Genomic DNA, 108,750 nt, shown 5'->3' on the forward strand with positions numbered 1-108,750 from the left:
CTCCTTCAACCCAGTTAAGCTCATCACCACCAGTATCTGGGCCGCTGTTCTCTCTTGCATGGATTATTGTGTCATGTCATGTCTGTCTTGAGTCTGTCCTCCTCCAGTATAGTCTCTATACTGCTGTCAGAATTATTTTAACAAGCAAATGCAACTGTTTGTAATCCTTCATTACTACTAATAAAGTTCAAATTCATTAATGTGATCTCTAACATGTAAATTGCTAGTTACTTATTCAACAACTACTGTCCTCTTATTCCTTAGAAACAGAACCCTGATGTTACCAAGGCAGCAGCGTGCCCTACGGAAGGACCACCCCAGCCTCCCCAGTAGCCAGGGTGCTGCTCTCAATTTAAAAGATAGTACAGAAATCAGATGCATTGGTAAGTCAGTGACTTGAAAGGGATATTGTTGTTCCAAAGGCCAGAATTGCCTTTCTTCTAGATAATGCGGGGTCCCTGTATCTATAAAACACCTGTAAAGGAAAAATTTCTCATGTTAGCAGGTTCTGGCCAATGAGATGAAAGTGGACGCTCTTTGTTAGAACTTCCAAATATGCTTCTTGAAGTGGGAAGAGACAGCTGGCTGTGCTTCGCCCACCCACTTTCTCCTCCTGCTGTCTCCAGGGACGTGACGACTGGGGCTTCAGCAGCCATCTTAGACGTGAGATTATCCATGAGGATTTGAGCCATGTGCTTGGGATGGCTCCGCAAAAAGAGCCGAAAAGGACCCTGTGCCCAACAACCAGGGAGTGGCCAGATAGCCCTGTACTTGGGAGTTCTTTCATATGACAAAATAAATTTGTCTCTTAAGTCACTGATATTTTACTAGTAGTCAAATTGAAACTTGATGCATGGTTCAAAGCACTTCCTGACTTGACCTTTGCCACTCTTACCTCTCCCTTCATCTCCTCCTCAAATTCAACAATTCAGCCAAGCTGAATGTTTCTCAGGGGCATTTCTCTCCATTCAAAATCTTCTGAGGCTGCTCTTTGGCCTGGATTACAGCCCTCACTGGGGGTAATTCCTACTCATCCTTTGGAGCTCAGCTTAAAAATCAGCTCTTCAATGACTACAGAAACTAGGTGACATACCCGTTTTCAGATGCCAAAGTAGTTCTGCATCATGCTACTTACTATCCCTGTGAATCACGATATTTACTTGGTTTTCTACTTCAGAGACAGTAAGTTTCACGAAGGCAGGGATGCAGCCTGTCTTGTTCAAAACTGTTTTTCCAAATGCCCACCACAAGTATTCAATAAATATTTCTTCAGTAAACGGAGTTCACGCGTGATGGGGACATGGTGTTGGTTAGAGAATGAAAGAAATATAGGGGGTTTGATATCTTTAAATGTGAAAGATGAAGTGGAATGGTTGGTATATTATTATTTATTATTTCTACCACGCCCTTTTCCAAAAAAAGGATGCAAGGAAGCAAGATGGCTGGAGCACCATCGCACTGGGAGTGCTAAGGAGTTCACATCCACTCACAGACACTGCTTTAGGAGACTCTATCAGAAGGCTGCAGGATGGTCTGGGGGAGGGAGGAGCGCTAAGAAAAGCAGTGGCATCTTGTCCTGCCTCATCTTCCATCTCCTCACTTGTACGCCCTACCTTGGGAGTAAGCCAAAAACTGGTGGGAGTGTGGCAGCAAGGAAAGGTTAGCAGTTAAGCAGAAGGGGGTTAATTCCCAGAGAAGTACAACATCCAACCATCCTGTCCTGCCTCTGGCGCCTACTGCGAGGAGTCTGCTCTTCTCCAAAAGGTCTGGTTGGGCCTACGGTCTCACGTGGGGAACAGACAGCTCAGTCAGTCTGTGGGTAGGGGCCCACTGCTAGCTACAGGCTCCCGGCTCTGCCTCTCCGTCAGCCCCATCCCCCTCCTCATCAGACTGTGCCAAGGGCGTGTCTGCTCCGCCGTCGCTGGGATTTGGACTGTGTGGGTTGGTGGAGGGGTCAGAAGATGAGGAGGAGGTGCGGGATGCAGTCCTGTCTGGCGTGGGCAGTGGCAAGCCCAGCTCCTCTGGATGGTCGTCCACTCCTGCCCAGAGAGAAGAGCTGGTCAGGGCACAAACAGGGCTTTAGTGGACTGTTAGAGACCATCTGGCCAGGACAGACTGAAGCCCAGAGAGGGGCAGGGACATGACCAAAATCACTTAGCTGGCCCAGTAAAGAGTCAGATCTCCTGATGCCCAGTTCCTTGCACTTCCCACACTGTGTGCACCCTAGAGTCAGTTCAACCAATTCAAGAGTTCAGGTTCTATCTATGTCACTTGCATAGTTACAGCTTTGGCCAAGTCACTTTTCCGCTCAAGGATGCTGTTCCTCCTCTGTGAAAAAGGGATACATTCCTACATTCCAGAAGGTTTGTGAGGATGAAGTCTAAGAATTCTTATAAAATGTCTGGCACATGGTAGAGGCCATCAATATATACAGCAGTTTTAAATAAAAGAATATCTACCATAAGTTAAGCGTATGGGCTTTGGGGTCAGACAGCCATGGTTTGAACCCAGCTTTTCCATTTTCTGGCTGTGTGACAACTTCTGAGTCTAATTCCCTTCTTCATAAAATGAGTATAATACCAGCTGCCCTAACAGGATGCTGTAAGGACTGAGATAATAGATGTAGTTCAGCACAGTATTATAAGCCAAATAAAGTGTTCAATAAAAATTAATATTAAAAGGACTAAAACGGCTTAAACTAATACAAAAATTACCTTTTTATGTTGTTTTAATTATATTAATTACATTAACTGCACACATGTAAAATGAACAAAAGCTAAGGGGGTTGGGCATTCCTAGAATTCTGAATTGGAGACCTGTATGTAACCCAGTTGCCTGCAGGGTCAACTTCCCTAAAACCAGAACGGCTAGATTCCTTGGTAGAAATGCCCGCCCACTTCCAGCCGCTCTGTGTGTACTTCCCCTTCCCAGCTTTGTCAGTTTCACTTCAGAGCCCTGACATCCAGTTCTAGCTAACTGATGCCAAAGTTCCCACAGCACAGGGGCATACCAGACGTCTGGGGGGTGGGCGGAGGATCTTCGCAAGGCAAGAACACGTCTGCTCCATCCTGATCCCCAAGGTCAATAAATTCCACTTGCTCCAGTGTGTCCACGTTCACTTCCATGGATGAGATACTACCTATGGGGGCTGCATATCAAGAGGGGGGGCATGTCAGGAGGACCCAGGCTGCAGCCAGCAGGATGGTCAGAGATATGTGTCATGTCCAGAGACAGAAGTTCAGAGGGCCAAGAAAACACGAGGAGAGGGGACTCCTAAGATTCAGGACCTATAAGCCTTCCTCCCTACCCCACCCGAGTCCCTCTCCCTAGGACTTAGCTTACGTCTCTGCGACTCAAGATGCAGATGGGAGAGCGGGAAGACAAACTCTGTCTCTGGCTGCAAAATGTCCTCAAAGAATTTCTGACGCTCCCGAAGGCGGAGCTGCTGGCGCTCCAGGGCTGCCCGAGGATTTGGGTCCATGTCAGCTCCTGGAGGATGGAAGAACAAGTACAGCTATGAAGTTACGGGGTGATACAGTGGGGTCTGGGGCTTGAGGAGCCCCAATGCAACCAGCATCCCAGCAGTGGGGCCTCTGGTTGCAACCTGGACACTTTTGCACTTGGCTACCTCCTTCCCTTCCTTGCAAGAAAGCCCATTACCACAAACTTCAAGGCTCGTGCAGACGCAGGGCTGACCCTAGCTAGCTTCACAAAGGGGATGCCAGTTCCAGGCACAGCAAAAGAGGCTCCTCTGTATTCAGGGAATGTAGCCAGTGGCAGAGTCTCAGTATCATGACCTGAGAAGAGTCGGAGGGATTGGTCCAGCCCAAATGGGGGAGGCACATTTTCCACGTAATGGATCCAGCCTTCCCTCAGAAGGCCAGGGTAGAGGCTAGCATAGAGCTCTCAGGGTGGAAGGTCTCTTCCCCTGGCGCTGCAACTCCTGCCTATCCTGTTAGAGGGCCGCCTCCCCCCCCCACACACACACCATCACCCTCCCCTTCCCCAACCCTGCTCTTACATCACAGACCTGACTTCCAGACTTGGCTCTGTCCGGAAGGGAATATCTTTCTAGCCTCAGTCTCCCCAACTGAAAATAGCACAATCATCCTACCTGCGCAAACAGAAGACCCTGCCTGTGAAGTTGCTCTGTGAAATGTAAAGCTCTGACACGCGCTATGCAGAGGACGCCCATCCCCTCTCTGCACTCCCACGGCTCTGTATTTGAGCTCCTCCCCGACACATTTCCCTGTCTCATCTCCCAGAGAAGTCGGTCAGTGAGAAGTAACTGGAAGGGCGGGTCCTGGGTTCTATTCAGATCAAGCCTCCTGGCCCACAGTGCTGAGAGCTTTCCAGAACACCAGCTCGGGGCAAGCCCAGGCCCTTTGGATTCACTCGCGTTCGCTCAGTCTCCGTCGAGCAGCTGGCTCTGAGCCCACCAGAGGCAAGAGAGATCTAGCTTGCGCACCAGATGGGCATCTCCGCACACTGCCGTCCCCGCCTCAATGGGACTCAGCCTATGCGAGACCCTGACCATCTCCACAGGCGCCGGGGCAGGCCACGAGGGACCCAAACTCAAGTGTGCCAGGTCGGGCCGAAGAAGTGTAGGGACACCTGGTGGCTGCGCGCTGACAGCGGAGGAGGGAGGCGCTGACGCCGATTCCTGGGAAAGGCTCTTCGAGCTGCAGCCCAGGTCACCACGCTAAAAATACCCGGGGCCCCTTGGGCCGTTTGCTCCTGCAGCGGGGTGGGGGGAGGGGAGAGGGCCCGACGCTGACTAGGGACTCCGGGACGCCCCCCTCTCTTCTCCTCCCCCTAACCCCATCAATCCCCGACATGGAAGGGGCTGTCCCAAGGGGCCACCGAGCTGCGTGCTGGAGAGAGGAAGGGAGTTGTTTACGCGACTAGGGGTGCTGCCGAGAGGGGTGAAGAGATCCGAAGAGATCTGGGGGCAGGAGACTGCCAGGGACCGCGCGGGGCCAGTGAAATGGAGAGCGCCCAGTGGGTCTCCGCCCCGCCCTCCCTGGAGTCAGCCGGAGAGAAAGAATTCCCTAAAAAGGGCCCCGCCGCACCCGCGGGAAGGGAGGACGGCGCAGCGCCCGGCAGCCCCACGCGTGCTCGCGTCCCCGCCCGACCCTGCCGCCGCCTCTGCGCCCGCCGCCGCGGAACCCCTACCTGCAGCGCCCGGGGCCCCCGCGGACTCAGCCCGTGCTCCCCGGCGAGACGGCGGCGGGGGCGTGGGAGCGATGCGCGCCGGCCAGGGTGGGGCCGCGCCGCCGGGTGTCCCCCGGGACGCACAGGCCCTGGGAGCCGGGAACGAGGAAGAGGCAGCAGGCGGAAGTGGGGGAGGGGCGGCGGGCACCCGCGCTCGCCGCTGTCCCAGCGGCCGGGGGCAGCCCCTGCGCGCGCGACCGCTCGGACTTCCAGGGCGGGCGGAAAGTTCCCGGCCCGCATCCTTCCTCCCCGCGACGAGCGGGGCTCCGGCAGCCGCAGCCGCGCGCTGGGGCCTGCGCGCTCGGATACACTTGCCGCGCCCCGCCCGCCGGCGCAGCCCGGCCGCGGGGACCCGCTCGCGAGCCCGGCCCACGCGCTCTTGCTGCTCCCCGACTCCCGCGCAGCCCCGACGCTGCGGACACGCACCCGTCCACCCGGCCTGCCACGCTGCTGTGCGCACATCTCCAGGACACAAGCGCAGGGGAAGAGAGCCTGGGGACCCGCCGGGGCGGGGAGGGACTGACCCGGTGCCGCCCATCGGGGCAGGTGCACTGCGACGAAGGCCTCTCGACCCTGGGACTCACCCCGCGGCCCCCGATTCCCGGCTCCGGGACTGGATAGAGCCGCCGCCCAGCCTTCCAGAGTACGGGGCGGGGTGGGCGCCGGGACGGGGCGGGTCAGGGCTGGAGGGGTGGGCCGCTGTGCCGCGCCCCGAGACGCCGGCGAGGAGCCAACTCCAGGGTGCTGTGAGGGGCGCTGCACGTCCGGGCTGGGTGTTGAGGCGAGGCACAAACTGCGGGCGCAGCGGGGAAAAGCGTAAGCGTCCAGTCTAGCGGTTTCTGGACGGCGACACCGTGCCCATCCTCTTCTTCCTCCTTTCCACCCATCCCCGAGTGCTCTTAGCTTCAGAAGCCGCGGGAGTCAGGGGTAGGGGTGTCGGAGATGCTTGTACTGTGGGGTCACTAGATCATTCCACAAATATCCTCGAGAAAGCCAGGAAGTCATCTTTGGCACCTCCCTGTCCGCTTTAAAATACACCTCCACTTCCTGTCTATTCTCTTTCCTAAGTATCTTTTCCATCCACCATTGCTCTCCGTTTCCACCGCCATGGCTCCTTGGCTCCTACAGCAGCCTTCTGCCTGTTTTTCCAGTGCTCACCCTGGTCCTGCTACACAGCAGTCAGTCCTCATTTCTAAACTCCAGTCTGAACTGCCAACCCCCTACTTAAAATCTTTCCATTGTTAGAATATAATCTACCCGCTGATATCTGAGCTGAGTCTTGAAGAAATTAGTTCAACCAGCAGAGAAGAGGGGAGAGGGCGTGTGCAAAGGGATGGAGGTGTGAAAAGCCATGACACAGTTCAGATTTCCCTGTCGGGGGGCCAGCACTCTGTACAAATACCTAAAACCCTGCCTCTTCTACTGTTACTCAGCTCTTAAAACAAGCCTGGGAGAGAAATACAGCAAGCAGCTTCCTACTGTTTTACCAGCAAGGGCACTAGTTTGTGGGAGGCAACGAGTGCAGTGGTTGAGTACAGGCATGGTAGTCAGACCCTCCTGGGTTAGGAACCCAGCTCTCCATCTAGCTGGTGGTGTAACCACTTACTTTCTCTGATCCTTGATTTTCCTGCTTACTAGATAGGAATAATTAACCCCTACCTCTCATGACATAATTCATATGAAATGCTTCGTACAGGGCTTGGTCCCTTTGAGCTGCTTAATAAACATTAGTTATTTTGTAGTGATGGGTTCTGAGAAAGGGAGGATACTGCTTTCTTCTACCAATTTCTGAAATTACAGGAAGTATGCCCTACCAGGTACTCCTGCTACAGAGCTTACTAGGAACCTGTCACAATTGTAAGTGCCTTTCATATACTAACTTTTTAAATCCTTTTAACAATCTTGTGAGGTAAGTACTATTATTATTTCTATTGTATAGATCCAGAAACTGAAATACAAAGATGAAGGGACTGAGGTCATACAGCAAGTTAAGTGACGGAAGTGGAATCTGAACCCAGGTATACTTCCAGACACTGTGCTTGTCACCACTATTCCCAGCCTGTTCCCTTTTTATCCTGTTTCAGTTTTCATCTCCTAAGAAATGTTTTGGTCAGTTTTATGAATGGAGTCCTATTGCCCAGCACAGAGGAATGAGGCCAAGTCAGGAGTACAGTGGATGAGAGCTCCCATGGACTCCATGGATTATTTTGAACTGTCCCCAAGATGGTGACAGATCAGAAACCTCTGTCCCATCTCTTTGCCAGATACATTCTACATGAAGGAGCAGAGGGGAAAAAAAGCAACCAAGCTAGAAATAATTCAGGAGGATATGCAGCAAGGATGTTAGCCAAGAGAAAGCCACAGGCAGCAGACCCAGGAGTAGGTGGCAGAAAGAGATGAAAGAAGTGAACAAGTAGATGGCTTAGACTTGTGGCTTCCATCTAGGATGCAGAATCTGGCAAGAGTATCATTACCACACTAATAACAACTTTTAAAATTGTTAGGTAATCTATAAAATTATAACTTGTGTTGAACCCTTCAGAGAGCTGAGGTTGCAGGACAACCAATTAACCTGAATTCCAAGGAACCTCCAAGAAGATACGGGACGCAGGCCCTGGCACACTTGAGAAGCTGGAGGAGGAGGAAGAGGTCTCTGTGCAAACAGGTTGGAAGAATTCAGCTGCAATTTTTACAGAATTACTGTGGCTAGCCTAAGTGTACAGAAAACACTGGAGTCACAGACACGTGAAATTATCACAGAAACAGCAAAGCCCAAAGCCATTTCAACTCCAGACAAGACTAAAGGCTCCACACTAATGGCCTGAGAAAAGAGAGAGGTGACAGTTTCCAGAAAGGTAAATAATGTTTACCTCAATGTTACTGTTCTACATATTATGTCCAGAAATCAATACAAAAATTATACACACACAGAAAGCAATTTTCAAAAAAATGAAAACCCTATTGTCAAGAGATAAAACAACCAAACAGAATCATACCTCAGCACCAGATAACTCTGTGGAGTTATCTAACAGAGAATTTAAAACAGCTCTAAAAATATGTTGGAAAATATGGACAACATGCATAAACAGAAAGGGAGTGTTAGCAGAGAGATGGAGACTATAAGAGTCATATGGAAAATGCCAGAAATTTTAAAAACATATAACAGAGATACATACAGAATGCCTTTGGCAGATAAGCTCATTGGTAAACTTAATACAGCTGAAGACAGAATCAGTAAACTTGAAGATAGGTCAACAGAGACTACCCAGACTGAAACAGAAAGAGAAAAAGAGACGAACAGAACAGAAGCTCCTAAACTATCATGTGTGTAATCTGAATCCCAGAAGGAGAAGAAAGTATAGGTAGAAACACACACATACACATATTTATTTGTAGAAATGATGACCAGTAACTTTCCAAAAAATGAGAGAACCAAAGAGAGAAAAAACTCACAGAATCCAAAAATGGTTAAATGCCAGTACACAAACACACAGACACACAAGCAAGCCCCCACACACAGACAAAATATAGGGTCTGTCATATTCAAACTGGTTAAAACCAAAGATAAAGAGAAAATCATGAAGGTTTTGAGAGAAAAAAGACAGACTACTTACAGAGGAACCAACGTAAGAATTACAGCAGGTATCCCATTAGAGGAGTTACATGCAATCACATCTTTCTCAGACAAAGGCATTGCTTACAGCGTGCTATAAAACTGCCAGGCCTGGGTTCCTCAGCCACAGCACAACCCCACCATGTGTGTGCCATGCATCTGGGACCACTGCATCACTTGCTGGACATAGGGCCAGGAGGACCAGCACACAACTATGCTGATGTTCATGTTGTCTGGTGTGCTATGAGTAATAAACTGTCTCGATCAGATGCAGTAAGTCTTATTGTCTACTTTTTGTACCCAATAGGTTGAGGTTTTCCCCTAAAAAAAAAAAAAGATTAATCCAAAGTAAGGAAGAAAACGATGAAAAATGTGAAAAAGTACAGATGGGAAAACAGAAAACATATATCAAGATGGAAGATTTAATCCAACTGTACCAGTGAAAGACAACCAATTAAAAGACAGACTAGTAGACCAGAGGAAAAAAGCAAAAGTCAATAATATGCTGTCTATAAGAAACTTCATTTAACTCTAAAGAAATATATGGGTAAATGTAAATGGATAGCATAAGATATATCAGGCCAACAATAATCAAAGCAAATGGGAAGGACAATGTTAATATCAGACAAAGTAGACTTCAAAAGGACCATTACTGGTGGCGATGAGGGCTACCACATAATGATAAAAGGTTCAGTTCAACAGAAGACTAAATAACTGTAAATGTGTATGCATCTAATAGCAGAATGTCAAAAATAAATGAAGTAAAAACCAATACACCTAAAATAAGAGAAAAATCTATATTACAGTTAGATAATTCAGCACTTTTATTTCAGTAATCAATAAAACAAGTTGACAGAAAAAGAGGTAAGGATATAGAAAACCTGAACATCATCAACTAACTTGTTCTGATATTTTTAAAACACTTTACCCAACAACAGCAGAATAAACATTTTTTCAATTGCGTGTAAAACATTCACCAAGATACATCACCATATTCTGGGCCGTAAAACAAATCTCAATGAATTTTAAAGAATTTAAGTCAGACAAAATATGTTTTATGACTATAAAAGAATTAAAATATAAATAATAACAGGGAGGTATCTGGAAACACCCCAATACTTGGAAATAAAACACAATACTGCAAAACAGCCAAGGAGTCAAAGATGAAGTTGAAAATGAAATTAGAAAAATATCTTGAATTGAATAAAATTGGAGTGCAGCAACCGGCCCCCAAAATAACTCCCAATGTGCCTTGCCTTGTGTTGATTCGTACCTTTGTATCATCTTCTCTTGTACTGTTATCAAGGTTATGCTATGTGGCCAATAAGATATGACAGGAATAATGGTACATTAAACCAAAATTAGGATTAATAACAAAAAGACCACAGCTTCCACCTTGGGTGTGTTTTCTCTATTGCTTATATCACTGACTCTGGGCAAGCAAGCTACTATGCTGTCATCTGCCCTACAGAGAGGCCCACGTGGCAAGGAACCGAAGAATCCAGCCAACAGCCGGAGAACAGAGGCCTGCCAGCAACCACGCGCATGAGCCTGGAAGCAGATTCACAGGCCCTGACAGAACCTGGCCATGGCTGCAGCCGTGTGAGAGACGGAGGCAGAATCATGCGTCTAGGGCATTCCTGGATTCCTGATGCTCAAAACCTTTGAGATAATAAATATTTCTTGTTTTTAACGATCAGATTTCAGGAGAATTTTCTCTGCAGCAATAGATAACATAGAAAGATTTTGGTACAGGGGTGTTGGGCTGCTGCCACAGCACTCTAAAATGTGGGAGTGGCATGAGAACGGAGCAGTAGACTTTGAGAGCTTGCAGTGCCCCGAAGAGCTGTGACTAGAAGCTTTAGGCCTTGGTAAGATCTCAGCCAGGGCATATGGGCCAGTGTAGTAAGTACTGTTGGGCAGGGGGGGAGAGGAGGCATTCTTGTTATGTTGTGGCACAGAGTTGAGCAACCCTGTGGCCTGTAGTCAAGTGGAAAGCAGAACATGTGCCTAAGGAAGTGGGTGATCTAGCTAAGAATATTTCCAAGGAAAGCACTGGTGCCACCTGGTCTCTTCTTGCTCCTTGTAGTAAAATGCAGGAGGAGAGAGAGAAACTAAAGCAGCGGTTCTTAGATTCAAGGCAGTGCCTCAGAGTACTACTAGTCAGTCAGATTAAAGAAATTATGGTGTGCCTCACAAATCCCGACTGACAATAGGGGTTCTAGAAAACTAAGGGTGGTATCCCTTAGCCACTTCAGCAAAAGCCTAATGGAGACAAGGGCTTGTCTCAAAGAAATCGTGAGCATGGCTTTTGTCTAGTACAGTGAACCTGAATAAGATTCAGAGTGATCCACAAGTTCTTAAAGGATTATATGCCCAGAAACAATTCCAGCTTGGATTTATAGGGAAAAAAGAGCACAAAATGAAAAGGATTTCCGGTTCCAAGCAAGATGGCTGATTAGATAGATGCATTCCTCTCTACCCCTCCCACTAAAGCTTAAAATGCTGCACAAACAAACATAAGAAGCAGACCAACTAGGAGCCTGGTACTCAAATGATACAGCGGTGAGTCCTGGGTTTTCTTTTTGCTAGGTTGCTGGAGAAGACTGCCACCTGGAAATGCCAAACAGGCACAGACAAAACTCTCCCCCATGAAAAGCCTGTCTCTCCTGTCAAAGGATGGAGAAAGGGGCACCCTACCAAGGCAGATAGCTTTTAACACTAAATGTTCTTCAGTGAGTGAATGATTAAACCAACTGTGACTATCCATATTGTGGGATAATTCACAGCAGTAAAGGAACAAATTATTGCTCTACACACTGGATGGATGGATATCAAGGGCATTATTCTGAGTGAAAAAAGGCAAGCTTGAAATTGTACATAATGTATGATTCCATTTATATAACATTATTGAAACAGCAAGATTATAGACATGGAGAGGGCTGCCAGGGGCTAAGTTAGGAGGAAAGAGAAGTAGGTGTGGCTAAAAACAGCATGAGGGAGACTTGGGATGATGGAACTGTGCTGTGTTCATTGTGGTGGTTTGATATTGCACTATATTATGTATGCAAGATGTTACCATTGGAGGAATGTGAGTGAAGGAGACACAGGACTTTTGCATATAAATTTTTGGAACATTCTATGAATCTATAATGATTATTTTTAAGTTTAAAAGGAACTGTTGTTGATACATACAACAATCTGGATGGATCTCTACAGCATTATGCTGAATGAAAAAAGCCAATCTCAAAAGGTTACATACTGTTTGATTCTATTCATACGACATTCTTGAAATGACAAAATTATAGAGATGGAGAAAAGATTAGAAGTGTCTAGGCATTAGGGATGGGATGGTGGGGAGAGGGATGGATATCACAAGGGAGATCTGTGTGGTGATGGAGTACACACAGTGAGTGCATGTAAAACTGATCATATCTGAATCAGTCTGTGTATTGTGCTAATATCAATTTCCTGCTTTTCATACTACAGTATAGCTATATAAGGTGTCACCACTGGAGGAAACTACTATTTTTGTAACTTCCTATAAACCTATAATAATTTCAAAAGTTTAATACATAATTTAGAAAGGGGAAAAGGGGCTTTGAACCTCAAGATGCTACTGGCAATAAGCAGGCTGAGAAAGCAAATCAACTGCAAATGCACACAAAAAAGAAAGGATGGCTCAGAATGGTGAGTCCGAGGGGCAGAGTAGAAATCTTAGGACATTTTGTAGAAATCAACCTGATTTTAAAATTTATAAAGAAAGGCAAATGAAGTACAATAGACAGAACAATTTTGAGAAAGAACAGAAAAGTTGGAGAACACACAGATTCCAAGCATTAGGTTACAGCACTATAGCAATCCAGACAGACCATGAGACTTACTAAAGGAATCAAGAGAGTGTGGTATTGGCAAAGGACAGACATACAGATCAGTGGAATGGAATAGAGAGTCTAGAAATAGATCCACACATATATGGGAAACTGCCTTTTGAGAAAAGTACAAAGGAATTTAATGGGGGAGAAGACAACCTTTCAATAAATTGTGTTGGAATAATTATATATCTATGTAGAAAAGAGGAACTTTGATCCATACTTCACCTTGTATATAAAAATTACCTCAAAATGCCACTGCCACTCTTGGTCTGTACTTTCTACTCCAACAGCATGCAGCTGTTCATAATTCCCTTCCACACCTATATTTTTTAAATTCCCTCTTTTGAGAGCGCCTTGCCCACCTCCCACTCCTTTGCCTGGACTTCTACTCCTCCTCCTTCCTTATCACCATTTCTACAAAGACTTCCCTCACTTCTGTGTTCCAACAGTTCCAGGATTACCCTTATAAGTGATGCTATTATTTTACTTTTTCAGAAAATACTTATTGGGCACCTATTATCTGCCAGGCATTATTCCAGGCTCTGGGGGTTTATCGATGAACAGAACAGACAAAACCCCCTGCCCTTGCAGAGCCCATATTCTAGAAGTACCTCTCCCCGGGGTCTGTAAGCTTCTTGAGAGGAGGCATGCTCTGTCCATGATGTTGCTGCCCTGAGTGCCTATCACACAGTGGGTCTGCAACCCTTGGCACCAAGGGGGCTGAATGGCAAGTGTACATGATTTTGATACAGCCCACCAGACTCCAGCAGAATCCAGATGATAAAGAGTTGGAATTGTGCCGACAAGAAGACAGATGCCTGACTGGGCCCAGAAGCCAAGGAGTACTGGGGTAGACAGAAGGGAGGGGGAAGGGCTTGTCTTCCGTGTCCTCCCTCCCTGGCCACCTCCTCGGTTTCTTCCCTGGGCTGCACGCAGCATGTTTAACCATCCCCTCATCTTCACCTTAATAAGGACATTTATATGTAGGAAGCTATAGTGCAGTCTGGGCTTGACCCTCACCCTGAAAAGGCAGAGCTAAGCACTGCCTATGCACACACTCCTCTCCACCCTAGAAGCCAGCTGGTTCTCACACTTGGTTGAGTTTGCCTGACAGAATGGTGGTGCCCAAGAGACTGTTTTTCACAAGCTCTTCAGGTTATTCTAATGTAGGCGGCCCAGAGTTATTAAAGTCTCCCACTATGTGTCCCAGTCCTTCATGGCACTCGCCGGCCTCATCTCCTGCCACCGCCACTCTCTTTCCCTCGCCTGCTTCAGGCCTGTGCTTACATCTCATCTTGGTGGTGAATCTCTCCCATTCCACCCTTTTAATTATAGCAAACTGACTATCTTTGCTCTCCCTGTCCCCTCTGCTGTTTACTTTTCTGCACACACTTACATCTATCTGACCTAACAGTGGTATGCTGGATCAGACTTGCAAGGGCTTGCAAAAGCCTATTACATTTTTTTAGGAATTCTGCTGATGGGTTGTAAAGCATTGCCATCATTAAAAATTATATTCTACAAATTAAATTAAATTAATGATATTAAAAACAAAGGTAAAAAATACTCAAACTCATCACTTTCTTTTTATTACCTTTTACTATGATCTATGTTCTTGAGAGTCTTTATATCTGTAGAAATACAGTAGAAACACATATAATGGGTGTGCTACTGTACATTTCTGTTCAGCTTTGCATTCAGTAACATCACATTGGTAGCTTGAAATCAGCTGTGATATGAGTATTTACACTATAGAAACAGGGAACATGATAAATCAGGTTTTGATTTACTCTTCAGTTGTTTGTCCAGACCAGGGTTGGCCATGACCTAATCCAGCCCTCCAACTATTGTTTTTTGTATGTAAAGTTCTATTGCAACACAGCCATGCCCACTCATTTAAATATTACCTATGGCTACTTTCATACTATAGCAGAGTTGAGTAGTTGCCACTGTATGGCCTGCAGAGCCTAACATATTTACTATCTTGCCATTTACAGAAGAAATTTGTTGATCCCTGGCCCACTCTTATCAAGGTAATGAAGGAGGTGTTAATAATGCAGATTAAATGTAAACATGTGTCCTGTCTACAGCTGTTACACTGTAAATAGCAATGTAAACCCAAAAAATTTTGAGAAAATATACTTTCAGTATTTGAAAACTCTGATCCAACACAGCAAATAAGTCGATCATGTCATTGATGAATGAGTGGAATTCCAACATCTTTGTTTTTCCACTTTCTTTTACTCTTTCATGTAAATGAAAACATCAACATTCATGTTGCAACTAACATCTGTTCATCTGTTACAACCATAGGTTGGCTATGGATACAAGAGTTAGTTTAGGCAAAATTCAAGAAAAGTATATTGTTAGAATGAACTGGCTCTATGGACTTTACAATAAAGACTATTGTAGAATTTTATTATTTTAGATTTTATCAGTAAAACTTGAATGCACATGTATTTTCACACTTTGTTTCAGAGAGCCAATTATTCAACATTGCGAGCACACACATACTGTTTTGTTTCCCCTACACTAGAATATAAGTTCCTTGAGGGTGAGAATTTTCTTTTATTCTAGCGCTTAAAACAGCACCTGCCATATAGCAGGTGCACTGACAACATGTGTGATGTGAATGGATAGGTGAACGCAGTTAGGAGCCCCTGGTTTCATGGGTTAACTCAGACCTTAGGTTTCCAGTTCTACCTTCATCCAGGTGGCCTGGGGTGAATTACTTAACCTCTCTAAAACTTGGCTTCTTCATGAAAAAAGGGGCTAATTCTCTTACCTCACAGGGAGATGGTGATGCACCCCATCTGAGGTGTGGGAGCACTCCCCCTCCACCCTCCATTCTGCCCACACACACCCTCCTTGGAGACCCAGCCCTGTCACTGTCACACATTCCAGTGATGTCACAGTTCCCCTCCCTGGGAGCCCCAGCACAGCCGCTCTGCTGCCCAGCCTGAGTGCTGGCTGAACTGAGAGGGGCAGGGTGTGGGCAGTGCCTGGCACCATTCTTCTCCATCTGTCTTGGAGGCCCCATAGCCCCAGTATGAGTCCATCAGCCAAGAAGAGGCCTAAGAATAGAGTGGATTCCGAGGTTGGACCTGGGACTGGACAGAGGAGGGGGGCCTTTAACAAGGAATGGAACCACACCTGGAGCAGGGGCCTTCCAGCTTGGGGGGGAGGGAGAGGGAGGTGAAGGGTGAAGGGCAGCCGAGAACTTTAGAGTCGTCTCCCATTTCTGCTCCTGAGCCAAGGTGACAGAAACCCCAGGCTGAGGTTGATCAAATGGAGAAGTGTAGTGAGGTGCTGAGGGGGACTCCTGCCGTGTCAGTGCAGGTGCGCGCGCTCTCTCCTTGTCTCTCAGATGCAAGAGGAGGGACCACAGGACATGGTACTGCGGCCTGTCAGCAAAGGAACTGAGTGGAACCGACTTAAAACAGTGAGATGCCCCATTCTGATCCCCACTTAGGAGAGCCTGCACACCCACCCAGTGGGGCTCCTGGTTGGCAGGCTGAGTGACCCAGGAGTCACAGGCCCAGCCTTGAGCTGAGTTGGGCCAAAGTCCAGGTGGGGAGTGGGTGGCTATCCTACTAAAGCTGAAGTCTGTTTTCCTGGTTTCTTGACCCTGGCAGGTATTAAAAAACTTGTCGCTCTTGAGGCTGCTCAAGAGCTCGAACCCCCGGATCCAAGAACTGTATAACCTGGCCAAAAGATGGAATTCACTGTTCAGGGTTCTGAGGGTCGTCAGGATCTCTTCTGGGTGAGCTCGGCCCACCTATAGCCCCTGCCATGGACACAATAGCTATCTTTATTAGGAACAGACACTGTGCTAAGGAATTCAGAAAACCTAGTTTTCATGAAGCCTCCAAGAGGGGTATTTTTATTAGCCCTATTTTACTGATGGGGAGCTGAGGCTCAAGAGATGAAGTGACATGTCCCAGTTAACTGAACTGGTAAGGGGCAGGGCTAGGATTTGAAGCCATTCCTGTCTGCTTTTAAAGCTGTGCCCACAGCTATCACCATCCATGATGCAACTAACCTGCACCTGGAGCACTAAACCAGAGGGCCCCCTCATCCTCCTCCTCCCCCTCTCAGGTCCACACAGCCCAGAGATTCACCTGCCGACCCGTCCATCTTGCTGAGGCTCAGTTCCCTCAGAAGTCACATCAGAAATATTAAAAAAGCTAACATTCATCAGGCACCTGCTAGGTGCCAGGTTCTATGCCAACTACTTAACAAGCATTTTCTCATTTAATTTATTCTTCGTAACAGTCCTATTAGGTAGACAGAATTATCCCAGTTTTATAGATGAGAAAACTAAGGCCCTAGGAGGCTAAATTTCTTGCTCCAAATCACACAGATGGTAAGAGACAGAAATGAATATGAACCTCAGTCTGTCTCTCTTGAAAGCTTGTGCTCTCCAAGTTGCTCTGCCCCTCTGCCTTCTAACTTTGCAGGACTGTTGTGGAGGTCCTGGGCCTGACACACAGTGGGCGCTCAATCAGCTATGGCCATTATTACCATTATTGTCATTATCTTGAGCCCGAGGCCTCACTCCTTCTTCATACATGCTCAGAATGATGGTGCTACTTTTCAGGGGACCCAGTCTGTTACACACACCCTTTGGGAAAGAATCCTTTCAACATTTAATACCTCTGGTTAACTCCACTGATCTCTCTGAGTTGGCCTCTGCAATAAAGGCAATCAGGAAACTTAGCAGAAGTGTCAGGATCATCTAGTCCCATGGTTTTCAAACCTTCTGAAAGCAGCAGAACTTAAAGTATCTGTCCCAAGCCCCATTTGTGTTCTTGGAGAGGGAGCTATCCTGTCTTCATCCTGCCCCTCCCAGGGGTCCGGGACATTTGAGATATCTCCTCAGTACCCTAAGGTTTCTTGGAACACAATTTGAAAAAAAGACTGGACTAGTTTGCCCCATAACTGCAGTCAGAAAGGCAGAACCCTAGCACAGTGGCGAATGCAGACAACACGTGTTCTGGGTGTCTGAACTACTGGCTATTGCCCTTCTCCGGCTTAGATCCCTCCTACCAGTACTGAGCACATCCCCTGCTCCCAGGCATAAGGCCTCTGAGTGGTAAAGAAGTTTCTTTTCAGGCTGTCTCCAGAGTTCTTAGCAGGCTCTCCTGAGCTGGCTCCCTAACTGCCTCGGAGCTCGGCAAGAGGACCAGGGATTTGGTCCTGCTCTGCTGACAGCCCTTCCTCTCCCTGACAGGAACGATGACATCGGCAATAAACTGGAACACAATAGCAAAGGGCTCCAGGAGGCGAGGTGCCCCAAGAGCAAACTGAAATCCAAGAAATTAAAGTCCGTAGGGGAGCCCGAGGTGGGGTTGGGAAAGACGAACAAGGCAGAGCAGCTACCTGAAGCAGTGCCACAGAAAGAAGAGCAGGTGGAGCCCAAGGTTCCAATGACATTGAAAGGTCATAGCCTGACCGGTAGCTCCAGAGCTCAAGAGAGGCAACCACCCACCAGGATCCCCGGAGTCGACTTCCTGAAGACCCACCAGCAAAGAACTCCTATGGGGAACATGAAGCAGCTGGAAGCAGCTGATCAGTGGGTCTGGTTTGAGGGGCTGCCCACGCGCGTCCACCTCCCAGGGCCCCGGGTGATGTGCAGATCATCCCCCCTGCGCTGGGTCAAGCGCTGCTGCACCCGCTTCTGCTCCGCATCGCTTGAGTTGCCTATGTTCCACCCATACAGGGTATGCAGATGCCACCACCAGGCCAGGGTGAGAGGAAGGCCCCAGAGTCAGAGGACTTAGAACCAGAGTTGTTGGAGGTGTGGCTGGCAGCTCCAGGAGGCCCCACCTTCAGGCCCAGAGAGGGGAGGCAACTGACCCAGGCCACACAGCGGGGTGGTGGCTAGGCAGGGGCTTCTCAGGCTCTGTCCAGGGGCTCTGGGAAAGGAAGGGCACTGGAAGTGTCGGTTCTGAGGTGGGTCATCTCATTGCCTGGAGGCCTCCGCGGGGCCACAACTGCTATGGCTCAGAATCTCAGTCAGAAGTCGATGGAAGTGGGTTTAGGGATTTCCAAGTGCGGGGAGAGGGGAAGTGGTCAAGTAGGGCTTTGCCACTTCCCATTCCCTTAGACTAAATCAGCTCTCCATTTGTTTTATTTATTCATGATTCCATTAAGATTTATTCTGAACAAAAAGTTCCTTAGCAGAAAGAAAAAGGAATACTCCAGCCCCGGCCCCTTCCATGAGAGAAAGAAAGGAAGAGGGTGATGAACTTGGAGGTCCCCCTAAGGAGAGGCTTCCCCTTCACGAAACCTGCCAGACATCACAGCGCCCTGGTCCCTGAGGCCTCTCCTGGGGCGGCAGCGCCACCTGGAGGCGTTCTTGGCTCCTAACACCGAGGTCTCTGTTGGCAGGTGGTGCGACCTTGGATGGCAGCCAGAGCTGTGAGGCGACGCGGTAGATTGCGGATCATCTGAGCGGGAGGGACGGACCAGGAAATTTGCGAGTCTACAAATAAAATCTCCCATATGGCACTGAAGATACTACCGCTGACTCTGCCTGTTTGGGGCTGGAGACGTTGGAGGAAACGGGCCCTCAGCAAAGGCGGGGCGGGGGGGGCGCGTCACTACTTCAGGCTTCTTCCACCCCATCCCAGGCCCCCAAGGTCAGTCTAGCACCTGGAACAAAAAAAGCCAGCGAACTGGCCTCCTGAGTGATACACTCTATTAAGTCATAACAGGGGAAGATTTATCGGGTGCTTTCTGGGTACAGGCCCAAGTACGCCACAATGGTCCTTCAAGCCACGGAGATGGAGACTAGCGGCGCCCAGACGGGAGGTGACTCGCCCAGGCTCCCACAGCGAGGAAGTATGGAGCAAGAACTCCACTCTAGGTCTGCTTGATGCTCTCCAGTTTATTCTCCGAAGAGAGGAAAAAGGCGCAGTGGAGTGTCCAGCCCGTCACTCACGCTCATTGTGCCATGCGGGGTGTCAATAAACGGGTGTCAGCTGGGCCCTGAAATGTGCCCCACCTGGGTCACATGGGGCACCGAGTCAGGCGGGAAGTTGGTACTGCATCTCTACAGCTCCCGTGTGACACGGCACGTCCACCCTCCAGTCCCAAGTCCTGGTCGACCCCCTCCGGTTGGGGTCACCCCCTGCGGGGCACTGAACAAGCAGCTGGGGAGCGGAAAACCCTGAGAGTCCAGGCTTTTTCTGGGTGAAGACGATAATTCTCCATATTCCCTAGAGGCAAGCTGCGCCGAGTGGGCGCCCTGGGAAAAGCGGCGCAGCCATCTAGGGGCGCAGAGTCCTCCCGCAGGGAGCCAGGGCAGTGCCCGAGAGCTCCGGATTGGGGAGTGGGGGACGGGAGGCACTCCCCTGGAACCCGCCTGCTCACACACCCCCTCCCCAGCTGTGCTCAGCACCGTGACTGAGCATCCGCTGCGCCAGCGCGCACGGAAACGGAACCCCTCTCCCCCGGGCGGCGCAGTCGGAGCCGGGCCCTGGCGCAGGATAGCTCTGCCTGGGTAACAAGGCCGGCCGGGCGCCCCCGCGGCGCCTTCCCCGCCTCCCCACGCTCCCCTGCGGTGCACCCCCCACGAAACTGCCACCTCAATAACGTCCACTGCACTCCGGCCCAAGTTCTGGAGGTCTCTATTTCGGTTCTCTTGAGCAGGACATCATCAATCCCATCAACCTTCGAAAATAAACCGTACTCGATCTTTCTGCCCAAGCACCTTCCATTTATTCCATCAACCTGCGCATGAACTTCCGCCCCACGTGCGCTATCAGCAGGCGCTCAGGGCAGCGCGTCCCCAGCCAAAAGGCTCCCAGTCAGAGGCCCCCTGCACTAGTCTTCACGGGAGCCTGGCCGCGGAGCTCCGAGGAGGGACTGGAAAGGCGTGGGCCTGGGCAAGACTGGCAGTGTGGGCTGCCCATGGGGAATGCTATGGTGTGTCTGTGTGCTGAGGCTAACAGCCAGCGTGGCCAGGGTACCGCTGGGGCCACGAAGATGCCCTTGAAAGGGCACTCCTTCCAGCCTTCTCCCCACCCACGCAGGCACTCGTGCCTTGGGCAACCTGCCTCCCACAAACCCACAGGTAGGGTCTCCCCACGACCACCCTCCCTTGCCTTAACCAATCTGAGGCTCCTATGCTGGGCTCAGTTAAGAGTCTGATTTGGGCAGGAGACTGCAACAGATATCTGGGGATCAGAGAAGACAACCCCAGAAATGGCTCCGTAACAGTTAGTAAACCATGGGAAAATTAAAGCGAATCTGAGTGACTTTTAACAAGTCACATGACCTGAGCCAATTTTACCTGTTTTTACAATAGGCATTCTAATATCCATTCCAGAGGGCTTTGGGCAAATCAGGCTCAATGTGGGCGAAGCCAGTTTGCTGGGTATTGGACAAATGTCTGGCATTTTCCCCTGCCTCCTCCCTGGCCCTGCGCCATAATAAAGCCCCAGGGCCGGTACTGACCCTGTTTCTCACTTACCGACAGCTGCCTGCCTGTCCACCTTAAGGCAACAAGCCGCTTGTTAAAAAGAATCTTATTTTGACAACCTTTTGCTAAAATGGCACTTGTCCCCCTCCCAGTCTGGACTGTGTACCACTCAAACACTGACTGGACTGTAGAGAGAGGATTGGGCTGGTGAGGTAGACGGGTCCCGCTTCTTACCAGCTGTGTGATTAGGGAAAGTCATTTATTCCTGAACCTGTTTCTTAGTCTGCAAAATGGGGAAATAATGGTGCTTATGTCATTGGATTAAATGAGAATATACATAGATAATTTTGCAGTTCACGGCACACAGGAGTTTGGTACTTGGTAGCTGTATTTAGATCATAGGCAAGCCTGATCCCCATCTATCAGGTGAAAAAACTTGAGGGTCACAAGGTGTCTCCTCTGTAAAATGGTTGGGGAGTAGGGGCAGTAACTATCACTACTTGATTTATGGATCATTTTCTATGTGTTGGGCACTATGCTAAGTGCTTTATACATGGTATCTCATTGAATCCCCTCAACAACCCAGGGAAGCACTATTACTATCTTCATTTTACAAATGAGTAAACCAAGGTAGGGGGCAGGTAGGTATCTTATGCAAGGTGTAACAGCTGGTAACGGTCCTCCGGGACTTAACCCTGCATTCCACTGCAGCTCTCTGAAGCCTTCTAGTACCTAGAATTCTGACTTGTCCAGGTAGCACAGGACAGGAACTAAAACTCTCAAGTCCCTCCTCTCAATGCTGTTTTCACTACCCTTTGCTGCTTTCCTAAGAAAACCTCAAGCAGGACAGCAGCTTTTAAATCCCTCTCAACAGAAAGCCTGTCTTGTGCCCTGAATCTGTCCCCACTTGCCCTGTTGCTGAGGGTGTGGTCCTTGGACTAGAGACACAGGGAGGAGGTCCACACCTGTGCACTGACTGCCCTCTGGGCTAGCCAGAAAGAAGCCACCCTGATCTTGGGGTCACTGAGGAGTCAAAAAAACTGCTTCCAGGGGTGCCTGTTTGCACTGCGCATCTGGTAGGACTCATGGGGACCTGGAGCTTCCCACACTTCCTCCAGGTGTCTTCTGGCTGCCATCCTGGCCTCCATTTGGTTCTAATCTGGGCAGGGCTGCCTGGAACTAGGGTGTCAGAGGAACCCTTTGAGCTAGATATCCCTTTCTCCTTTCCCATCCTCCTTCCAACCTATGAACTATTCTAATCACCAGGTATGTACTAGTCTCTACTTCTCTCTCCAAATGGCCCAAGTTGAAGTGGTAGGTGGGATGAAGGGAGGTCCAGACTTGAGACAAAGCCAAGATATATACCAACTCAGTGGGGGGTGGGGGGAGAGGTAACTTGGTAACTTCCCTTTATCCTTTGGAAATAAAAACATTTCCTACAGTCTTGCACTCGCTTCCATTATCTGTGGCCATATTTATTGTACTATATACTAGTTTTTCTTAAAAAGCTAGTAATGTTTATAAATTACTCAACATCCTTAGTATTTAAAACAGTACAGTAGGATGTGAAGGTATGATTTTAATGTGATTGTTTAACCAATAAGAACTTAAATATCCTTTAACTATTAATGTCTTCAGAATGAGTTTGTTACTACCAGAGCCCGAATCCTGGCTCCGCCAGCTCCTAACATGTAACCATGGACAAATTCCTTAGTTTTCTCATCTGTAAGATATAGATATTTCTTACTTCAGAAGGTTGTTGTGAAGAGTAAGTGAGCAGAGATGTAAAGCACTTAGCCCACCGCTGGACATCTAGTAAGGACTCAGATGTTATTCATTACTAAAATGACAAATGTCACTGCCACTGCCCAGTCCTCTCTGGAACTTGAATCTAGACACTGCTTTTATTGTTACTTTGGAAATCATAAAAATCTAAAGTCACATATTTTTGACCCTCAACTGTCATTCAGCTGTCATTGTTTATTACTGAGAAAAAAATAGGCTTCCCTGATTTCTGACAGTTTCTAAAAATCAAATTTTTGATTTTTAGAGGCACAGCTTTATCATCAGAGAAGATATGCAGAATAGGCACAAACCCCAGAAGAGAACACCTAAAGAGGTGTGCCAGGAGAGCTGCAGCTGCGACTGCCAGCTGCCCCAGCGGGGCGGCAGCCAGGGACCCGAGTGCTCTGATGCGTTCCTCCAAAGTCACCTGCCTTGGTGTCTGTGGGGAAATCCACTGACCCAGAGGATATCTCACTAATCTTACCTCCTGGACCCTGCAGCCAGGATTAGCATCTCATTAACAAGCTGCTTCCCTCCAGCTTGGCCAGGGCACCCTGAGTCACTGAGGTGCCTCACCCTAGCACTTTCCCAGCCTCCACCCAAGTACATTCACTCTTAAATCTTCATCCTGTCAGCTTCAACTCTACTGTGCAGGGTGGGAAGCCAGGAAGCTAGAGAAGATTCCTGGGGAGACAGCAAAATTCATCTGGGTGGCTGGAACACTGAAAGCTGAAAACTGGCCACTCTCTTGGGCAGGCCCTGGAGGACCCAAAGAGGAACACGGATGGTTTCAATGCAGCAGTGTTCCACTGGACATGTTCAAAGGTCACTGCCAAGTGGGCAGGAAATCCTAAAGTCATGGCAGTTCACCTGAGGCATAGGAGAGGAGGCTGCAGGTGGAAGGTGTGGGACATAGGAATTCCCCACACTTAGTATTTTAACCAAATGGAAGAATGATCTGGGGGCCAGGAAATAAGAAGATGGCCAAATAATTCTTCATAGTGCCTTTGTCTGGTCATGCAGACCTCTCAGTCCCAACCACAGCATTACAAAGTGAAGCACAGGCAGAACTGTGGAAAAGACTGTATTTATGTACACAGGAAGGCCAGCTGCAAGCCTCTCACAGAGGACACTCCACTCCAAAGAAAAATCCTAGCAGCAAATTCCTATCTCCCTCAGCACTACTGACGCAGTTGGGACTGAAAGGCTGGGCTTCCTGTCTCTGGGCACCCGTCACACCCTTCCCACTGCAGGATTCCAAGTGAAGCAGGAAAAGGGAACCACTGTAGACCCGAGGTCCAGGGGGAGGTGGGGTGCCTGGTAACTCCTAGAGACAAGGCAGTCACTATCATGTGAGGGTTAAATGGGCCAATCCTGGGATTCTTCTGTGCGCCCTGCTGATGAAAGCTGGCAGCAGGGTGTGGACCCAGCAGAGGGCACTGGCAGGAAGTTAATCATGGGCTCATGGGTGTGCGCACATGCGTGTCACAGGACACGGACTGTGCATTTTCCTTGTGCTTGCTTTCCTTGCTCCATCTGCCATCCTCTCCCAACAGCAGCCAGGTACTTTGCACCCACATCTCTTTCTGTAGCTATGGATCCAGAAACCAAGAGCTTCTCCAACAGAAGAGCTGTGGTTCAGCAACACGACAAAGGTAACAGCTGTCCCCGGAGGGAAGACACATGACTGGAAGAATGATTTGCTCCAATCAGATATCCTTGATTTTTTTCTTTTTTTAAATAATAGGCTGGTGACAGGTATGGTGGCTCAAGAGTGACACAGTTCCAATTCTGTTATTACCCTGAAAGACGTCTCTTTGCCAACCTCCCAGACACCAAGGCTTCAGCAGACATTGGCCGTTCTTGCAGCTGTGACCCTGACTGCTACCTGCCTTCTTGACGGGGCCTCACCGTCTCTCCCACACCAACAGAGACTTCACATTTCCAGGGTTCCTCTCAGGTCTGGGCTGAACCTCATCTGGAGGGTCTGAGCAGCCCAAGGTGTGTGTGTGGGTGGGGGAGGGGCCAAGTGCCCAGCGGGGTGTCCAATGGACCCGATTCTAGACATTGGATTTAGGTGCTGAGTTGAGGGGGATCTCCTTGAGCTCCGTCCGCATGCACAGGTACTCCCCGATGACAGCCATGAGAGCAATGCACACAGCTTGCACCAGCCACCAGGTCAGCGCCGAGGGGAAACGGGAGCTGTAGAACCAGCAGCCCAGGAGGTGAAAGAAATGGACAGTGACAGTGAAATCCAGACACTGCTTCCCTCGCCGGATGAAGTACAGCAGGCCCAGGGCACTGTGGGGAGAGGACAGCAGTGAGTTGTCACTGGGTTGTCCCAACCTTAGATTATTTGGGGAGTGGGGACAGTTCGGATGACAGCAGAATGGTCAGAAGCAAGCAAGTAAGTGTGAAGCAAGGGTTACATGCTTAGCTGCCTAGAAGAACCTAGCAGGTAATGTGCAGAGTGAACAGGCTGGGCAGAAGAAATACAAAAGTATGAGCTTGATGATAAATGGCAACTTCACTCAGGGATTGGTGGGCATTGTGGCACCCCGAAGCATACACATTGTACATAAAGCAGGGACAACAGCTACCTACAGCTGGGCAAATCATCATAACAGCAGATCAGCCTAGAATCAGTCAATTCTTCCAATTTTTCAAGAGAAGCCAGAAATCTGGACTTTTTTAAATATCCTGATTTCAACTAAGCGAAAAAATGTTTTAAACACCATGCATGGGCTGACAACTCAATAAGCCAAACAGAACATATCTGGAAGCCAAATTTAGGTCAATGTCAGCCCACTAGTTTTCAATCTCCAGTGAAAGGTCAAGAATAGTAATGGGCAAGGCATTGTTCTAAGTGCTTCCCACAAAGTAACTCATCTAAGTCTTATAGCTACAGCATGGGTAACATTATCAGCCTTTTTACTGATTAGGAAACTGGGGCTTAGAGAGATGAACTTGTCCATAGTTATGCTAGGATTCAAAGCTTGAACTTGTTCATAGACAAGCTGAGATTTAGAGTCAAGTGACTCTGCCTCCACAGCCTGAGATCTTAATCACTATGTTAAACTACCTCACAAGACATGAGTGGTGGTGAGTGACCTTAGTCGTTACGCGGTCAAACCCCTCAATGTACCAATGAGGAGTCCAAGGCCTAGAGAGGAAGGAAGGAGCTTTGCCGATGGCACACAGACCAAGAATAGAACCTAGTTCTCCCAACTCCCAGTCCAATTCTTCCCTCACCTCATTCCACACAGGGAAGTGATATGAGATGGAAACTGTCCCACAAGCAGCATGCAGAGTGACATAAGAACGTCCCAGATAAATCAGAACAGCCACAGAAGAACCCCCTATGATAGAGCCAGTCCCAGAACTGGCCTCTGCCACTTCAGTCCACCACTCCCCAGGAACAAGTGCTGGCCTGTCTCATGTTCAAATTTAGGAAGTTAGTTTCAGAGCTAAGACCCCAAAAGCTGGAGAGCAAAACTGGTGATACTCACCAGGTGAGGGCATTGAGGATGTAGGACATCATGGAGAGCCGGCCTGGAGGAGTGGAAAAACCCAGGATCTAAGGGGAAATCACACATGGAAATACGCTGGAGAAGTGACTTGGCAGAACTGTAGGCTCCAGGGCCCTGGCAGGCCTCCTAAGGAACAAGCATTCTTCCCCAAGCACAGAGGACAACACACCCATTCATCTGTATGGCAGCCTATTTCCAGCAAGGTGCTTTCACAGTTATCCATTATGGTGCCCCATCTCACCCCTCACAGCAGCCAGGAAGACATAATTATCCTCATGTTACAAAGGAGGAATAAAAGCTCAGAGAAGTTAAGTAACCTGGCAAAGTACACAGCAAGAGTAAGTTTTATAATGGAGTAAAGCAAGCTATGGCCCCACAGGCCAGGCATCTATTTTTGTAAATAGTTTTACTTAACTGCCACACTTATTCACCCAGTGTTGTCTATGGCTGCTTCTGTACAACAATGGCAGAACTGAACAGTTGTGACTTAAATCTTTGCTATCTCACTCAAGAAAAGGTTTTGCCAACTCCTGATCTAGAATTGAAGTTGTGTGCATGAGATGGTTCTTCAAGAAAACCCAGGATGCCCACATGCCCTTCCCAGGAGGGCAGAGGCTCCTAGAAGGCTACTCCTAGGCACCTGGTGGGTGTGCAACCCCCATCACGTTTGACACAGCACTACTGAATACCAAACATCTGCTCAGCACTTTCAGCTCACAAAGGCCTCTGACATCCCCAATCCTGTGTTATTCTCACAACAACCTTGCAAATTTATTATTACTGTTATTCTTACTCTTTCTGGATAAGAGAATAAGCATCAAGAACAAAGATCCCAGCTCCGATCTCCCAGCTCCAGAGAACTGTGCTCATTACCATAACCACAGTTGCCTTTCCAATGCAAACACCTCTGAGCTCCCCATTACACTTTATAAGGCACTTTCACATTCCTAGGCCCTCCGGGCCTCATAACATTCTGATGAGGATTGTCCTGCCCAGTTTCCAGAAGAGGAAATAGCCTCAGAAAGGTGAAGCAACTTTATCCAAAGTCCCATAACTAGTGTTGTGGGCCTAGATCAGAAAAACTAAGCTTTTCTCAATCCAAAGTACAGGCGCTTTGTACTGCAGTCTACGATCTCTCTACTACCGGTCTCATGATTTTTGCAGACAGGAAAACTGAGGTTCACATAAATGACAACACTTGCCCCAGTCACACAGCTGGTAACTGGAACTTAAACAGAGGCCTAACTCCACAGTCCAGGCAGTTTCCATTACACCTCCATGAATGCTTTTTTATCCATCTGCCTCCCCAGTTTGACAGCCATGAATCTGGGGCTCAGAGAAGTGAAGTCACTTTCTCTGAGTGTCAGAAAGGAAATGTACCAGATGGCCGGGAATACAGGCCTATTTGTTGTAACACCCAGACTCTTTCCTTTGAACTAATCAGCCTGTTACCAGACATTCTACTGTATGGATGGGGCACGTAAGGCTCAGAAAGGTGAGGTAACTTCCCCAGGGCCACAAAACGGGACGGTGACCCAGCCAGGTCTAGAGCACAGTAGTGTCGACCACAAAGCTCACCCGATGTGACCGAGACCCCGCCCGTGCCTGCCCAGGAACGGTACCTCGGCGTCGAACATCTGGTCCAGAGAGGGACTGCTGCGCACCAGCCCGTCCACCAGCGCTAACCATAGGCCCAGCGAGCCGTAATAGACGGTCTGCATGAGGACAATCTGCGACAGGATCAGCAACGGGTCCCACACGTAGCTGCGAAACTGGCCAGCCATGCCGGCCCTGGGGACCGGCCGCCACCCTGGGCCTGGGTCAGCGCCGCCGCGCCATAGGGTCCGGGCCGCTCCGGCACCTGCGAGGACACACGCCGGGGCTCAGCCGCCGGCCGTCACCATGGCAACGCCGCCCTGCCCCGGAGGAGGGACTGGGCGGAGGGGGCGAGCCCATTCCGGGAGTGGGGGAGGAGGCGGGAGGACAGACGCGTTCCCGGAGTGAGGAGAAGGCTGCCCAATTTCGGCCGCTCCCGCCCCTCCCTTACTCAAGATCCTCTGAGGTTCACTCACCGGTGACGGGCCCGAGGATCGAACGGTCCGAGCACGGCCCAGCCTCACTGGCAGGCCCCTGAAACGGGGCCGACAGACAGGACCATGGAGGAGCGGCCCTACCGGCCTAGAGAGGCAAAGCTCCAGCGACCACGGCGGCAGTAGCGGCTGCGTAGGAAGGAAGGGTTTCCGGGGAAGGGGGTGGAGGGGCGGGGCTGAGGGTGCGCAGGCGCAGTGGGTGCAACTTTCCCTGGAGCCACCTAGAGGGTACGGCCTCAAGGCGAAGTGTGCACATGCGCAAAATGAAGACCACCGTCGAACGAAAGTGAAGAACGAGAAACGTAGAGCTTGCGTGCCCTCTAGAGGGCAATCTTGAGAAAAAGGGACTCTAGGGGAAAAAGATGGGTGGTTGAGGACGAGGGAAAAATGTTAGGGAAATTAATGAGGTGATAGACGTTGACTCTATTTTCAGTCTAGATTACCAGTGTTTTCTTTCTCCTAAAGTCTGGGATATCTTGAAATGAACCTTCCAGAAATTCCGTACGTGATTTTGCCAAGTTTCCCTTTTAGAGATGACTAAACGAAGGGTCGGAGAAGGAAAGCAATATACTGTCTCAAAGACAGAGTTAGTGGCAGTCAGGATTAGAATTAAGGTCTTGCCAACATTGGTTTCTGTGCCTGGTGGGTGCCAGAAAGGTTTGGACGCGTATGAATCACAGTCCCTGCCCCCAGACACAACCTAATTGTACGAGAAGGTAAAACAGTGGGAATTTTATAATGTGGGTATCCATTTACATTTATCTATCTATCTATCTATCTATCTATCTATCTATCTATCTATATATATATATATATATATAATGAGAAAAGTGCATATGTTATGAAGTCTTATCTTCCTGCTGCTATGACTGTTTTCTCTGGCTTCTCCTCTGAATCCAAATAGTGTGGACAGTCAGTAAATATTTGCTGAATGAGTCAAGAACAGAGAAAGGGCAACAGCACATTGATGAGTCACTTCATTCATGCTCCAGAAGACAAAACCCCTCAACTTCATTGAGCGTAGGGCTCCCTTCTCCAGAATGGAAAGAAAGGAAGTAACTAGTTCCAGTAAGGAATGTGGGTTTGAGTGCCAGCTCTACTAGCTGTTACTAGCAGGCCAGTTCCTTCTTTAAGCCTCAGCTTCCCTCTTTATGAAATGAGGAGTTAGACAAGATTAATTTTTTCCAACACTTAATCTACCCTCTACTAATTATTTTCCCATAAAAAAAGTATCAATGATCCATGTTATTGCTAATCAGGACTTATGAACAGCAAGTGGTAACCATATTATCACCTTGAGTAGATACAATTCCAGACAAAAGTAAAGAAACTTGATACTTTATCTAGAGTAAGTATGTGATTTCCCTTATCATTTGGAAAAGCTGTAAACAGTTGGCTTGGACTCCAGTTTGGAAGTCAGTAAGTCCCAAAGATTTCTAAGGTGCTTTCCAGCTCAGCCATTCCTTCATGTGCCCCAATTCTGTCCAACAAACAATATATTCAAATCCCTTTCGTCCACGAATTACATGATTTAGTGTTTCTGAGAAACACCTGTTTATTAGGTATGTGCTTGATCTTGTTTCATCCTCACAAACAAAGAATGTAGCTATTCCTCTTCTTAAAGTGAGGAAACGAAGGCTCAGAAAGGGGGCGTGACTCTATCTAGGTCGGAGAGCTCACAGGAAGTTGAGGCGGAATTCAAACCCAGGACATCTGACTCCAAACACCAAGATACGTTTCCAGAAGGAAAAAAAGAAAAAAAGGAAGGAGACAATGAAATAAGTGGTCTGGTGTAATGGGAAGTGGGTAACAGTGAATCCCTGGTTCAAGTTAGCTCTGGGGTAAAGGATTAAGGATTGGTGGGAAGCTCAGGAAAAGTGCTTCAGAGGTCTGATGCAGTGTCCCCAGACAGCTAGTCTTACTTCCAGGCGCCGGACTGTATGGCTCTTGCAGAGTCAGGCCCCCTCATATCAGAGCTGGACCCTCCTACTCCACCTCCTCCCACAAAAGAGAGGCTCTCCCTGCTTAATCTCCTGAAATGAAAAAGCAGGTAGACTTGAGCCTAAGGCATTGGGGAGGCTGGAGAGCTAGTGTCTGATGTCATGCATGGGACCTGGAGCTCACCTCTGGGAAAGCCCCAGGGACCTACAGGACAGCCTATTGAGGTTTCCTTTTCCCTATAGGATTTCAGCTCTGGAATCTCCACCATTCCAAGCTCAGGAAATGGGCACCATTCTGTGTCTTAATTTGAGTACAATAAGGAAACTAAGAGCTGGGGAAAACCACAGTAACTACCTTGGCCAGTCTCCTTGGCACATTTTGAGAATTTGACCATAGGCAGCCTGGAGAAGAAGAATGAGCTTTGGGTTCAGACCACAAAGCCTGAGCCAGGGCCCCAATGACTTGCCATGTGACCTTGGGCAGTTCCAGTGCTGGGTCTTAGTATCCCAAACTATAAAATGAAAGAGGAGGTTTGGACTCCAGTTTCCAAATGCAGTCCACAGCCCTGTGCCATCTGAACCACCTGAGGAACATACAGGGTCTGAATCCTGGCCTCGTTGCAAACAAAAGTCTGAATCTCCAGAAGCAGAATGCAGAAATCTGTATATTTTAAGAGCTCTCCAAGTGATTCAGAGGTACAACCACATTTGGTAATTACAGAACAAGATGATCTATAATTGACCTCAAATCCTGCTCTTTCTAACAGAAAATTGCTCTGTGCCCTTGCAATGTCCACAGCTCTCTTCAGGCCTGAGGGTTTTTTCCATCTGTAATTGGAGGGGGCTGGACTAGAATAGCTGATCTCCAAGGGCCCTTCCCACGTTGCCAAGTTTGTGGTTCCAAACTTATGAATGAAATTTTAAACTTTAGTCAGAGGCAGAATGACAAACAGCTACAAGCTGGGACAAACTGTCCTCCGGACACACAGGAGGGTACTGACTCTGGTCACTCAGTGACTTACGTCACTCCCACACTGGGCTCCCACTGTTGGGCATATAAGGACAATTCCTGCTGGGTCACTTTCTAGATCCACCCACATAAATCCCTTGAGAAACATCCTCATATAGGTCTATGGGTTTTGGAACCCTGCCTGTATTTAGCATCCAAACTCCACCACTGTCTTGCTGGGTAACCTTGGGGAAGTTAACTTCATCTCTTTGAGTCCCAATTAGTTTTCTCCTCTGTAAAATGGGTATCAGAATTGTGCCCATGTCATGTGCTGTCCTGAGGATCAAACGTATGCTTACCTCACTGCCTGATACTCAGTCAGCATTCTGTGAACATTAGCAATATTAATTATTATTATTTCTTCCCTTGGAATGTTAGAGTGATAATACCTGATCTCTTAGATTTATGGCAAGGATCAAAGTGGTTATCAGGCAGAAAAAGCCTGATGCCTGGCACATAGTATGAGCTCACTAAGTGTGGGACCTTCTCTTCCTAATCTGACCCCACCCTCAAGTTTCTCCAACTCCCTCCCTTTCTCCCTTTTTCCTCCCCTCGGCTGCCCTACAGCCCCGCTCACACAACCCCTTCCAGAGAATGCTGAAAACACTTCAGGAGAGACCCGTGTCTCGGGGACAGGTTATGCAACCCTGTGCTCACGCTTTCCGGAAACTCCATGTGGGAGGCTAGCACTTGGCTCCCGTCCTCTGCATGGGCTCTGGCCAGTGAGTTCCTCTCAGAAGGGAAACTGGAGAGAGAGAGCAAGCTCATCCTCTGCCCGTTTCCTCTTCCAGACTGAGAGACCTTTGTTACTCAGTTTTAAGGGCTGTGCGTACCTCTGTGTTTGGGCAAGAATGTTTGCTGTGTATCTACTGTGTGCCAGACACTTATATTGTTCCAGTTGAGCCTTATTACATTTCTAAAACAAGCCTGTGACTTGCAGATGCAATTAATAGTCCCACTTAACAAATGAGGAAGCTGAGCCTTGGAGAAAGGACATCATTCACCCAAAGCAGCACTGCTAGTGCATGGCGGAGCTGGGGCTCCCACCTAAGGCCCTCTGACTGCGCACACCACCACTCCCCAGTGCAGGAGAGGAAGCGAGTGGGCATTTTGGTTCACAGAGAGCTATCACCTACATGATCTTGTCACCTCAACCACCCTAGGGAGGTAGGTATGTACATTTTCCCCATTTTTACAGATGAGGAAACTGAGACTCTGAGAAGGAAGTGACTCACAGTAACCAGCTGGAGTATGGTTGCTCTTGCCAGCTGCAATGATCAAAGTCAAGAATCGTCAGGAGCTTTGTCTTACCACTCCAGCCTCCCTCATCTTTATACCAAAGAGGGTCAAAGAACCGGTGTTCTGTTTTCTGTGCTCAGTGGTCAGTGGTTTTCAACAAATCACCCGTCTACGGGAATGGATGATGCCAGGGATTCCAGCAGACATCTGACTGAAGTGAAGAATAGAGCCAACTGGCTCCCTAGGAAGAACATTCCAGGTAGAGGGAACTTGAGTGCAAAATCCTAAGGCAAGGATGGGATTGGCATATTCGCCGGATAGGAGGAGGGCAGTGTGTCAGGAACAGGAGCAGTGGGGTGGATGGCCATCAGCCCTTGCCCAAGAATTTCCAGCTTACAGTTCATTATCACCTTACCGCACCCATGGGAGGTGAGTAGGGTGGGTAGCATAGGCAGGTGGGAGGGATGGGGAGTCACATGGGTTCATTCACTCATCATTTATTGAGTGTTTACTATGTAGTGAGCACTGTGTTAGTCTCTGGGTATACAAAACAGACACAGTCCTTCCCCTCAGGGAGCTTCTGACCTAGCCAGGGAGATATACCATAAAGCGAGAAACAAAGAAATAATTGTAGAAATATAAGTTGTGGTTTTGGCTATAAAGAAAGCTGTGTAAAAGAATCTGGGCAGGAACAAAAGCCCTTGGCCTCAGGGGAAGGGCTCTCTGAGGAAGTAGCATGAAAGTTGTGAACCTAAAAGATGAGTAAGTTAGCCAGGGCAAGGATGTGCCAGGCAAAGGAAGCGGAGGGTGTTTAACAGCCTTGACACCATCACATGATGATTCTCATTTACTAGAGAAGAAAACAGACCCAAGACAGACAACACGGATTGCCCATGTCGTAAATCAAAGGGTTAAGCCAGACTTTAGCCAAGGTTCTTTAACTCACTGCCTTGTTACCTTTCCGTTGCACCAATAGCGTTTGCTGTTTGCAAAATGCAGATCCTGATTTCTGCAGCATCTAGAAAATAGTTGCGTGTCTCCACCTTGACCAGACGTTGGATGGAGACTGGGGTAAAGGACCTCAAGGAAAGAGGGAAAGTTGGGAGGAAAAGGAAAGCTCAGCTGAACAATCAGTAAAGTGAGGTGATAGGCTAAAGTTCAGAGTTTCCTGCTCTAGTCCTAGACGCTGTGGTATGTGAATCACATGGTGCCACTCACCGCATGTAAGTCTCAGATGACGACAGGTCACGGCCTCAGAGGCCATAGGGTATTATGGAAGGAGCCCAGGGCTAAAAACCAAGGGATCTGGTTTTAGATGAAGCTTTGTAACCTGGACAACTCACTCATTTCACTTCTCTGAGCTTTAGTGTCCTCAACTATAAACTTGTAATAAAACTAGACCTGGCTACCCTCTGGAACTGTTTAGAATAAATGCAATGACCTAGATGATATCTCTTTGATGAATATAGAACACTTGGTAAATGGCTTGGAGTTGTTATTATCTGTGCTTTCTGCAGCTGGCAGAGTGGGGGACTGCCAAGGAAGCGCAAGTTCCAGTAGGAGGTTCTCAGGGACAAATCTTTCAGCTTCTTTTCCAGCACCTTCCTCTCCGCTCCTTTGCTGACAGGACACTTCAAAAGCGTTTCAATGGGGAGAACAGGTATCAGAGTTGTAAACCAGTGGGACAACACTATGAGACAGAAACAAAGAAACCTGATTTGAATCCCGTGTTAGTCAGCTGTTCCCGCATGACAATCCCGAATCCTGCGGCAAACAGCGTAAGGTGTATTTCCTCATATATTTGCAGGTCAGCTGGGGCAGCTTTGTTACAGCTTTGGTATTATTTCTCCTCCCTGAGCCTATTTTCTCATCTATAGAATAGAAGTAATACTACTAACTTCACAGGGTCAGAGGGAGGATGATGCTCAACACTCCCTTCTACCTGAACATACCCTCTGCTCAGATTATGCTAGAAGCTAGATGATGTTCACCCTCGAGGTCAACAAGTAATCCAAGAACTGGTCTAACTACAAACTGTCACTGTGGGAAACAATGGAAGCCATTGGCTAAGCCAATCAGATGCTGTGCCCCAAATTCAGACTAGAAGAGGGAGCCAATAAATCAATAAAAGAAAGATTGAGGCACACATCCAGGAAGAAGAGATGCCCTCAAATAAAGATTACATGGGCTTCAAGAGATGGAGATACATCATCCAGCCCCTGGAATCACCCCAGTTCTTGATATCTTCCTTTCCGTTTTTGTCTTTAGCCCTCCTGTATCCTAATAGTCCACAAGCCATTTTCTCTTAAGAAGTCCTGGGTGAAACGTGTTTCCTGACAATTGTGAGAGCTGTGCTAACACAGAGAGGATGCATGTAAAGTTGCCAGCCCAGAGCTTGGCACACAGTAGGTCTTTAGCCACTGTTGGTTATTGGCCAATAATCAGGGAGTGGCTTCTGAGCAAGGATGGGTGTCTCATTAGGATTTTTCAAAACAAAAAATAAAGTGGGACTACATCAAACTAAAAAGCTTCTGTACAGCAAATGACACCATCAGCAGGAAAAAAAGTTACCCTACAGTATGGGAGAATATGTTCATAAATGATTTATCTGATAAGTGGTTAACATTCAAAATACATAAAGAGCTCATATGCCTCGACATAAAAAAAACAAATAACCCGATTAAAAAATGGGCAGAGGACCTGAACAGACATTTCTCCAAAGAAGAAATATGGCCAGTAGACACATGAATAGATGCTCCACATCACTAATCATCAGGGAAATGCAAATCAAAACCCCAATGAGATATCACCTCATACCTGTTTGAATGGCCACTATCCAAAAGACAAAAAATAAGAAGTGTTGGTGAGGATGTGGAAAAAAGGGAACCCTCCTACACTGTTAGTGGGAATGTAAATACAACTGCTGTGGAAAGCAGTATGGAAGTTCCTCAAAAAACTAAAAATAGAAATACCATTCAATCCAGTAATTCCACTTCTAGGAATTTACCTGAAGAAAACAAAATCCCTGATTTGAAACTATTCATGCACCCCCTATGTTTATCACTGCATAATTTGCAATAGCCAAGGTATGGAAGCAGCTAAAGTGTTCATCAATACATAAATGGATAAAGAAGAAGAAGTGGTACACATACACAATGGAGTATTATTCAGCCATAAAAAGAAAATAAATCCTGCCATTTGCAACAACGTGGCTGGATCTAGAGGATATGTTAAGTGAAATCAGCCAGGCAAAGACAAATCCCATATAGTTTCTCTTATTTGTAAAATATAAAGACAAAGCAAAACAGGATGAACAAAACAGCAGTAGACTCAGAGACACTGAGAAGTGACTAGTGGTTACCATGGGGGAGGTGCGGGAGTGGGTAGTGGGGAGGTTGAGGGGGATGAAGGGGCTCAAAAATTCTCAGTCATATATAAGTTGGTCACAGAAATGGTAGTACAGCAGGGAGAATATAGCCAATGATTCCACATCTTTCTATGTTGACAGATAGTAACCACACTAGAGGGGGTGAGGATTTGGTAATATGGGTAACTTAGAACCACTGTGTTATATATTCAAAACCAATATAAAATTGTATATCAACCATATTTTTTTAAAAAAGGATAAATACGTGATGTCAGGTAAGGAAAGTGAAAGCGTTATGACCAAACTAAGCAAAGCAAGGAGCAGGGGCTGACTGGAGCAGGGCGAGGGCTTATTTTAGTGTTCTTTAGAATACCTTGGTGGGTGCTGAGTCACTGGGTGGGCCTTGGTTTGCCTGTCTTACAATGTGGGTGCTGTTGGACTGAGAGGTCTGGAGGGCCTTCTAAGCCTCATGTTCCCAGTTTCTGCAGTTACAGAAGGCAGTGGCTGGACATTCCATGGCCTCTGGAAACTCTAGGCTGTCATTATCTGGAACTGAAAAGAGATTTGCATGGAACAAGGAAGACCAGAGAGGGTTGGTGCCACTCTGGGAGAGAGCCCCATGGCCAGCTTTCTTAGTCGTTCTGAAAATAGTGACATGATTGCCTGCTATTGACTTTGTGTGAGATGCTGTTGGAGAGGGGTCTTCCCAACTTAGACTCTTACAGTGCCAGGCTTTGTGCTGAGAGCCATACTCTCAACACTCATGATACAAGAACTGTAATGACTCCCAAGTTACAAATGAGAAAACTGAGGCACAGAGAGGTAAAGTATCTTGTCCCAGGTCACACAGGCAGGATTATAGTTTACATCTCTCTGACCCTGAACTGTGCTCTTAATCTCTGACTCTAACAGCCAGAAAGGGATTCTGTTCAAGGAGAGAGAGAGATGGAGTACGAGAGGTCTCAGGAAAGAAGGAATGGGAGCTAGAAGGAGAGGGTGAGGGATTTGAGATTGCTTCCAGGAGGGGGAGGCATTCAAGTTGAGCCATTAAGGACAGAACTGGATATGGCTTCTTGGGCTTGGGGCCTCGGGATGCTCCAGGTTTGCACCAGCCTCAATTACTCTGGCCTGGGAGGCCTGAGGAAAGGGACATGGGCAGCTTTACCCTTTCTAGGCTGATCTCAGCTCCTTTTTGGGCCTTATGCTGCCTGTTGACTCCCTGAATCACTTCTCTGCTTGAAAGGAAGCTGGGAGAGGATATGAAGTGTGTGGCCCTTGACATCCCCCAGACTCACTCCACGTCAGGGGTAGAAAATAAGGACGGGGTGGGGGAACTAACACCAGGGAACATGGACTGTGGACCCAGCCCTTCACCTTGTTTCATCCTCCTAATTACCCCAAGAAGTGGGTCTTTTAGCCCCCATTTTACCAAGGAGCAAAATGACTCTCAAGCTTCCCTTCGTCTGGCAGGTGCTGCACCCAGGATTTTAATCAAGCACTTCTGGCCCTAAGCCCCATGTGGGCCTTTTTAGTTTTGTTTTCTTTCTTGTTCTTACTTCAGTCCCACGCAGAATTGGAGATTTCGATTTCGTTCTCCAAATATTTGACTACTGCATTTTGTTTTGTGGGAGCCAAAGAAGGATCTATTGTAACTTTTTTAAGGGTCTGGTCAAATTATTTTTAATCTTTTGGAGGTTAGTGCTTCTTTGTGGATCTGAACTGACAATCTGAAGTTTGATGCCCCAGAAAAATTTACATAGAGACATATGCCCATGAAAGAGAAGAACATCCATGTGCCTCTTGGCCACAACTGAAGCAGCAGAAGTTAAAAACCCACAAATCCACAAATAATTTTTTGTGCTTTCAGAGAGATTCTCAGAACTTGGAAAAGGGGAAATTAATTCTTTAATTTCAGGAGGTTGGGCTAGTTTCATAGATAAGTTCCCTAAACTATCTGAAGTAGCCGTCTCCAATCTTTGTGCTAGTGTACTCTCTAAACGAGTATTGAAAAATGATGTGCTTCCTGGCACAGTTTTTAGTTGATAGCTAATCTTTTTCATCAGAAGTTTAAATAGTTGCAGAGCTTATAATTTCCAACATATTGTACAGGCATACACTTAAAAATAAATTGTTATATCATTCTTTTAAATGTATCCAGTTGAATTAAATACCCTAATAGCAATTTGATAGCTACAACCAACCATTTAAAAAATACATGAACAGGCTCTTCTCTAACAGTCCAAAATTTTACATCATTCCCTTTTCTATTCAAACTTAAATTGCTACTCCATGTTCCACCACAAAATTTTACTATAATGTATTTTTTATGCTTAAATGGGATGGCAATAACTCTACCATATTTCTCCGTCTAAAAATATATATGTAAATTGAATTATTATTTTACTTTCTATGACCCTAGACTGGGTATTACATTTTTCTATCATTACAGTTATCATTAGAATGCAATTGATCAGGATAGTATAAATGTATTACAATTTTTAAAAGTTCCACAAAAATTTTTAACAGCTTTATTGATATACAACTGAAAAAAAATAAACTACACATATTTAAAATGTATAATTTTAACATATGTATACACTTGTGAAACCAATCCTACAAACTTTGATAAAAACAGGTATTACACGAAAAAGTAAATTGAGTGATTTTCCTCCTCAATTAGTTCACACATCCCTGGGTGAATATTGCTTGTGTTAGAATGAGCTAGGTTTGGGCAATAATTATATTCTTTTTTTTCTTTTATTCCTATTTTTTCATTTTATAGTGATGTGCTGAAGCCAGCTTGTACTGGTTCAATTTTCAGGACTCTCGGGGTGGTTGTTTAAACATAACTATTACTAAAATTTAAATAATATAAACTTACAGTTAAGTAAATTGTATTAAAAACAAAGGCAGTATTCAAAACTCAGCACTTCCTAATTATTTTATTATATTTTATTGTTATTTATGCTCTTGATATTATTTGCACCTAATTGTATCTGTGTGGTAGAAATACTGCTCGCTTCTAACGAACTCCATATTCAGTGACTTCACATTGGTAGCTTGAAATGAGCCCTGATTGCAGTATTTACGCCACAGAAACTGGCAAATGGTACAAATTAACACTTCCCACCTCCCCCACCCTATTGTTAAATATTTACCAGCACACCACTCAAAGTTCTGAGAAACCTTCTTCACTTGAAGAAATTGCTGTAATGCAAGGAGTTTTGTTCATACAATGTGATGACAGATAACAAACCACATAGTGATCTATCAACAAGAATTGTATTAGCGATCTATCTACTGACAGCTAGATTAGGCCCTCCTTCAGTTCTGTGGAAAGCAAAGATTGCAACAACATTCTGACTTGTAAATGGATTTCTTATTCTGACATGAAATCCACTCAGTTTCTTGCTTCATTTCCAAATCCTAGGGAAGGGTATTGATAATTGCTGGAAAAAATTGCTTATCTTTAAATCCATCGGGATAAACATGATTAGCACTCCAAGCTTGCGTTACTGTCAAAGATCTCTGCCTAAAAATTTTTTCGTTCTTTGATAATAATTAAGGGATGGAAGAGAGCAAATCACTTCCAATTCTCCACTCCACAACAAATATGAATTCATAATATGCCACCAGAGGCCAAAATACTCTGTTTCTGATGCCATGCTTCAGGCTTAGGGGGAAAAACAAACAAATATGATTATGTAATATATAATTACGTAATGATTATAATAATTATATATGTAATATATATTATTGTATAATATATAATCATGTAATTATGTAATATATATTACATTATATACAATATATGCTACATATAGATACACAATATGTATCAAAAAGGGAAAGAGATTAGGCTAGACACCTTAAGGATTGTATCACCACCCCATGAACAGTTAGGAGGATGCAGGGGTAAGGCCGACACAGACTTTCTTTCACAAAGGGTGGAAGCAGATCTGAGAATGCAGACAGGCATACAGACCAGTTCTCAGGAGATCAGACTCTCCAGGAAGTTCAAAATCTGGAAAACGAATCCTTTAGAACAGTGGTCAGCCCCCCTAAGACCAGAAAGCCTGCTCACTGCTTGGTTGTTCAGTCCACTGCTAAGAATGGCGTCTACATTTTTTAATGGTTGAAAAAATATTCAAAAGTGAATGATATTCCATGACCCGTGAAAATAATAAGAAATTCAAATTTCAGTGTTCCGTACTGTTTTATTAGAACACAGTCATGCTCATTTCTTAAAGTATTTATGGGCTGCCTTTGAGCTACGACGCTATAGAGTTTGATCAACTGTGGCAAGAGAACGTAAGGCCGGCAAAGACTGAAATATTTAGCTTAAAGAAAGCATGCTGGCCCCTTACAACTCTCCCATTTGGGAAGTCTTACGAGGGGAGTGTACCCCGTTTGAAGAGGGCGAGTCTCAACTGAAGACTTCGGGCAAGTCCTTCCCGTCCGTGGGCCTCAGTTTCCCCAACTATAAACAGGGTTAGACGCAGCCATCTCTGGGGCCGTCTAGCAGGGGATCGAATGGGTCAGTAAAGAGCGCTGGGGCTGCTGGAGGACTGGGACTCGGGGTGGACTGGGAGCCGGCAGGAGCGCCCGGGGCGGCTCCCTCGGGGTTTCCAGCTCTGCGCGGGCGGCCGGGCGCAGCGCCCCGGAGGCCCAGATTTCGCGGGGGAATTCCGGGCGGGGAGCGGCGGCGGGGGCGGGGCGGGACCGGCCTCCGCCTATAAGAAGGGCCGCGCGCCCGCGCCGGTCACTCGCCTGCGCGCCCTCGCCGGACTGCGGTACCATGGCCCCCGCCCGCCTGTTCGCGCTACTCCTGCTCCTGGTTGGCGCCCCCGCCGCTGCCGCCGAGTCGGTGGGTGCTGGGAGATCCCCGGGGGGCGGGGGGTGGACCGGTGCCTCCTTTGTTCCTGGGGGCTTGGGATTGGGGGCCCTCCGGGGACTGCGCCCGCCCCCCCGCAACTAGACGCAGAGGCCGGGGAAACTTTGTTGGAAACTTGGCTCCGGGGTCCCTGGGAGGCTCCGGCGTGGGGTGGCTCCTCCGCGCGCCCTGCACGCCTAGCCTGTGGCTCTCCCGCCTCCCTCCGGCCTCGCCCCGCCGCGGACTCTAAACTGGGACGTGACTAAGCCGGTGTCACCTCTTCTCCCTCACGCTCTTGCCCCTTCCCTGGTGATCCTGGGACAGGCTCGAAGCTCTGAATCCTCCTCCTCGCTCTCTGCGGGCGCCAGGAACGAGCAGCTTAGAATCCGACCCGGCCTGGGGACGGGGGTGGGGGCTGCATGTACTTGGAAGGGGGAGGGGTTTAGGGTTCTTGCGGGGCCTTGTTCGCACACGAAAGAGTGGAGAAGCGCGTCCTGGCCTCACTTCTGGCCCCAGCCCTGCCACTGGCTTGTGGCTTAGGACAAGGACCTGCCCTTTCTGAGAGATTCAGTTTCCCCGTCTGCACAAAGGGTAGTGAGGCAGCAGGTGACCGGTGCTGCATAGGGTCCCCACTGAGTTGGGACTCTGATCTTTCAAGGGCGGATGGTTTAGGATCAGCACTTCAAGAGCTTAAGCTCTTGCTTTCTGTAAGAGTGGTTATTTCTGTTGAACTGCAGAGGGGAAATCAGAGCACCCATCTTGGGTGGGGGCTGGGGAGAGAAGGCCTCAGTGAGCCCTAAGAAGCCTCTCCTCACTGCTCTAGTTTACAAAGTCTGGGGCCACCAGAAGTGCCATTCGTCTCAGCAGCCACTTGTGGGAGCGGGGGTGGGCAATCTCATCTGGGAAGCTGGGGGCCTAGGAATTGTTGGGAAGCGATCTGTCCCCCAGGGGCTTGGGCTTTTTGTTCCCCCTTTGTGCCCTTAAGCCCCAGTTTTGTGGGGAGCAAGTTGGTAGAGTTAGGTCGTCAATGTCAATTCCTTTACGGGGCTCCTATTTCTCTGGGCTGACTTAGGGGGAAGTTATTTCTTCCCGCAGGCATCCGCGGAGGAATGAGCGAGACCCTGAGCAGTTACCTCCAGCACAGTTGTAGGGTGCAGTAATGAGAGCAAACACTGAGCACGGACGGACGGGGCGCCTGGCACTGTTCTAATGGCTTTCTAAAGGGTGTTTTAATGACCTGTCCGTTAACTAGCTGAATTCTGACAACACAGTTTACGATTCTTAAACTCATCAAGGCTAGAGAGGTTAACTAATTTGCCCAAGGTCACACAGCTCATAAGGGGCTGAGTCAGATTCAAATTTGGCAGTCCAACTTCCAAGTTCCTGCTCTTAAGTTGTAGTCTGATACTACTCTGAGTGGCTGTTGTGTCCCTTCCTCGGGTAACTCAAGAGTTTAGAATCCGTTGAGATTTTGGGCTGGCTGGTCTCAAGGAATTCTGAAGTGGAAGGAAGCAGAGGCCCAGAGTGAGGTGATGACTTCCCCAAACTAAGGACAATCTTGCCAGAAGGTTAGTGGCTGAGCCAGGACTCCAAGGCCAAGCCAGCCTAGTGCTGCTCGGGGGCAGGGCTCTACCCTGGGCCCTGAAGATGTGGAGGTGAGCAGCTGGGGAGGCGTGTGAAGGAATGCCACTCTGGGCCCCGTGGGTGGGCCAGCGTTTGGGAGAGGAAAAACCCAGGAGGTGAGCTCACTGCATGGGCCCAGTCACGTGCCCATGTGGGCACAGGGGCTGCTGAGTCTGCAGGTGCTCAGTGTGAGGAGCACACAGCTGTGTCCAAGAGGCAGTCCGAGGGATGTGGTTTGGAGGAAGGGGACTGTAGCAGCCCTGCGCCTGGTGACCCATCAGCTGGGGGAGAAGGCGGCCCTGAGCAGCTGCTTCCTGACAGGTGTCCATCTCTCCCATCCTGACCTCAGCGCTCCCCTTCCTGGCTAATGTCACAGGCCTTCCCCTTTTGGTTGGCTCACAAGGCTTCCCCTTTTGCCTCCTTGCACCCTTTCCTCCCAAGGTTGTAGGTGGAAAAATCAGAACTAGTCACAGCTGGGTTAGATAGAGATCTAATCCATAGAGATGACCCGTTGGCCTTTTCTTTTTGCAGGTGGAGAAAACTGAGGCCCAGGGAGAAGGGTTTGCTAAAAGAAGTTATGAGTTACTGAGTGCTTTCCATATACCAGATGGTGCATTTTATCCTCACGAAAAGCCTAGCATGTGGGGCTTATATTGTGCCCACGTTACAATGAGGGGACCGACAGAGGTAAAACGGTACCACTTTGGGGTGACAGAGAGCATCCAGGCCACCAGAATCATGTCCAGTGATTTAGTCACCCCCAATAGCACTATTGAAGTTTAAGCCAAAGGCCTACCCTTCCCTTGGGTGGTGCCCCCCACACCCCAGCCAGGTGCCACAGATTTAGGCAAGGGAGTCCCGGCTGAGCAGCCAGCCTTTTCTCTTTGGTGGGACTTGCCACCCTAAACCAGTTCTTCCTGTCCAGCTGGGAGCATTCCCCTGAACGGCCTTCCTGCCACTCCCTCCCTGGCCAATTAAAGGCAGCCTTGTTTTGGGAGCCAGACCCCCCCCACCAGAGGTGTTGCTGCCCAGGGGCACAGCCCCCTGACATGGCACCAGGCCCAGTCCATTCTGGGGACATGTCCCCCGCCCTCTGGCCATACTTTAGCTTAGAGATATTTCTGGTCTTTTTGAGAATTCTCTCCTTGATTGTGCAGAAGGAGGTGTGGACGGAAGCCCAGGAGGTCTAGGACCCTTTGAGTAGCCAGAGAGCTCTTTGGAATTCTTAGAAGCACAGAGAACTATTTGGTTTGGAGGTCTTTGTGAGGTTGGGTCCGTTTTCCTCTCTGAGTTGACATCTCCCATCTGTAAAAATGGGGTCAACCAAATGGCCTTGAGAGTCCTTTCCAGCTCGGATATTCTGTTAATAATTAAGTGCCTACTCTTTCAAAGGGACCATGGAAACCATAAAGACATCTAAGGCATTACCTCCCTTAAAGAAAGTTATGGTTTGTGAGAGAATTAATATCATATGCACCCAGGGCAGGAACTCTGCTCTATTCATTTTTAGTGAAATAACCTGTCCCATAGTTAGTACTCAGGAAATGTTTGTATGATGAATAAATAAATTCATGCACATAACTTCATTCTGAAAGGTACATTGAGGTTATTTATTACTAATAGAAATGCCTCCCAGTGATTGTAAGGTAGGTATCATTATCTGCATTTTTACAGGAAACCGATGCTCAGTGGAATGTAGTGGTTTGCCAAGGTCAGAACCAGGTCTGTCTGATAACACAAGGTGTTTGCTTTGAGTGTCCTCCGAGAACATTCCAGATGAGGGAATTGGCTGGGTTTTGAGGTAGATACCATGGATTCTACTTCTCAATTGCTTTCTGGGTGACCTTGGGTAAAGATGACCTATCTTTGGGTCTCAGTGGAATTGGCTGGATTTAAAGGTAGATACTACTTATGAATTGCTGGGTGACCTTGAGCAAGGATGACCTATCTTGTGGTCTCAGTGTCCCCAACTCCATAATGAAGAGGTTGGACCAAAGCCCTGCAGGGTCCATCTGCCCTGAGACGCGCTGGTGGAGGGAGGGCAGCTTTCTTGGCCTCCGTGGTAAAGAGGCTAAACAAGAGAAGTTTGGAGAGGGGTGGAGGGGGGCTGACATTCAGCACCTGCCACCCACAGCTCCTAGGAACAAGGCCTTTCCAAGGACTTGGAGTGCTGAGCCGGCCTAAATGATTGCTGGAGAGACAGACCGGGCTTTCCACCCCAGTTGTCTCTTCAGTTGAACTGGCTTCTAGTTGTCCTCAGCCTTCTGGACTGGTGGGTGTGATTTCCAAATGACTGTTTAAAATTGGGAAGGGGGCTGGACAGGTCTCTGAGTCACTGGAGGACAGTAGTAGCTGGCCCGCCTGACTCACCCATTTCCTTTCAACCTCTTGGCTGATGGGATGGCCCTGCTGGGAGTGTTGGAATGGGCTCCAGGGTTTTACCTTTTCTTTGAGGGCTTATTAAAGATAAGTGCTTGGGAGGACACACAGGAAAAATTAGTAGTCAACCCCAAACCTTCACGGGGCCTCACCTGTGTGTGGACTTTGACACGGTAGAACTCATCCAGTCCTCCAAACTGGTCTGTAGACTTCTGCGGGGCAGGTAGTGCTTTTTTTCTCTTAAAGCAGAACTGAAGCTATAGCTGGTCTGAGCTCATAGAGTAAAGCTGGCACAGGCCAGCTCTGATTTGACCCCAGCAGTCTCTGATTTTTCTGATGGCCTTTCTTTGCTTCCTGGGACTGACTAGAGAGTGTTAGAATGTTGGTTGGTTGGTTTGGAGTTAGGCAGCCCTAAGTCCAGAGTTCTGAAGTCCCCTTCCTCCTACACTGGCTCTGGACTGGTCACTCAAACTCTGAGGCTCAGCTCCCTGGTCTGTGAGAAGATGGGCATTGTGGTGAAGCTTGTGGGAGAAGACAGGTCTGCAGGTGAGGCTCCCAGTAGGTGCCTGGTAGGGAGCAGTTCTTAGTGACAATACCCTTCTTTGCCCAGGCCACCTGGATGCCAGGTGGTCCTATACCTTTGAGGATCCCACCTCCAGGGCCCCTGGAAGGCTTTTTCCCTTCCCCCAACAGCTGCAAGTTGGGAAGGGAGGAGTCGAGGGTGGAGCTGATGGAGCCCAAATCTGCTATTTGTGTTTGTCTTAGAAGTGGGCTGTTTGCTAATTATCAAATGGGTTTATATTTAAACAAGAACCAGTTCTTGGCAGCCCCACCCCTCCTGCTGGGATCTATGGGAACCCCCAAAGGAGTAGCTTGCAGCCTGGAGGGGGCAGGGGAGTTGCAAAGGGTATGGGACCACCAGGCCCCTTTCCAGGACTAGGGGGTCCCTCTCTGGAGTTGGAGGGGCACGGTTTCTGGTCCACAGAGGCTGAGTGAATTGCAAATAGTGCTCTGGACTTAGGGGGCGCGTGTGATGGTGGACCGAAAAGGTAGTGTTCTGAAGAGCTAGCTTTCACCGCAGGGTGCCCAGAGAGGGGAGGAGAAGGCACGTGTCAACAGTTGGGGCCTGATTAACCTAGAAGTACAAGGAATCTGTCTTCTTGGGCCGGTTTGTTATTAATGCGCTGATGACATTTGTGCACAGTTCCTCTGACCCTCTGCTGGAGGCTGGGTGACAGGGAAGGGGGTACGTTTCACAGCCAGAAAAATCTGAGTCCCCATCCCAGCTCTGCCCCTCACCCAGGGACATGCGGTTAATAGATTGTCACTTCCCTGGTGTGAGCTCCAGTGTGTCCTCTTTAAAACACCTGTATTGCTCCAGGGTCATAATCAGTATTTGGCAAACTCGTATAGTGCTGGCTTAAGTTGAGTTTATTATTAGCAACTAAACAAGGGCTCTTAACCAGAGTGTGGCTTTGGGGAGGTGGTGTCTGTGTGCACCTTGAAAATGTAAACCGATGGTTAGAGGTCTTGGGGTTCATAACTCTTAATCCTTTCCAGAGCACTGGAGGAGTTCCCCAAAAGATTATTTTGTGATCTGAACAGGTCTTCCCAGTTTGGCCTTGTACAGCCCCCTCTACCTGCCTGATAACCCCCACCCACCCTGGGCCCCACACCCCTCCTCACCCTCCGCCCAGCCCCTCCCATTCAGCCCTCCATTTACTCTGCCTTTTCCTGTCCCTCGGCCTTCAGGCCCTGAGCTCAGCTGCCCCAGTTTTCTCTGGCACCATAGAAGAGGCTGCAAGTCAGGTGACACCTGGGGTAATGGAAAGAGACGCAGAGAGCAGCTGGTATGTGTGGACAAAATGACTTGGTGGGACCTGGCTGGTCAGTCAGGCCTGCGAGGCTGGCTGCCCCACCAGGACCTCAGGGCATGGGGGCAGGGGCGACTAAGGGCTGGTCTGGTCACCTGGAATGGGGACACTCCTTGCCTCCGGGAAGCCTGGCCAGGAGCTGTCGGTGGGGCCGAATGACCCGGTCTGGAGCAGTGGCTTCCTCACACTGGGCAGGGGCAAGGAGGAGGAGGCTGGGAGGGCAGGAAGCCAGCGTCCAGGGCTGATAGGTTCAGTGGAGACAAGGCTATCCGACTCCGCTGCTGGGAACATGGGAGGCTTGTTTACCTCCTTGCCCGTGGGTCCAGCAAGGACTTGGGATCCGCTGCCTAGATTCCAAGCCCCAGCTTCATGCCCTTCTGTGTCTGCAGCCCGAGGGGGCCAGGCCCCTCCCTGCTGTCTCTAGCGGTAATCGGAGCAGCGCCCAGCTTGGTTACGGGTCTGGAACAGAGGAGGCTTGTCTCTGTGAGAGCTGCCTTTTACAGGTGGGGAAACCAAGGTCCAGAGAGGGTATCTCTCAAGGTCTCCTGGGGAGTTAGTGACAGGGTACTACATCAACCCCTGGCAGGGGGATGACCAGGCTTCACAGAAGCACCCCACCCCCACTCCTGTTCTCAGCTGGCACCCCAGGATCCTTGCTGTGGGAATGGGCTGCCCTGAGGGTTGGTGAAAAGCTGGCTGCTAGCAGTGCCCAGCCTGGCTGCTCTCCTGAGTGATTGTGTTCAGAGTAACCCAACCTCGGAGTGGGCAGAGCGAGACATTTGAACCTCCATCCCACCCCCACCCCACCCCCATCCCCAGACCTGGCTTAACCCTTCAGGTACCAGAGCAGCAGGTGGTGGATTGGTATATGGTTTCTTTCTGCCTTCTAGGTATTTTTTTCATCCCCCTGGGAGGTCAGGAAATACTCTGGGGATACAGGTCCCCAAGAAGAATTTCAGGTGTCCCTGGCCACTGCCGTTTGCTCCTTTTAGAAGAATACAATTGTTCTTCTCTCTGCCTCTGTGTGCTTAGGACAGGTGCTCCACATTGTACCACCTTGGGCAGATGTGTGCTCATCTTTGGGTCTTTTTCTCTTGAACAGTCTCAAGAGACCAGATTGGTTGCTGAAAAGTCTCTGGTCTCAGAGTCAAAATAAATACCATTATTGAGTACATCCCTTCATGGTTTGCAAAAAACACCTCCCCATTCACCGACCACCTTCTTTGTAGCAATGGAACTACTTCTGCAGCTTTTCCCAGGCCTCTCAGGCCCTCTGAGCACTAATCCCCTTAGCCAGAGTGAAGGAGGTAGAGGTTAATAATAGCAGCTACTCACTGAGCACCTGCTGCGAGCCAGGCCCAGGGCTGGGTCCCTTACACACACCAGTGCATTTCACTTAATCCTCCTCATTCTGCAGATGGGATGGTCCTGGTGACAAAAAGAGGAAACAGGATTTGAGATGGGAAGTAACCTCCAAGGGCCGTAGAGTTAAGTGGGAGAACTGCAGTCTGCTTGCGGGTCTGTCTTTACCAGTAGCCACTGTGGGGGTGAATCCTTTGTTTCAGATTCCTAATCGTGGCTCCCAGGTTTTGCACAGTCTGGGGGATCTCTGACCCTTCAAAAGGCGGCGGGGGGAGGACAGTGACTATCAGTGGCCCTTCCTGGGGATCTCCTGCTGGGATCACTCTGGTGGCTTCAGTAGTTGGAGCCCAGGGTACTTGCCATCCCCACTCCTCCCCAGTTTGGCTTGCCCAATTGTCCTTCGAGTCCCATCTCCTGAAAGAAGGGTTAAAGTGTGTCCCTGACACTGTCTTCCCTGGGGAGGAGCCAGGTGGGGGGAGGTTCTCCTCCCTGTTTTCCTCCCACCCGTTCACAGTTAGCCAAGTCCTGACCCTGAACTTCTCCCTGGTGCCCCAGCCAAGTTGCTGTTCTTTTGCTTAAGCAATATCACTTTCACCTTTGTTTACTCCCTGGCGAGGGGCAAGAGTTCCCGGGAACCTGGCCTGGCAGTGTGGGCGGTGGGGTTGGGGTGAAGTGGTGAAGTGTTGATGGCACTGAGAAGTTAGGTTGTGGCTAAGGCATGGTCTTGAAAAAGATCTAGGTTGAATCCCAGCTGTCGCTTTCTAGCTGTGTGACCTGGGATGAATAACTCAGGGAACCTCAGTTTCCTGCCAAGGCTGTTGTACCAATAAAGTGAGTTCATATATCGAAGCCTCACTTGGTGCCTGACGGTTAGTGGGTACCATGCTAGTCACCCCAGCCCGTGCTTGTCCTGCTGACTGAAGCTGCAGGACTGTGGCAGGGTTGGTCATCTTTCCTGAATGTAATGCCTCTCTCTGGTCTAAGGACTGGTTGGAGAATGTATCTGGCATGATAGCTGTAGCCTGTAGATTCACTGAGACCTGGGAAGTGGGGAGGGTGGACAAACCCAGCCCAAGAGCCAGGAGACCAAGGTTCTCAGCCCAGCTGTGTTCCAGCTGCTTGAGTGAACTTGGCAAAGTCCCTTGTCTTTCAATCTGTTTGCTGAGTTGTGAGATGGTTGGGCTGTCTGTCCTCAGAAACCTGTTGGCAGGTGTGAGTCCCTTTAGAACAAAACAGCACCCACCCTTTCTTCTTTTCTCTGGGTAGTTGGGGCAAGTGTCTAGCATCTCTAAACCCCCAGGCATCAGGGCAGGCAGGGTCTGGGGGACCCAGGCCCACTGCCTTATTCACCTGGTGGTTTCTCTTGTGAGTCTGTGAGGACAACAATACAGGGAGACCAGAGGGCCCAGGGGGTGCCTGCGCGTGCAGATGGGTGGACAGATGTTTCCCGGGGCAAGGGTGGGATGAGCCCAGCACAGACCACGTTGTTAGCCAGGAGTAGGGTCAGGTCTTTCTCTGGTCAGGGCTGGGCCTGGCTCCTGGATGGCCTACTTGGTTCTTCCAAGTCACCCCAGAATGAATGGGCCTTGTCTGAAAAGAGGGCTGGGCAAGGATGGCTGGAGGTGCAACCTTCCACCTCCCTACCCCTGCACACAAATGGGGGTGATTGCCCACAATCCCACGAGCTTGGTCCTGTCTTGCTGGCTACCCCCTTGGGAATTTCCCTCTTGTCAGGGTCATGGGCACAGAAGGGGCCAGGGACAATCAGAGGGGATGCCTTGGGGTTGAAGAAAGGTTTAGTTTCCTGTGTTCTCCCATCTGCACACCTCACAGAGCTTCTTCCAAGTCCCTTGCCTTGCTGTGGGAGAGCACCTAGGCTTACCTAGGGTGGTCCTTAGGGACCCCAACCTTTTCGAGCACTGGAATGGGTGTCTGATGGGCTCTGATCCTGGCCGTGCCACTGACACCCTTGGTTATCCTCTTCAGGAACCTGGAATAAAAATTGAAGGGTTGGGGATTACCAGGCGACCACTAAGAGGGCTAAACTGGGAATAAATCTGGGTTTCAGCCCAGGTTTGGTACTTGCTGACTTGACTCCAGGATCACCAGACTGGCCTCCTCTCTTGGTCTTCCCATTTCACTAATGCCAGCGTTATCCGTGCCAATCAGCATGCTCTTCCTGTGGGATGTTTTGAAACACCCCTGAGCACTTTCACATACTAAAAGGCAGGATGTGTAAACAACCTCCCATGGCTCCCGGGGACAAAGGGAGCTGGGGAGGGTCTCAGCCTGAAACAGCCCATTTGGAGGACTTTGGACTCTGACTCCCCACAGCCTTCTGGTCTCCAGGCCAGGTCAACAAGTGGCCATGTACCTTCTTGCTCTCCCGGTCTGGGTTTGACCTTCACTTAACAGGGCCCCCTTCTAGCGTGGGTAAGTGGTCACTCTGTGTACACATGTGTTCATGCATGTGTTTTTATGTATGTGGATAAAAACTCTGGTAACCCAATCCTGGGTTCTGGTCAATGTGGCCACTTTCTGCTTCAGTGACCTTAGGCAAAGAACTTTACTTTTCTGAGTCCTTGTTTCTACTTTTGCAAAAAAGATCTATTTGGAGGACCTGCTTCATGCTAAGTGCTTAGTTCGGTAAGTCAGGGAGATCCTACTGTCTCAGATTTGGGGCCCCAGGGGGATTTGCAGCAGAAGATGGGGGTAGGGATACAGGGACCTCACCCTGGGGACAGGCAGCTTGCACAAACATGGAGGAACCTTCCTCCTGAGCTGCCAAACCAAAGCCACAGGCACGGGGCTGTGCGGGGGCTGGGGCTGGAATTCCAGCGCCAGCAACTCAACAGCTCCTGATTCCAGAGTCATGAAGTCATCCCTAACCAGGGCTTAACCCCTTCTGGCTCCCCACCTCCCTGGGTGCCAGGGGCTCAGCCGCAGTGCTCCCATCCGGCAGACAGGAAGGGGCTGCCTGCCCACCGCCCTCCTCATGGCCTGACTCCGCTCCCTTCCGGGAATCCGGCAATCCGGCAATCTGGCAGGTGGAGGGGGTGGAAGAGGGCACGACAGTCTGGTTTTGCCTGCCTTTCCCCAGAAACCTGTGGAGGGAGTCCAGGAGGAGGCTGGGCCTCTCCCTTGAGGGTAACCTTGTCTTAGGAATGGATATTCCTCTCAGGCTCCCTCCCATCCTGTCACCAACAGTCTCAGTTGGGTTAAGGACAGCCTGGGGCAGTCAGAAACTGACACTGGATCTCTTGCCAGGCTGTTATGTGGCTAAGTCACTGCATGATCTTGGGCAAGTCACTGCTCTGTTTAGGGCTCAAATTCTCTCAATTTATGTGAAATGAAAGGACAGGCTTCTCCAGCTGGAATTCTGTGGTTCTGAGCAGAGCACCCCCACACCCACAGCAGTCAGGGGCTCTGGGAAAGAAGATGGGACAGACTATCTTGGAGAGGGGTATGTATTAAATTTCATAGAAACCCCAACTCTTCTGGCACATAGTAGGCCCTTTAATGTTTGGATAAATTTGGGAAAGAATGAGTTTGCCCAGGGCTGCTGTCCTGGAGGCAGACAGAATCCAGGAGGAAGGGTGGTACGCATTCTGAATGATTCCTACTCTCTCCAGGGGCTGGGCGCAGAGTAGCTGCTGTACCATAGGACCTCGGGAAAGTTCTCTGCCTCCCTGGACCTTTGATACTGCTCAGTTGGGGTGGACCTACTAAGATTCTGCTGTCACCGGCCAGGTCCCCACAGGATAGGGGCTGAGTGACACTTGTGGATGCAGAGTGGAGGGTCTGTGAGGGCAGGAACTGTGCCTCTGTGCCCGCTGCAGTGCTGTGACAGTGCTGGTGGCGGACTGGTTCCATGGGAGATGTTTGGAAGGCTGAATGAGAGAACGTGCTTTGTGCACTCTTGAGTCACCAGGTCTGGGCAGTGCCCTGACCTGAGGCTGTCCTGGGATGTGGGTGAGCCAGCCCTGCCTGTCCCAGCCCGTCTGACTCAGCTGGGAAAGGTGTCCACAACTAGGCAAGACCAGAGCCAGCAGCCCTCTCCCTACCGTGGCTGAATCAGCTGTGACTGCATCATAGAAGCCTGGAGGATCCCACCGGGGGCCGGCCTGTGTGGATGGGGCCTCTGCCTCTGAAGTCAGGCAGCCCTATGCTGATCCTCACTCTCTCAGCTGCTCTCTGTGTCAGAAGGAAGTACCCGGTTTCCTTGGTTGTAAAATGGGGCTAAAGACATGCCTTTAAAGTTGTTAAGAACAGGGCCTGGCACATAGCAGGTACTTAGTAAAGGTATCTACTGATATTTATATTCTGATTATTATACTTCATGGTTTTATTAGCCCAGGATGGAAAATAGACTTAGGCCTAAGATCACACAGCAAGTCAGGAGCCAGGAGGGGTTCAGAACCCAGGTTGCCAGGCTCTGGCTTGACCCCCTTCCAGTACCCCAGGTCACCTTCCGGAATGCCCACCTCACTGCCTTTCTAGGCTGTTGTAGGGGCTATTGGCTGATGCATCTCCTTTTTTCACCCTAGATCCGAGAGACCGAAGTCATTGACCCCCAAGACCTCCTAGAAGGCCGATACTTTTCTGGCGCCCTACCAGATGATGAAGATGTTGGGGGTCCTGGACAGGAACCTGAGGACTTTGAGCTGTCTGGCTCTGGAGATCTGGGTATGAAGGGTGTGATGTGGCAGCCCTGGGGCGTGCGGCTGGAGGGAAGGTGGCCTCACCAACTAGGGGAGGTGACCACACTTTGAGATGTGGATTTTTGTGGGGACTTTTCTGCATTTCCCTCCACCCTCAGTAAAGGGGAAACAAAGGTAACTGGATTGACCAGTTACCTAGAGACCTTCCCTGGGAGAGTTTGTTGATTTGAGTTCATTTGTAGCTCTAGGTGTTCCAAGCACCAGCCTGGACCTGTCCACCTATGGCCAAGGGCATGGCGGGGGTGGGGCTGAGGTGGAGAATAGTGTTTTTCTTCCTTTGAAAAGCGAAAGGACCAGCTCAGAAGCCTGGGGGCGTGTGTGGGCAGAGATATGGGTGGGGAACTGAGAACAAGCCCCTGCTTCAGAGGGGGAGGGGAGTAGATGAAGGCACCCAGGCCTCTTGGCCTGGCCAGGGGCTGGAACCCCTCATGGTCTTCTGCGACTTCCGGGGCCCTGGCTGCTGGGCCAGACAGAAATACTGAGAAGTGTCCCTCCTGTGTGCCGGGTGGTGTAACGATCTGAAAATTGAACTATTGCCCTGAGTTCAGACTGCCATTCTGTGACCTCGGAGGCTTGGTTTCCTAATCTGTAAAATGGGAATGGGAATGACAGTACATCAGGGTGTGGGATCGGGCTGAATTAAAGCTCTGGGCACATACTAAGTAAATATTTTAACATTGCAATTTCTAGTATTTAATATTATAATCTACAGCCTTCTCAAATGAATCTCCTGGAGGTCTCATTAAAGATGATTCTGGTTGAATGCACCCTGACATTCTGCATGTCTAACCAGCTCCCAGTCCCTGGCTCCACACTTTATTGATCAAGGGTTTGGTGCTGACAGAGCATCTGCCCAGATCCTGGCTCAGCACTCCTGTGAAAGAGCCGGGGAGGCGGGTCTTAGGAGCTCCATTGTACAGACAGGTGACTGAGGCTGGGTGTGAGTGGTTGCTTGCTGGACTCAGCGTTAGGGGGCCAGTTGTAAGTTAGGGCTCCCACCAGCCGTGGCTGAAGAGGGGATCATCTATCTAGGGGTAACTGACCTCACGCTCACACAGCCTTTCTGACCTTACAGATGATTCAGAGGACCCCGAGATCTCCCCTAAAGTAATCCAGCCCTTGGTAAGTATCTACACGCCTTTCCCTCTCCCCACTTGCTGCTCTGTAGCACTTGCTGAGAGGGGCAGTCTGAGGGGGGGGGTCTGACCTCACCCTGCAGGAAGGTATTTATTTGCGACCTGGGGCTCCTAACTGGGCAGCGCAGGCCCTCTTCCCTGTAGTGATAATCACTGGCAACACCTAGTGTGTTGCCAGCACCTTTTCTGTGCATCTCTAGGTATTTCCCAACACTCATATCAAATTATGTGTATATAGTTCTGTGTACTGCAGTTTTCACTTACAGTAGTCATGAGTATTTCTCCAGGTAATTAAATGTTCCTCCTATTCATTTTTATAACTAATCGTAGCTCACTTGGTTCCCCTTAGTGATGCAGAAGTTCTTTATAACTTTCTGATACTCCAGAATTACAACACTACAGCAAGCATCTTTTACACAAATCTGAGCTCCTTAGGATGGAATCCCATAGGCAAAATTGTTGTCTCAAAGGGCAGGTTGTTTTTGCAGTTGCCAAACTGCCCTTCGGAGTGGTTCTTTAGAATAACCCACTGACCAACATCGGCTTCCCTGTGCCCGTGGTTACACTATTCGTTCCCCATTTGGGACAGATCTACTAGAAAAATTGAGGGTAAGGATTTGACAGCATAATTGTTGAGAGGCTGTTGCTGATTTCTGCCCGATGACATGGTTCAGCCAGTGAGATGCCAGAACCAGTCTCCCCATCTGTCTGACTGTCCCTGTTCTCTGCCCTGGGTCTCTTCCCAAACCGTGCTGAGTGTTGTCTCTTCTCCTTCCCCCCCAGGTGCCTCTAAATAACCACATCCCTGAGAGGGAAGGGCCTGGCAGCCAGGTCCCCACCAAACCCCAGGACCTGGAAGAGAATGAGGTCATTCCCAAGAGGATCTCACCATTTGAAGGGGGCGACAATGTGCCCAACAAGGTGTCCATGTCCAGCACTGCCCAGGGCAGCAGCATCTTTGAGAGGACAGAGGTCCTGGCAGGTAAGGTCCAGTGCTCCTCACCAGGCACCTCAAAGGGGAGAGGGCTCAGTGGGCGACAGTGCTGAGGCACACGTGCCTTTAACTCCTTGGTACCCTTTCTTTAAGGCCACAGGGTGTCCCGGGGCCTTGAAGGACTGCCCCTCCCTGAGGGGTGGCTCTGGGTGTGCAGCCTGGTGGAAGGGGAAGAATTGCCTCTCAAAGGCTTCTAAAGAATAGAGTGAGTCATTCAGTGGCCTTAAGACCTTCTCTATTTTCAAAGCACTTTCACAGCCTGGGTTTGGCACCTGGGGAGTTAATTATTAAAAGTTAACTTTCCTTGAAAAACATCCCTTAAACGCCCAGAGGCACCTTTGAATTGGACTGGCTAACCCCCTCCCAGCTGCTCTATCACTTAACAGCCTTGTGACCTTGGCTGAGAAGCTTGCCAACCTCAGTTGATGAGATGAGCCTCAGTTTCCTTCTGTGGAAATGGGTGCAGTGATACCTCCCTGGGTTGGTAATGACTCCATGAAAAACAGAATCTGAAACAACCCGGCAAACTATAAAGGGCTTCCCTGATTTGTTAGTATGATCTGATTGACTCTTCATTGGTCCTTCATAGTGCGTGGCATACTGGGAACCTTCCTGTGACAGGTTAAGAAACTGAGGCCAGGAGAGGTTCGGTGTTTGGCCTCAGGAGAGAGCCACAGGGTTCTTGACTCTCCTGTGCTGTGGGGAAAGCTCTGTCCCAGGGTGAGGCTTCAGGAGGGGCTCTTTCACACCTGGCTATTGAGCCTTCATCTGGAGAGGTGACGGGCTCCTTCTCTCCTTCCTGGGCAGCTTTGGGGGTCATCCCACGGAACTCCCTTTCTGGCCCATTTTTACAGGCTGAGGGCCAGTCTGAATAAACCAGCCTTTAGAGTGGGTGCCCTAGGCTGTCTGGGTTACTCCTGTCTCCTGGTAGCCCTCTGGGCCCTTGAGGTACAGGAAAAGAGCCCCCCATGCCCTGCCTCAGGTTAAGGATTTTCCCTCCCTGTTGCAGATGAGGCTCCCTGGGAGTATAAACCCAGGTGACTGGGCCCAGCTCAGCCCTCACCCCGGCCTGTACTTGGGCCATTCTTCTTTTTTTTTTTTCAACTTCACTACTTTCTGTGTGATGTAGATGGTGTGGGTACTGCTGGATCCTGAGAGATCTTTTAGTCTTGTAAGATTCACACTGTTTAGAGATATTTTAGAAGCAAGGCCTCCCCGTCTTCAACCACAGAGTTTCACTTTTAGCTGGCATATGTAGGCATATTAGCATACGGTTTTGCTCTTAGCAACTAAGGGTTCTACTGCTTTTAAAGAAACATTTTAAAACCACTGATTTAGTCCTAGCAACTGTTTCTTATATATGGGGAGACTGAGGCACAAAAGAAGCCAACTACTTGTTTTGGGTCACATAATAAGAGACAGAACCAAAGCCAGGTCATCTCTTAAATCTTCCATCTGAGAATTGTACAAGTATAAGATCTTCATGTGAAACGTTAGTTGTTGAGCCAGCTGAGGCAAGACCTTCCATTCCAGTAGCTTCTAAACGGCACCTGGGAGCGTCTCAAGCACTTGGTATGCTATGTGATTCGTGTGAGTCCCCACAGCAACCCTATCAGACAGGTCTGGTCATCTGTATTCTTACAGATAAGGAAACTGGGGCCCAGGGAGGCCAAATCATTTGTCCAAAGTCACAAGACCAGGCAGTGGTAAGACCTAGCATTTAAACCTCATAAATCACTTCTGACCTTGTGGGAAGTCCCAGCACAAGCCATGGGCCTGATTGAGGAGCTGGGGTCCTCAGAGGGCAAGGGAACAGGAGCAGGAATAGGGTTGATTCCTATTATTCCATGTGCTTTTCCTGGTATTTCCTGGGGACACTTTGTTGCTGCATTAAGTGTAGAGTTTTAGCCAAGAAAGGACCTTCTTGATTCCTCTCTGCCCCACTGTCCCCATTCTGTGCATAGGTTTGGAATATGCGCAGGGACAGAAAATAAATCTTCTTTTCTAAGTAAGACCGACTTAGGGAACTCAGTCTGCCACCAAATGGATTGTGTGAAACATCCCTGCCCCCTCCACAAATGGGAATGAGCTATTCAGGCCGCCTGGCACAGTGCAGAGACCAGACGCTCTCTCGGTGGTTAGAGACCTCCAGCTTCCTGGACTAGCAGGTGCCCGGGGGTAGCGCTGCTCTCTAAGCTGGGCTGTGAGTGCCATTTATGAAGCACTTAACCACTGTGCCAGGCCTGATGCAGCGTGCTAGGGACCCAGAGATAAACCATAAAGGTTTATAATGAATGTGTATTGAACATATGCTATGTACAGTTCTAAGCACTTTAAGTGGATTAGTTTGTTTAATCCTCAGGACAAACGTATAAGAAAGGTACTATTATTTCCATTTTGCAATGAGAGGGATTAAGGAACTTGCCTAAAATCACCCAGAAGCAGAGGCCTGTCTAGGTTCGTGCGCACACAGGGACAGCCACGGGGGGCGCTGTGCTCGGGACTTTCCAGGAAGGATGTGCAGGGGGGTTTCCTCAGCCTACTGTTTTCTTCTTGCTCCTGGCTCAGTTAGTGCTAAGCTGTTGCTAGCGAGTTGCCTGGTGTGCAGGAAGAGCCCGGCTTTGGACTCGAGCAAATGTGGGTTGGAATGGTGGCCTTGCCACTTGAGCTCTTTGGTCCTCAGTGACGTACAGTGACCCCCTTCTCACAAGTGAGGTTGTGCCCGGCACAGGCAGTGGTGATGGCGAGGACCCGGCTGTGAGGGACACTGGGAGGTCGTGGCAGTGCCCCGAGGTCCTGATGAGCAGCTCTCATCGCCCCCCGCTTTCTCTGCAGCTCTGATCGTGGGTGGTGTCGTGGGCACCCTCTTTGCTGTGTTCCTGGTCCTGCTGCTGGTGTACCGCATGAAGAAGAAGGACGAGGGTAGCTACGACCTGGGCAAGAAACCCATCTACAAGAAAGCCCCCACCAATGAATTCTATGCCTGAAGCTTCCTTTTGGGCACCAGCTTGGACCTCAGGGGGGAGGGAAGCCAAAGGATTTGGAGGGGTGGGCATTAGAGGGGTGGGGGGCAACCTAATACTGACCTAGCAGCTCTGATTACATTGTAAGGAACAGAAACGAGACTTCACCCTCCGTTGCTGCCCGCCTCTCCTTGATTCTCTGGGCCTCTGATTTGTCCTAACAGAAAAATGGGGTTAAACTTGGCCTTTCTGAAGGCATGTCTGGGATTGGATCATTTCTTAATCTTCCCGATTAGAATCCAGGCCCGTCTTAGGAGCCTCTGCTGAACAAGCCTCACCCTGAGCCCACTCCGGAGCTGTTGGGAGTCCCAGCGGCGGCCTTATCCCTCCTCCCTTTCACAGTCTGTTCCTCTACCTGGAGCTGGAAGAAGGAACTAGAACCATCTGCACCTTGAGATGTGTCCGTCAAAGGGCACGTGTGACCACACTACAACAGTGTGTGGTATACCTTGGGCCATTCTAGGCTCTTTCAAGTGACTTTTGGAAATCAACCTTTTTTATTTGGGGAGGGAGGGGAGCTAAAAGTTCATACTGAAATGCATTTGTAGAACATTTGTAAATCTATTTTTAGTGGGGTATTGTTTTGTAACCGTTCATTCCTTCCTGCAGAGGCTCTGTGCCTGACCAGGAGCATGGATGCTAATGTGTCCTTTGCCTCTTGCATGTTTCCATAGCATCCACTGAGTGTGTATTTAATGGTGTTTTGCTTTTGTTTCTCAAAAATGAGAGCAAGAGTCGGATATATGATTTCTATTAATTTTTTAAAAACTTATTTATAGCCTCAGACAAGCCTCTCCTTCTCCCTTCCTCTTTTTCTTTAAATACCCTCCCCAACCTCTTTTTTTATTTTTTTGACTTCACACTCCCCTGCTCACATTGGCCCTTTCTGTAGCTGCTTCCTCTGACAAGTAGCTGTTGCTTTTTGAAACATATTTTTCTAGCAGATTCCAAACTATAATGTAGGGGATGGTGAGATATTTGTGTCTCTTTTCTTATAATATATTGTTATTATTCCTTGGCTCTAGAAAAATAGATAAATATATTTTTTCAGGAGATAGTATGATATTTCCCTTTTGAAGTTTGGGGGGTGGTTGAGTGAGTGGACTTTTGTGTGGCTGAGTGGCGTTTGCCTCTCCTGTGCTTTCGTCATGCCTTCTCCTGATTGGGCTGGAATAGCTTCTGCTTTGAGCCCAGCTGGTGTCCTTTTATTTGCTTTCTCCAAATTTAAGAGAAAATGAGAGAGCTGTGCTGTCCAATATGGTAACCACTAGCCACATGCAGCTATTTAAATCAATTACAATTACATAAAGTTAAAAATTTATTCTTCAGTCACACTAACCACATTTCAAGTGCTCCGTTGCCACCTGTGGCTAGTGGCTGCCGTACCGAACGTGCAGGTGGGGGACCGTGTCCGTTTATCAGACAGCCCTCCTAGGGCTCACACCGGGCTTAACGAGTCACAGCCCTGGCTTTGCTGGGGTGACCTTTGTCTCCCCGGGCAAAGCGGAGGGTGGGAGGGCTGATGAGGCCCCAGCTCTGCTGCCTGTTATCTGCGACCCTCGTCTCCAAGGAGGCAAGGCCAGGGGGCTTAGCCTGGGCAGGCGGCATCTCCTGACCCCACTGGCTGGGGTGGGGGAACCACCTTCCCCCCCTGTACCTTTCACCACCACAGGCCGGGGGCCCAGCTGGCTGGGCCCTCTTATCCCCCCCATGTCCTTTTCCTCTGGCTATGTTGGGAGTGAGCACCTTGTCTTGTAGCCACCTCATACTGTTGTCTGTTACTGAATTTTTTGATAAAAACTTAATAAAACCAGGTACTTTCCAGACTGCTTGCCTCTGTCATTTTAGTTTGTAAATCATCCTGAGTTTGACCTTTCTGAGTTCCCTTGATGTTAGTGAAGCCAAAGATAATTCCCTGTGCAAATGCCCTTTGGGGTACCAGACACCAGAGACAGATGTAAGAAGCCAGAAAGGGCCTGAAGATGAGGGAAGAATGAATGGGCTCCTTGTGGCTTGTGAGGCATGTCACCCCACCTCCATGCTTTGTTTAGGTGTCACCATGTTTAAAAAAAACACACAAAAACCCTTGGATTAGTTGCCAGCTATAGAAATGAGGATGTTTCCCATAAAAACCCAGATTCCTCACGTCCCTTGGGAAAAATTGAAGATTTGGCAGCTCTTGGGCTCCATGGCATCGACTGGGAGTTGCTAACGGGCAGGGGAGCACCTCTAGCCGGGGGTTCTCTGCCTTGCCGCAGGTTCCGTCCACCGGCTTCACTCTCATCCCTTGCTTAGCATCTCGGGGCCCTGCAGTCAGTAGGCGGTGGACAAATACCATCGACACCTCTCGATATAACAACCCCGTGAGGTCGGTAAGTCCCTTTCCGCTGAGAGGCAGCCTGCCCTGAGTTTGTGCAGAGTTCAGCCTTGGCCTCTGGTCATCTTCCCTTCGTGCCGTCTTGCCCAGTGGTGCTCTGGAGTCCGAGAAGGGTGCAGAGAGGAACTGGTGGAAGCAACCCTCAAGTCACACGTGCAGTGCCATGAACCCAGTCTATGCCTACTTAATCACCATGCGCCTGCTTAATCACAACTCCACAGAAGAGGTGCTATCAGTATGCCCGTTCTATGGATGGGGACCTGCAGCTAAGAGGTTATATAACTTGCCCAAAGTGACACAGCTTCCCAACGGTGGAGGTGGGATTTGAACCCAGGCTGTGGTGCTCTGGAGTCTGCTCACAACCACACTGCCTATCACATGATACCCAGGGCCCCCTCACTGAGGCCCTGCAAACCCCCTCAGAAGCACTGAGTCCTGTCTCAAACACCATGGTATCTCAGATTCCTCCTGAGACCCTGCCACACCCTGCTTTCCTGAGCTGCATGAGGCTTGAGTGGGTCGCCATCCCTTATAATTTGGGTCTTGCATCTGCACCTCACATCTGTTAGGTCAGCGCTGTGAGATACAGGAGCTACTAGTCACGTTGTTACTTAAATGTAAATTAATTAGAATAATGAAGTAGCTCCTCAGTTGTACTAGCCACATTTCTGGTGCTCAGTAGTCACATGCAGCTGGTGGCTGGCTACTTTTGGACAGGGCACACAGATAGGGAGCATTTCTATTGTCGCAGCAATTTCCGTTAGGGCTTGTTGGATGACGCGACTGTGTGACTGTGGGTCAGGACTTCTGTACTCGGATTTCAGCTTTCACCAGCTGTTACCTTGTGCTCCAACAGCCTGCAGGGAGGTAGGTCAGAGCCTGGTACAAGGTAAGTGGTCAATAAGAGGCACTTTGTTTCCATGAGCAGTGCCATCTTTTGGGTAAGCTATTAGCCCCAGAAGGCCCCTGTATTCTTTCTATTAGGGACTTATAACAACATAATGTATCTCACATAGTTTCTGTGGGCCAGGAACTTGGGAGCAGCTTAGCCAGCTGCTTCTGGGGTCTTACGAGGTGGTAGTCAAAATGTGCTGCAGGCAACTGTAACCTTGACTGAGCAGGAGGATCCACGCCCAGGATGGCCCCCTCACAGCAGGCACGTTGGTGCTGCCTGTTGGCAGGGTCCTCAGTTCCTGGCCGTAAGCTGGTCAAATATCCTCATGACATAGCAGCTGGCTTTTTTTGGAAGCTGCAAGCTGGAAGTCACACACTGTCACTTCCACAATACCCCACTGGTCACCCAGATCAGCCCTGTTCATAGAGAAAGGAGACTACAGAAAAGCAGGAAAACCACTAGGGCTAAAACACATCAGAAGCCATCTTGAAGGCTGGTTACATAGCCCCATGGCTGGTCAACTCTAGATGGGGTTAATTGACCTGGAGAGCCAACTTGGAGTGGAATGTGGTATAATAGTATTTCTGAGGCTTGGGCAGGGAATGCAAAGTGGGTTTTGGGCACTATTGGACCATTTTTGTTCACGACCCTGCCAATCTTCTGAAGCGGCAGAAGTACTGCCCTCTCTTTCTATGGGGTGATTCCTTCAGGGGGCATGGGAGACCTACAGGCCACATAGATTCCCCCTGGCCAATCATTTGCTAGGAGGTTTTGGGGAGTGGGATACTCAGAATACTAAGCTGGCCCAGAAGATTTCTGCCTTTGGTGTATACAACTTGTCTGTTCCCTCCTCTTGAGTGTGGGCAGGACCTGTCAATGTGATGGATGTCACTCCCATGATTAGGTTACATTAGACAGCAAAGGTGAGGGTCCCAAATTAGTTGATTTTTGAGTTAGTAAAAAGGGAGATTATCCTAGCTGGACCAGACTTAGTCAGTTGAAGGCACTTATAAGGAGGCCTGAAACCCTCCTGTTAAGAGCTCTCTTGTTGGCCTTGAAGAAGCTGTCATGAGTTCTACAGCTACAAGGACATGAACTTTACCAACAACTGTGTGAGCTTGGAGGACCCTGTACCTCAGAGACTCTGCAGCCCTGGCTGACACCTTGCTTACAGCCTTGGGAGAGCTTGGATAAAAGACCCAGGTAAGGTGTGTGCTTGGACTCCTGAGCCAGGGAAATTGTGGGACAGTAAACTAGTGTTGCTTTAACCCACCACAATAGTGGTAATTTGCTGCACAACATAGACAGCTAATACAGGAAAGTCACTTACCTCCTCAGACCAGCAATTTCTCCATCTGCTACATGGCGGGAGAGTGCAGTAGGGGTCATCTCTCGAAGTGTTTCTGGGCTAACAATGGTGAGCAACTGCCCCACAGAAAGTAGTTACTGGGGGCCAGGCCCCATTGAAAGTGCTTTGCATCTGTTAGTTATTTTATATTTTGTAACAGCCTATGAAACAACTGCTATTACTGCCATTTACAGAAGAGGAAACTTGAGGTGCAGAGAGGTTAAGTGACATGAACATGCCAGCTAGTACATACAGCTTTAACTCCAACATGACTGTTGTCTGAAAAGCCACCATGAGATCTGCGTTCCTTCATTTCAGGTGACCTCTCTGAAATTACACGAGTTATTAGTGTGAGGAGAAGGGAGTATATATACAGCAGTGTATGTATGTATATATGTCTATGCTAGAACAAAAACATCGAAGCCCAGGGTGAGGTGCGTGTGGCACACTTCTGGACACCTGCCAGGGTTGCAGAGGAGGGTGCTTTTAACCAGATAGGGGCTTGGGGATGAACTTGGCAGAGTGAGCCCCACTTCAGCACTCTATAACCAAGGTGAGTCCCTAAAGAGCTTGGTCACAAGGCTCTGCCTTCCCCCAGAACTTTGCCTGTCTCTCCCTGGGTGGTGAGCAGCCAGCTGTAGCAGGTGTTCACTTCACCCTGAAAGCATTACTGTGCCACCCTGTCCCACCTGCCTTCATCCCTTGGGGTTTGGAACAGAGCCAAGCCTGGCTTATGGGCCTGTTTTGGTAAGCATGGTCAGGGCTGACCTTTGCAACACTTGGTAAAGACTGTGTTATTGGTTTCATTCCCCTTAAAGCCACTTCCTCTCTCCCTTGTCATCTGTATGGTCTGTTCTCTCAGCAGTCCACATGTTCCCTGGGGAGGAAGGTGTCTGAGAATTTTACCCACATTGTGGTTATAGAGTTTCTCTTTGAGGAAACCCAACTTAAAAGAGAGAGAGAGAGAAACCCAAATGTCAGTGGTTAAACCAGAAGATGAGCTTGTTTATGGTGGAACCTCAGCTGTGAGCAGGGACATTTTGGTATGGAGATTTTGATCTTATTCTCATCATGTAATAACCTCAGAGTCCAGATTTAGCATCAGTATAGAATTCAAATCTGGCTCTGCTATCAACCTGCCCTTGGGCCTTCTCTCAGAGCCGGTCTCTCCATTTATAAAATGAGGAGGAAATAGGGACTAAAGCAATAATTCTCATCCCTGGGGAGTCTTGATCCTTAAAGCGTGAAAATGTTAAGATTCTCTTGAAGGACCCTAACCATTCCTTAACTATAAAAAAAAACCGATGACTTCATTCTTGGGGAGGGGAAATAGTGCCATCTGCTGGTTTTGTTTTGCACTTGCAATATCTAAATACCTGCCCATGCAAAACAATACAATTTGGTAATAATATATTGAGTCCCCAGTTCAATGTTCAAGGCATTTAATCCACCCTGTAGCACACCCAGCAACAAGCCTCTTTCCACACAAATCTCACAGTATATATGGGACAACTGAAATGTATATAAAGCTCTTTGACCCAAGGTGGGTGGTGACATGGTCCCAGTGAGGTTCCTGGGGTCAGGGGTGGCTTCAAGGACACGTGACCTGTGCTGTCACTCAAGGCCCCATGCTTAGAAAGGCTCTGCCTTGATTTATACTCTGCTATCGCTGTCTTGAAATTCGTAGTGTTTTTTAACACAAGGCCATACATTTTTATTTTGCAGTGGGCCCCAGAAATTATGTAGCCAGTTCTTCCCTAGGGAAATCATGGAGGAGATGACACCTGAGCTGAGTTGGGGAACAGGGCAGGCAGTAGTGGAGGGAGAGGAAAAGAGGAAGCTTGTTCTCATGTAAGAGAGGTGGACTCCTTAGTCCTCGGTGACTGGCCAGCGTTGAAGAAGGAGACAGAAAATTCATGCTTTGACGGGGATGGAGAGGGAGGGGGCGCTGATGTCAGATGGTTCCAGACTTGGGACCAGGAGGACCTCCAATGACCTCCAGCCACTGGAACTCAGAAGCAGCAGAGCTGCAGCCTTGAGACTTCCAGGTGGGTGCATAGATGAGAGCAAGTGTCCTGGGTGCCCCGACGGGAACGCTGAAGAAGGCAGAGTAGCACGGCTGGACCTGGGCTTTCAGACCAGGCTGGGCTCTCGGCTGCCGGACTCCTGCCCCGTGGAGTGGCAGAGGAAGTCCTTGAGGGTCGGGCTGGAGGGCCCTTGAGCCCTTGAGCCCCAACTTCTTGTGTAATGCCCTACGGAACTCTTCTTAGCCACCTGTAAGTGGCTTCCTGCTTGGACATCACGGGGCAGTGAGCTCAGGCCCTCCTGAGACAGGCACTTGTGTTGGGGACATTTCCTGTTCGACTTGCTCCCTGCAGTCCTCAGCCAGATCCACTCTCAGGGGACATGAGGGGCTTTGAGCAAGCTTCTCCTTCCCTGTCAAAGTGGGGCTTAGCCTGCTGATGGCCGATGACAAAACCTGACCAAGACTTTGGGGCCAAAAGCAAGCCCCATGCCCTTCCCTTGGGAAATGCCAGCTTCCTCTTTCTCATGGGGCTTTCCATGCTCTGGGGAAGGAATTTTGTGGGAAATGATCCCTTCTTCAGAGCTGGAGGAAGGGCCTGGGGGTGAGAGCCCTGAACCCATATTTCAGACCAGCTCTCCCCATTCGTCAGCACCAGGGGGCTAATACAGGTAGCTGGCACCCATATTATCTGTATCCTTGGTTCCAACCTGAGCCAGGACCCTGCCTGGTTTCTCTGCTTCCCTGTAGAGCATAGAATTGGCAGAGGGCAGGCAGGCTGATCGGGATGGCTTGTGATTTGGTTCCCGGGCCCCACGCAGAGAAGCTCCTCTCTCAGTTGTGTTATCGCCCAGCTGATCCTAGGAAGTTGTCCTGGGGAAGTTTCGTTTTGTATCCTGTGTTTGTTTCTGGACCTGGAATGCATCTTTGCTTAGAGTGAGGGGAGAACTGGTAAGGTAACTCATCCCCTGGGCTGACAGATAGCCCCCACAGCAGTGACAGGGACTCAGGGATGCTACCTGCTTCTGACCTCATTCCTTCTTCAAAAAGGGTCCAAAAGGCAGGCTCTCTGCTCTGCTGGACTTGTGTGTGTGTGTTGTGGGGTGGGAGGGAGTGCAGTGGGCAGCTCCCTTCTTGGGGAGGTGGGTCAGACAGATGACATTCTGTCTTGGATAGGGGTTGATACTAGCGCAGCAAAGCAGTCCCTGATCCTCAGGACTGCATCCTTCTGGGCTTGCAAGAGAAGTGCCTAAGATGTTAAGGCCTGACCACTGTCCCAGGCACCTGCCCAGCTACCAAAGCTGTAGACCAGGGAATAAATATAGGCAAGGGTGCCATGCCTAGCTTCAACCATAGGGAGCACAAGGAGTGGTAGGTTTTTCTGCTCTAGGGTGGAATCCAGTGAGTGCTACAGGGCAGGACTCCTGTGCTCCAGGATGGAACCCAGTGCTCCCGGGCAGGACTCCTGTGCTCTAGGAGGGACTCAGTGCTGCTCTGAGTGCGATCCAGTGTTCCAGATAGGACCTGGTGCTGCCGCAGACTCGGTGCTCGCAGTGGCACTTGGCCCTCAAGATCAGATAGAGTACTCCCCACAAAGCTGGTGCTCCGGGACATGCAGGCCATGTCTCTGTGCCTGTGCCCCATGCCTGGGTGTGTGAAACCATGTGTTTTTTTCTTCAAGAGGAGACACAGCTGACTGGGGATTAAAAGTCCCCTGGCTGCTTCTCAGTGTGTGTGAAATTATGAGACACACGGAGAGTCAGAGACAATGCAGAAGGGATAGGGACACACAACCAGAGAGATCTGCAGAGTTACTGATGGAGAGAGAGAATGTGATTGCTCGATTTAGGAACTGAGACTGGGCACAGGGCACATCGCCCAGGTTGTGTCTTCCTAGATCTGTAAGGACGACCAAGTGACCCGCATAAGGCTTGCGGGGCTGGGTTTCTGTGTTGAGAAGCCTTCTGTGGCTCAGGCTGCCGTCTGCACTTTGCAGCGAAGGCGCAGGGAGCAAGACCCAGGACCCAGGAAAACGGCCGAGATCAGCCCTGCGCGCGGACCTAGTCCACGTCCAGACGGCGCTACGTCTGGACGAAGAGGTGGAAGTTGGTGCGCGTGAACTCGTGGTGGATGTTCTGGAGGAGCACGTCGGCGTCAGCGGCGGCGGCGGGCTCGGGGGCGCCTGGGGACCCGGGCTGTGCGCAGTACTCGGGGGTGTAGGTGAAGGAGAAGGCGCTGGGGTAGAAAAGGCCGTCGGCGCGCACGAGGCTCAAGGGCACCGTGACCGGGGTGCGCAGCCAGCGCCAGTCGCTGCCGAAGGCGGCTATGTCTGGCACCACGCACACCAGGGACCGCGGGCTCCTGCGGAGGGCACCGAGGTCAGGGCTGAAGTGACGCAGATGACATGCAGCCCCCACCCTCTGCTCCCCGGAGCCCGAGAGAGGCTTCCCCCACCCCGCCGACCCCTACCTGTGCATGGTTTCGGCCTCCACGTCCCCAAACCAAACCTTGAGCCCCGCATGGAAGTTCTCACCGTGGAGCTCCAGCGTGGCCACGTCACCCCCACCGCTCAGCTGCGGAGGATGGGACCCGGTGGTGTGGCGGTGGCCTGCCGCCCCCCACCCCCCACCACCCCGCAGTAGTCAGGTTCCACGCCCGCCAGCGCCCCCCAGAGCCTGGACTCACTTCGAGCGTGCTGATGAGGGGTACCGGAGTGACGGGCTCTCGGGTGGACGCCAGGCTGGTGCTGAAGGAGAATTCCACCGACTCGGTGCCGATGATGGTCCAGCAAGAGCTGTCGTTGAGAAGAGCTCTGTTCTCCTCCTTGGGGCAGGGGGAGGCCTGGGAGGAGACCCAAGGGCATGGGGCAGAAGTTTCGGATGGTGGCCACCACCGCTGGGAAGCCAGCCTAGTGCCTGGGCTTCCCATTCTGGGTTCCAGTTCTAGGCTCAGCGGTTTCCCTACCCTGCGAGTTTGGACAAGACCCTTAAGTTCTCTCGTAGTTAAATAAGTCCGCTGGTCTAGCTGGTTTCTAAAGGTCTATTTTCATAGGATTCTACAATTCAGTTTTTTAACGTTGTGCAATTCTATGGCTTAACATTCTACAGTTTTAAAATTCTTAGGGAGGGAATATTGCTCAATAAGAATGGCATTTTCTACATATTATGATTTTATCTCTTAACATTCTATGATGATATTCTTTTGGGAGTAGTATTGCTTAATAATAATGACTTTCCACATTCTATAAATGCTATGTCCTAACATGTTATGATTCTAATTATTTTTGCTAAAACTTTTACTTATTATTTTTTTTACTCACATTCTACAATTTTATATCCCAACATTCTATGACTAATATTCTTTGGGAAAGAGTACTGTTCAATTACACTATTCCTCTTTTTTCTACATTCTCTGATTCTGTCCTGATAGTCTATAATTCTAACATTCCGTGGGAGGCAGTATTGGTCAAAAAGTAGTAGCCATTATGATGGTGATAATCTTACACCCTATGGTTCTCTGTGTTCTGACTTTCCAGGATGTTTGCTGCCAATATTCTCTGCTTCTCACCTGGAATTGCACCACCTTCTCTGTGGCAAGACATAAGTAAGTGCCACCCCCTCCTGGAGGCCCACCAGGAAACTGGAATGCACACTTGTGCAGTTGGGAGATGGGCTCATCTACGTCAAGGAGCGCACACTGTTTGGCTACTTTGCGGATGATCTACGATGGAAGGGTGGTAGGAAGCATGGTGGCACCCAGAGGCTGCCCTCCCAGCCAGCTTTCTGCTACTCCATTAGCCGTGCAGACACTGGCAGATTCCCCCCGCCCCAGCCCCTGACCCCCATCCCGCCCCACAAAGCACTGTGTCTAGAGTGACAATAGGTATCTTCATGCCTCGGGCCCTCACCCTCTGGCCCTGGCCTTCTGCATGAATCTGAGGGGACCCCTACAGGTATGCCCAGCCTCCCCATACCATTGGAGGCAGTGTGATGCCCGTGACAGTGCAGACCAGCTGCACCAGGGAGCCATAGCGGACGTAGCCTTCCCGAGGTGGGAAGTCCCCCTGGGAACAGTGTTCATCAGCTGAGGGGGGGAGAAGAAGGAAAGAAGGAGGGTTGCAGAAGTCCCAGGCTTCTGCCTCAAGCCCTTCTTGCCTCTGGCTCTACCCCACATCACACAGGGGTCTTGTGGGTAGGGCTGGCATGCAGGGAGGCAGCTAAAGTCAAAGGTTCTCATCTTGGAGGGGTTATTTGTGGCCATCCTCACAAATGTGTGCCCTCTGGGACAGGCTTTGAGAAGAGGGGAAAGGGCTCGGAGTCAGAATAGCTTGGATCAGTCACAGACTCATGGGACCTTGGCAAGTCATTTTGTATTTCTGGGCCCTAGTTCTGTGAGCAAAATTTTCTTTCTTCGAGGAGTTGTGGTGTGAAGTGTCCAGCACCAGGCCTACTGATGCAATTACCCAGGTGGAGCGTGAAGGCAGCCCACTGGCGTGCGCTGGCCACAAAGACCCCATCTTCCACAGAGAGATAGCGCGTGGAGACCGTCTGGGAGCGAAGGCGGTTGAAGAGGGAGACTTTTGAGCCTGAGGATATGCACACTGTGACAGGAGGTGGAATCAGTGGCCCGGCCTGGCTTTGTCCCTTGGACTGGCCAATTTCCGATCCTCTGTCCCCCTTGCCAGTCTAGCTCATATACCCACTGGTGTAGATACACTAGGCATTCACATTCACAGCTATCTATCTAGTACCTGCTGTGGTCCTGCTTCTCTACTATTTTGCCTGTTCCTTCTTGCTGCAGTTCAATAAACAGAATTTTTTTCAAGTATTCACTAAGTGCCTCCTATATGCTGTGTACTGGGCACCAAAGGGTAAACCAAACCCAGTTTTGCTCTGGAGGCCTTCCTGGTCTTAGAGGGGAGACAGGGACATATATGTATATAATATTTCAATATGATATGGTAAGGGCTGGGTGAAGGAGGGCTTCCTGGAGGAGGTTATATTCTCAGCTGGGGAGCATGAAGTAGGTAGGAGTTGCTCAGGGGGCTGCATAAGCAAAGGCCATGTGGTGCGAAACAGCAAGTATAATATTTCCAGGGCTTAACATTGATCTCTTCCAGCCTATCACACATGCTCAGAGCCACAGATTTGTTTTCTGACTGGACTTTTGACTACCTGGGTTGAAATCATGGAGTCATCTCCCTCTCTCCTCACAGTGCTAGGCATACTTAACACTTATTTTCTACTTAGCCCAATTTCCAATCCATTGAGTAATGATGATAGCTAACATTTGCTGTGTGTCGGGTACTGTTTTAAATGCTTTATATGAATTAGCTCATTTGTTTCTCTTAGCAACCCTATGTGGTAGATATTACCATGTCTACTTAAGAAGGCAACTTGCTCAAGATGTGTGGCTATTGAGTAGAGTCAGGATTCAAACCCAGGCCACCTGGCTCCAGACTCTGCATTCACAACCCTTACATGATACCATTTCTCCCCACTCCCCCAGCCCTTTACTGATACCAAGGACCAGTCAGAGTGCACTGCCTGTATCTGAGACATTCTACAGAGTTTTTAACAGACAAAGAGTAAGTATGGGGTGGGTAGGGGTAGGAGCTCTGGAGTCAAAACTGAGTCAAGTTCAAATCCTGGCTGGGTGATTTCTCAAGTTCAAATCCTGGCTGGGTGATTTCCTTGCTGGCAATCTTAGGCAACTCACCTGGAATGTGAGAGGCCCAAATATTTCTTAAATGAATGGATGAATGTTTTCAGGCTTCATTTTCCTCATGTCTGACATAGGTAAATGATAGCATTTATCTCAAAAGGACAGGGTGAGCATCAAATAGGGTGATGCATAGAAATGTCTGCTAGGAAAGTTCCTCTTCTACCCAGCAAGGCTAGTGGTGGTGTTATTGTTATTTAGCTCCCACTCCCCCCGCCAACCAAATTTCCTCAAAGCCCCCAGCCCTGCAATTTGTCACTTGGCATGCAGGGCAGTACTTATCTCAGACTGTCCCTTTGATCAGCTATGTGTGTCTCTCTGCCCTACTAGGTTGCCTTCCTCCAGAACAGACACTTTATTTTAAGGCATCTAGCACATAGCCAGGCATACATAGAACACTGAAAAAATAATTTTACCTGAATTGCTGTCACCCTTTTATTGTTACTTGTAATCTGCCTTAGCGCAGCACCTGCTGGCCATTTCTGTTTGCTCTACTCTCACTCCAACCTCAAGTTTGGTATCTGTCCCCCTTCTCTGCTCTCATTTCTCCAACTTCACCCCAGACCTGAGCCACACGCTCACCCAGACCCCGCCTCTTTGGCTAAGACTCCCCCTCCCCCTCTCTGACCCCGCCCCTACTATCCAGGCCTCTCCTCCCAAATCCCGCGGCTCCAGAACTGATGACACCGTCCCTCCCCGCCCCGCTCACGGTCGGTGTTTTTCAGCGACTGCTTCTTCTGCGAGGGCTTGGAGATGACCTTGATGAGGCGGCTGTGGAAAGTGCCCAGCTCCCGGCCCCCTCGTAGCACAAGTCGCAGCACGAGCCGAAAGTGCTTCCTTTTGTCCGCGTCCGAGATGTACAGGGTCTTGGCGCAACCGAATTCCTACGGGGCTCACAGGGATGGAGCCGTCTCATCCCAGCCCTCCGCCCACGGATGAATTGACATCTCCTAGTTATCTGACATCGGACGTGACCTGAAACAGCACGATCCACGCTCTCGGGCTCATTCTTAAGGCAGAACCCTCGTCTCCCCGCCCCTCTACCTATCTTCTTGGCTCCTGCAGGGGTGTAAATGAGCCTCTTCTCAAAAGAAGAGGCAAGGATGGGAGCAGGAATTGGACCCCCTTCCGTGCGCTCTCACCCTGGAGTCCGGCTGCTCTTCGAAATTCAATTTCTGCGTCTCGGCGGCGCTGCCGGACGCGCCATCCAGTCCCATGTAACCGCAGACCGTGGGCCCGGTTTCCCCTTCCTGGTGGGCTGAAAGGGACGCGAGCGGGGTCTGGAAGGACTCAGGGGGAACTCCGGTGTCAGGCGAGCTCAGTTCTTGCCGCCAGAGGGCGCGGCGAGGCTGAGCCTGGGAACCGCCCGCTCCCGGGCCCCGCTGCGTGGTCCCCCTAACCAGTGGAGGCGCGGGGCCGCCGTCGAGTCCGTCCTCACCTTGGCCCCGCACTGGCTTCACCCTCCAGCCGGGACCTGCGAGGTAAACACAGGGCGGGGGGCAGAAGAACCTGCGGAGACACGCAAGCACCGGATTCATATGTCCATCTCCACTTGATTGTCTTGTAGACATCTCAAAAGGAGCACAAACTCGACAGAATCCTTGGTTCCCTCTCTACCTTTCCCACCGCTCTCCCCAGACCTCTCCAAACTGTGAATCCCGGTTGACATCTGGACCTTCATTTATCATTACCCTCATTCAACTCAAAAGTCATATTGAGAATCCACTGGCTCCTTACCACCTCCACCTGAGTCCCAACTGCCATCACTTTTTGCCTGGACCCAGCACCAGCCTTCCAACTGGGCTTTGCTTCCACTTTTGCCCCTTCAGCCTGTTCTCCATAAATCAACCAGATTGTCTTTTTCTTTTTTTTAGGCATGAGCTAATCATGTTACTCATCTTCTTAAAATTCTCCAATGGTTTAAATTCAAAGTCCTCGCGTGATCTGGCGCCTGCTTACCTCTCCAACTTTATTTCTTAAAACCTCCTTCTCTAATTCCAGCCCCTCTGACTTCTTTTGTACCTGGAACAGCCCAAGTTGCTACAACCTCAAGGTCTGGGCATTTTCTCTTCCTTCTCTTGGAACACACTTCCCCAGATTTTCTCCTGTCTGTCTCTGTTCAGATGTCACCTCCTCAAAAGGCCTTAAAACCACCACTTAGAGCTTTTGAGCTACAGGAGACCCTCTTCAATTTCTGTCACATTAGCCTGTTCTTTCCCCTTACAGCTCTCCACAATGGCAAGTATCTTGTTCACTTATTAGTGGGGGCTTTACTTTCTCTTCCACAATGGAGTGAAGATGCCATGAGACGGGGACTGTATCTCATGCAGCTCTGTGCCCAGTGCCCAGCAGTGCCCAGAGAGGCTGGCACATGATAAGCACTCAATAAGTAGCTGCTGAATGAAGGCATGAATGAGTGGGTGGGTGGGTGAGTGAATGGGGACTGTAGATTCACAGGGAGGTTTTGCTATAGAGTGAAGGGCAGGCTGGTGGGGGCTGAGGGAGAAGGCCTCTGACTGGCCACTGGCAAAGGCCTAAGTCCTCCGGAGGCTCTAAAGGACTCTAGCAGGCGAGGGCACATGGGGCACTCAGAGACTTGGCAGGGGCCGCTGAGACACCTACCGCTTCTCATTTCCGTAGGATTTCTGGGCCACCTTGGCATGCAGTATCCTCACGGTCTGCTGGCACTGTTGCTGAAGGCACCTGCGCACGCCTTCCCTCAGGACCGTGGAGCACTCTGGGGAGGACCTGGGAGTGGGGGCAGGGAGCGGCAAGGGGCAAGGTGGCCTGGTGCCCAGAGCACAAAGGTTGAATGAAATGAATGGGGGGAAGGGCATGCTCCAGTTCTGCCCCCTGGGGCCAGGGAGATGACGTGTTAGGCAAGGGAGGGGACCTGGATGCCAATCCTGGGCTAAATATTTTGGCGGCCCCATGCTCAATGAGGCCTGCACAGAGCCCACCAGGACCACCCAGGTGCAACTCTGCAGACCTGGCTCCAAGCCATCGCAGCCAGAAGCGTGGGGGAGAGGCCCCAGAGGCACAAAGGCCATACTTGTGCCGGGCCTGGGGATGGAGACAGGGTATTCGAGGGCATATGGCTTCTCTGAACCCCAAGGGGACCGACCCCAGGGAAATCTTGACTTGGGGGTTGATGGGTGGCTTTTTCTGCCCCCTAGGACCAGAGTACTCTCTTGCCTGCCCTCAGATTCCTGGAAACATGAAAACTGTGTCCCCAGGATCCTGGTGGAACATGTGAGTCCTTCTGGGATCAGAGCAACACTCCCTTCCCCCTTTGTCTCAAGAGAAGCGGCCTGTCGCAGTCTCAGCTTCCCTTCCCTGGATTACAGGGCTTCCAACAGCTCTGAGGAGTGGGCCAGTCAGAGCCTAGGGGCCTGGTGGCTTCTCAGCCTGGGAGTTTTGATGGGTGAGGGTGTTGGGTGGGCCCCAAACTAAGTAATTTCACAGAACACATGAAGGAGTCGGTGATGGCAGAGGTTTGAGAGACCGCCAGGTGGGACCAGCAAGCCTGAGGCTGCTCTTCTGAACCCTTCACACGCTTCGCAGAACCACAGTCCGGGGGCCTCTCCTCACTGTCACTGCTGGAGGGGGCAGCGGAGGGCAAGCTGGGCCGCGCCCTGAGAAGCGGGGCCAGGCCGCCGCCGACGGGAGCCAGTCCCCGCTCCGCCCCTTGGGGCTCTCTCGGGGAAGTGCCTCGGAGGCTTCCAATGCGTTCTGGCTGCGGAGAGCGTAGCCTCCCAGCCTCCTGCTGTTACTGAATTCCGGCCCCGCAGTTCCAGTCTGCGGCTCCAAGGGTGGCAGGAGCCGGGGGTGCCGCGCTTGCCCCGCCCCAGAGCTCCGAGGAGGGGGAAACGCTCCCTAACGGTGGGAGGGGTCGCAGCCCGCACTCCCCCTCCCAACCCGCCAGCCCTGGGTTAAATGCGGCCGCCGCCTCCGCTCGCTTCAGCTGCCTGGCAGTCCCCGCCTCGGGCACGCTGCCTGCGCTGTTACCTGGTCCAGCTGCCCAGGAGGCTCCGCCCGTCGGCTCCGCTCTGCGGTCGCGCCTCCGAGTGGTCCGGCAGGCTCAGGTGAGTCAACGGGCCTGGGGACACGGAGGGGTCCGCGGGGCAGCAGGCGTCAAGCCGGACCAGGCGACCGTATTTAACCGCGGCTGCACCAACTACGGTGCTCCCATCTGACTGGCGGTGCCCTGCCCCACTTTTGTGGGATCCTTCGAAACTGAGCCCCCACCAACTAGGCCACCAAAATGGGAGGGGGAAGGATTTTTCCCTAAACTTCTCCATTCAGGAATCATCCAGAAACCTCCCCCAAGGTGTTCATTCTTCAGTCAACTCTTGGGGAATTATTCACAGACCTCTCCTCCCTTGTGAGTCCACTTTCTGCACCCTAAGGGAATTTCTGAATGTTTTTAACGCAAGGATTAAACCCTCAGAAGAGCTCTGTGTTCCAGTGTCGTCATGTTGCTGTGTGACCTTGGGCAAGACACTACCCTCTCTGATCTCTGGGCCTGGTTCCTTCCTCCTAGGGAGTTGGAAAGGTGATGAACTTTGAGACAGTAGCTATTTTGACTTTCTAGGATTCCTAGGGGTGGAGGTGAGATGCAGGTGAGCTGTTGGCTCGTGCCAAGAGAAGGATCGGGAGGCCTTAATCAAGATTTGGGGGCCCAGAGACTTCTGCAGGTAGGAAAGGATGGGAGGTGGCAAAGGCCGCTTGTGTCTTTACCCCCACCCTCCCCAGGGGTGCTGGCCGGCCTACGGCCCAAGCCAGAGGAGGCATTCTGCACCCTCCCACCTCCAGCAACAGCTGTCACATCTGGTTTAGTCACTCTTCCCCGACGGGCCCTGCCAGAGGCATTTTTGTTCCTCCCAGGCCCGAAAGGCTAAGGCGGAGAGGATTTGGATCAGGAAGTCCGCCCGGAGTGAGCTGCAGGCGCCCAACGTATCTCAAAATACGCCCATTCATGGAATTGAGGGGGAGTGGGCGGATCTGCGGTTGGGTTAGGGGCGGCTGGCCTCCTCTGCCAAGAAACCGCAACAGAAAAATGGCTAACGTGGCTTCAGCATGGGGCGCCGGGGCTGGGGTACAGAGTAGCAGGAGTGAATGTAAGGAGAAGAGGTTTAGAGATCCCTAGTTGCCAGGTTGCCTGAAAGCTCCGAAGGGAGAAGGGCGGTCAGGAGTCCCAGGTTCTAGTCCTAGGTTCCTTTGCAGTTCGGCAGGCCGCCTTCTTGGGCCTCAATTTTCCCATCTGTACAATGGGAGTCCTTTGTGATTTTTCAAGGGGTGTCGCCAAGGGTCGCGGGAGAGTGAGCGCTCACCTGCTGCTCCCACAGGGTCCATGGCCACGCTGGGAGTCCCCGGCTGCTCACTTAACGCTCTCTGGGAGAGTCCAGTGTCGCTGCCCCCGAACCCTGCGCGCCTCTGCTTCTTGGTCCTCGCGCTGGATTTATCCTGCCTGGGTCTTATCTCCAAGGCCCTGGGGCTCGCACCCTCCTGTTTGCTCTGGGCAGGGGCACCTGCTAGGCAGATGTGGGCTTCCCACGGCCACCTAGCCAAGGTAGCTAGACGGGAAGACGCCCCCTGGCGGCCTCTCCTGAGAGCAGGCGAGAAGTGGAGGCGCCAAGCCTCGAGTTCACGTGCTTGGTGGGTTTCGTCCAACGCACTGCGTGTCTCCTACCGCCCTCCACCCACAACCCCTCCTCAGCGAAAGGGCGAGGCCCTCCCGCGCGGCCTGCAGTTGGGCGGTGCAAGGCCGAGAGTATGTGTTGGAAGGACAGCCTCACAGAGGCGCCTTGTGTGCGGAGGGGAGGGGTTGGAGTGGGGAATGGCTTTCGGCTGCAAGATCTCCTCCATGGAGAAGAGGGCGCGGAACACGCGGGCTGGCCATTGGTACAACATGGGCATAAGATTGGACCCTGGAGCGGTTACTTTCTTGTTTCAAGATTTTGGGTACCAGCCCTTACCTTTTCTGAGACCGTTTCCTTATCTGTACAATGGGAACAACAACAGCCTTAGGCTCATAGAATTGTAGAGAAGATTAAATATCACAATGCATGAAAAACATTTAACACTGTGCATGGCATTTAGGAAAGACTTTTTTTTCCCCTCCAAATTTTGTGAATTTTTATCTACTATTTATTTGGTATTCTGCAATTCTGCAAAGCGGAATTCTCTTCGTTTCCCAGCAATCCCACCGGAATGCAATTTTTTATTGATGAAAAATGTCAAACACAAAAGTAGAGAGATTGACCCTCCCTCCCTTCCAAGGGCCCATCACCCAGAATAAGAGCGCCATAACTGCTATTGTTGCTATTTTCCTTCCACTCTCCAGGCTCTGACACCTCCGTTCTCTGTCCTCCAAGCGCCATGAGGATCCTTCTAGGCTCGCCACTGCCCGTGTTGCTGCTCCTTCTTCAGCCCTGGGAGACCCAGCTCCAATTCTCAGGTGAACGGGGGCTCAGCTCAGCCCCCACCAGCAGGCGGAGGGCAGCAAAAGCAGGGGGTCTAGGCAACTAGCTTGGCCTCCTGGGGACAGAAAAGCGAGGCTTAGGCACCACCACAAGGGGCCAGGTTCGAGTTCACCGCCTCACCTCTCTGGGCCACCATTTCCTCAACTGTAGGATGCATCTAACCTGTAACAAAGTTGGATTCCTGTGGAACTGCCCATTCGATGTTTAATTTTTAAAAGTTGGTTGAAAAATCAGGAGATTTCACATAAAAATCCCGATTTGGGTCTTCTCTTGAAAAATTCAAGGATCTGTTAACATGAGGTCCACAGGGCTACAAGGCTGTGTTTGGCTGGAGGAGGGATATGGGCTCTTTGGGGGGTCCATGGACCCAGGCCAACCAGTTCATTATATATGTTGGTTTTTATATATAATAGAAACAGCCTGGCTGATTTCTATAGGCATTTGAGTTTGCGACACCCTTCCCCCTCTTTCCTAATGGATAATACCCACCCCCCCCGCCCCACCTCCCAGAATAGCCCTTAGAACTGCAGGGCAGAAGATCGGTGAAATCTCTTGGCCCAGGCCCGCAGCAAATGCTGGATGAGTGCATGCACCTAAGTTCATTTGCTAGGTTAATTCTGTGCTGGGCGCTGTTACGCCGGCATAGCACCATTTTGCCCTGGCTTTCCCTGGGGGTCTTCTCGGAGATGAGGCTTTGCTGACCTAGGAAAGCCCTTTCTGATCTCGCAGGTCCCAGGTGCAGTACTGGGCAGCTGGATTTGGTGTTCGTGATTGACAGCTCGCGCAGTGTGCGCCCCTTCGAGTTCGAGACCATGCGGCAGTTTCTGGTGGGCCTGCTCCACGGGCTGGACTTGGGGCCCAACGCCACGCGGGTCGGCGTGATCCAGTATTCGAGTCAAGTGCAGAGCGTCTTCCCGCTCGGCGCCTTTTGGCGCCGCGAGGATATGGAGAGCGCCATCCGCGCCTTGGTGCCGCTGGCGCAGGGCACCATGACCGGGCTCGCCATCCAGTATGCCATGAACGTGGCCTTCAGCGTGGCCGAGGGAGCGCGCCCGCCCGAGGCGCGCGTGCCCCGTGTTGCTGTCATCGTGACCGACGGGCGGCCCCAGGATCGCGTGGCGGAGGTGGCGGCGCAGGCGCGCGCCCGTGGCATCGAGATCTACGCTGTGGGGGTGCAGCGCGCCGACGTGGGCTCTCTGCGAGCCATGGCGTCCCCCCCACTAGACGAGCACGTCTTCTTGGTCGAGTCCTTCGACCTTATCCAGGAGTTTGGCCTGCAGTTCCGGGGCCAGCTGTGTGGTGAGCTAGGCGAGCGCTGCGGCAGGGCCAGAACTCTCCAACGGCTCAGATTCCAGTTCCCACTGTGACAAATCCCACCCATCCCGGATGGCCCCGCCCTCCCCAGCTTTAGCCCCGCCCACAAGATGGTGGCATTGCTCCGACCTACCACATGCTGGGGCAAATTCCAGCTCTGCTCACTTTCGCTTAGGCTTCTCCCACCAGGAGCAGCACTGAGCGTGCCCACCCACCAGGATGAGCTGTTGCGGTTTACCACAGGCCTAACGTCAAACTCCAAACTCGCCCCTTAACACAAGAAGCACCTCACCTCAAACTTTACAGCAGTCCACTTGGAAGAGCCATGTCCGTCCCAGCGGGCATGGCTCTGCCCGCTCTCATTTTGATTCCTTCCACAATGCCATGAGATCTGCCCCAGCCACACCTGAGTTTTTCCTCCTACCTTGATTTAGCACCTCTGCACCTCTGCCTTACCTCCGTTTGGTCCTGCCCTACTCCACTGACACATCTAGTGCTGTGGCCCCCTCTTCTGAGCCTATCCACCGGGGCTACTCAGGCCCTGTTCATGCCCTAAGTCCTCCGCCTGGCGTGGCCCCTCTTGAATGAATCAAATGCTGGTTAAAGCTATACTTGAGCATGGTGCCTGCCTCAGACCCCATCCAGCTCTCTCCTATTGGGGGTTCTGCCCATCTGTTCCCCACTGATTCTACTCTTGTGTGTCCTCAGGAAAGGACCTGTGTGCAGAGGGGAGACACGACTGCCAGCACCAGTGTGTCAGAGCCCCTGGCACTTTCCACTGTGCCTGCAGCCCTGGCTACCAGCTGGCTGAAGACAACAAGAGCTGTGTGGGTGAGGGCTCTGTGACTCCCCAGTGCCAGACCAATGCACCTGAAAGGGCCTTTGGCAGTAAAAATCCACCTCCTTTGCTTTACAGGTCTAATAAAGTCCTTGGTGGGACCAGGGCTGGAAATCTTGTCCCCACAATTAAGTGTGTTTTCTACTTCCTCTCTCTCTTTCAGCATCTCTCCTACCTGGCTACAATACATCTCCCAAACTGGACTGTGTCTTCTCACAGGCTCACCTTTGCCGTTTCTGTTACTTGAACACTGTTGGGGTAGTTAGGGCCTCCATACACCCCACACCCACCCCTTAGGCTATTTATTCCTGCTTCTGCCTCTCAGCCCTTTTTGGGCTTCCTCACTGCTCCTCTCTGCATCTGCAGATCTTTCAAGGCCTGGTCCTTTGCTCTTACCTTCTGAAAGCTATGGCCCACAAGGACTTTTTCATGTGCATGCAGATATCCACTCCCTTGATCCCAACAGCAGCTGCCATGCCATTTACAGGATCAGACATTGTGCTTGGAGTGTTACATACATCATCTCAGCCTCATGACAATCTGGAAAAAGAGGTCATGTGTTCCCAATAACTCAGGTGTCAGCTAGAGGATTCTTGTTTCGAGAACTTAGAAAAGGCTGCTTAAAGTCCCCTCTGATGACCTAGAAACATTCATTCAAATCTCTCCTCAAGATCTCCGGGAATTCCCCAAGTGCTTATGTTCTGTGATTACCTCTCGCACTGAGCTTCTGCTGAAGTCATTCAATTTATGGGTCCTCTCTCAATTTCTCAATCCATACATGCTGTTCTTGTTCCCTTCATGTAAATCAGATTCTTCCTTGGTTTACACACTTGTGCGTGCAAGGGCACATATGTGTATATGTAAATGCAGGCAGATGTCCATTTTACTAAAAGTGGGAGTAGAGAGAAGTGTGAGTTTCATCTAAGTCAAACATACATACACAAAAAAACGCCCATTATTTACTAGATACCCTTAATCCTAGAAGTTCTCAGTCACCCCACTACAGGGGATTTTCACTGGCAACTTCAACCCACACAGTTGCTCATCTTCACACCATCTCTCTGGTTCTGTTTCCCTCTCTGCATTCCCATCTTTTCCTAGGAGCCCACATCCTCACTTTTTTATGCAGGACAGTTCACCTTTCTGCAGCCCTATTCTCCATCTTTGCACATCTAAGTCACCAAGATACTCAACAGGTAATAGTTCACCCTCCTCAGAGGGAAGTTGTCAATAGCAATTGCTTTCTTCCACTATATTCCCATTTCGCAGATGGGAAAATGGAGGCTCAGACAGAGAAAGTGTCAGAGTGTGGTCCTCCCCTGTAAGTCATTGAGCATCAGAGGGCAGGGGCCCTGTGTTCAACAGCTGTGGACTCTCCTTCTTATGCCTGGCTTAGCATTGGGCACAATGGAGTGGATGTGAGGCTGGATTTGGGGGGTGCTGCCTGACCCAGTAGGAAGGAGGCCTATGCTTAGAGAAATCACAGATGCCTGAGTGCCACCCCAGATAAATTATGTCAGGATGTCTGGGGATTGGGGCCCAGGAATAGGTGTTTTTAAAAAGCTCTTGCGGTGGTTGTGCCATCCTGGCTGAGAAGCACAGCCCCAGGGCATATGCCGACCTCTCCTTTTCCTCGGCCATTGACCTGTGCACGGAAGGGACCCATGGCTGTGAGCACCGCTGTGTCGGCTCCCCAGGCTCCTACTTCTGTTGTTGCCGAGCTGGCTTTGTACTCCAGCAGGACCAGAGGAGCTGCAGGGGTGAGCAAGTTCTCCCCACTAGCACCCGGACTGATGTCTCTGATGGTTCTGATCAGGTCTTGCTCTCTCTTCCCACCAGCCATTGATCACTGCAGATTTAGGAACCACAGCTGCCAGCACGAGTGTGTTAGCACCTTTGGTGGGCCACAGTGCTACTGCAGAGAGGGCCACGACTTGCTGCCTGATGGAAAGAGCTGTCAGGGTGAGGAGGGGTCTCTTGCATTTGTGAGAGGGACAAGGAATCTTAGCCGGTGGAGTCCACCTGACTCATCTGACTGTGTCTCCTTCAAGCCCGGGACTTCTGCAATGGTGTGGACCATGGATGTGAGTTCCAGTGTGTCAGCGACGGCCTCTCCTACCGTTGCCTGTGTCCTGAGGGGCGGCAACTCCAGGCAGATGGCAAGAGCTGCAACCGTGAGTCATGGGTGGGAGATGTTCTGTCTGCCTCTGCCCACCCCCACCACCTTCTGAGCATCCTTGCCTCTACCCCCACCCCCTACTGTGGCCCCAGGGTGTGGTATGAATGTGCATGGTGGTGGTGGTGGTGGTGGTGGTGGTGGTGGTGTGTGTGTGTGTGTGTGTATGTTTGGGGGTGGGGGGGATTGGAGGATGAACCATGCCTTACCTCCATCTCTTTCCCTTAATCCTGTGTCCTGCTGCCAAGGTGAATTTCAAAAATACAGATTTGATCCCCTTTCTCCCTTGCTTCAAAGCTTTCTGAGGCTCACCAGCACCTATAGAAAAAAGATCAAATATCTTACCCTGCAGCCCTGCAGTTTTTCAAATGGTGGATGCAACCACATTCGTGGATAATGAAATCAAATCAGTGGCTTATAACTAGGACTTAAAAAAGAGAGAGAGAGAGAAAAGAGTTTGCTGCATTTAATAATATGTGAGCATACAAAGTACATCATGATGTGGTGTTATTATTTTTCTGTGGATTTTGGTCAATAATTTGAAATCACTGCCTTAGCTCATCATTAGCTTCCACCAACCCATCAGCCTGCCTCCTGCCACACTTGAGCATTTAGTCATGCCGGCATGCCCATCCCCAGCTTCTGTGCCTCTGCACCTGCTGCTTCCATCATCTAGAATGTCCCTTCCTGCCCTGGAGAACTCCTCCTCAGCCTTGAAGTCCATATCAGATGTCACCACTTCCATACAGTCTTCCTTCCTTACCAACTCCAGGAAGAAGGCATTATTCTTACCTTGGGCTCTGGGCATGCCCCTCTATTCTAGCATGATTGTTGCCCCACTACTCCAGCAAATGGCATGTCTGATGGCTCTGCTGTCTCCTGACCTCCTCATGGATCACGATCATGTTCGTTTATTGTTGAACCTCCTTCAGGGCCTAGCAAAGTCCCTGGCTCAGAACAGAGGGGGCAGCATTGTAGAGAGATTAGGAGCAAGGCTCAGCCATTATTCGCTATTGAATCCGGAGCAAATCCCTTTATCCTTCAGAACTTCCTATGATAGAAAATGGGGATAATACTCAAGGTTATTGGGAAGATTGAGGAAAAATACATAAAGCACCTAACCAGTGCCTGGCACATGGTAAGAATGCTTTCAGTGTTATTTATTGCTGATAATAAATATTAATTTGTTATATTGATATTTACTTAACATTGTTAATAAATTTATTATTGCTATGAAATTAATATAATGATGATGGTGATGGTGATTTAGCACAGTGCCTGGCACAAGGAAGGACTTCACGCATGATGTCTGTTATGTAATAAGTGCTTGTGAATGAATGACCAGATGGGTAGATGGCTACTGCCAGCCAACGATCTGGTCCTTCCATCCAAGCCCTTCTCGCTGTTCAGGGTGCAGGGAAGGCCACGTGGACTTGGTTCTGCTTGTCGATGGCTCCAAGAGCGTGCGACCGCAGAACTTTGAGCTGGTGAAGCGCTTTGTAAACCAGATAGTGGACTTCCTGGACGTGTCCCCCGAGGGCACGCGCGTGGGACTGGTGCAGTTCTCGAGCCGCGTGCGCACCGAGTTCCCTCTGGGCCGCTACGGCACAGCGGCTGAGGTGAAGCAGGCGGTCCTGGCCGTGGAGTACATGGAGCGCGGTACCATGACCGGCCTGGCGCTGCGCCACATGGTGGAGCATAGCTTCTCTGAGGCGCAGGGCGCGCGGCCACGCGCCCTCAACGTGCCTCGCGTGGGCCTGGTCTTCACCGATGGCCGCTCCCAGGATGACATCTCGGTGTGGGCAGCGCGGGCCAAGGAGGAAGGTGAGCCTGGAGCCGCACGCTCTGGTCTGGGGTTGGGTTGTCGAGGAGAGGAGGTTTTCCTGAGGCCCGGGGCGCCCCCCTGTGTTCCTGGATCGCGCAGGCATTGTCATGTACGCCGTGGGCGTGGGAAAGGCGGTGGAGGAGGAGCTGCACCAGATCGCCTCGGAGCCGGCCGAGCTGCACGTGTCCTACTCCCCGGACTTCAGCTCCATGACGCACCTGCTGGACAACCTCAAAGGCAGCATCTGCCCGGGTGAGCATATCTGTCTCTGGGGCCCTCGCTTTCACTGCCCAGCCTCGGATACCTCCCTTTCCAGTTCACTCCTACCCCTTTCGCTGAGTTTCAGCCAGGGGATGGACTCACTAGACAGAGCCTTGTTACTCAAAGAGTGGTCCGTGGACCAGCAGCAGGGCTGTCACCTGGTGGCTTGGTAGAACTGCAGCATCCAGACTGAAGGAGTCAGATTTTGCACTTTAACAAGACCCTCAGGTGATTCGTAAGTATGTTCAAGTTTAAGAATCAGTAGACTAAGCTACCTGTCCCCAAATTACTGCATGTTCAGAATACTTCGGGGGAAGTTTTTCAAAGGCACACCAAACTCAGCGTTTGTAAGAAGAGTCACACAGCCTTTTTAGCTTGTTGGAATTCAACTTTACAGATGTTGCAAAGTGACAGGGCTGAGAGAGTTTTGAATACACAAAGATGTACGTTTTTGGAGAATGTAGCCCATAAATTCAATCCATCTACTTCATCTGGTGCTCAGCTGAGGAGAAAGGGACCAACTCTAGCTGTGGAGGATAAGGGGGCTGTTGAACCTTGCCTACTGTACTTTATAGGTGACACAGGGAATTGCTGGGGAGGGTGAGTAATTTTTACCATGGAATCTTTAGACTCTAACCTAAACCTACAATGTGAGTCTCTTTCAGATAACCTGGCTCATCCAGAGCTAAATTCAGTAGGGCTGAGCCGGGCCTGGGGAATCTGTAGTTTTTATATATATATGCACACACACCTATATATGTAATTTACATATATACACACATATGTGCATACACATCTCTCTTCAGGTTAATTCTAATAATTAGAGTATTGTGGAAGCACCACATTCACTGCTCTTTCAGGGCCCTTATGCTGACTCATGTCTCCCACAGTATGACGTTGGACAAGTCACTTAACCTCCACCCCTACCTTAGGTTTCCTCTTTCATAACAGGGGAGGGTGCTGGTTGCCCACGGTTGCTTCCAGCTCTAGAATTCTAAGAGAAATATGGGGTCTGTGGCCGAGGCTCTAGACCAAATGGCTGTGACCTCAGGCAGATCCTTCCCTCTCTCTGACCTTTTGGTTTTCCCAACTGTAAAGTTAGGCATCTTTGAAGAACTGTGATCAATACCATTGATGACACAACATAGGCAGTTTGTTAAGAGTATATAACTTTTAAATCAGCAGCGTTCAACTATTTAAATAAACAGCAACTCTTGTTTGAAAGCCAAGTGCCAGGCATTGTGCCCTAATATTATAAAGGGCATATGTTTACAGAGTTTCAGTAAACCTAAGATAGCATCTGTGGTAAGATACCCTATTATTTTATCTACTGCTGAGAAAAAAATGGGCCAAATTGTAAGGCACTCACTTGTTTTGACTTCAGAGATGTTGAAATGTTGACATTTCCATCATTGCATAAAGTTTCATTGGAAAAGTGCTGCTATGGACGCTTCCTACATGAAGTGTAGGTCCCAGGACCAGTAGCATCAGTATCACTTGGTTTTTTATTAGAAATGTAGAGTCTCAGCTCCTTTCCCATTGTGAATAAGAATCTATATTTTAACATGGTCTGGTGATTCCAGGAAGTGTTTAGGTCTGAGAAACTCTAAGATGTACACACACGCACACACACACACACACACACACACACACACACACACACACACACACACACACCATAGTATCGCAATGTATCCGTTTTTACAGATTAAGAAAGTAATGCTTAGGAAGGTGGAGTCAGTTTTCCAGTATCTCACAGCTATGTAGCTGGGACTCATCCCAGGTCTGTTTGAATCCAAAGCCCACACACCCCACCCCAGGACGGGTGGAGGTACATCAGAGGGCCACGCCAGGGCCGGCTCATGCCCCTACGGGTTCTCATTCCTCTGCCTGTCTGTGCCCTGTGCCAGAGGAGGGCATCAGCGCTGGGACAGAGCTTCGGAGCCCTTGTGAATGCGAAAGCCTCGTGGAGTTCCAGGGCCGCACGCTGGGGGCGCTCGAGAGTCTGACGCATAACCATATCCTTTGGGCCGGGGCGCGGGCTGGAGGGAAGGGGAAGGGACCCCCGCGAACTCCAACGACCTCCTTAACTGCCCACTGGCCCAGCTGATGGCGCGCCTGGAGGAGCTGGAGAACCAGCTGGCCACGCAGACCTGAGGGCTGCCGGAGGCCCGGTCCCGGGCGGGGACACAGCCCCGTGGACTGCCCTTCGTGCGCCGTCGGGGCGCGTGGCCGGGCTGAAGCCGGGCCCCTCGGGCCTGGGCTGTCGGGGAGGAGACGCTGGCGGGCTCCCAGCGCTGCGCTCGAGCCGGCCTCGCGTGGACCAGAACTGGCCTGCGGGGCACAGGGAGCGCGTGGGAGGTCCGCAAGTCCTCGCCGCGCACTGCGCTCAGTAACTGTGTTGGATTTCCTTTCTGGCTTCTTTTTATTAAAAAAAGAAAGAAATCTGGTTTCCACCGGGTCGGTCTGTGGGTCTTGCTGTGCCGCCGCGGGGAGGGGAGGCCAGACGGAACGCGCCCTGGAGGCGCCCAGGCGGCGTCTCCTCGGAGAAAGGCGCATTGTGCGGGGGTCGGGCTGGGGGGCAGTGGGCCCGGCGCTGCTTCCCCCTCCTTGTTTATTCAGCAGAGAACAGATGGCTCCTTATGCCGGCTGCGGGAAGGGAGGGGGCTCAACGGGAACCCTTGGGGTCCGAGCTAGCCTGTGGCCCTCCATCCCCCAGCGGATGGAACACAGGGCCATCGGGCTGTGCCTAGCTCATGGAGCCCCCAAACCTGGCTCCTAGAACTGGGCCGGAGAGTTGGTGAGGAAGCAAGATGCAGTAATAGAACCCCTAAATGGACAGGGTCCAGGGCGGATAGGTGAATTTTGCCTGGATTTTTATCTCCCTCTATGCTAGGTAGGGACCAGGAGGTATCAGCCAGAACCCCTCACCTGGAGCAGGCCTCTGCCTACCTAGCCTGGACCCACACTCTGACACCTGTCCCCCACCCCCTCCCTGACAGGAAACCTCCCCAAACCAACACTGTATCAGGAAAAAGCACAAACCACTCCCATTTCCAGAGTGCATGTAACAAAGTCCAAAGTTTTAAAAGTGCTTCCAATCCTGGAGAGATTGTGCTCCAATTACTCTGGGTATGTTTCTTTAACTGAAAAATGGGAATTGAAATTGTTTTCCCCAAGGGCCTTGCTGAGAATAGAGGAAATTATTCTAAGGCATCTGACCTTGTGCCTGGCACAATTAGGACCTCAATTAATGGGAGCTATTAATTTATCTTATAATAATAGCTAACATATATAATAATAGCTAACATATTTAGTCTTGGGCATTATTCTAAATGATGTTCATTTTCTCACAACAACCTTGTGGGGTAGGAATTACTGCCTTTATCACCCCCATTTTACAGATAAGGAAACTGAGGCATAGAGAGGTTAAGTAAGTTTCCCAAAGTCACATAACTAGTAAGAAGCTGAACCAGGATGTATTAGCTTCCTCTGGCTGCCATAACAAATTACCACAAATGTAGGGGTAATTAAAACAACAGGGATTTATTACCTTATATTTCTGGAGGTCAGAAGTCTGAAATGGGTCGGTGCGACGACTGCATTCCTTCTGGAGGCTTCCATTTCCTTGCCTTTTCCTGCCTCTAGAGGCTCCCTGAATTCCTTGCTCATGGCCTTGCATCCCTCAACATCTCCTTCTCTGTCTCTGGGGAATCTTCTCAGAGACTCTCTGTCTCTGATTTCCAAGGACCCTTGTGATTATATTGGGCTGACCCAGCTAATCCACAGTAACCCCCCGCCTCAACCTCCGTAGCTTAATCCCAGCTGCAGAATCCCCTTACCATGTAAAGTAACATAGCCACATGTTCCTTTAGTAGGACGTAGACATGCTTGGAGGGCCGTTATTCTGCTTACCACACAGGGTTGGCACCCTGGCAGCCTCACCTCAGATCAGGCCTCTTCAGCACTTCTGTGCCTGGCACCTTGCTCAGCTTGGTGAAGAGGCAGAAACATACTTGAGAAAAGCCTCTGAAGTGGGGGAGCTCAGGGATAAAGGGGAGAGACGCACCTGACTATAAGTGTAGAAGAAAGAGGGCCCTTCAGGTGAGAAGATGGAGCAGGCAGTGAGGGCAGGTATGGAGGGAGAAATCCCTGAGGAGGTGACCTTCAAGCCTAGCCTTAAACCATGACTGGAGTTTCTGCAGGTGGCCATGAGGGATTTCACTGGCAAATGAAGTATGAATGTGTGGTCAGGAGCGACTGGAGCACAGGGGGACAGGATGGCTGAGATCTGAACTCTTCAGATGAGCTCAAGTGCTGAGCACAGTGCCTGGCATGTGACCTCACCTGCCCAATCCCTGTCTCCCAGTGAGGAGTCAGGCCTAGAGGACAGGCTGTGATCTCACCAGTGACAGAGCCCCAGCTGCATCAGGCAGATGCTTGGGGGCATCTGATTGGAAGGGGTTCCTTAACTGACTGGGGGGCAGTGAGGGCAAAGTCCAGGCTTCCTCCTTCACTCCCCCCACCACATTCTCCACTCTTTTCTCACCAGCCCTTTTCTCATGCAATCTCCCCAGTGGCCACTGGGTGGCGCTTGGAGCTCTGATTTGGGGTTCCATCGCAGTGTCCTTCAGGCAGTTGGCATCTGGCCCTTGGACTGATGAGCCAGGCCTGCCCTTCTCCATAAGACCCTCCTCTCCTTTTGCACCCTTCCCCCACTCTGGCAGACCCCACCACCCACTCCTAGGAGCTGCTCCTGTTCCTTTAGCATTGGCCACCCACTTCCGGACTTGCAGACTAGCCCACTACTTACCAGCTGTGTGATGGTGTTGACATGAGCTGGTTCCCTTTCCCACTCCCACTTCTCTCTCATTTCCCTTGCTTCTTACCCCTTTACCTTTTTGGATAGGAAAGAATGCCCATCAATGGGTAGCTAGCCCTTGCTTCTTTGTTTACACCCATCAAAGGATGGAAGTCTTACATGGGACTCATCAGTTCAGGCAAGAAACATCCATCAACACAGGAACAGAAAATAATCCAAGTAACAGTGGTGGGAGAGAAACATTGCTAAGAAAGCTTAGGTCAAGAGAAGACAGAGGGCCTGAGCAGACACCGGGCCTGGGCCTCCTGGTGTCCAGGCAAGCAGGGAGGTTAAGTGGCTCTCCAACGCTGAGCAGACCGGGCACAGAGCACTTACACTTTGGGAGACCCTTGTGCCCAAGTCCCCTGGAGGGAAGGCAGCACTCTCAGCCCTCTGACCTGAGATTTGCATAGTTAAAAAAAATAAGATCCGTTGCAGCGGTTGGTGGCGATGTCACTCCTGGAGCTGTTTGTTTCTTGTACTTGGTAACCTGCACTAGACATGGTCTCTACTGGAAAAGCCAAGGGCAGGAAGGGCCTGCAGTCCCAGCCAGCAGCCCGGACTCCTTTCTGAATTTCAGGTCTCTCTCGGTTTCTCTGCGAGTTTTGGCCTTTCGATCCTTCTGTTCTAGCTCATAGCTCTTCTCAGGTTCGCCAGCTGGCACAGCTGCTCTCTCCAAAGGTTATCAACTCTTCCTGCTGTTTGGGCCCAAGCGGAAAAGGGACAGAAGAAACTATCAATCATGAAACACCTTCAACATGCAGGCACCACGCTAAGCCTTGTATCTGCACTGTCTTGTTTAAACCCCTCAACCTACAGAAGGGAAACTGAGGTTCAAAGAGGCCAGTTACCAAAGGCTCGGATTTGAACCCAGGGTAGGCCCCTTTCACACTTCCACCCTTAGTTCATCAGGATGAATTTGAACTTTTTCAAAGAAACTTTTACTAGGAAACTTAGGCAGAAGAAAGCAAAGCACAAGATATGAGAGAGATGAGGGCAGGGCGCTGGGTCCTCATTCGGGGGCATCTCAAGCCTGGGGCCACGTCCATGCCAGGTCCCCAAGCCACTGCTCCCTTCTGCTCTTCCTCCCACCCTGGGCAATCCCACTTCATCCCAGTGCAGCCCCTGCTCTGCCCTTCCCCAGGTCCAAGGTGATTCTCCCTGAAGTGGCAAATAAATTTTATGCTGCTCACCTGGGCTTACCTCCCAAGGGAGCGTGTGGTACGTGAAGTTCCTCCTAACAGCTGACCTGGGGGTGGAGATTCCTGAGGACATAGAGGAAAGTAATAATGCCATGTCTACAATATGCAGATGATACTCAGGTCCCCTTACTCCCACAGGCACAAGAAAATCTCAGGGTGGCTTCTGTCCCCTGGCAGAGAGCACCTATCCCTAATCTTGGCAGATGTTCAAAAAATACCCCCCAAGGAATATTTCCTGAATGCTTATTTTGGAGATATGTTAGATTCTAGGCTAGGTCCTGGGGTGAAAAAGAGAACCACAGGAGGGAAAGGCAGACAACAGACAAGTAATTGAATAAGGTTTCCTATAGTGATAAATTTCGAGGGGATGATGAGATTGAGTAAAGGTATAGAGAAGTTCTATCCAATAGAATTTCTGTGATGATGGGAATGTTCTATATCTGCTCTAATATTAGTAGCCAACATGGGGCCAGGAAGTGTTTGAAATGTGGCTGGTATAACCAAGGAACTGAATTTTAAATATCCCTTAATTCATTAAAATCAGATAGTCCCATGTGGTTACTGGCTACTGTACTGGCCAGCTGAGGTACTGAGCATACCTGGAGAGGAGAGAGGTGATTGATTTGGATAGGGTGCTCAGGGGAGACCCCCTGAAGAGGTGATATTTCAGCTGAGGTCCAAATGATGAGAAGGAGCCAGCCTTCCGGTGTTCCAGGGAGAGAGTGCAAGCGCCACTGCCGGTGATCCCAGGGTGGAAGCAAGGCCAGGCAGCTGGGATTTGGTGGGCGGGACAGACTGGTGGGAGCTGATGGCGCTAGAGAGGCTGCAGGGCCAGATTCCTGGGGCTTTGGCAGGCTGCGGGCATGCCGGAAGGGGGTTATCGCTTCGCTGCTCCATCTGCACCGCGTGGGCTCCTTGGCTTCCTTAGCATCTGGCCCTGCCTGCCCTTTCCTCATCTGCACCCATCTCTCCAGCGCTGTGGGGACCGCCCATGGGGAGGAGGCTAGCTGATATTCAAATGCTTCCTACATTTAAAATGCTGCCCCTAAGAGAAGGCTAGAGCCGTGGTTCTGAGTGGGGTCCCAGACCAGCAGCACCAGCATCTCCTGGGAACTTGTCAGGAGGGCACACTCACAGGTGCCAGCCCAGAGTGTACTGCCTCACAGCTCTGGGAATGGGCCCAGCGACCTGTGTTTGCACAGCCCTCCAGCTGGTGGTGTCACACGCTCAAGTTCTGAGAGCACCTGGGGAAGAGTGGGGTCATTCAGCTCCTCTTCCTCATTCTCATTCACAGCCCCCCACAAATACCCCCACCCTCGGGTACTGGCAGGCGGGGGGGTCAGTGCTTACTGCCCTCTGCCCTCTGTGGTATCCACAACCCTCTCCACCACCAGACTAGCTCAGCTTTTAGCTCTCCATACACAGATTAAAACAAACTGGTAAACAAATCCTTTGTATTAAAGCATTTTTTATTATAAAAGAAATTCAAGCCTATGGATAAAATAAAAACTTAAATAGCCCAGAGGGTATCAAGTGAAAAAAAAAAATCCCAGGGCTCTCCTAATCCCATTCCCCATAGGCTACCATAGAACAACAGTTTCTTTTGATGTTTTCCAGACATTTTCTGTGCTCACAGAGGCAGCTGGGGCAGTGCTCTGAGCCAGTTGGCTTGGTTTTGAATCCCAGGTTTGCTTTGTATTTGCCAAATAAGTTGGACCAGTTGCCTCATTTTCTTGTCCATAAAATGGAGTTAATCATAGCACCAACCATAGAGTTGTGAGGATTAAATAAATTAATTCGAGGAAAACAATCAGTGCTTGTCTCTGGGAAGCACTATGTCAATTTCAGCATGTATTTTTGTAATTTTCGTTTTAAAGTGGAATCATACATAACACGTTACTGAAACTTGTCCCTCCCCTTCCTGCTCCATCTGGGATGTATTTTTGCTTATGGCACGGCAAGTCATCTGTATCTACATGTAGAGGGTTTTTCCTGTTTCCTGTCTACACTGTTTCTGACCACGCTTCCTAGTGGGAGAATTCTTTATGGGTCTTTTGGGGAGGTTACAGGAGCAAGAATGGATTTTTCTCCACTTTTTGAGAGCTAGAATGTGGGCATGACAACACAGTGCAGAAATGGGAGCCAAACTGCGTTCGAATCCCAGCTCTGCCACTTGCTGTGTGACCTTAGGCAAACTCCTTAACTTCTCTGTGCTTCTGTCTAAGGGGATCCTGTTTTCTCATCTACACAATGGATATGGTAATATTCCTTAAATCACTGGCTTAGTGTGAGAACTGATGAGATCATCAATCCACTAACATCCTTAGACCTCTGCCTGGTACATAGTATGCAAAATATCTGTGTTTGTAAGTAAATAAAGTGCATGGGTGGGGTTTAATAAATTCTATGCTTCCACCTTGAGCCATAAAGCTTGAGGGAAGAGGCAAAGGTGCAGCGACAACTGGAGTGTCACTCATGATCGTGATGGTGCTGAGAGTCACTGATGGGATCCTAGCCAGGTGCTGGTGACCTGGTTGACTTTCTTGATTTCTGACCATTATTTCCACAGACTGCCTGATACCCTTGCAAGGCTTTCAAGTTGCACAGTTTGAAAAGTCATGGTGGGAGGGAGGCATGCATAGAGGACACAGTGTGAACAGTGTCTCCTGCAGGTCTCCCCGATATCCTTCCAGTAGAGCCCTTTCTGCTTAGGGAGCCAGGCTTGCTATGTCTGTTGCCTGCATCCAAGAATCCATCTGGCCATGCCTGCTTCACTCTTTGTAAGGGCTGCGTAGTATTCCACTCTGCGCATGTGCCGTTTTTCATTTGCTCGCCCCATATTGGTGAATGTCTGGGTGATTCACAGCTCTTGTACATTCCACAGACAGAATTACATGCTTCTTAGAGCATATTGTCCCACCCTTATGAACTCGAAAACACATGCCCAACAGCGGGGTTGCTTTTGCTAGGCCAACTCACCGCAGCAGCGGGGCTTCACTCCTGACCTCATTGTCGCTGCCTTCCCCCACCCCACCCCCGCCCTGACCCCGGCCAAGGGAACAGCCAGGAATTTTCTGGTGAGCATGGGTAAGAGAATGTCATGGACGCCTCCCCACCCCAAGAAGAAGTCACCCACCAAGGAAGAGCCTTTTGTCCCCACGTGGAGGTGACCCCACCCAAAGAATGCTATTTCCTGTGGAAGACTTCCTTCCTGGGCCTGCCTTGAAAAAACCCTCCCTTTCTGGAGTCTCTCCTGCCTCGTCACTAGGTGGCATGCTTGCCTGATTCAGAAATCACTTCATGGAGCCGAGGAGACCCGCCGGTGACCTTGGCTGAAGTTTGTTTTTGAACAGAACCTTCTAGGGTGCCCCAACCCCAGGAGCATGCAATTGGTGGGGACTGACCTCATTCCTAGCCTCACAGAGCACCAGTGTGATCCTCTGCCTTCGTGGCTAAGGCAGGAGAGTAACAGAAAGCTCAATGGGCTGGGGAGGAAGTGGCAGGTGATTCTGGGAAGGGAGAGGGGGTCCCGGTAGCTAGCTCAGTCCCCCAAAGCCAGGCCTGCCCCCACGTGTTGGTCTTGGTCTTCTTACTTCAGCATGGGAGGAAACATCTGGGTGGCTTCTGATGTCTTGAGGGACCAGTGACTTGATTGTCCCCTTTGCAGGGGTACGTGCACTTTAAAAGAAGCCAGGAAGAAAGGGCGGACCCAAAAGGAGCACGTCACAGTGGAATTTCAGGCTGCTGAGACCACATGTATGTACAGAACCCATCCTGTGTTCCAGGGACTGTGATGGGCTCTTCAACCTATGATCCCATATTCTCATGGCAAGCCTGTGAGGCTGGTATCATCACTTCCATTTCATAGATGAGACAAATGAGGTCAGAGAAGAGAAAAGATGTTTCTAAAGCCGCACAGTGAGCACCTCTACGGCCAGGCCTCTTTCCACTTCATCAGGGTGGTCAGTAATGGGGAGAATATCTGGGGTGAAAATGGAGGCTTTCCCCTGAGCTAATACTAGCTGCCGCAGGCCGCGGGCCTGGGAGGAGAGAGGGAATGCGGAAGGCCGGGTGAGGGCTGGGAGTCCTTTCACTGTCGCTCAGCTGCATTCCAGGAGACCAGGAGGAGAGAGGAGCTGAGGGTAATTGGCATGTGCATTGAGAAATAATGATGATGATGATACTAGTGATCAGGGTGACTAATATTTTGGGCAATTCACAAAGCAATTTCCCACGTCTCATAGCTCAGCAGAGCTACGCTACCAGCCCAGAGGAAGACAAGCAATGTGGCCATTCCCGCTTTACAGAAGGGGGGACTCAGGGCTGCAGAGGGAGAGTCAGTCGCCCAGGTTTCCATGCTAAGCCATTTCAGTGCTAGGTTGGACCTGCCTCACGTGGGCCGCAGCTGAGAAGGGATGAGGGCTGGGTTCTCCCCTGAAAGCTGGTTGGTCAGAGTTAGTAGGCCTTTGCCAGGGCTGCAGCTGAGCCGTGTCGCCTCTTCAGCGTCAGGTTGAATGCCAGGCAGAGGGTTGGAGGCTGGGGATGTCAGAGGACAGAGAGGTCTGGTTCAAGTTCGAGGTCCACCCTCCACATGAGCCATGTGGCTTCCAGGTCTTCCTGGCCCCTCATCCTGGCTGACCTGCAGCTGATCCTGGTCCAGGATACACATACCCTTCTCTTACCAAGGGCCCTCGCTCATTCCCACTCTTCTCCACACCCTCCCCCCTGCCTGGCTCAGGTTAGCATCCCTCTGTTTGAAGGAAATAGCCTCTTCCATGAATAATGCCCACTGAGCACCTACTATGTGCCAGGTTCCCAGCTGGGAGCTTTAACTTCTATTGTGTTCATTCCCTCTGTACCTGAACCCTTCCCGGTGGGTTTTATTTTCCCCTTTCCCCTCCTATCCCTATCTTTAAAATCAATGTGGCTCAAGATTGAATCTGCTTTCTAGTTTCATCAAAGGACATCTGTGGGTTTCAGAGAGGGAAGTGGAACAGATATCCCTTTAATTTTGCCATTTTACCCAGAAGTTCTCATATTATTTTTTCTAATAAAAAAGCCACCAGTTAAAACATACTAGTGCTGCTGCCGTTGGAGAGCACTGTTCCCAAGCTCAGCAAGCACAGCAAAATCCCGAGGTGTTCCATCCTTCTTCTCAGGTTTAATTTAATTTAAATGTGTGTATGACACGTAGGACCCACGTGGTGAGTTGAGAGAGTGGGAAGGAAAAAGCAGACAGTAAACAAACAGCACCTTTTGGTGTATGAAGTGAATTAAAAGGGGTCAATGTGTTACTGAACATAATTCTAGATGAAAATGCCATGTAACAGAATTCCCGACAGAGACCATTCCTGTCCCAGCTCCCTTGGAAGGTGTCAGGTGTCACATGTATTCCAAAGAGCCACGTTCCCTCTGGGAAGAGTACAGAGGAGTTGTGGCCTTCTCATTCCTTGGTGTTTTGTGTGCCCATTGTAATTCCTAATGCTGTGCAATCCAGAGAAAGGGAGTGGTGTTGAGATAGCAAAAATAAAACAATAATTGCCCATAAAGCATCACCCACATTTCTATACCCCAAAGATAACTAACAATATTTTGATATACAGCCATTTCACTTAGGCATTTTATAAAAGGTATAAATATCTGTTAAGACTTCGTGTATATCACCATGTTGCTTTCTAGAAGGCATGTGCATGTATACGTGTTTACTGGATTGTATTTCTCCAGAGAAAGTCAAGGATGTAAGAGCACAGCAAGAGCAAAGATTTTAGGGCCACTGCCACCTGGGTTAGATCCGTGCTCCATAACTTCCTAGCTGTATGGTGGTGGAAAAATCCACCGACCCACTGTGTGGGTTAAGAATATTTCAATTTAAGAAATTACAGGTACTTCATAATAATTTCATAATCAGATTTTGAAGGTAGGACAAATTGGATTTCCTAGTGATTGGATATCAAGTGTAAGTGTAAGAGGAATCAAAGATGATGTCAAGATTTTTGGTGTGAATGACTGGAAGGATGAAGTTGTCATCAACCAAGATGAGACAGGTGAGGCGATTCTGTCAGGTCAGAGCAGGAATTCAGTTTCAGACATACTGAGTTTGAGATGTGTATGAGGCATCTGAGTTGACACATCGGAAGGCAGTTGGATATATGAGTTTAGAGTTTAGTAGTGAGGTCTGGGCAGGGGATAGAAACTGGGGAATCGTCCACATTTAGTTATAAGACCGGATGAGATGAGGAAGGAGAGAAATGAGTGTGGATAGAGCAGACCACGAACTGGGGCCCCACCAGCATCGGGAGTAACCCACGAGGAAGGTGTAAACCCAAGAGATCATGGTGTCCTGGAAGGCAAACGAAGGAAGAGGGAGTGATCAGCTGCGGCAAAGGCTGCTGACAGGTCAGCTAAGATGAGAGCTGATAACTGAGCCCTGGATCTAGAATCAAGGTCAATCTAAGTCAAGCACAGAGTTCGTGCCACTCCTGGAGAGATGTGTAAGTTTAGAATATCATAGTAATTTATTCTAGGGAGTACCTAACCTTGACAGTATCCTCAGCACTCAGGTATGATGAGCCTGTCCCCTGCCCTCCCTGCTATTAAGGTACATGGAAAACCCAATTAGTCACTGAGGATGTGGCTTACTCTCTTTCAGGCATGCAGATGGAGTGCAAATCTGTACAGTTTTCCTGGGAGACAATCTTGCAATAGCACCAAGAACTTTACAAATGTTGGTAGGCATTGATCCAATGATTTCGCTTATGAACATCTATCCCAGGAGTTAGTTTTGTGCACGATGAGATGATGTTCATGTCAGGGCTGCTTATAATAGAGAAGACTGGAAACAATATGAATATTCAACAAGAGGAGATCAATTAAGTAAATCTTGGCATGTATTTTCACTGGATAGAATATCATGTAGATATAAAAGTGATGTTTATGAAGAGCTCATTACAGCATTAAAAAGTGCCTCTAGAATATGTGAGTGTCAGATACATTTCATTTGACTCTTTTTCAAATAAAGTTAAATTTGGTTTTATCCACCATCCTTTCATCTGGTGGGGTATATACATCACTGACGTAACTGAGCCTGTCTTCTATTTTCACTGGGTTCTACAAGAATCTTGAGGCTTATTAGGATCCCTCAGTCAGAGCAATAGTCTTTTCTTTAGCCCATGATGGTCACCATTGTTACCACTGCTTTTTGGTACAAATGCAGCCGCTCAGTGCAGCTCTCCCTGGACTACAGAGATGTTCCTTCCGGTGGACCTTCTCTTTAATGGTGGATGTTGTCACAGAAACCCTACTGGGAACACACCTCTGTGCTTCAGTTTTCTCATCTGCATAATGGACCATAAAAGTACCTAATTCTTAAGATTATTGTGAATATTAAATAATCAACAGCATGTGAAGTTGGACCCCAACTTGGTCTGACCTCAGAGCTTATCCTCTTTTTGGAACTGAGACAAAGAGAGCCAGGCAGATGGTGTCAGGAGCTGTTACTTTTTAGGGTGCAATGAAGCCTTAAAAAAAACTTCTAAATTAGACACTTTTGCTTTCTGAAGAGAAAAAAACAACTGTTAAAATGAAAGTCAGTCTGTGGAAATGGGAGAAAATATTTATAATATGTGTATCTGACAAGGAATGCTTATATCTGACCAAGGATATGCTTATATCTGTCCAAGGATACACATGAACTGTCAGAATATGCAAAGAGCATTTGCAACTCAATCATACAAAGTCTAAACATACATACCAAAAAATGCCAGAGTTGAACTGATATTTCACAAAAGAAGATATATGAGTGGCTAATAACACATACAAAGATGCTCAACATCACTAATCACCAGAGAAATACAAATTAAAACCACAATGAGATATCACTTCATGCCAACTAAAATGGCTAAGATAAAAGAGACTGACAATATCAAGTGTTGATAAGGACATGGAGCAACTTGAATTTTTAACACTGCTAGAGAAAATGCAAAATGGTACAACCACTTAGGAAAACTGTTAGGCAGTTTACAGTAAAGTTAAGTATACACCTTCTCTATGACCAGAAATTCCACTTGTAGGTATTTATTCAAGAGAACATAAAGCATATGCCCACAGGAAGATTTGAGAAGAATTATTTACAGCCACTCTACTCATAATAGCTTCCAACTGGAAACAATCTAAATGCCTATCAGTGGATGAAAGAATAAACAAACTGTGATATATCCATGTAATGGAATACAACTTAGCAAAGAAACAAGGGACAGATTACCAACACAGGCAACCATGTGCATGAATCTCAAAAACATTACACTGAGCCAAAGAAACCAGACACAAAAGATTAGGTAAGTATGATTCCTTATATCTGAAATTCTTGTGCAGACACATCTAATCTTCAGTGAAAGAAAGCAGATCAGTAGATGTCTAGGGCTGGGATCGCAGAGGGTTGTGACATTATGATGGAACTTTCTGGGGTGATAGCAATGTTCTGTATCTTGGGGTAGTGCTTTCATGTGTACATTTATCAAAACTCATCAAATAGAACATATGAAATCTGGGCATTTTATTGAATGTAAACTATACCTATAATATTATACCTAAAGGATGAAAAATGATTCATGCTCTGTTTAATAGTTCAGAGAATCCCCTCTGGCCCAGTCTTCTCTTATGGCTAGGATTCAGCTCTGGTTGGCAGATGCTTAATCTCCAGTGACCTTTTCTCAGACTTCTCAAGACCTTAAATCATTTCCTCATGAAAGATTGGAGCTTCCTCCATTAGCGATTTGATAAATGGGATACCTTCCTCTAAGCCTTCTAGGGATTGCCAGAAACACTCTGGTATATCTCTGGCATCTTCACAAAACATTTCTTGGCAGGGTTATTGGTGGGCAGGCATTTGTGTTTTCCCATTATCAGTCTGTTTCCTTGTCTTTTACCTTGTCTATTACCCCTGTCTTTTGCTGTCTCTGCCCCAGACTCCAGGTCTCACCTTCCAACAATCACAGGAGGTTAGAGGTTAAGAGATAGAGGCATACAATAGGCTCATCCAAATAGCTCTTAACCTTTTTTGGAGTCCAAACCATTTTGAGATTACAATGAAGAGTATAGAGGTATGAACTCAATCCTTTGCAAAGTGCACATGATATTTGTATATAATTTCTTAGGGTTTATAGATCCCATTAGGGATCTACGGACCCCAGATAAAGAAGCTCTGGCAGAGGCATAAAGCCTGATGGCCACGTGGAATCAGAGGTTAGCTAGAATGGTCCCACTTAAGAGGGCGGCCTCCTGTACCTCAGAAACCGCCCAGAGCCAGCTAGCAAGGGCCATGAGCCTGAGGGCTCACCTCCTCTGGGGGATCAGCCGTCTGGAGTCTGGAGTGGGGGAGGATGTGGAGAGCATAGTATTCCGTGGAGACGCAGGAGTGTCAGGCCATGGGGGCGTCTTCACTTTTCCCTAACTTTGCTCCACTCTTTGCACAGGTAGGGAAGTTGAGGCTCAGAGAGAGGCTGTGCCTTGGTCAAGACTATGTCATGTCAGGGACAAATTTCCAAGAATTCAGGTCTCTGAGTTGTCAGTTCAGAGAGGATTGGGAGGGAGCAGGGGGCTCCAGTCAAGGCTAAAGATGGCATCTGCCAGGCCAGTGGAGAGAGAGCCATAGACTTAGGTGAGGATGGATGAGCTGGGGCTGTTGGCCAACTGGCCTGAGCCAGATCTCCTCAGAGATGAGCATCTGAGCTAACAGAAGAGCTTGGCACCCCCTCTGAGCTCCAGGCATGCTGGAGGGAAACTAACAATAATGAGAGCTTTGGATGTTTTATGACTATCCTGCCATTTACTTATCACAGGAGCTCTAAATAAGGGATGAATGAGTGTATCTATTTCACCCAGGTTCCCAGAAAGAATAGCGGCCTCCTGATCTGCCCAGATCACACAGGAAACAAACTGTAGAGCCACCAAAAGCCATTCAAATGGCTTTGAATACAGGCCATTATGACTCCACAGTCCACCTCTGAGCTACATTGTGTCTACAGGTTTCTTATTTACAGTTACGTCCCCCATGTCTATCACAGTGCCAGGCAAATAGTAGGCCTTTTGGGGGTGATTGAATGAATAACTAAGACTTAGAAGGAGGTATTGATGCCTGAATGGAGAAGCCTCAGTTGGATTCCAGGAGCAGGATTTGGTCAAGAAGGCTGTGCACGTACAGTCCGGGCTCCAGGGAGTCCCCATGGGGGTAACTAGTCCTGGCAGGTGACCTGGGCAAGGCCCCTCCTCTCAGGGTCTCAGTTTTCTTCCCCATGAAGTGGCTGGTTTGGCCTAGATGATCTTCGAGATGCCTCCTAGTGGTAACATACTATGGCTTTAGGACTTAGAACTAATTGGGACCAGGTCAGGATGGCTCTGAGCTGCTAATACACAACCTAGTCCTGTCCTGGAGGGACCTTGGGGGCTGGTGGGAGCCAACCACAAAACCAGGAGGGATGAGCACAGAGAATGGAAACAGAAACTTTCCATCCTCGACAAGTCCACACACTAAAATTGGGACCCATGTGCGTAAAAGTAAAACTAGGGGAACAGGTTGTTATAGGCAGTTGACAAAATCAAGGGAGACCCTCTATTCTTGCACTAGGGCTAATTTTGTTTAATATAAGTCATAAGGCTGAAATTTTAGAAAATGCAAACACCCAGAGACCAATCAAATGGTTTTTCTGCTTCTCCTGGTATCTGTTCCCAAAACAGTATTTAGGTCATTGCCATATTAATTCCAGCCCTCTGTTTGAGATTTCCTTTTAAGTTTTTATTTTGCCAAATTCAAACAGATACCCAGCTTCACAAGGGTGGGCAGTAATAGAGGTAGCAGAGTGGGTTTTTCTTATAATTTTATTTTTAAGAAGGAAGGAGTTCTGAGTTCTGTTCTTATGACCTCTATTGAAAGACACATGATTGGCTGTGTTGAGACCTGTTGTATTTCCGCTACTACCCTGGAGGCAGGTTCCATGGGCACATCCTTTCCTGCTCGGCAACATTAAACAAAACAGCCAGCTAGCATAATGTTTACACAGAGTGAAAGGTCTCATGGGTACTATGTAATTACTTTGTATTCTACTTATTGCAAATTGTAAAATTTAGGTGTCGTGTCTGAGAAATGCCCGTGGATCTTGGTATAATTGCTTAATTGTTATACTCAATTTATTTTTAAACCAATAGAAAGAAAAATACTTCTACTGTAAGTGGTTGCAGGTTCTAGGCTTATAAAAAGCATTTTGATTGAGGATCTCCTGAAACAACAGCCAACAAACGTAACCATTAGGAGATGAGTTCACACAAGACAAAATGCAATTAACAACCTAATCCCAAAATAAGCTTGAAATAAGAATTTTAAGACCTTTGAGAGAATAACAGGAATAACACTCATAAAAAAGAGAACAAGAGGTTGTAAAATAAAAATAGGAAGATATGAATCAAGAACAGATGAGGTATGGGAAAAATAAGAGGGTGTGACATACATACAGCTCAAGTTCTGGAACGAGAGAAAACAAAGTCAGAAGAGATATCCAAAGGAAAAATGGAAGAGGATTTTCCAGAATCAAAGAAAGACGTGAGCAGATCAAAAACACACACCAAGTGTGGCGCAGAATGAATAAATTGACAGCTACGCAACAAGGTACTTGGCTCGGGTTGCAAGTCCATGGAAGCAGATGGACCAGCAGCTGACTAAAGTTATGGGTGGTATTGGCGGGGAAAGTCCAACATTGGCTGACAGGGGGGTTGTTACTCCTGAAGGCAATCCTCAGGCTCTACTGCACCGCCAGGAATGGTGGGGGAGAAGCACAATGCTGGGGATGACTGAGGCCTTGCTCTTTCCCGTCATGATGAAGGCCTGGATGTATCCAGAGGTGCGGATATGATGCTCAAACCACCAAACAACTGTGAGAAGAAAGGCCGGAGCTGGGGTGACTTCTTGTGCCGCAAGGGTGTGTGGGGGGAAGGCATGTATTCCCACTGTGAAAAATCCAGAGGAGGCCAACCTCACACAGCTCGCTGATGACCATAGCCTCTGGTGCCCTGGGCCAGGGATATTAGACCGCCGGGTTGTTTACCCCCTAGAGGGGGCATCTGCCTGCCATTTCTGTTTTCAACGCTTTTCTTCCACCACTTCAACAATTTTGTGCAAGGAGTTGTGGCATAAGATCTCAAATTGAGACTCAATATTAGGTGGTGCCTCCATATCTGGTAAGACTGGGGAAACTTGGGAAGTTCCCACATCAGACTCGCCTCCCCACTCTGCTGTCACTGACAAGGTCTCCTAGCCAAGCTATCCCTTCATCAAGGAGCCAGGCACATTTCCTGGTATCCCTGAGTGTTGGGTTTCAGTTCCTGGCCAGCTCACGGAATTATTCAAGCAAGCCCATTATGTTCTCCTGTGGAAACCAGGGGACACCCCGCCCTATTGACACTACAAACCTCGCCTCCCACAGCCCTTGGTGATTCGCTGTTGCCAGGTGCAATCTGCACTTGGTACTCTGTGGTGTGAGGTGTCATTCTTTGAGCTGTGAGTCTAGGTGACTCATAAACTGATGTGATCTCATTTGTTCAATGTTGGGAGCCATGTGTTTGGTCTTCCTCGTACCCCAGGGCCTTGGAAGGTTCACAAGAACAGGGGTTTAGGGCCTTGATTCCTTTTGAATTTGCCATGCTGAGTAAAGTGCCCAGCACATGGTAGGTTTTAATATATATTTGTTAAATGAATCAATTAGTAGCATGTGGTCCTGTGGCTCAGAGGCTCTCCTTCTCTTCCCTGGATGGCAAAGCAGATTTGTCCCGAGCACGACCCTCCCTTACCAGCGGGTCTCCCCAAGAAGTGCTGTTATCCCAGTCCCCTCTGATCAGGGTCTGGGGAGTAAGGGCTTCTTAGGGCTGAGGAACAGGAGGCCACATCCTAAAGAGCTTTGGTTTGAATCTCAGCTCTGTCATCTGCCAGCAGACTGACCTTAGGCAAGCCCTGCATCTCTCTTATTCTTGATATTGGTTAAGGACTGGCTGCAAAGGCATGGCTCAGTACAATTGTTTGGAGAGGCCACCACTCTGGGAGGCACCCAGAGCTTCCTCAACAAGTTAATCATAGAATTACCATATGACCCAACAGTTCTACTAGCTATATACCCAAAAGAACTGAGCATAGTAGTCAAGCAAATACTTGTATGAATGCTCACGACTGTGGGACATTGTGGAAGTCATGCAAGACGGGGACGGTTGGTGTGAATGCGTGTCTGAGCAGTTTATGATGTCTGGCTTCCTCGTTACCAGACGCCAGTAGGCCTCTCCAGTTATTTCAAAACTCAAAAACACCTTTATGAGTTTTCCGTAAGTCCCTGGGGGCTTTGATGCTGCCACTGAGATCCACTGATAGGACCAATGCTGTGGGAACGGAGGCACTGAGGCCCAGAGAAGGCTGTTCACGCAGGCAGGTAGCTGGAGCCAGGATTAAAACTCGCCTCTCTACAACCTAAGCTGACATTCTTTCCATGTTGAGACTCCATCCAGCCCACAGAACCCGACTGTGGGAAGAAAAGTCAAAAGGTCTCCAGTGCTAAAGCACAGGTCTGATTTCCTCTTCACGGCCTGGTTCCCACCTCCGGCAGGAGAGAATGGAAACTCCCTCCCTAGAGTGGAAGCTGCTCTTAGTAGAACATAATCTTTTATTTTATGTAAGATTCACAAGAACAGGGGTTTAGGGCCTTGATTCCTTTTGAATTTGCCATGCTGAGGAAAGTGCCCAGCACATGGTAGGTTTTAACATGTATTTGTTAAATGAATCGATGAGTAGCATGTGGTCCTGTGGCCCAGAGGCTCTCCTCTTCCCTGGATGGCAAAGCAGATTTGTCCCGAGCGCGAGAGCACCCTTTAAGGATAACTTCGGGCTCTACTCATCCGTGTGCCAGAGCACTCAGTTCAGCGCCAGGCACATGGTGGGCAGTGCACGCAGTGAATCACACATGCATTCTGCATGTTCAGCTTCTGTGGCTTATGAATCTGGTCTGGGTCATGAGGAATGATAGCAGGAAAAGAAAGAAGTGGGAGAGGTAAGAGGATTTATGACCTTCTCAGAATGTGGATTGGAAAGAATAGAGGGCTTTGAGTCAGAAAGGTCATGGCCTGAATCACAGCTGCGCATTATTAGCGCTGAATGGCTAGGCCGGTGGTTTTGATGCGGGGGGGTCGAGTTTATTTTCCTCAGTTCTTGTTCCCGCCACAATAAAGAACCGAAGGGCAGAGACACAGTAGTGAAGCAGAGTTAAGGTTCCATTTGAGTAAACCTCTAAGGGAGGAGCAGGCTAGAATCAAGGTAGACAGAGGCAGGTTTGCTTTAATAAAGCAGAGAGGAAGGAAAAACAGGTGGAGGAAAGGGAAGCTCATTGACCTGCTGCTTGGCATAAGGGCATCTCTTGCCAACTCCTAAAGCCACTGTAACCTGGTGTCCAGTGTCTGCCTCGATGTGCATGGCTTGGGAACTGAGCCCCTACCCCCCCTCTAGGATTTGGGGGAGCCACAGAGCACTGGATGGAGTGAGATGATGTTCTGAGAACATTCCAAAGACAAAGAAAATAGATTTTCAAGCGGGCTACTAAGGAGCATGACCGTGCAGCTGCAGTTCCGTCCAGGTCACCCAGGTGATGGGAACCTGCAGGCTCAAATCAGAGCTCTCAGTAGCTTCTCCCTACTTAGCTGAAGTAGGACAGAGAGAGGGACACACTCAAAGAAGGTCAGTGTGGACCACCTCAGAGAGGAGGTGCACTTAAAGGTTTGGGGTCTGGGGTTTTATAGGGCTTTTGTGGGTAAGGGTCAGCATAAGCCATGATGTATACAGGTGATTCATAATTCCTTTAAGGTTTTGTTTTAAGAATAGGGTTACTTAGGTGACTGTGTTGGTTTGGGACTTCAGCATCCTTTGTCCACATAGGTTTATTTACACTTCTGAGGTCTGTCTCCTGCCCTGGTTATAAAGTTCCTTGATTAGGGGTTGGAGGAAGAGTTAAAAACAGCATACACGTTAAGTTAAATAATAAACTGGGCCTTTTAGCAGGCTAAGTAGACGTTACAATGGCATGATCTAAGTGATACAATGAAGACATGTGCTAGGATACATTTTTTTATCTGGGGAATATATGGACATTCCAAGTTGCTCCTGACCTTTGGAACCTCAACTGATAAGCTCATTAACTCAGTGAGTCTTTTCTGGCTTTCTAGTTTTATCTCATTAACTGAGTCCCTTCTAGTGGGCTTTACTGCCCTTATTCTCCCTCTACTCGCTCATATCTATTTTTCTGCCTAACAGTTTCACCTCTCTGAGCCTCTGTTTCCATGTACATAAAATGAGGTGAAGGATGACTCTGTTATCCCATGACAGTGGGGATGAAAGACATGTTTGTGAGGTGAGTAACAGTGACAATAAGTCAACAATGCGAGCTACTTATTTTCCTTCAGAATGAGTTCCAGCTCCTTCCCTATACCAACTGTTACTCTACCTCCAACTGAGTGTTTACACTGTCAGGTTTAGCACTTTGGATTGGGTACTATCAGAAGCAGGCACATGGGTGTGAACCTCTTTGATTTTACTTCCCAGAAGTTGTAACAAGGATCTGAACAGCACTGCTCTAAGGGGTCTGGGTACCACGAGGCTCTCCTCTCTCTGTCCTTTCTGGGTTCAAGAAGAGATTCAAAGCCTGAATAAAGCTATAAATCATTACAGAATTTGAAGTGGCAATTAAGTTTCTCCCTTCATAAAAGGACATAGGAGAAAATTTTCAATTTTGTTTTTTATTTTTAATTCTCCCTTCAAAACTGGAAACAGTACAAGATGGATTCATTTTTTTTACCAGACTTATAAGAGGTAAATTCTATCCCAAACCATTTTAGAGACTAAAAAAAAAAATGCAAAGCACAGATAGAAACTTCTGTGGTGTTTATTTTTGATACCCTATCTATGATATTGTAATTAGAGTTTCAGAGAAGAAAATTATAGACTTTTTTCCTTACAGATAGATTGGGAAACCCTCATTAGAAAGCTAGGACATTGTCAATGTTAAATTTCCTGAAGTTGATTACTGTGGTTATGTAAAAGAACACCCTTACTCACAGGGAATACACGCTGAAGGTGGTCATGGATAAAGAAATGTGATGTATGTAACTTACTCTCACAGTCAGAATAAAATGTTATATTCTCTCTCACACACGGAGGAATGATAAAACAAATGAAATAACATGTTTACATTTAGTGAATCTGGGTGAAAGGAATATGATAATTCTTTGAACTATTCTTCCAATTTTTTAAATATATTTGCAGTTATTTCTAAGTGACAAGTATAATAAATGTTAGGTTATCAAATTCCTCAGTGTGTTAAAAAAAATCCCTCATAGACTGTTGAGAATTAGGCTTGGGGTTGATCAATGATTGTGCATTGAGTCCCCTATACAGAATTTTATTGTTGTTAACAACCATATGATCAATAAATGAGAGATGTCCTCTCAAAAAAAAAATCCCTCATAAATAAATACAGTGCAACCCATGAATGTAAAGGAAGGTCAGTAACACAAAATCAATCAACACGAGTAAGCAAATTAAAAATTTAAGGAAGAAAATCCAGCTGAATCTTTAAATTGATTCACAAAAATCATTCTGTATTGTTCTATGAAAAAGATACACATTACATTGGAACGAAAGTGAACTTTCTTAGCCTGCTAAAGAGTGTTTGCCAAATACCTACAGCAAATACTATACTCAGTGGTGGAGCTGTAGAAGAGGTGTCCTTAAAGACAGTGTAAGGCCAGGATCCTCAATTGTCGCTCTCACTAAATATTAGATTAGCAATCTTTGGCCAATGCAAACTGGACATAAAAATAAATAAGTATAAGGGTTGGAGAGAAAGAGAGAATTGTCAGTACTTACAGATGAAACAGATGTCTTCAGATGATATCCAAGAGACTCATGAGAAACTATTAAAAGTCATGGGAAAATGCATTGAGTTTACAATTAGGAAAATCAATCTATAAAAAAATTAACTGTGTGCTTACACACTAGAAACAGAAGAGGGAGGAAAAGATCCTGTTCACCAGAGTCATGAAATTTACAACTACCTAAACATAAGCCAAGAGGACGAGTTTGCAAGATTATATGAAGAAAATAAAACTTTACGAAATGACTTGAAGAGGCTTTGATGGCGCTCATTGTTTTATACTTGGGAAGACGTAATATGGTATTTTGGCTCTCCTCCCAGTAAATAATTTATAGCTTTCATGCAACTGTAATAAAAATCTTCACAGATTTTTTAAGGACCTTGACAAATGGATCCTAATATTTGTATGGCAGAATGAAAGCGTAAAAAGAGCCAAAATAATGCTGAAAAGGTAAAACAGAAAAGACTTGTGCTGCAAAGCACCAATATAGATAAAACATACACGTTAATTTAAAAAGTACCAAAGAGGCCTCTTCTGGGAATGCACAAACTGAGTAAGAAAACCTAACAGAGCACAGAAACACACCCATCTATATGTGAAAACTTAGCACAAAATAATGTTTTATAAATTAATAGGGGATCAATGATGTGAGGGAACACTGGCGCTCTACATTAGAAAAAAAATGGAAGTAAGATCCTTACTTCAAAGCTTTCACACACAAAAAATTCCAGGTGGATTAATGACAAGTGTGGAAAATGAAACTGTCCATAATGTTTAAAGAAAACATAGGGGATTGTTCTAGTGTAGGGATTGTTAAGGATAGTTTGTTTAACATCGCCACAAAAAAATTAATATACATAAAGGAAGAGAAGGGTAATATTGACTCAACCAAGATAAAAAAAAATCTGTTTTAAAAGATGACACCAAAAACAAAGTTTATGCTAATTGATGCTTCTCTCTGGGGCTCCTTCCCCATCAGGCGTATTAACTGCACCAACTACAAAGGCGACTCTGGCAGGGGCTCTTTCCTCTGATCCCGGCTCTGGACGTGGGGTACCTGCTGGCGGCTTTCGGGGCTTGGGCAAGTAGCATGAACCCTTAGGCAGAGCCCTCTCCTCTTCATGCAAAATGTTCCCTCCTCCTGTCCCTTTGTGTGGGAGGCCAACTCTGGGCATTATTTTTGTTATTTGTAAAATCGGATGACTGCCATACCTACTCAATACATTGTTATGAGGTTTTAAAGGTGGTAAATCATGCGAAGCATTCAACACTCTATCTGGCACATAACAAATGCTCAGTAACTATTAGCTGTAATTACCAACAGGAAAGTATTTATTAAGTGGGAGAGTCAGGATTTGAAGCCAGGTCAGTCTCATTTCAGTCTGTGATGTTTTAATGAGAGCCACTGGAATCAAGCAAAAGGAGTCACAGGGTGATCATTTGGGGGTGTTTCCCAGGCTGTGCAGCGTGGGGTTGCATCGCCCTTGCTCTAGAATTTGATAGTTCATTTTTACTGGAGTGTTGCTGACAACCGCCTGCTTGCCAACACTTGTTCTTCCCAGCATTTTAAATTGTAAAATAAGAATACATTTGGAAAAGCACATAAGAGGGCAATTTAATGAATAATTATAAGGCGAACACGTGCAACCATCACGAAGGGCACATTTGTTTTTCGATATGTTTTATCAACTTCCTTATTGACCCCACACTTCCTTATTGACCAGTCGCAGCTGCTTTTTGTTGGTCACAGAGTAAACAGATGCCTTCCTTTGGGGAGACACGCAGGCCTTTGGGGGAGAAATGTGGGAAACGTCCTGGTCCCAAATCTGACACCGTCTGTCACAGAGCATTCTAGGGGACGAGGTCTCAGACGCTCCTGCCATGGAATTTCCCCAACTTCTACTTCAGATTCAGACATTTGCTGCCGTTGACCTCAGACCCCAGTTCCCCTCATCTCTAGGTTCTCTAACTGGCCTCTGTGCTGATTTCTTCTCTGAGGGAAGCCCCTTTTCTCAGTGTCCCCAGAATTGCAGAAAAGAATCCAACCTGGATAAATAACAAGAAGTCAAGCCAAGGGAAGCATCGGGGGAGAGCTGAGCACCAACCCAGCTCTCTCTGGGTGCCAGTGGCATGCCGAGTCCCCTGGGCTTTCACCCCTCTTCAGCCTCTCTTTGCCCCATCTGTGCCAGTGCTTGTTCGTTTTTCTTTCCACTATGACACCCACATCCAGCTGGTCTCTTGAGGAGTCTGGCCTTCACTTCAGGAAAAGGAAAGCCATGATGGCTAGAGATGAACAGATGGCCACTGACGGCCTCTGCCTGGGTTCATTCATTTATTCAGTGGTCCATCCATCCATCCATCCATCCATCTATCCATCCATCCATCCACCCATCCATCCATCC

The 108,750-nt window shown here is 49.2% G+C and overlaps 6 protein-coding genes and 1 long non-coding RNA gene across 17 annotated transcripts; 4 read left to right on the plus strand and 3 right to left on the minus strand.

The window, feature by feature from the left end:
• Positions 1-1,372: 1,372 nt before the first annotated feature.
• On the minus strand, positions 1,373-5,781 carry DBNDD2 (dysbindin domain containing 2). The gene is made up of 4 exons (XM_073236549.1): positions 5,641-5,781; positions 3,343-3,489; positions 3,011-3,148; positions 1,373-2,039 (listed from the first exon to the last, which is right to left on the minus strand). The coding sequence occupies exons 1-4, from the start codon at positions 5,750-5,752 to the stop codon at positions 1,834-1,836; spliced, it is 603 nt and encodes a 200-aa protein (XP_073092650.1). The 5' UTR covers positions 5,753-5,781; the 3' UTR covers positions 1,373-1,833.
• SYS1 (SYS1 golgi trafficking protein) lies at positions 3,343-28,680 on the minus strand. Of its 2 annotated transcripts, none has more exons than XM_017642189.3 (4): positions 28,518-28,680; positions 28,068-28,306; positions 26,425-26,492; positions 3,343-3,489 (listed from the first exon to the last, which is right to left on the minus strand). In XM_017642189.3, exons 2-4 carry the CDS (start codon positions 28,227-28,229, stop codon positions 3,483-3,485), a joined length of 237 nt encoding a protein of 78 aa, XP_017497678.1. In that variant the 5' UTR covers positions 28,230-28,306; positions 28,518-28,680; the 3' UTR covers positions 3,343-3,482. The 2 variants fall into 2 exon arrangements, with proteins under 2 accessions (XP_017497678.1, XP_017497677.1); XM_017642188.3 differs by lacking the exon at positions 3,343-3,489 and adding an exon at positions 23,987-25,216.
• Positions 5,897-20,019, plus strand: TP53TG5 (TP53 target 5). Of its 6 annotated transcripts, XM_073236546.1 has the most exons (7): positions 5,961-6,030; positions 7,032-7,071; positions 7,154-7,232; positions 16,070-16,144; positions 16,338-16,465; positions 17,936-18,452; positions 19,096-20,019. In XM_073236546.1, exons 4-7 carry the CDS (start codon positions 16,070-16,072, stop codon positions 19,156-19,158), a joined length of 783 nt encoding a protein of 260 aa, XP_073092647.1. In that variant the 5' UTR covers positions 5,961-6,030; positions 7,032-7,071; positions 7,154-7,232; the 3' UTR covers positions 19,159-20,019. The 6 variants fall into 6 exon arrangements, with proteins under 6 accessions (XP_073092646.1, XP_073092647.1, XP_073092644.1 ...); XM_073236545.1 differs by lacking the exon at positions 7,032-7,071 and having other exon boundaries at positions 5,897-6,030; XM_073236547.1 differs by lacking the exons at positions 5,961-6,030; positions 7,032-7,071; positions 7,154-7,232 and adding an exon at positions 15,447-15,799 and having other exon boundaries at positions 17,936-18,277; positions 18,425-18,452; positions 19,096-20,017.
• Positions 28,681-40,802: 12,122 nt separating the features above from the next.
• Positions 40,803-59,901, plus strand: SDC4 (syndecan 4). Its single transcript, XM_073236554.1, has 5 exons — positions 40,803-40,957; positions 52,749-52,887; positions 53,998-54,044; positions 54,842-55,040; positions 57,888-59,901. The coding sequence occupies exons 1-5, from the start codon at positions 40,889-40,891 to the stop codon at positions 58,037-58,039; spliced, it is 606 nt and encodes a 201-aa protein (XP_073092655.1). The 5' UTR covers positions 40,803-40,888; the 3' UTR covers positions 58,040-59,901.
• A 1,782-nt stretch (positions 59,902-61,683) lies between these two features.
• Positions 61,684-69,275, plus strand: LOC108384935 (uncharacterized). 2 transcript variants are annotated; one of them, XR_012131302.1, is made up of 3 exons: positions 61,684-62,550; positions 68,254-68,321; positions 69,134-69,272. It is a non-coding gene; the product is annotated as an uncharacterized lncRNA (long non-coding RNA). The 2 variants fall into 2 exon arrangements; XR_001850166.3 differs by having other exon boundaries at positions 61,687-62,550; positions 69,137-69,275.
• Positions 64,111-74,855, minus strand: RBPJL (recombination signal binding protein for immunoglobulin kappa J region like). Its single transcript, XM_017642193.3, has 11 exons — positions 74,448-74,855; positions 73,062-73,187; positions 71,878-71,948; positions 71,582-71,697; positions 71,149-71,323; positions 69,181-69,318; positions 68,692-68,801; positions 68,286-68,438; positions 67,404-67,559; positions 67,188-67,291; positions 64,111-67,079 (listed from the first exon to the last, which is right to left on the minus strand). Exons 1-11 carry the CDS (start codon positions 74,738-74,740, stop codon positions 66,800-66,802), a joined length of 1,722 nt encoding a protein of 573 aa, XP_017497682.2. The 5' UTR covers positions 74,741-74,855; the 3' UTR covers positions 64,111-66,799.
• On the plus strand, positions 74,392-85,783 carry MATN4 (matrilin 4). 4 transcript variants are annotated; one of them, XM_073236553.1, is made up of 11 exons: positions 74,392-74,524; positions 76,786-76,899; positions 77,654-78,223; positions 78,947-79,067; positions 80,712-80,836; positions 80,916-81,038; positions 81,128-81,250; positions 82,663-83,076; positions 83,177-83,329; positions 85,249-85,355; positions 85,436-85,783. In XM_073236553.1, exons 2-11 carry the CDS (start codon positions 76,821-76,823, stop codon positions 85,493-85,495), a joined length of 1,875 nt encoding a protein of 624 aa, XP_073092654.1. In that variant the 5' UTR covers positions 74,392-74,524; positions 76,786-76,820; the 3' UTR covers positions 85,496-85,783. The 4 variants fall into 4 exon arrangements, with proteins under 4 accessions (XP_073092654.1, XP_073092651.1, XP_073092653.1 ...); XM_073236550.1 differs by lacking the exon at positions 80,712-80,836 and having other exon boundaries at positions 78,947-79,069; XM_073236552.1 differs by lacking the exons at positions 80,712-80,836; positions 85,249-85,355; positions 85,436-85,783 and adding an exon at positions 83,424-85,015 and having other exon boundaries at positions 78,947-79,069.
• The last annotated feature ends 22,967 nt before the right edge of the window (positions 85,784-108,750 follow it).

Source organism: Manis javanica, chromosome 5, assembly GCF_040802235.1.
Source record: "Manis javanica isolate MJ-LG chromosome 5, MJ_LKY, whole genome shotgun sequence".
Lineage (NCBI taxonomy): Eukaryota > Metazoa > Chordata > Mammalia > Pholidota > Manidae > Manis > Manis javanica.

What these genes read in the sequence shown, in the direction of transcription:
- DBNDD2 (XM_073236549.1), bottom strand. Translation starts at nt 5,752, where the DNA reads ATGGGCGGCACCGGGTCAGTCCCTCCCCGCCCCGGCGGGTCCCCAGGC. An exon ending in GTGGCAGGCCGGGTGGACGG is followed by an intron (nt 3,490 to 5,640) that starts GTGCGTGTCCGC and finishes TCCATCCTCCAG; the next exon opens with GAGCTGACATGGACCCAAAT. An exon ending in GCCCACCCCCCAGACGTCTG is followed by an intron (nt 2,040 to 3,010) that starts GTATGCCCCTGT and finishes CTCTCTGGGCAG; the next exon opens with GAGTGGACGACCATCCAGAG.
- SYS1 (XM_017642188.3), bottom strand. Translation starts at nt 28,229, where the DNA reads ATGGCTGGCCAGTTTCGCAGCTACGTGTGGGACCCGTTGCTGATCCTG. An exon ending in ACCAGATGTTCGACGCCGAG is followed by an intron (nt 26,493 to 28,067) that starts GTACCGTTCCTG and finishes ATTTCCCCTTAG; the next exon opens with ATCCTGGGTTTTTCCACTCC. An exon ending in ATCCTCAATGCCCTCACCTG is followed by an intron (nt 25,217 to 26,424) that starts GTGAGTATCACC and finishes CTCTCCCCACAG; the next exon opens with TGCCCTGGGCCTGCTGTACT.
- RBPJL (XM_017642193.3), bottom strand. Translation starts at nt 74,740, where the DNA reads ATGGAGAAGTTTAGGGAAAAATCCTTCCCCCTCCCATTTTGGTGGCCT. An exon ending in TCCTACGGAAATGAGAAGCG is followed by an intron (nt 71,949 to 73,061) that starts GTAGGTGTCTCA and finishes GTGTCTCCGCAG; the next exon opens with GTTCTTCTGCCCCCCGCCCT. An exon ending in TGCCTTCACGCTCCACCTGG is followed by an intron (nt 68,802 to 69,180) that starts GTAATTGCATCA and finishes TCCCCCCCTCAG; the next exon opens with CTGATGAACACTGTTCCCAG.
- MATN4 (XM_073236553.1), top strand. Translation starts at nt 76,821, where the DNA reads ATGAGGATCCTTCTAGGCTCGCCACTGCCCGTGTTGCTGCTCCTTCTT. An exon ending in AGATGGCAAGAGCTGCAACC is followed by an intron (nt 81,251 to 82,662) that starts GTGAGTCATGGG and finishes CTCGCTGTTCAG; the next exon opens with GGTGCAGGGAAGGCCACGTG. An exon ending in AGCGCGGGCCAAGGAGGAAG is followed by an intron (nt 83,077 to 83,176) that starts GTGAGCCTGGAG and finishes TGGATCGCGCAG; the next exon opens with GCATTGTCATGTACGCCGTG.
- SDC4 (XM_073236554.1), top strand. Translation starts at nt 40,889, where the DNA reads ATGGCCCCCGCCCGCCTGTTCGCGCTACTCCTGCTCCTGGTTGGCGCC. An exon ending in CCGCCGCTGCCGCCGAGTCG is followed by an intron (nt 40,958 to 52,748) that starts GTGGGTGCTGGG and finishes TTTTCACCCTAG; the next exon opens with ATCCGAGAGACCGAAGTCAT. An exon ending in CTAAAGTAATCCAGCCCTTG is followed by an intron (nt 54,045 to 54,841) that starts GTAAGTATCTAC and finishes CTTCCCCCCCAG; the next exon opens with GTGCCTCTAAATAACCACAT.
- TP53TG5 (XM_073236543.1), top strand. Translation starts at nt 15,752, where the DNA reads ATGAGTCCATCAGCCAAGAAGAGGCCTAAGAATAGAGTGGATTCCGAG. An exon ending in AGAATAGAGTGGATTCCGAG is followed by an intron (nt 15,800 to 16,069) that starts GTTGGACCTGGG and finishes CTTGTCTCTCAG; the next exon opens with ATGCAAGAGGAGGGACCACA. An exon ending in GATGCCACCACCAGGCCAGG is followed by an intron (nt 18,453 to 19,095) that starts GTGAGAGGAAGG and finishes CTCTGTTGGCAG; the next exon opens with GTGGTGCGACCTTGGATGGC.